The following is a 125029-nucleotide window of genomic DNA, read 5'->3' as shown; positions in this document are numbered from 1 at the left end:
TGTTTTTTTATGACACTTTATTTCAGCTTTTTTGTTTCAGTTGATTTCTTCTTTTTTTTGGTTTTTGTTTTTGTTTGACTTTTTGGTTGAGTATTAGTTTTCTTTGAGGTTTGAACCTATGATGTTTGGTTTATGAAGCCTAGTTTTTATCTATTGAGCCACTCTGGCATGTAAGGTATAATCGGGAACTTATATTTAACCAGCCTTTCAGAATAAAGAATGGACAGTGAAAATGTCCTGTGGCAGGTTTGAACTCGCAACCTTTGTTGTACAAATACTGGATTTTACTCATGAGCCACACAGGCATAAGTGTTGCAGTTGAGAATGTCTGACTTAACCCACCTTTCAGAATATAGAGGTTCTTTAGGAGTTTCATTAGGAGGTTAAAAAACAATGCACACTTTAGGAGGTTCAAACACTGCACCTTTCAGAAGGACAGTGAAAATTATTCAAGAGGCTTGAACCTCTAATTGTTTGATTTGTTGTTTCAGTTTTTATATTGAATATTTTTTGAGTTTTTTGTTGATTGTTAGTTTTGTTTGAGTTTCTTTTAGTTTTGTTTGAGTTTCTTTTAGTTTTGTTTGAGTTTTTTATTGAGATATTTGAGTTTTTTTATGACACTTTATTTCAGCTTTTTTGTTTCAGTTGATTTCTTCTTTTTTTTGTTTTTTGTTTTTGTTTGACTTTTTGGTTGAGTATTAGTTTTCTTTGAGGTTTGAACCTATGATGTTTGGTTTATGAAGCCTAGTTTTTATCTATTGAGCCACTCTGGCATGTAAGGTATAATCGGGAACTTATATTTAACCAGCCTTTCAGAATAAAGAATGGACAGTGAAAATGTCCTGTGGCAGGTTTGAACTCGCAACCTTTGTTGTACAAATACTGGATTTTACTCATGAGCCACACAGGCATAAGTGTTGCAGTTGAGAATGTCTGACTTAACCCACCTTTCAGAATATAGAGGTTCTTTAGGAGTTTCATTAGGAGGTTAAAAAACAATGCACACTTTAGGAGGTTCAAACACTGCACCTTTCAGAAGGACAGTGAAAATTATTCAAGAGGCTTGAACCTCTAATTGTTTGATTTGTTGTTTCAGTTTTTATATTGAATATTTTTTGAGTTTTTTGTTGATTGTTAGTTTTGTTTGAGTTTCTTTTAGTTTTGTTTGAGTTTCTTTTAGTTTTGTTTGAGTTTTTTATTGAGATATTTGAGTTTTTTTATGACACTTTATTTCAGCTTTTTTGTTTCAGTTGATTTCTTCTTTTTTTTGTTTTTTGTTTTTGTTTGACTTTTTGGTTGAGTATTAGTTTTCTTTGAGGTTTGAACCTATGATGTTTGGTTTATGAAGCCTAGTTTTTATCTATTGAGCCACTCTGGCATGTAAGGTATAATCGGGAACTTATATTTAACCAGCCTTTCAGAATAAAGAATGGACAGTGAAAATGTCCTGTGGCAGGTTCGAACTCGCAACCTTTGTTGTACAAATACTGGATTTTACTCATGAGCCACACAGGCATAAGTGATGCAGTTGAGAATGTCTGACTTAACCCACCTTTCAGAATATAGAGGTTCTTTAGGAGTTTCATTAGGAGGTTAAAAAACAATGCACACTTTAGGAGGTTCAAACACTGCACCTTTCAGAAGGACAGTGACAATGTTCTTCAAGAGGCTTGAACCTCTAATTCTTTGATTTGTTGTTTCAGTTTTTATATTGAATATATTTTGAGTTTTTTGTTGATTGTTAGTTTTGTTTGAGTTTCTTTTAGTTTTGTTTGAGTTTTTTGTTGATTATTAGTTTTGTTTGAGTTTCTTTTAGTTTTGTTTGAGTTTTTTGTTGATTATTAGTTTTGTTTGAGTTTTGAACCAGTAACCTTTGGGTTGTAAACCTCAGATTTATCTTTTGAGCCACGCTGGGCTGTAAGGTACAATCTGGGACTTATATTTAACCCACCTTTTAGAATTTAGATGGACAGTAAAAATGTTCTGTTGCAGGATTGAACTCTGGATTTTACTCTTGAGCCACATATGCATGAGTAATGCAGTTGAGAACATATTACATAACTGACCTTTCAGAATTTAGATGGACAGTGAAAATGTCCTGTGGCAGGTTCGAACTCGCAACCTTTGTTGTACAAAAACTGGATTTTACTCATGAGCCACACAGGCATAAGTGATGCAGTTGAGAATGTCTGACTTAACCCACCTTTCAGAATATAGAGGTTCTTTAGGAGTTTCATTAGGAGGTTAAAAAACAATGCACACTTTAGGAGGTTCAAACACTGCACTTTTCAGAAGGACAGTGAAAATGTTCTTCAAGAGGCTTGAACCTCTAATTCTTTGATTTGTTGTTTCAGTTTTTATATTGAATATTTTTTGAGTTTTTTGTTGATTGTTAGTTTAGTTTGAGTTTCTTTTAGTTTTTTGTTGATTATTAGTTTTGTTTGAGTTTCGTTTCGTTTTGTTTGAGTTTTTTGTTGATTATTAGTTTTGTTTGAGTATTGAACCAGTAACCTTTGGGTTGTAAACCTCAGATTTATCTTTTGAGCCACGCTGGGCTGTAAGGTACAATCTGGGACTTATATTTAACCCACCTTTTAGAATTTAGATGGACAGTGAAAATGTTCTGTCGCAGAAATGAACTCTGGACATAGAACCTGGGGAACATAGAACCTGGTGAACATAGAACCTGGTGAACATAGAACCTGGAGAACATAGAACATGGTGAACATAGAACCTGGGGAACATAGAACCCAGTGAACATAGAACCCGGTGAACATAGAACCTGGGGAACATAGAACCTGGGGAACATAGAACCTGGGGAACATAGAACCTGGGGAACATAGAACCTGGGGAACATAGAACCTGGTGAACATAGACCCTGGGGAACATAGGGATGACCCTGTTCTATCCATTGGCAAATCACCAATATGTATGATATTAAACTTTAGACCCATATGGGTACATTTTGCTTTGTATAATTTTACTTTGACCCACAAAAAAAACTACTACTACTACTTTCCAAATTCACAGCCAGGTGTAAATGATGGACGCTTTAGATTTAAATTAAGGTCAAATGGCAACCTGCTTTTTGTTTTTGAAGTGACTTTACAATTTACAATTTAGGCATTTAGCAGACGCTCTTAATCCAGAGCGACTTACAATAATAATAATAATAATAATAAACACACACACACACACACATTGGGTATGCACCATAGGGCCTGACTCACACCTTCACAACAGATTGATGTATAGCTGATGCATGAGACTTATTTACTGATGCAAGCTCGCAATGCATTTCCAATGGGAGTCACATGGTTTGACACAACATTTTTGTTGTACGGCTTTAGGCTGTGTTTTGACTGCCCCCCTCCCCCTCATACAACAAAAATGTTGTCAAACCACGTGACTTCCATTGGAAATGCATTGCGAGCTTGCATCAGACTCAGCTATACATCAATCTGTTGTGAAGGTGTGAGCCAGGCCTTATGCACTGGACACAGAACACAACACATCTGCAATTAGTTTTTTTATTTTCTTACAAAATATGAATCAATGCTTTAATAAGAAATGGATGGTGATTAAGATATATACAACATGACAATATGAGACATTATCAAACAACCAAATAAATAAATACTCATAAAGACTGGTTTGTTTCATCATGTTCAACCTGAAACGTGTGTGTGTGTGTGTGTGTGTGTGTGGGGGGGGGGCTTAGTGTTCCAGTTTCAAATATGATCATCACTTCCTATTTCACTTGTTTATGTTGTGTCCTGTATGACTTTTCTCTCTACTAGTTGGATACAGTTGTCGTCCGGAGACAATTGCCATCAGAATATATTGTAGCGCCATTTAACACAAGACGACACAAATACCTTTAACAATTCCTGACATATGATGGTTTGGTTCTCATTAATCCAAAATGTCAACAGAATAAATGATACAGATATGTTCCATGGACAAAAATGGACAGGTTACAGCCAAAGTGAGAAGCTTCACCTGCTCACATAATAATGCTCATAATAAAGCACAACTTATGATATTGAAACAAGTTTGATACGTCTGAAAATACGGTAGGTAATGGGAGACTTTTCTTGATTTACAGAATATACTTTTGGTTTAGTGAAGTGATCAACTTTGATCCCTCCCCCCTCAAGAGTGTACACATGGAAACAAAAATGGACCCTTACGGGCCTGTATACATGTAACTCTGAGAGTGAACAGTGGAACCAAATGGACCCTTACGGGTCTGTAACTCTGAGAGTGACCAATTGAACAAAATTGACCCTTATGGCGCCTGCAACTCAGAGCGTGTACGAATGGGACCAAATTGACCCTTACAGTGTAAATGTTTGGTAAAAAAAAAAAGATCTCCTCAAATATATAAATCTCTGTGATGAAACCATTTCTGGTACAAACTCAAACGGAAATCTTTCCACCAGTTTTCCTGTAGTAACAAGGCATGGTGGTGCTACAGTAGAAAGTGTCTCTTGTTGGTCCCTGGCTCCTGCACACAGCTCCGCGCCACGGCTGTCTCTGACTCTGCTCTTCTCTTCCTCGAGTGCTCATCCTCGCGTTATAGGGAGCTGAATGAAAGAGAAGGAAATAATGATGAATGTGCTCAGGCTTGGACCTGGCTGAGAGAGGTAAGTGCTTTTTTTATACGTCTCCCCGTCTGGTCGTTCATTATTATGGCCGATGGGGATATGATTGTCCACTGCTTCTGGTCAAACTGAATAAAAGGGGCTGCACTGCGACGTCAAAATCAATGTTAACGTGCTGTTTTTCCCTCCACTTCTCTCCCCCCCCCCCCCCCCCCCAACATATTTATTAAGCCTCACTTGAGAAATTTGCAGTATGTGCCCCAAAAATGACAAAACAAGAAATATTGAATACATGAATGTAAAAAACAATATAATATATATATAATGTATATTTTAGTACGTTTGGGAACCAAATGCCCTCAAGGTCCCCTGGGGGTCCCAGAGTCCCCACGCTGAGAGAACCCAGTGTGTTCTACACGTCTGGTCTTACCTTGGTGGAGCAGAGGGATCCTGTGTAACCGTTCCTACAGGCACACACGTTGGGCCTGACGCATCTACTGCCGTAGAGACACCGCTGCTCACAGTGGGCTGAGGGAACAGCAGAGAACAGCCAACACGTCACTACACTACTACTACACCCATGTCCCATACAGAAGGTCAGAGACCCCTGGTCACAATGTGTTGCATCACAACATTTAGCCAAGAATACGTTTAAAATATAACTCAGGCTTCAGAAATAACTAGAAAAAGTGCCCTTCTGGGCACAGGTCTCCACCAGGATAGGAATGTAGGACATTGCAGCTTGCCTTCATCTGGTGGTTGGATAAAAGGCCAACAAAAGTAAAAAAATCCAGGCAAAGGTTTTTCCTTGGCCTCTAGGGAGTTGGCATACAAAGTTATCCACAGATCCGTGCAGTTAGAGGTAAAAACACTTTTCGGCCAGTTATAGCGCCACCTTGAGGCTGAGTTGAAATTGTTCATGTGGCATTTTGTCCTCGGCCTAGTGGCAATGTGGGTGCACAATTTCACGGAAATCACGCGATGTGTTCATGATTTGCAGCATTTTGTTTGAAACTGAGCACTCCTGTGAACTTTGGAAGCCAATCTTAACCAATCAGGATGGAGTGTGAGAAATCTGAAAGACCGGTTTCGTTGAATGGCTCTAGAGAGACTGTGTACCAATTTGCGTGATGTTTGGACAAAATCTGTAGGTGTACTGTGCAAAAACTTGTTTTGCACAAAGCGGCCTCCTGGTGGCGCTATAACAGGCCGTTCTGGAAAGTTTGGGGCAGAGGTTCATCGTTGGCATCCAGGGAGTGTGTGTGCAAAATTTGGCATTGACCGGGTTAACGGTGGCCGAGATTAGCTGCTCACGGACACACACACACACACACACAGACGGACGGACACACACACGGACGGACGGAGTGCAAAACATACTCTCCCCCCATGCCTTCGGCCTGGTGGAGACAATTAACAACTAGAAAAAGTGCCCCATCGTGGGAACAGGTCTCCACCAGGGCAGGTCAGGTTGTGGCCTCCTGGTGGCGCTATAATAAGCCAATGTGAAAAGGGTGCCATTTTTCTCTTACGCCTTGGATGGCAATTGGATGATTTGAGGCATTTTGTTCCAAAAATGTGTTTTTCAAAAATCCACCTGTTGGTGGCGTTATAACAGGCCAATGTGAAAAGGGTGGGATATATTCCTCAGTGCGTGCCCATACTTACGTATTTGACAGAGCATGCCTTGCCAGCCAGGCGTACAGTGACAGGTGTTTGGACCCACACATTCTCCTCCATTAAGACACTTCTGGAGACACGTGGCTTTAGGAAACAACATGACACCAAATGACATCACGAGGACCAGAAGGAGCTCTCACACACATCCACATAACCACTTATAAAAGGCGAGTTTGCAAACTGTAGCTCCCTTCTATAGTTGTATTGTTTAGCCCAGGGGTTCCCAAAATTATTTGCTGTGAAAGAACATATATTCAAAGATTTTTCAGATCTACAAGCTTGTAGCGCGACACTCAGTGCCACGCTATGAGCTGGTAGATCTCCTATTTTTCAATAGTTAAAGTTAAAAAAAATGGTTAAACTGGTTAAAAGCTAAAGTGACACAGATACGTTCCAAGAGCACACTTGCAAAAAAACTATTTTTTTGGTGATCCTGCTTTCGTACAGGTAGATGATCTTATTTGCGCTGGGAAAATAAATCTTGTTTTGAAAATAATTGTGTGTGTGTGTGTGTGTGTGTGTGTGCGCGCGCGCGCAATTAAAAAAGGCTGTGATGATATATAGCACTTACGTTTATCACATCTCCTGCCTCGCCAGCCAGACGGACAATCACACACATCTGGACCTACACACCTTCCCCCATTCATACACATGGGCTCACACACACCTGCAGACAGAGAGAGATAGTCGAGTGATTTTCTAGGACCCCCAGTTGATCTTTATAAGGCCTCAGGCTTTAATACAGTTTTTTATGTATTTATTTCCATCTCTGGGATCCCAATCTACACTGTAAAATCACAGTGTACACATGCAACCAAAAGGGATCATTTGGTTCCATTTGTACACTCAATAATTACAGATCCATAAGGGTCCGTGTGGACCCCTGGTGGTCTCCGGACCGTACATATGTACAACATATAAACTGTACATTGAAGGAGCTATATCATGTACTGCAGTGACTACTACACGCTGTATGTACATGTGTGCAACATACGTTGCACATGTACGAGGCGGAGCGGCCGTGATGAGGTCAATGTGGCGGAAGCAGGACAGTATGCCAGAGAGGAAGAGAAGGGCACTCAGACAAATGGAGTAGTCTAGAATCTAGACTACTACATTTGTCTGAGTTTTATTTCATTATCTAGACTCTAGATAATGTAGGAGATGAGTGTCTGAATGCATAGTGTTGACAGCAGTGGCATAAATATCGACGGTGCAGCCGGGGCACCAAAATGAGCCATGGCGATCCAATTTTCTCTGCCGAAAACCTGCATGCTCGAGTTGTCATGCTCCCACGTGTCGGTAGGCCAATCAGAGGCAATGTTAACGTTTGTTTTCTCGTGCCTTTGAATTGAATTGTTAAGTCCTGTACATTTTGTACAAGACACGCTGTGATTGGCCATTAGTCCAGTAATTTGAGTGGCAGCATGCTTTCCGCACCTCCGGTCGACTCCTGCCTTCCCTGTGATACAGGTCGCTCCAACAAACCGCAGCGGCCAATGAGGTATCTAGGTTTTTATATCTATGTCTGACAGTGCAGAGTTGATATTGTCGTTATACCGCGAGGCCCATACTCACTCTTCTGACAGCGCGGTCCGGTGTATCCGCCCAGACAGGAACACACGTTATTCCTCCTGCACGCTCCTCCATTCTTACAGGGAGGACTGCACACAGCTGGATGAGGAAGGGGGGGGGGGGGGGGGGGGGGGGGGGGGGGAGAGAGAGAGAGAGAGAGAGAGAGAGAGAGAGAGAGAGAGAGAGAGAGAGAGAGAGAGAGAGAGAGAGAGAGAGAGAGAGAGAGAGAGAGAGAGAGAGAGAGAGAGAGAGAGAGCATAGCAGATCAAATGAGAGACGGAGCGAAGATGGTAGATACCATATAAATACATTGAATTCTTCACAGGGAAGCACAGTGGTTTATTCATAACTACATATTAATAATTCAATATGCAAAGAGATAAAATACTAAGTACTAATACTTACACTATAGTATAAGTCAACTAAGAATAGGGTTTATGGCAAGTGGTTGAACTGATAAAGTTTTATAATAGTTTTTTATTTGAGTACGATAATTGAGTGAGTGAGAGAGAGCGAGTGAGTAGATGGGTACCGTTCTGGCACTGTGAGCCATAGAAGCCGTGTGGACAGTCACAGGTGTCTGGTCGAACACACACTCCTCCATTCAGACACACAGAACACAGAGCTGTGGACACAACATAATGAACCTTTAAAGTCTCCATTACATACTAGCCCCATATGGTCCCTACACTCATTCTGTAACTCTTAGATGAGGTCCCACTGTCTTAGCTTCCGCCGCGTTTCAGAACCGGCGCATGGTTTCAACTAGAAACTTTTATTACCCTTTTCTGCACATCGTATCCAAAAAAGGTCCGATAATATATTTACTTTTGTTTGGTTTGAGCACCACTGATATAGTATAGGTCTTTCAGGAAACTGTCATGATTTAGAAGACATTAGAATCTGGTTTCAGGTCTTGGTACCCAGGCTTTTTTTTACCCAGGCTCTATAGCATCCCCATTCTGGATGGGGGGGGAACAACAGTAGTGGATGGGCTATTTTCGGCAGAGATGGTGTAGATGAAATACTAATACTAATAATAGCAATAATAATAAATAAAGAGCACTCACAAGTACTAAGTCCAGAGGGTCTGAGTGGTTTATAAAACACACACCTGTCTGACATGAGGGTCCGGTCCAGCCAGGCTGACAGCTGCACTCGTCAGGGGACACACACCGTCCTCCGTTGTGACAGTGACGATTACACACCACTACACACACACACAATAAAACACACAATGTGTCACAACACACAAGAAAACACACAATGTGTCACTACACACAAACACAATAAACACACACTGTGTCACTACACACTCACAAAAGAAAAATAACCACATAATCAACAAAACTTTGCAAAAATGCATATTTGGTATTTGGCGTGATTGATTTTAGAGCCGAAACCGAATAGTTGAAGAACCGGGGCTACCGCTACCGTTTTGTTGTGTTGACATGACCAAACGCAGCTTCAAGCTATGCGCGCACACATGCCTGTAGGTACTTGACAACAATGGTACAAAAACTGGTTCTTTCCTTTCTCAGTATATCGAGTACTTGGCTATCCTTCTCCTACGCACCTGTAGGTGTGCAAAAGCATTGCTGTTAACAAACTGGTAAAAAATATATATATATTTAAAATAGTAATCATATTCGGTAATTCGGTTTTCGGGCCAACTGTTTCCTATATTCGGTTTCCGGCAAGAATTTCCCATTCGGTGCATCCCTATATTTGTTTTTCTTTAAAATCTTGATTTATTTTTTCATAGTGAAATAAACAAGAACTTAAAGTATACTACATTAGTTCCATTGATATAAAAAAAAGATTTGATCCAAAACAAATCTTGGAATCCACTGTTCTACTTGAAAGTCACTCTGGATAATAAAATAAAGGACTTACTGGTCTGACAGCGGGGTCCTACAAAGCCGTAGGGACAGGAGCAGGTCTGGAGTCCAACACACTCCCCCCCGTGTTCACAGGGCAGCCTGCACAGAGCTGCACACACAGAGAGGACAGTGACCAAAACAAAACCACAAACTAAAAGACTAAATATAATGACAATCTCGTCAACCAAATGCAAAATAAAAACACTAATGTTAGGGAGGAATAAAAGACAAGTCATTATGTTTGGTTGTGCTCGGGTGTTGCGCTCTGAAAATAGCAGATCTACAAGCTCACAACGTGTCATGCTGTGATGCATTATGAGCTTGTAGATTGTAGCTATTTTCAGCACGCAACCAAGTGTAAAATCTGGCATTATGAGGCGGCACGCCAAAATAAATGTTTGGCGACAAAATCAACTGTAGAGTTAGTCGACAAAGATTGTATATTTAGTCGACTAAAATTAGACCAAAAAAAAAGTCTATATTCTATATTCTACATTTTATTCAAAAGACTACGACTGAACTAAATCTGCTGCCAAAGTGAACACTGATCCAGAGAGTCTGAATGAGGGAGGGGAAACAAGCCTGCACTGAACCGAGTCGCCCAGCAGGGGGCACCTAGAACACACAAACCAGACCCCACAGCTGGTCCCATTCTAATCATGTGCCCATCATCACAACACAGGCCTCACATGGGCCGCGCTGCAGCATGATGAATGAGATCAACAGGAGTCGTGACAGAGCAACGAGTCATTTGTTAGCATAATAATCACCGCCGCCGAGCGCGAGCCCTTTGATCTGCATGTGTTTCTGCACACGGATCGGGCCCTTACGGAATTACATGTATACGCGAGAGCAGTATAACAACAACAAAGCATGAGAAATAAACAGATTAAATGAACCTGGCTATTTAACCACTTATATGATTCGTTGACTGGGGTTGAATTCGTTGACTGGGGTTGAATTAGTTGACTGGGGTTGAATTAGTTGATTGGGTTTTGTGGGGTTTTTCTTTTCTTCTTTTGCCTTGTATTGCAGTACACAACAGTACTGTCTCTCTGTCTGTGAGCTTGTAGACACTGTTCTCAAAGTAGGGTCAAGGGACCACTAGGGGTCCTTGAGAGGGTTCCAGGGGTCCCCAGCTAAATGATAGGAACCCAATGGAGCCTTGTGGATTTTGTACACTGTTGGAGTTAAATTAACACTGAGGATTTTTGCAGTGAAGATCGGCGTCCCGGAGACAGAGAGCAATGGTGTCAAATGGGGCTCTGTGGCTTAAATTGCATATCAAACTGGGAGAAACACTGGTATAAATTCTCCGCACTAACTAAACAGACAGACATGTTAGACAAACAAACGAACAGGCTAATAAGTGATGGTATTGGTTGTTTACCTTCCTGGCAGGTTTCACCATGGTAACCGGCGGGACAGTCACACACGCCTGGCGCCACACACACTCCTCCATTCTCACACTGAGGCTCACATGTGGCTGAGAGATAGAGAGAGAGAGATAGAGAGAGACACTCTATTTGACACCGTAAAGTACCTCATGGGATTTGTGATACTTGGAATAATGGAATTGTGTGTGTGTGTGTGTGTGTGTGTGTGTGTGTGTGTGTGTGTGTGTGTGTGTGAGAGAGAGAGACAGAGAGAGAGAGAGAGATGGAGGGCAAAATAAAAGATACTGACAGAGTTAGAGAGAGATGGATAGATTGAGACAGATGTGGAGACATAACAGATGACAACATAGCAGCTGGGACACTTTCCAAGAAACACACAGCATGTGACGGTGTGTGAGTGTGTGTGTGTGTGTGTGTGTGTGTGTGTGTGCTGCTGATGAAGTTGGAGGCTATTAGGCAGGTTGCCCTGACTAGAGTACAACACCTCTTCTCCAACGTTCATCTATAGCATGTAAAACACTTAGTGATCTAAATGATAATGTAGTTCCCTTTGTGAGGAAGTGGTTCGGGCTTCACACCCACAACAACTGAGACATTATTTTCCAGTCCAAACAGGACGGTGGGTTTGGCGTGCCGAACGTGGAGTGGATATATAACGCCACAAGGCTGGCTCACTTGATAAACATGCTAAACAGTGATGACACGACTGTCAGGGAACTTGCTAGATCTTCTCTGTTTCTAGATATGAAACGGCGTAAAGTGCCACTGGCAGCAGAGGGCGAGCCAAGTTTCTTGGGGTTTAGAAGAAAGCCCAACCTTAAAATGGACTCACATGCTACTGGGTTTGGGGTGTCGTCAGATTGGCCTGACCTCAATGACCTCTGTGTGAGAACTGGAGTATCTCTGTGCTGGGTTCGACCTGACTCTGAATCTGTAGCAGTTTCTGAGGACATTATTACCAACTGTTTGATCTCAGTAAGGAGTACTGTAATTGATACGGAACACCATATATCACCAGTCAATGCACGGAGGTACCTTATAATGTTACAACAGCAAAAACAACAACAACACTGGACTGGTTTAAAACTACAGGTGAAGCTAGCTTGCCTTCCCGATGCAAACCACACCATACTGTATCTCATACAATATTCAAGAATTATGCAGTTGATGAGGATATACAGTAGAGTCAGTAAAACACTGTTGTAAGGAGATGTATAGTTAGTAAAACACTGTTGTAAGGACATAGTCAGTAAAACACTGTTGTAAGGAGATGTATAGAGTCAGTAAAATACTGTTGTAAGGAGATGTATAGAGTCAGTAAAACACTGTTGTAAGGAGATGTATAGTCAGTAAAACACTGTTGTAAGGAGATGTATAGTCAGTAAACACTGTTGTAAGGAGATGTATAGAGTCAGTAAAACACTGTTGTAAGGAGATGTATAGAGTCAGTAAACACTGTTGTAAGGAGATGTATAGTCAGTAAACACTGTTGTAAGGAGATGTATAGAGTCAGTAAAACACTGTTGTAAGGAGATGTATAGTCAGTAAAACACTGTTGTAAGGAGATGTATAGTCAGTAAAACACTGTTGTAAGGATATGTATAGAGTCAGTAAAACACTGTTGTAAGGAGATAGTCAGTAAAACACTGTTGTAAGGAGATAGTCAGTAAAACACTGTTGTAAGGAGATAGTCAGTAAAACACTGTTGTAAGGAGATAGTCAGTAAAACACTGTTGTAAGGAGATAGAGTCACTGATGATATAACCCACCTTTTGAATAATAACAGCATTTAACAAAAACTGATGGTGACTCTCCTATTGGCCTTCACTGATGTGTGGTGACTCTCCTATTGGCCTTCACTGATGTGTGGTGACTCTCCTATTGGCCTTCACTGATGGTGACTCTCCTATTGGCCTTCACTGATGTGTGGTGACTCTCCTATTGGCCTTCACTGATGGTGACTCTCCTATTGGCCTTCACTGATGGTGACTCTCCTATTGGCCTTCACTGATGGTGACTCTCCTATTGGCCTTCACTGATGGTGACTCTCCTATTGGCCTTCACTGATGGTGACTCTCCTATTGGCCTTCACTGATGGTGACTCTCCTATTGGCCTTCACTGATGGTGACTCTCCTATTGGCCTTCACTGATGGTGACTCTCCTATTGGCCTTCACTGATGTGTGCCTATGATTGCTATACAATATCCATATTGATTTCCATAAAAATATGATAGCTACGACAGACTACATCACAAATTATTAAAATAGTCAATCCCTTTAATCACTCACCAGTGGATCTCTCTCTCGCTCCCCCCCCCCCCCCGCCCTTGAGAAAGTAAGACTCTTTCTCAATAATGGCACTATGCCAACTTCTCTATTATTCTCTCTCTCACAGACATGTCTTCATCAATAATGCCACTATGCCAACTTCTCTATTCTCCCTCTCACACAAGACACTATAAAGGTCATTGACCCTTTCAGTTCAACTAGGCCTTCCTTAAGGGTTCTATCTGGTGCAGAGCTGTGCTTCAGAGGGTCACCACTTATACAAACTACCCTGACCTTGACCTCGACCCTGACCTTGACCCTGACCTCGACCCTGACCCCAACATCCTACAGTCCAATAAATTGTCTTAGTATAAAAGTGTGAAAAGAGACTCTTCAAAGACTTCAGTACAATTAAAACAGCCTTTCTTTCACACCATCAGAATGAAACAATACAAGGAAGAATCATTTAGGAATGCTTAAACATTCTGCCGAGAAATAGCCTTCCTGCCCAGGTTCAAATCAATCGGAAGCATCAAAGTATGAAATTCAAATGACTGTAGTTGGGACTTCTTTAACTCTATCTATATATACAGACTTGGGGAAAAAAAAGAGTTAATGCTCGATTCAGTGACTTGAGCTAAATTGTGTAGAACGATTAGCCTTCTCCTGACGTCACTCCTCCATGATACGGGGGCGCACATGCAGGTTTTTGGCTACTAGCTAGCTCTTAATCGCTCACACCTGCCCAAGTTTGGGTTGGGGTTGTGCATGTCTTTTAGGGATTCCGTTATGAACGATTAAAAATCGATTCATAATATATATATTAGGGCTGTCAATCGATTAAAATATTTAACTTGATTAATCGCATGATTGTCCATAGTTAACTGTGATTAATCGCAAATTAATCGCATATTTTGTATCCGTTCTAAATATACCTTAAATCAGTGGTTTTCAAGATTTTTCATATCAAGGCCCATTATTGTCTCCACCAGCCGAAGGCATGGGGAGAGTATGTTTTGCACTCCGTCCGTCCGTCCGTGTGTCTGTGTGTCCGTCCGTCCGTCCGTGAACAGCTAATCTCAGCCACCGTTAACCCGGTCGATGCCAAATTTTGCACACACACTCCCTGGATGCCAACCATGAACCTCTGCCCCAAACTTTCCAGAACGGCCTGTTATAGCGCCACCAGGAGGCCGCTTTGTGCAAAACAAGTTTTTGCACAGTACACCTACAGATTTTGTCCAAACATCACGCAAATTGCTACACAGTCTCTCTAGAGCCATTCAACCAAACCGGTCTTTCAGATTTCTCAGACTCCATCCTGATTGGTTAAGATTGGCTTCCAAAATTCACAGGAGTGCTCAGTTTCAAACAAAATGCTGCAAATCATGAACACATCGCGTGATTTCCGTGAAATTGTGCACCCACATTCCCACTAGGCCGAGGACGAAATGCCACATGAACAATTTCAACTCAGCCTCAAGGTGGCGCTATAACTGGCCCAAAAGTGTTTTTACCTCTAACTGCACGGATCTGTGGATAACTTTCTATGCCAACTCCCTAGAGGCCAAGGAAAAACCTTTGCCTGGAATGTTTCACATCTGCTCTTTATAGCGCCACCAGGAGGCCGACATATGTAAAACACATTTTCTATTATTACTCCTTCACATTTTATCCAAATTTCACGCAAATCGGTACACATGATCTCCATAGTCATGTGATCAAGACAGGTTTGTTTGATTTCTCATATTCCATCCTGATTGGCCACGATTGCCTCCTACAGTTTTCAGGAGTAGCCCGCTTTGTACAAATCGCCACAACTCCTCAATGCAGCGTCCGATTGCGATGAAACTGTGCACGCATATTCCCACTAGGCTGAGGAAGAAATGCCACTTGACAGTTTTCAACAGCCTGATGGTGGCGCTACAACAAGCCAAGTCGCGTCATGCACTCGCACACGCACACGCACACACACACACACACACACACACACACACACACACACGCCAGGGAGCAGGGCTAACTAGACCCCCCACTGGTCAAAAACTGTGCTTGAACAACCTTTGGCAATTCTCATTTTAAATCTATACATTTACACTTAATACAATATTTGTTTTGATTTCTTTAGCACAATAGCCTATAAAAAATACAACAAGGGGACATATAGAAAATAACACGGAATGCCTCTCTGCCTGCTTTGCACTCAGCATCAAGGGTTGGATTGGGGTATTGTCCAGGGGGCTTCTTCTACTCAACAGCCAGGAGAGTGGGTGTGTCAACTCTCACCCAGCAGGAGATTGGCTATTGTAAAGTTGAGCAGGAATGTGCATTTACCAAACATCACAGAAGACTTCACAACTGTTTCTTGACCACGTCACCACAGTGCGTTTGCAAGGAGCTGCCAGCAAGAGGTTAGTTTGAGTGGCTCTGCTTCTATTTTATTTCTATTGGGTATTTTATTTTATTCTTTCCCTGTTTGTACGTTTAACTGCATGCCATTATCTCTTCCATGCTCTCTCCCTCTTTTCTTTGTTGCAATACTCCAGATTATTTTAGCATGACAACGGGTTATGAAATACACAATGATTATTATTTAGGCCCCTTTACAGCAACTGACTGCAAATTATGCAATTTATTTCATAGACATTTTAGACAAAGGTTAGTTGACCTTGTTTATTCTGCATTTGAGCCACGGACCACCATTTGATGATATTTAGCCTTCCAGACCCAAACTAAAGAACTGTATTGATGTTGGCCAATGGTACCATTACGAGAGATACATCAAAATAAAAAAAATTCTAATTGTGTAGACTTAAATTAACTTAAGTAATTCAGCTGTTTAACAATTATTCAACTCTTCAGTGTCAAATTGCCATGCGTCTCTCAACCATTCTGTCAAACTTCACAGTGCGTTAATCGTGCATTAAAATGATTGTGAGTTAACTAGTTAATAGTGCGTTAACTTTGACAGCCCTAATATATATATTTTTTTAAATGTTCTGGTTACATTTACAGGAGTTTTCACTACATGGTGTCTGTGATATGAAATATAAGCTTACCCTAATCACAGTAAACATCATGTCTTCAGTCATTTTCAAGTTACTGTAGTCACTTCAGTTCAAGACTGGAGTAGATTGTGATGAAATCCTATGTATGGAATCGAGAATAATTTTGAATAGAAAATCGTTTTGAATGTGGAGAAAAAATGCTTTTGAATAAGAATGAGAATCGAGTTGAATCAAATCGTGACCCCAAGAATCGGAATCGAATCGTGGGACACCCAAAATTTCACAGCCCTTATGTCTTTGTTCTCTTTTTCTATATGTGTCAATCCACCGGCATCATTGCTGAGGAAATTCACACCACAGTAGCTGCTTTCTGATTGGCTGGAAGCAGTGCAATTTCACCACATCGCTGTTCTCTCAAAGAGTCCATCTTCAAACGTCCTCTCTTGTGACTTCTGTCCCATCAAGCTGTACAAGGAGAGCAGTCTGAAAACCCACTACAATATCTGAAGACGTGTACACCTCAACTGGAGTCAACTCAACTCAGAAACTCAACTCAACTCAATTCAACTAAGAAACTCAACTCAACTCAACCTAAAATGTCTGAAGACATCTACACCACACCAGAGCCGACCGACGACACTTATGAAACCCTCCGTGATTCTGACCCTGAGAACACAGCACAGCATGGAGGTATAGAACTAACCGGCTACGAAAACCTCAGAAGTTCTGACCCTGGGAACACAGCACAGCATGGAGGTAAAAAAAACTACTACTACTATTAATAATAATAATACGATGATTTAAGTAACACATCTATCGATCTTATGCAATAGCGGTTGTATAGTGTCGGCGCAGCCAAATCACAGTGCCTCTCTTGTCAATGCTTTATTGGATGTGTTTATTGGTACATTAAAACCCATTAAGGCCTGACGTCGAAATTAAAAAAGAAAAGTTTTCTAAATCATGACAATTTTCTGAAAGATTTGAGGCACATTTTTCATTTTTTTCAAAAATAGCAGACCTACAAGCTCGTGGCACGCTATGAGCTTGTAGATCTGCTATTTTTCAATAGCTAAATTATAACATTATGTATGTAACCACCAAAAGGGGTTCCCGCTCAAAATGGGTTAACCTTTATTCACATGCAATCATATTACTGTAGCAACACAATGCATGTGCTCTGAATTAATGTATAAAATAATGATTGAAAATGAAAAATCTGATGGATTTAAGGATTTAAGAAGAATCTCTTCAAAGCTGTTGCAGCGTGTGTGGGGCTGCTCCTATTGGCTGGCATCATTGTCCTGGTCATACTCAGTGAGTAGCATTTTATAAACACTACTGTATCTTTATGTCTCATATTTGAGTCAGGAATAGTTTGATTGATTACTTTATTAACAGTTCACCAAAAAGAACACATGCGGGAAAGTAAAGTTCAATACAAAGTCCGATATTAGAAGATTTGGTGTGTGTGTGTGTGTGTGTGTGTGTGTGTGTGTGCGTGCGCCGTGCGTGCATGCGTGCAATAAGTCAAAACATGACCTTTAGGAGTGCATGGACGCAGAGCATATACAGCACAGATTATAGAACATTTGTCCGACAACACCAAAATAAATGACTGCAGTGTGGACCTTTAGGACCTGGTCCTGTCTGCTAACTGTCTGTCCTTGTGGACACATAGATACTTTACAATGACAAACGCTACATGCAGGCGCGGAGATACTGGGGGGGAAGGGGGGGGTGGTCTCCCCCCGGCCCGGACATCTTGGGGGCCCGGGCTGTCAGATGATCGATGGATGTTTTTTTACACAGTCACTCATGACAGATAAAACCAGCGGTGCCTTGGGTGTCCGGTCCGGCAAGGCCCAGTCGTGCGGTCAACCCCCCGGCCCGGTAACGGGTTGTTCCGTCTCTGGCTACATGACAGATTAAAATCACTAGAACTTCACCCCTGTGGCAACCGGGACACCTCTATTTGTCTCATTGTCAAATGCAATAAAGTTGGATGTAAAACGAATCAGTTTGTTGATTATCCTTCTTGCAGATTTGGACATGACTAAACAGAGAGACCAGTGGAAGACCAGTTTTGATGAGTTCCAGACCAGACATGACAACCTGACCGAACGGACTGACCATTTGGACAAGTTAGAGACCAGACTTAACGACATGACTGAACAGAGAGACCAGTTACTGACCAGACTTAACAACATGACTGAACAGAGAGACCAGTGGAAGACCAGACTTAACAAACCAGATGACCTGAAGATGCGTTGTGGTCAGTGAGACAATGTTTTTTATTCATTCTAATACCATGTAGAATGTAGATCATCATTTGTCATTAACCTGAGCACATGAAAACAATGTCTAACATTATATTTTGTGGTTAGAATCACATGGATTTACATTTGGTGATGGTGTGTGTTACTACATCTCTACTGAGAAGAAGACCTGGGAGGACAGCAGAGCATTCTGTACAGCCAGACAATCTGACCTGATGACCATGAAGGACCATGAAGAAGGAAAGAAGGTGCAGTGTGTGTGTGTGTGTGTGTGTGTGTGTGTGTGTGTACTGTCCATTAGTGCATGATCTATTTCCATCTATTTGGAGACACACATCTAGTATTGTACAGATTGTACTTTAGTAACCAGCTGCTTGTCTGTCCAGGACTTGGTTGTCAGACTCGTTGGCGAATACCAGTGGGTGTGGTTTGGATTGACCGACAGAGAGACAGAAGGAGTGTGGAAGTGGGTGGATGGAACACCACTGACCACAACGTAAGACTTTACCTTCATTATTCTACTGAGGCCGATTCTGAAAACGCCTTCTAAATACTGACCTACGTTTTCTGAAAAACTTTATTTATATAGCAGCATCAAAAAATAATAATACTGTACATACTGTACATAACCCCAAAAGGGATTCCCGCCCAGGATGGGTTAAAGAAAACATTTTAACTACATTTATTTTCAGCAAACTACATTTCACATTATTTCCTCTTCATATTTATTTCTAAATTGAACTCTATAATAAAACACAATTACTCTGTATCCGTTGTTTATTTCATTGTCCAGTTAATTTGTACCTAAATATATAATGTAATATATATAAATATATGATATGATAAAGTCATGATTAAAAAAAACTAAACATTCAGATAAAATCCTTGTTGTGAAGGTATTGTAATGTATTATTGTTTCTACTTCTACAGGTACTGGGGGCGTGGTGAGCCTAATGACGACGGTGAAGGACAAGACTGTGCTGGGTTTTATAATAGAGTATGGAACGACATTCCATGTGGGTTAACACGCTATTGGATTTGTGAAATAGTTTAGTTTATTTTCTGAGTACACCAAATAGACAATGAGCTTGTAGATCTGCTATTTTGGGAAATATTGCCCCCATAAGTCATTCTGGGGTTCAAGAGGATAATTCATATTTTCATTATTCAGATTCACCTTTACGGTCAAAGCCAGATTACAGGTCCTTCCAACCAGACTCAATCTCTCTCTGTGGTACCCTAACACGTTTCCTCCTCATTGTCTGCACCATGACCACACTCCAGTTACAGAAACACTGTCACAGATTCTTAATGGCTGCTATGTATATAAGGGAATGTATATTGCTACTAGGCACGACAGAATTGTTGACCTATTAGCTAAGGACATAAATTCATATGTTTCATCATCTGCCAAAATGTATAAGCACTCACGTGTTTCAACTGCCATGTTCATGCACAATAATGAAAATGATGCTTTTTCAGATGTCACAGCTAATACACCAGATATTGTTGTTGTTGATGAGGACAGTAGAGAAGTGACCATTTTGGAAGTGGCATGTACATTTGACCACAGTCTGGAAGAGGCATTCCTTACCAAGGTGCTTAAAGTACCAGCGTTTTAAGGATGCTATTATACAGCTTGGCTACAGATGTAAACTACTTGTGTTCATATTTGGAAGCCTCTGTAATGTCCACAAATCAGTCGTGAGGGGCCTGCAGATTGCAGGCATGCCCAAGCCGAGAGCTAAGGCATTGGCAAAGTTCTGTTCAGTGTCTGCAATAATTGGCAGTCGCCATATATGGAGAAGGCGATGCTTTCTGTATCCTGAAGCACTTGTTGTAGCTATTGTTTGTGTTCAAGAAATTTCTTGTAAAATGTGAATACAAATAAAGATGTTAAATGTGTGTGTGTGTGTGTGTGTGTGTGTGCGCTTTTCCATGTTTACCTGTCAGACAGTCCACTCCGGTGTATCCTGCTTTACAGCGACACGTGTTGGGGGCCGCACACTCCATGTTCCTGCCGCACGCCAACCTGCACACACCTGTGGACACACAACGCATGTCATGAGGCTGTTCAACCACATAACTACTTAAGCACTTAATAAACACGTAACCATGTTTGTCATTAGTGTACATCTTAATATGGGTTGCAGTGCAATGCTTTGTGACCTTGGAGACCAAACAATTTTCCAAGTCTTTTGCAAAAAAATAACAATGAGAAAAACTATGAATGCGCGACTTGCTATTATTGAATGGGTTTTATTGAGGGGTTTTTCGTCTGATGATCCAAGTCGTCGACTATACCAGGCAGTTGAGAACCATGACATCGTCAAACCCTTTGAAATAACAGAGAGAGAGAGAGAGAGAGAGAGAGAGAGCACCTTACCTCTGCACGTGCGTCCGTCTCCGACGTATCCGGCCGGACAGCGGCCACACCGATACCCCTCTCCACCGCCGAGTTCCTCACACGGCACGCCGGGGAAGCACGGCCGCTCGGCGCAAGTAGAGGAAGGCGCTCTGATCCCCGTCGCCGAGGCTCCTCTCCTGGGCTGAACCACGGAGGAGGTGCCCCCGTGGAGAGAGTAGGTCCCTCTGCCCGCCGTGGTGGCGATCGGGGCCAGGCCGAGCCCCGGGGGGTCCCCCACCGGACCCTCCGGACCACCGGTGTACGATGGGTCCGCCACGTCGTCGCCGCCGTCCGCTGAGAAGTCTGACTCGGAGACGGAGTAGGAGAGCGCGGTCAGGGCGGCGGTCAGAGGGACCACGACGTGCTTGGGAGGGGTCCAGGGTTTGGGCCGGGTGGTGCCCAGGTGGTGGAGGGGCTGTTTGGGTTGGGTGGTGCCCAGGTGGTGGAGGGGCTGTTTGGGTTGGGTGGTGCCCAGGTGGTGGAGGGGCTGTTTGGGTTGGGTGGTGCCCAGGTGGTGGAGGGGCTGTTTGGGTTGGGTGGTGCCCAGGTGGTGGAGGGGCTGTTTGGGTTGGGTGGTGCCCAGGTGGTGGAGGGGCTGTTTGGGTTGGGTGGCAGTGACACGGTGCGGCCCAGGATGCACCTCTGGAGCCGGGCGGGGTTGTTGTTTGGGTGGGACAATCTCTGGAGCTGGGTGGGGTGTATCGAATGGCCTGCTTGATGGCACCACTTCAGTTGACTGCTGCTTGCGAGACATTAGCAGACATGTTTTTGCCATAAATTGATTTTTTTGTTTTTGGAGAAGTCAAAAGCACAAGAGCATTACATTACATCACTGGTTCCCAAACACATTGGGAAGGGACCAATTTGTGGGTCGTGCACACATTTTTATGGGTGCCTTTATTTATTGTCTCTTACAGTTTGTTTAAAATTATTATTATTTCAAAACATTTTCAATAGACATTCCCCCCAAAAGTTTTTTTTATTTTCATTCATTAAAAACTAAATTCATTGGTTTTTTTTCAGTAATTCCATGAAGAAATCAAAGAAAAATCTAAGATTACAATCAAATTTGAATTTACGAGGGACGAGCGCAAATGCAAAAGTTTCATGGGAGTGTGCCCACTTGTCGCTCCACCTGTCAAATTGCATAAACTGCACTGGACGCTCACTCACCTTGGAGACGATGGCATGCGACTCCCCCGGCTCCCGGCGGGGAGGGGTTACACCGGCTCTGGAGAAGGTGGCGGCAGCAGCTCTGGGGTCGGGGCTCTGGCGCGTGACGTGGTCAACCGCGGTGGTGGCGACGCGGAGAACCCCGGCGGAGCCTCTAGGGGCGTTTCTCGAGGAGGCAGTGGCGGCGGTCACGGCTTCCCTCCTCCCCGTCCCTCCTATCCGATTGGCTCTGGTGACGGAGGTGGACAGGTGTTTGATTCCGTGGCGAGCGGGCAGCGCCGGCAGGTGCAGCTGGGACACTTTGCTGTGATGCGGGGATCGGCCCACCTTCTTGCGTATCGTCTGTTGCTGGTGAGGCAGGTTTTTGGACGCTGAGGGGAGAGAGAGGATGAAAAGATGAATCACCAGGCTTTCAAAATTGCGGGATTGGCCCGTTTTTAACAAAAAGCCTCAAATCATGAAGGGAGCGTGCAATTTACTTGAAATCTTTCACAGACTTTCCTACTAGGCTGAGGAATATATATATCCCACGCTTTTCACATTGGCCTGTTATAGTGCCACAAACGGGTGGATTTTTGCAAAACACATTTTTGGAACAAAATGCCTCAAATCATTCATTTGCCATCCAAGGCGTAAGATGAAATGTCACCCTTTTCACATTGGCTTATTATAGCGCCACCAGGAGGCCACAACCTCGGGGCACTTTTTCTAGTTAAATCTCAACTGTCTGGGTTGCACACAAAAGCCAAGTTAAAATGACCCCAGAAATATATAATACACAATGAAATACACAATGAGGACACATCATTCCAAAACCCATCAAACTTTAGTAGTATCATTATTATTATTACCATTATTATTATTATTATAAGTGTCCAAATTGTTGCAAAAATGGGGAAATAAATTGTAAAGTTGACTTATGTTGTTTTATTGTGTATTTAAATATAAGAACAAAAATGTGTTTATAGTATTATCTAAATTTACGTTTTAAATTAAAGATATTGGTTAAAAACACATAATAAATGTAATCAGTGGTCTAGGACTTTCCAAAACCCGGGAGCGGCTTTGTACCCAAAGATCTGGCATCGGTCGTGCTCGAGTACATTATACACAATCAATATACAGTACACTGAGTACAGGATACATACAGCACATATCAATATACAGTACACTTATTCAGGATACATACAGAACATATCAATATACAGTACACCAAATACAGGATACATACAGCACATGAGTATATCAGCTGTTCAGCTCCCACAATGCCTTTATAATGGACCAAATCACTTTGCAGAAAAAACTGTGAACTACAAGCTTATGTGTAGTTCACATAATAGGCATTATGTAGTTCACATAATGGGCATTATGTGGTTAATATTTTGGGGTTTCTTTTATCAGTGATGACCATAGACTGTAAGAAATATGGACAAAGCGTTCCCCGGGTCTAACATGGACGTAAAATGAAGCCTGTTATTCCTGCACTGTAAGTCGCCATCTTTCTAGATCCGTTTGGGCCCAGCTGGCCATTGGCTGGCTCCGTTTTGGCCCAGCTGGCCATTGGCTGGCCCAGAGACGAGGCGGGACTTCCCCCCTTCTTCTCCGTTGGTTTTTATTTTGACTCGAGTGGGAGGGGAATCCCGATCATAGACTGTAACGGTAGCCACGCCCCTCAGAACATACGCGACTTTATGGTCATTTATTTTATAAATGGGACCATAATCTTCCAAAAAGAATATTATGACATTAGAAATGAGACTTTAAACTAAACTAAACTTTAAACTGGAAGCAGAAAGTATTCATGACCATGTTTATTAAGGTAATACAGTCTAGGTGAAGTTGGGCCCAAATACATGGACTTCTATGGGGCTATGGGGTTTTTTTGGGTCCAGTGACAGCGCCACAACAGGCCATTATATGAACTTTCAGGAGTTTCAGGCTTCACAAATAACTGTCTGACTGCCCCCCTGGTGATGACTCATGAGTGATGTAAATGGTATGAGGTAACGTGGTCATTCTGTGCCAATACATGATTTTCGCTATGCTGTCTTTGCCTCGTAGCATTCTACGGTCTTCGGGTTGCCAAACCACAACCGTGACACAGCCTTGTCGGAAACACACGATAGCACGAGAGCTTTGCTTGGATCTCATACCAAAATCTCGAGAAACTGTGTGTGTGTGTGTGTGTGTGTGTTTCTTTCTTTTTTTTATCGAGGATTGCATTTGGTTTTGCATCGAGGAGTGTCCGAAATGAATATATACCAATACATCCAAAACTATCAACCATTCCAACAGTTGGCCCATTGTTGGAAATGTGGAATGTGATTTCCTTGGATCTTTCTGAAGTCAATGATGACTTTGTCACCGTCGGATGGAAACCACATATCTCCATTCTTTTTAACTTTTAGTTGTTTTTTCTGAAAGAAAAAAAAAGATGCCCCTATATACTCCTCATACTAGAACTATTTTTGCAATTTTAAAAGATGTCTAGACTGAAAGTGTGTCTGTGTGTTTAATAAAAAAATATTGAACCAATGAAAAGTATTAACAAGAGCTTGTGACTAAAGATCAGCTGCCCTTTATTTTAGCCCAATTCCTGAGGAGTAATAGCGTTTTGGAGGGTGTTAACATGGCACCATATGGTCAGATCCTCCGTCTCCCTCCGACGGGCCCTCCCATCACTGCGAGGCCAGTCGCTGTGCGGTGTCATGTGCACATTGTAGGATGCTGTTGTCATATTTGGCAACACGGCCGTGTACTCGTAAACGGACTGTACAATAGAGGAGAGTGATAGCAGCAGCTCTGAGGCACGCCTCTCCTAAGAACTAAACGCAGATGAGCCGCATGTTACTGTTCTGTAATGGGAATTTTAGAATGCCAACTACAGTGCCAGATATATGCATTATGTATGTATGTGTATTTATCTTCCTTACATTAAGTCTCTTTACTCACCAATGTGCTCAGTCTAATTCATGCAGCTGTCAATCCAACAGCTGACTTGACTTCTCCACGCTGTCAGCAAAGGTATACTTATTTGTGTGTCGCCCTTATGTTTAGCACAGATCCTTGTATGGACATTCAGTGTGGCATCTCTGGAGGACTGTCTGAGAATGGGGTTGGGGGACTTGCGCCCAGGGGGGCTGCTGGAACAGGCAAGGAGGCCTGTTCCTCACTCTCTGTATATTGTTTCTCTGCCGAATCTTCTTAATACATTCTCAATACTTCACCCTGAAGAATTATGTCATTCCTTCATTTTTGGAAGATTATTTAATCGACAACAGTTCTCCCTGTTCGCACAGTCTGGGGGCCCTTGCCTGTTACGAAATATAACCAGCTTAGTATACTTTTAAGTAGGGATGGAGCTCGAAATCCGATACCCGAAAAAAGAAAGCCCAGATAACAAGCTTATCGAGTACCTGGCATCAATAAGCTTTGGGCTTATTAAGCCTGTTATCGAGCATGACATCATGTTTAAGCAGTCAAGACAAGAGGCGATCAGGAAATAAATCTAATCACCCATGCTGGCACGAACATGTTGGTCTAAAGCCCAAATCACACAAAAGGGTCGGGACAAAACGGTTGTTAAGCCATGGTAAGACATGGTCCGTTGTGTCTACGGGCCGGACCGGCAGGGTCCGTTGTTCTGACAGAAGGTACGCAACGCCCGGGCCGCTGTTATGATGCACGTGCGGCACGCACACTCAAGTTGGTTTGCTTGTGTGTGTTCATTAGGCTATATAATGCACTTCTACTATGGACAGCTATAGAAAACGGATAAAAACAATTCACTCGCAATAAATTAACTAAATAATAATAATAATAAGTAGTCTATTGTTTCATTGAAGACCCCCGTCATGCAGGACGACCAGAGTGGAGGGAACAGAGATGTTCAGAACAGTCTCTGAACCGCAGCCGAACAGCATGTGTAAACACCGTGGTGACAACATACAGCTGGACTGAAACCAGATCTGAGGCGCGTCAGCCCTCCGAATGAGAACTCCCTCAAGCTTCGCTCCACTTGCACGCGCACACGCACAGCCACACACACACACACACACACAGTCACAAACACCGTTCTTCCACACCAGCGGTTCTCAAGCTTCTTTCTATGCCAAGGAGGACACCCAAATCAAAAGGTGTATGTACATGTCGTATATGGCCATGGACCCCCCTCCACCATCTGAATGCGTTTTGTTCCAGGGTCCCCCCCATACAAGACGTGGTGAATCGTGGTGATCCTACAGGATCTAATACAGAGACCTGGGGGACCCCGGGCGGGCAACAAAGTACAAGGTTTAAGTGGTTAACTATATTTGAGATCATTTAATTGACGGACCACGGCGTAGCGGAGCATTAAGACCATTCTGAATCAATAAAAACCTTGAAACACGTCATTGGCAGCAAGCGCCATTGGGAAAAAAACGCAGTCTAGATTTGATGACTCTATATTGGGGCATTGGGGCGGCCATGACACTTACCCTTTGTTTACATCTAGCATCCAACAATGTTGTATGCTAGATGCGAAGGTGTGAGTGAGGCCATAGCCTCCCCCACTTATTGTGGCATGGTTGAAGAAATAACAAAATAAGGTAAATAGCGCAGTACATGTTATTATAGTTACTGTTTAAGTGTTTAAACCAATGCTGGAAATGTGAGTCAATGACAAACAAGCAGATGTTAGTATTTGTTGCATGCAGTCACAGTCTCTACAGATTTCAACGTGATTTACACAGTTTGTCAGGCCACCCACTGTGATTTACTCACAGCAATCAAATCACCATCACACCCAACAAAAACAAGACAAGACCAATCAGTCAAAACAAAGGCCTCAACATGAAACAAATTAATCTCTTAAAATGTCTAGACAGTTCTGAAAACGCCCAACTGTGAGTTGCACAAATTCAATGCAATTGTGACAGGCGGTATTTTCAAACACTTTCAGTGAGATTTCAATATTAAATGGGTCTTTTCTGAAATTAATTAAATAGAGTTGCCAATTCCCGGAGAGACTCAAAGTAAAGCCGCTGAAAAGCACCCACTTAGGTGGACTTGGGCATGTAGTACAGATGCCCTTTGGTTTCCCTTTAGTTGGGAGGTACTCTGGGCAGTGGGCACGTCCCTACTGGCATCAGGTCTCAGGGCAGACCGAGGACGAGATGGGGTGTGGGGGGATTATATCTCCACGTTGGCCTTGCAACGCCTCAGGACCCCACAGGACGAAGTAGTTAATGTTGCTGGGAAAGGCAAGTCTGGAACTCTCTGCTGGAAACTCTGTGACCCGACCCCGGACAAGCGTTTAGCAAACGGATAATACAACAATGATAAGGCCTCAATTCCATTCCAAATTGAAAAGCTCACCCGTTTTGGCGCTCTTGGTACAGGTGCGTCCGTTGCCGTGTAGGCCTGGCGGGCAGCGACCGCAGACGTATCCGACGTGCGGGGGTCTGCGGTTGATGCACTGCACCCCGGGGAAACACGGGCGGCTGGCGCACGTCGATGACACGGCCGCCGCCACGGAACCTGATGACATCACAACAACACCACATAATGATGTCATAGCACGGTTATGTTGAGCTCAGGGCTGAGTTTTACCATGGTTCTCAATGTCGTTTCCGGGGACCACCAGCAGTCCAAATGGAGGTGTTTAAGTGTACACATGGAACCAAATGGATTTTACACTATAGATTGGAGTCCCAGAGTAAAAACTAAAGAAATTGGATATAAATAGTATTACCTAATGAAACTATACTGGAACCACAAGACTGTAAAATTCCCATTACACAAGCTGCATTACAACTTAAGTATTGTGATTTCTTGCCCACCGGCTGCCCATTCTGGGTAGGGTGGGAGGAGCATAATTCTAGGTAGGCTGGGGCCCCTAACATGTAATTGGCCCAAGGGGTTCCTTGAGTGAAATCAGATGGGATGTTAATCATTTGTAACTCTGAGAGAGAGTGTGCAAATGTAACCAACGGACCCATGATGTGGTCCATTTGGTAACATTTGCACTCTCTCAGATTAGACTGAGCACCGACGGTGTTCCTGTGCATTCTGTAAAACTCACCAGCATGTATTTTCCCATTCCCTGTTGGCTGGACGACAGCAGAGGCCTTCTCACCCACCGCAAAGTGACCGGGTTTGACCTGCTCCGGGATAATATCTGGAACCTTCCCCAAACCGTCTGAGGTCTTGGACCGGGATGGGTCAAGTGTCATTCCTATAATCTTCTTTGGATTGTTAACCGTAGTTTGGGACGAGGCCGGGGTAACTCTTGGAGTGTTGTTGGGACGGGTGCGGGCCAGACTACTACCTGGAGACCTCCGGGGAGGCTCTGGCTTTGGTTTGGACGGGCGCTGGATCAAACCTGGGACCCTGGAAGCGGTGGAACGAGGAGCAGATGTAGCACTGGGCCTGGCGGTGGTCAGACTGGGGTCCTCTGAGAGAAAGAGAGATTTATCGTCATGTTTGTTCTTGAGTGGTTATAATTTCCAGTTAAGCCTATCCCACAATTCACAGCTACACACATATTGATTTGAATAAATCTATACCCCACAACACAGGTATTAAATAATTCAGCCAATGTTTCGACAAGATAAGTCTTCCTCAGGTTATGCAATACTGTATTATAACACATTTAGCTCAAGTACCCTCAGGGGTCCCCAGACCCCGGACCACACTTTGGGAACACTAATCTGAGAAACAGAGAGAAAGAGAGAGACTAGAAGGGGTGGCAGAGAAAGTGAGAGAGAGAGAGAGAGAGAGAGAGAGAGAGAGAGAGAGAGAGAGAGAGTTTGTATGTAGATGTCATTGAGGCATGGTTATGAGCCAGGCAGGGAGCTAAGCTAACAGCTAGCACTGTAGGACCCGCTGTCATGGACCATGATACTGTGTGTGTTTGTGTGTGCATGTGCGTGCAATCCTATGCCAGAAGCCTGGGGAAGTCGTGTGTGTGTGTGTGTGACGTGTGTGTGACGTACGTGTGTGTGTGTACGTGCATGTAGGATACTTTATCAAATAGTCCCCTGAATGTGTCATTTGGCATGGTCGAGGTCAATATTAGTCTGGCGCAGAGATTCACTGAGCATCACTTACCCACGAAGGAGATATATTTATGAAAAGCCCTAACAAAACACGGATCAAGGAGATTCCTTTCAATGTTACATTGATACACAGTTATGCCAGGTGCACTTTTTAGCCTGTGACCCAAAAAAGAACCACTGTTTGAGAAACGGTGTTCACCGTTTCTCAAACAAAGGCTTGTGACCCATTTTGGGTTGCAGCAGTTTTTTGTTTTTATGGGTCGTCGTGACGCGAGTAAATATCCCATGGTTAAGGTGGGTGCAGTACTTGATTAGAACTTTTACTTAAGTGTTACTAGTTTCTGTCACCTTTACTTGAATGAGTATTACCATTGTCTTTGATCATTTTCTACTGTACTTGCTTTTATTTTACCCTTATTTGTTTGCTCTGTTGGGCAGAAACCACCTTAATTTAACTTTTTTCAGTTTTTTTTTAAATGAATGCCCTACTTGATCATACCATCAGCATCACAAAAATGTAGCAGTTCCACAAATTGAAATTGCGTTGCGAAGTCACACATTTTGAGCTTGTAGAGAGCTAGTAGTAGCTACTTTTGCTGTTTTAGAATTTGAATCCTGAAAAGTAACAGTTTTGGACATAATTATGAGGTTTCCTGACACAGACGATTTACTTTTAAGTTACAAATTATCAGCAAATGAATGAAGACACTCTTATATCAATGAGACTTCATCGATTAGGGGCGTAAAATTACTACATGAATGTGCAGAATATAGAGCATAGCAGTGGCCGTGGTTTTCCGGACCCACTGAAAAATCGGCCATTCATTTTTCCCATACGCAAAACCCAGGGTATTTATTAAATGTAGTATAATTGAATTTATATTATTTTTTCACAGAACCAAAGGTTTTATGCTCATGATTCAACAGAATTGATTCTAGTCTTAGAATAATTGATATTTATTTATATTTTTGTAAATCTCTATGGTAAAATTTGAATTGGAGAGTTTTCAGTGGGTCCAGAAAACCATGCCCACTGCTAAGCTCTAGAAGCTGCGACAAAGCCATTAAAGTGATGAACACATTGATGGCATCAAGAATACCTTTGGTACTTTTTTTTCTGTTTTGCACGTGCCTATCATAGCATTCTGTTTTGAAGCAAAGATTAGTACAGAGTACTTGCACACTGTGGTAGATCCCAGTATTTGGTTGGCGCTGGTAAAGCGTGCGTCCGGTTTTAAGCCTGCATTAAAACACAAAGCAGACCCTGGCAGACGCTGTGCTGAGTGTGCTCTGCTGCTGCCAGTGGCCCCGGGCAACAGCTGTGGATGTTTCACACATGCACCGAAACCCATCCGCCTGACAACACCACAGAGGAGAAGACTGATGAGGGGAGATGGATAGAGATACATTGAGAGAGATGGATGTTCAGAAGGAGGGAGATTGAGGGCGATGAAGCAATGGACAGTGGACAGAGGGTGCTAGAGATGAAAAGGAGAGGTTGTAAGAAAAGAGACAGACAGAGAGAGAGAGGTTGGGAGAGAGAGTAAGAATAGGAAAAACAGAAGGTAGAGGTGACAGATCAGAGCCAAGGAACATTAAAGGGCAACTTTGCAGACATATCCCAGAGGCAGGGAAAGGGACGGAACGATAGCAACTCCTGCATACCACTCACTCCATGCACTGCTCCATAGTCATTCACATGGGCTTTGTCTTTAAACTATTCAAAGGAACAGTGCCCATGTGCCACCTGTCTAACTCACTAGATTGAGAGAAACACCAGAAACACCTCGTTCCCCCTGAATCCGACACAAACAATGCATTCTACTATACACGGCCACCAAGATGTGGAATGGCCCCGTCTAAAGACATTTTAAAAAGTCTTGATTCCCTCGGTGGCTTCACCAAACGCTCCCCAGCCGGCCTTTTCTTTGCATCTCTGTACATACTGTAGATCTATTGGTGTTGGTTATGATAATATTATGTTAAGTATTGTGTATTTCTATGCCTTTGTAATTGAGTACAATGGATCACAATGGAAACTAAACTAACTAACTAACAAAAATAGAATAGATAAAATAAACAATAATAATAATACAATAATAAACTATTTATTTTTACATTTTCAAAAATAGATCTACAAGTTCACAAGGCTTGTAGCATTCTACAAGTTCAAAACACTTTTTGTATAAAAACTAAAGTACAATATAGGGGTTAAGTGGATTAACTCAAGGACCCCTGGGAGTCCCTGGACCACACTTTGCATTGGAAAGCGCCAATCCGGAATGGTGTGGTTATGTGATATCTTACAATTAATCCAGGCCAGGGCTTTCTGCTGACTCAACCAGTTAAGTATAAAGATCTCCATTTGGATATATGACAAAAGCGAAGTTTAGTTTTGTGGGAGTTATTTATTTATTATGTGTGCCTTGCAGTTTGGTTGGAGCAGACAGCTCAGGAGAAAAGCCTGCAGTTTTTCATTATAGTCTCAGGTTCTGCCTGTAATAAAATCCAGATCGTGTGGAAAAGGAATCCATGTCTGTTATCAGTGTTCTGTAGAGAGGACGGCAAAATCCAGTCTACCTCAGCCAAGTCATTTACTCTTGTAAACGACTTGAGTTCCATCTTTACAACTTTACAAGTGCAGAGAATATGCCAATAAAGTGGATCATTACATCTGATCCCCGCAAAGTAAAAAACACGTGTTACAGAAATGTTCTGGAAACAACTGAAATTATCTAAATTACTTACAGTAAGTTCTATTTTATATTTTGCCAATGACATCTGGGCCATCAGAAAGTTCAAAAGGTTCACCCCCGGCCCGCCCAGTATATCTGGACCCCCCCACCAATCATAAGAATCTGAGCACCCATCATATGGGTGAGGCTGGAACTGCATTCCCCCCACAAGAGAATAAAGGTTTACCATAGCTGATCGAGTTCTTAACGATCACATCTATTGATTTTGACACATTAGCTTTTGACTGTCAGTAAGTAGCCTTATGTTTTTTAACCCACCCAAAAAAAAAAAACTACCACTATAGCAAAAAAACATCGCATGGATGCACCTGGGACGTATCCTCAGTGATGTATCCTGAGGTCAACTGGGTTTTGGGTCTCGCAACATCATACCCCTCACTCAGGCGACCCATCCGGGAGTGATCAAGTCCCGACTACCCTTAGCTACCCTCAATCAGTCCCACTAGGGAAAAACCAGGGGCACACAATCCGTTGGAACTACTCCAGAACTACTCTGCCAGGGCTGGGAGGTACACTTCTGGCAAACCACAAACACCTTATTGCACAAGGCCACAGCGGGATGGCTGGTCAATGCATTTTAATGAGGATGCGCGCAGGCACACTCATTTTTCCAGTGAGAACGACTGCATTCATTTACACGGAGAAGAAGAAAATCAGTGTCTGTGCGCTTTTGCTTGCGCTCCTGGTGGGTTTAAATGGACCAACCAATGGTTCCTGAGTCTATCTCCTGTCCCATGGACATGACACTAGTATGTTGCAGGGACTTGCATGGATCCTTAATACTGTGTGCCAAGCAGTCAGGAATTGGGTAATCATTTTGTACTCAAACTGGGATTGAACCCTCTACCCCTGACCTCCCAATCGCAGGGTGTATGTACACTCCAACCACAAACCCACTGAGCTGGTTGTAGGCGGATACACACTTGTAAATGAGTTAGACACCTTGAGCTTACTGTACCTGTACAAGTGACTCCATCTCCCAGCATGCCTTGGGGGCAGGGGGCACAGCTGTAGGAACCAAAGCTGTTGATGCAAGGAGCCCCAGGGTAGCATGGCTTCCTCTCACACTCATTAATGTCCTCCCTGCACGTCACACCTTCACACACAACAAGAGAAGCGTGTTTGTGTGTGTCATTGTGTGCGTGTGTGCGTGTGTGTGTGTGCGTGCGTGCGTTAGTGCGTGCGTGTGTGCGCATGTGTGCAAAATAACAAAAACTGCATGCATGCAAATGGTTGCAAAGGAGTGCTTTGTCCATTTTCATATAGTTGGTCACTATAATGTTCATTGTAAGTAACAGTGACAATCATTGGTAGGCAGATGGCAAAGACATAATTTCTAATAATAATAAAAATCACACCGTGTGAAGTGAGGGGCACTCTTATCATCGTACATCATCATACATCGTCTCATTCCGGCCAATCAGAATTTGCGCCCTCACCTACGTCTTCAGTGTTTGTCTTCACACAAACACTTAAAATTGCCCATTCATTGTCAATGGCATTTCATGTTTGTGTCAGGACAAAGTTTTTGTTTACAGACTAGCTAAAAGCTGGACATAGGAGGGGCCATCGCCCTCAAAAATTGTAGCTGCAGGCAGTGATACGCCAAGCCAAAACCGGGCTCGAGTCTACGGTTGGAGACTGGAGATGACGTCACTATTTTTGTTACGCTGATTGGCTGAAGGAGTTGTCTGTCAACGCTGTACTCCCGCAGCCAACCATGCATTAGCAGGTCTCTAGACTCTGTCACACAAATGAATGGAAATGAGATTTCAAAGGGGAGTGGTTAATATAAAGGGCATGTTTTTATGAATACTTTCTTTAACTTCTTCTTTCTTTCTTTCTGAATCTCAACCCTGACAAATACCCACGAAAAAAATACAACTCTGAAACTATTAAAAAACTAAACTAAAGAAAAAAGAAAAGAAAAACAGAATGAAGAAATCAAAGCTATAATTACGTCGGGGTGTGTTTGTGTGGGGGGAGGCTGCATGCATACAGTATGTGCGCACGTGCATGTGTGCGCGAATGAGCGTGCTCACATGCGTGCCCGCGTGTGTGTGCGTGACTCACCCGTCAGCCCTGTAGGACATTCACAGCTGAAGCCGCGGGCCTCGTTGACGCACACGCCGACCGTGCACGGGGACGACGCACACCTGTCCACTTCTCGCTCGCAGAGGTCACCCTGTGACCCCTCGGGACACACGCATAGGAACCTCCCACTGCCTGCTGGGAAATTCACATCCGTCACGCACGTGCCCCCTTTCTGACAGCCACAGGGTACCACCTCCACCTGTAGAGGGAGGACAAACGCAATGCTCAACTCCTCTTCACCACCCCCACCTCTCCTCTCCCCTCTCTGCTTTGCTTGTTGTTACATGATGTGTTGCTGTTAGGCAGAAACCTTGTATCTCTCATATTTCATATTCGCGCAAAAGTGGTAAAAATAACAGATCTACAAGCTCACAAAGCTGGTAGATCTATTTTTTTAATATTTTGTCAAAGCTTTTAAGACTGGCTCTCTGTTAACCAGGCTAGTTAAGACTGTCCGTTTTATAAAAATGTAAACCTCCCCTCCCCTCCCCTCACCTCCACATGGGTGGTGCTCTGGGCGTTGCATTCGTCCGACAGCATGAAGCGGAAGGAGCGCCGAGGCCTCCGCTCCTGGCGAGGAACCTTCCAGATGAGGAGGCCTGCTGGGGAGAGCTGCACCTCCTCCTCCTCCTGCTCCTGCTTCTCCTGCTCCCGGCCCTCCTCCTCTAGCTGGAAGAGGAGTGCAGAGCCCTCGGGGTCGGAGGCAGAGAACTGGAAGACAAAGTTCTCCCCGGGGAATGTCCGCAGCCGGCCCGCGGGACGGTGGAAGGTCGGGGGTTCATTCACTGTGGGGAGAGGGAGAGAGGAGCTATTTTCACATTCATTAAACCAAGTGTAAAATTAGTTACGACGCCGTCAAGGCCCGCCAAAATGTTTTTGGTTGACAAAATCAGCTGTAGAGTAGATTTAGTTGACTAAAATCTTATGATAAGTAGACTAAAACTAAAACTTTTCCAGATGACTAAAATATGACTAAAACTAAAATTGTATTCAAAAGACTATGACAAAAGTCAAAATTAGCACTGGAGAGGAGAGGAGAGGGGAGATACAATAACAGGAAAGGAGAGGGGAGAATTCAGTGTGTGTCGTTTGTTTTAACCTCCTTTGTTGTTGTTGTTGTTGAATGGAGTCCCCCAGGCCCAGGGCTCCATCCTAAGTCTTCTAGTATTTCCCTCTGAACCAAAGCTCACAACGCGTTGCAACGCAATGCTTCGTGAGCTTGTAGGAAGGCTACAGGCTTTAGGTCCGACACTATTATTAGTCCGACAGTCATTAGACCGACAACCCATACCTCAAACCCTAACCTAACCATAACCGCAAGCGCTCGGAATTACCATCGGATCCCTGTAGGACTTGTGAGTTTATGATTATGTATGTTTAAGATGAAAGGGACTATTTGGGATATATACATTAGGGTTAACATAACATTTTGAAAAAATAAATGTTATAGTTGGAGAAATAAACCATTTTAAATGGTCTTATTCCATATAGGTCTGTTTTACACCAAATAAAGGCCCCATGAAAGTGAATAAAGATATATTTTCTGTGTAATGTTAAACGCATTAGCTGCCCTTGACATGTTTTACGTGGTCACTGGAGGGTGCTGTTAACCTATGGGTCATCCATGGTTTCGGTGATTCTCCATGGTTATCGCTATCGCCCGCTTTTAGAAGCCATAGAAAACACCACTACAATGCAATCCAATCATGCATGCAATGGCCACAGAGCAGGCTCTCAATCACAGCCTGTATCTTTCAAACTCATTGTTGCGTATTGACCATCATTATTGTCCGATTCTAGGACATCCTCGAGCGTTATTAGAGAGCACCTGTGTGTCGAATGGAGCGACGCAGAATATTCTATGATTTTCAAAGGTAGGTGAAAAGCTGAGTCCGTCATGAGGACCTTGTATAGAGCCCTTGTGATTCCGGACGGTAAACTAAGTATAGGGATTAAGAGGTTACCCCCTGATGTTCCACCCACCCCCTCAACGGGACCTCAAAGACACGTGCCTATAATCCCTAACACGGGCGCACTTAAAGCCCGGAACAGACCACCCAGAAGAAACTATCCCATGTTATTTTCTTGTATCAAAGCTACAAAGTAATTGCTGCCTGGAGAATGTTTATTTTTATTTTTATATATTCCTGAAGATGCTCTTCCTGTATTTAGGCATTTCCTCATGGGCCAGATCAAACTCGTGGCCGGAGGTCGGACGTCCTCTCAAACCCCTCCATCCCCCTCAACCCACCCACCCATGATCTGAAAGGTCCCACAGCTCTCCTGTGCAGCAGCCATTAAGCAGGATGGATATCCGTGTTCTTGTTGTCCCGCTCCTCTCTCCGCAGGAGCACATCAAAAAGCAACAGTCAAAGAGAGGCCATCTATCTGCCGGGGGATGGGATGGGATGGGATGGGATGGGATGGGATGGGATGTGATGGGATGTGATGGGCTCAACACAACAAGCCCTGGCCTGTTGGCCTGTCTTCACACACGTCCAAGCCCAGTCTGTTGTCTCTATATGAATGGAACACGTCTGTTGTCTCTATATGAATGGAACACGTCTGTTGTCTCTATATGAATGGAACACGTCTGTTGTCTCTATATGAATGGAACACGTCTGTTGTCTCTATATGAATGGAACACGTCTGTTGTCTCTATATGAATGGAACACGTCTGTTGTCTCTGGTCTGTTGACCGGGTACTACCGGGGGTCCTTGAGGGGGTTCCAGGGGATCCCAAATTCCTTGGCAAAATTAGGTCTAGTTTAATCACATAAAAACAAAAAAAAAGCTCAGTGCTAATTTAACTGATAAAGCGAGTGTACAAATGGAACCATACCTTGGTTGAGCGACCAGGAAAACTTGGAGGCATCGGGGTCACAGATGAGACAGGGGCTGGTGAGGCTGGAGTCTCCCTCTGCAAAACACATCCCGTCTATGGTACATGTCCTCTCCTGGGGGGGGGGGGGGGGGGGGGGGGGAGGGGAGAGAGAGAGAGAGAGAGAGAGAGAGAGAGAGAGAGAGAGAGAGAGAGAGAGAGAGAGCGCGACAAACGGAAAGACAGGAAAATATTAGCTGGAGGAGTCGTGAAGACATACATTTTTTTTTAAATCATTAACTTAGAACTAGAAAGTTAAAGCACTACAGTTCCCAGAAAACGTCTATAAAATGAATTTGGGCCGTTAACATTTTGAACTTTTCAGCAACAGGTTTGCTCTCTCTCTCTCTCTGGACTATAACAGACAGGATATGAGCTATAAATAATCTAACATACCATCTCTACCTCAGGTAATTCAATTTGATTCAACATTGGCGAGCATGGATTATCCCCTGGCATTTGCGTGTGTGTGTGATTGTGTGTGTGAGGTGCGTCCGTCCGTGTGTAGTGTGTGTGTGTGCACTAGGAGGGGAGCATGCATGGGGGTTTAAAATGTGACATTGATTGCTCCATGTTGGACCAGCGAGGGAGAAAACTGCTTATCTGCTTGCTCGCTTGCTTGATTCATCCAACATCTAAGTGCTATCGCAGACATGCAACTCGTCCCACACCGTACATGCAACAATGCTTCACTGCACATTGACATCTAAACAACTGCTAAACAACTGGAGGTCTCCATTTTAGCACCGCTCATCACATTTTCGTCGCAGTCGGGTAGAAACCTCTCGTCTCCATCTTATATTACATTTGAAACGGCCGGCGACTTGGAAGTCGCATTTTAACAAAATGCGCTACTTTGTCACACACACACACAGACGTGTTCAGAAATAGCTAAAATAGCCGATCTACAAGCTCAAAACGTGCCAGCTTCATCCTTCTCTCTCTGAAATCACCCGTTCACATTTCTGATGCGGTCCGGCCATGTGACAATTAGAGCTGTCCCCGACTAAGGATTTGTATAGTCGAAATTAATATGAATACATTTGCTGTTAGTCGACTGATAGTCGACTGAGCACCCCCACGAATGGGGGTCGATGTTGGGTGAACATCGACACAGCAGCAGGTGAGATTGAGATTCTGGAGTCTATCAGGCCAGCGCACTGTGCGATTCAAGTCACAGGCAGTGGCACATTGCCACACAGGCAGACACACTGTCTCCACATGCACATTGGAGATTGATTAGAAACAGCCAGAAAGCATGTTCAAATGTGTTTATGTCCCCCACAGACCTAGTGGAATTTCTTTTCTTTTTCCGGTGAACATCGACTGAGAGGTGGTCAGTCGACTGAGACCCGTTCCGATCGATTAGTCGACTACTCGAGTAGAATTATTAATGTCCATGACAAAGAAAATATATGATGTGGAGACAATAAAGACTATTATTATCATTATTATTGAAGGTGGTAACAGTCCATTTGCTCGACGGAGGGACACAGTATAACTCTATGGGGGGGGCGCTTACGTCATGGCTAAAATACTGAATTGACAATGGGTGAAAATCGTGAAAGAAAAAGTATGGACCCCAGGGGGACCCCGATCAACAAAGTATATAGGGTCAAAGTGGTTAACTGTCGTTATCTGTGGTCTTTATTAATGCGTGCCGAGTTACTGTACCTTTAACTTACAGAGTCCTGAGGGGGAGGAGTCACAGATCTGGCACACGCCATCGTAGATGGTCAGCACCTTGGTCTGACTGTACTGGGAGCCGTCGTTCGTTACCTAGTGGACAATTTAGGCATTTAGCAGACGCTAACTTAATCCAGAGTGACAGTACAGTAAGCAAGAACAAAATGTGGTGGTAAGTTGTAACACATCAAATACATAAGAATAGCCATCAAGAAACTATGAAACTATGAAACTATGCGTATAGACTATAGAGTGTGTTATGTCTACAAAAATGCTATCTAAACTACATAAGTTGAGTAAGGTTGTTGGGGCTAGGGCAAGTGCTACGGGCTAAGATGGAGTCTGAAGAGGTGGGTGAGTCAATATTAAGCAACAAGGTTGGCAGTGGTATAATAAAGTCAGTAAGTACTGTACTACAATTTTGGGGCATTACTACTTTACTTGAGTATTTCCAGTACTTTTGGTGGTAACTTAATAGCGTGGGAGAGAGCAAGGAAGCGAGTTTCCCTCCCTCTTTTCTTTCTTTTTTCCCAAGTGGAACCCAGTGAATGATCATCATGTTCAGGTGAACCTGGTTAAAGGGCAGCAGATGAGAGCGATCACTGTGAGAGCGATCACTGTGGGAAATTAGTCTAATTTCATAATAATTACAAATCAGACAGAATGCAGTGGCAACATGTCTCCTTATTATACCTTGTGCGATAAAACAGAGCAAAGGAACAGACACACTACATTAAGATACGTTGAACTAACTAAACTCAAGCAGCAGCTTGCTGCTTTTCCAGGGGCAGTCTGGGCACTCTTGAGAAAAGGTTCTGAGAAAAGCAGGCTGGAAAGAAACTTCAGTAGTCACCAGGAAATAAAAGAAAAGCTTGTTTTTGTCCTTTTATCCATTAAGATTATGTGAACGGTCTTAATTTAATACATGATGCCGATTCTAGAAATGCCTTCTAAACTAAAACACTTTAAACATCTGAATAGCCAACGCAGAAATCTAAAATGTCACAGATGCTTTTCCAGTTTCAATGGGTTAAAAAAGCAGTGCAGTGGACCCATTTTTGTGTAACGGACCCATTTATTATTACATGGGTTTCCCTTTAAAGTTATTATCTCAAAAGATTTTCAAAAAAGAAAAAAATATATAGCCTATATATAAAAAATATATATCAATTTCTTTCATCATTTTGAAAATAATAATAATAGAAATAATCAAATTATAATAGAAATCTTCCAGTATAGTAAAAGTTCCTCAACATGGTGAAGTGTTTCTACCTGGATCTCCCAGCGTGCGTAGGGCTTGTCATCCATCATGAAGTCCTCTGTGTGGGCGGCCATGTTGCTCAGGGACGGAACGGCACAGTCCAGAACCTTGGAGCTGAGGAACGTGGCTCTGGTCCTCTGCTTCTCACCTGGAGACCACTCACCATTCATGTACTGTGGACCACCCACACACACACACACACACACACACACACACACACATGTAAAAACATGAGTCCAGTGTCAGATGTTATGTTCATTGTTAAGGTGGTCTTAAGGAATGTCCAGAAATATAGAAAAAATAATAATACTTGACAAAGCCTTTTTCACATAGGGCCAGGTAGGTTTGGATAGCGTTTTATCCTCGAGGGTCTAGACACGTGTGGCGACATTGTGAAGGGTCTTACCGTCAGTCTGGTAGCCAGACAGCTGAGGTCTGGGGACTGGATGAAGCCCAGGCCAAACACCCTGACGCTGCGACAGTCAAAATGTCTGATGTCACACAGCCCTCTGTTCTCCAGGTCTGTCACCTCCACAGGCTGACCTATCAGGACACAGAAGAACACTGTTCAGCCAATCAGAATATGCAGGAGAGAATATAGTCTGACCTATCAGGACACCAAGAATACGGTTAGACTATGGGCGCAAGCACATCTTCGCCTAGAGCAGGCGTCTCTTCCGGGTTTTTAAACAGCTGGTGGATGGAAATGACGCTCACGCACAGCTTCAACTTGTAGCGTCGGCAAAAAAACTGAAACGCTTTGCAGACGATATAAATTGAAGTCGCGCAGCCAATCTGAATCTACAGGAGAGATTATAGTCTGACCTATCAGGACACCAAGAATACGGTTAGCCGATCAGGATCTGCAGGACAGATTATAGTCTGAGCTATCAGGACACAAAGAATACTGTCAGGAGAATAGTCGTACTTATAAGTTAACATTTGTTTGGCAAATGTTTTGTATTACTGTTATTGGGGCGCGGGGAGCTGTTTGCTCAGGGACACTTTGACACAGAATGGGAAGGTCAGCCTACTGTATAGCGACGTTCCAATTCCCAGTACCTACTCATCTAAACTCTGCAGGGAATCTGTTAGAACCTTCCCTAACACATCCGGGACAACACTCCACAATTCCCAGACTCTTCCCCTCGGCTCCCAAACGGTGGAGCGAACACCCCATTGCAGTTAGAACTAGAGATTCACTCCCAATCTTCCACCGTGTTGTGAACTTAAGTTATTCCATTATAATCAACTTGTTTTAAGTTTGGGTCCTGAGCTGAAACATTTGGGAACAGGGCCGTATAGTACAGCGTACTCACTGATAGTCAGGCTGCAGTCGTAGAAGCTGTAGCTGGGGTAACACTGGCAGCCCCACTCGGTGCAGTGCCCGTTGCCGTTGCAGAGGTTGGGGCAGCGCAGGGCGGTCACCACCTCCCCCGGAGCATCGCCCAGCTCTGCTGCACGCACGGTCCGGTTCTCCAGCAACCTCCGCTCGCACTCATTCTCCAAGTATGGCACCTGGACGTAGACAATATATATATATATACATTTAACCTCTTCTCAGAGTGGTGTCCCTGGACCCCCAGGGTTCCAAGGGGGTCCCCAGCTAAATGATTATGGCAAAATACATGGCATTTGGGTCCTTGACATGAACATGTTTTGATCTAACATAGAGGTTCCCAAACTGGGGGTCGGGACCCTAAGTGGGGTCCCCAAATGATTTTGGGAGGTCCCCAGATGATTAGCTTAATGTGAAACATTGTTTTCTAACGTAAGAGTGGTATCTGCACATTTCTAAAGTAAAAATGTAATGACTTTTAAAACCTTTAATAAATACCACAATCAATATTGTGAAATATAGCCGATCTACAAGCTCAGAATTATCTGTGGAACAGAGTCAAACTAAATGTAATGCCTACAATTCCAAGTGCTTGTCAGTGTGGTGGGTCCTCAGTTTAAATTTGATTATTTGGGGGGGTCACGCACGGCCTGAAAGGTTTGGGAACCCTTGATCTAACAGACCATGCTCCTACTCACCAGGGCCTCCTCCCAGGCCAGGTCGTCCTTCAGCTGGAGGTCCAGCATGCAGAGGTCCACGGCCTCGCCCAGGCGGCGGCCCAGCAGCCGGCCGCACACCGCGCCCACCGTGGAGTTGGACAGGGCTGCCTGGCACACCTCCAGGGCCTTGGCCGAGGTCAGGCCGCTGGGGGCCGGCCAGCGGGGCACAACCGCCGGGCGAGACTCCTCGGCCATCAGCTGGTGGTCCTCCGGGAAGAAGTAGGAGAAGCTCTCCAGGTCGGCCTGGCTCAGACTCTGCTGGGCGGGGAAAATGGGACGGAACTCCAGCGGCTCCGTCTGCCAGAGGGGGTGTGTGTGAAGTAACAAAGTGTGTTTAATCGGATAATAAAATAGCTGATCTACAAGCTCACAATGCATCGCAACACCTTGCAAGCTTGTATTACTGCATTATTGTACTGTATTGTATTACTATTTTCAAAAGATGTTTTGAAAAGCTTTGAAAAACTAAAATGTGAAATGGGACATTCTGCATAACGACTACTTTTCCTTTTGGTGCCAACACTATTTTTAGTCAAGTAACATTTTGAATACAGTATTTAGTTACTTCCCACCACCGACCTCCAACGGAAGAGTCTGCCTCTTGGGCCGGTCTGCAGAGAGAGGGATAAGGTCTTCCCTGAGCGCTCCGTCGAGTTCGCCTCCGTCGACGTGTTCTCGCCCGGTCTCTCGGAACGAGTCCGAGTCGTCTGTGTCGATGATGCCGCCTTGTCCGAAATCCGGCAAAGGGCCGGTGTGCCTCTTTTGCAGGCGACGGTCGATGAAGTCGTATGTGTCGTACGTCGACGTTTGTCTGCTCGGCCAGTTGAGAGACAGGAGGTCGTCCTCTTTCAGCTTGGGCAGCACGAAGGAATGGACTCCGTCCTCTCTGTACGCCTGAGAGTGTCTCCTCTCCAAAGGATGGCTGCTGAATTTAGACAGGGCCAGGACGTCGTCTGCAAGGATACGTTTATATTTGAACAAATTGTAATGTTTGTACTTTACAACTTAAACCCTGTTCTCAAGCTTGTAGATCGGCTGCTTTTGTAAAAATAATATATAATAATTACATTTTGACAATTTGTTTCTATAACGACATGACCGCATTTCATAAGTGTAGTAGCTAAGAAGACTAAAACTAAGCACATTTTCTTTAGCATTTTAGATTTGGTTAGTTATTCTTAGTCATTTTTATTTTTATTTTCATTTCTGTTAACTAGATTGCTTTTTGTTTGTTTAGTTTTTCCCCCTCTCAATGGGCTCTATGCACACAGAATATATCTGGGCCGCTTCCCTACTTCCTTCACAGTTGTTACCAATGATACTAATTAAGGCTGCGTTCCATTTAGTGTACAGTGGTTCTCAAACTTTTTAATTTCACTCTCAGAGTAACACACATTTGTACAGAGTTACACACCCGTATGGGGGCATTTGGAACCCACTCAAGGACACTTTGAGACCCACAGGTGTAGCAGAGAGTTTCCAGTGAGCCAACATGCACAATAGCAGCACCCTGACTCTGTTTGACCAGAATGGAACAGGGCCCAAGGTTCTTTCCAAAATGGTATGTGTGCATAGGGCCCTTTCTATTTCTGATTATTTGTTTCCGTTAACTACAAAGACCTTGGCTGAGTGGCTCGTGTTTATCCGCGGAGCTCTTCATGTACTCCAGAGTGGTGTCCATGGAGGGGAACAACGACGTGTAGTCCACATCGTGGTGGTCCATGCAGGCCGAGTGGGCCGAGGAGCGGCTGTACAGGTGCCTCATGCCCCTGGAGGCCGAGGGCTGGACGGCACCGCCGTGGCCGTTTCGGCACTGGCAGAAAGGCCTCCGGCTCTCCTGCTGTGCGTCGCCGGGGGGGGATTTGTCAAATAGACTCTCGCCGGGAGCTATCCTAACACAAAGACAGAGGATGGGAGGTAAAACACCTGGGCATGATGGTGGTCTCTGCTTTTCAGTCAAAGGGCTATATGCACACAGAATAACTCTTCCTACTTGCAGCCAACTTTCCTACTTCCTTAGTTCCTTCACAGGGGTTATCAATGATACGAATTAAGGCTCTGTTCCATTTAGTGCGCAGTGGTACAGTGGAACCAAATGGACCCATACAGGTCCATTTGGTTCCATTTGTACACTCTCATAGTTACACACCCGTACATTGCCATTTGGAACACACTCAAGGACACTTTGGGACACACTGGTGTAGCAGAGTGTTTCCAGTGAGCCAACATGCACAATAGCAGAACCCTGACTCTGTTTGACCAGAATGGAACAGGGCCTTGGCTTCATTAGTAGCAGCGGTAACACCTGTGAAGGAAGTAGGGAAGGAGCCCCAAGTTCTTTCCAAAATGGCGTGTGCGCATAGAGGCCATTGAAGTATGCTAATGACGCAAGGAACAATTGTAATTTAGGCATTTAGTCAAACCCCAAAATCACAGACAAATGAGACAATATCCAGTCTAATATCATGATGTGGATATATTATTGTTACTAGGGATGTCCCGATCACGTTTATTTGCTCATGATTCCGATCAGGTCTTCATCAGCCCTGATGATGAAGCCTTTTTTCTATAGAACCCCAGGTGTGTTTATAATATTAAAATAATGTCTTCCCTGTGAATATTTGGTTTCTTCCTGAAAACTGAAAGCCACGTGAACCCACGTTAGTGTCATCATAACCCTAACCCCTCCCTCATTATCATACAACAACAGCTGTGGGCGAGGCTTAAGTTCAAGTGGGTGGTGCTAAGGTGAAAACCAGGTATACTTAATGAACTAATGGCTGTGGCCACATACAAATATTAACACTTTCTGTACAATTCTTTTTTAAAATCTTCATCCTAATAGTACCTGATGATCAACTTTAAGGGGGGAAAACACTACATCTTTAAGTTTAGTTATATGCTCCACTAAGCTTACATTTACCACAACATGTAATACAATATAATAAATCCGACACCATACAACGGTGCTGTACTGCAAAATGCTATTCACAGGACTAAAAGTTTGTATTATAACACAACATACACACTTTCTAACTCTGACAAAGATACAAAGACAACGACATTGTGCTCAGCCAGCTAGAAAGAGAAAAGAGGTCTGAAAACAAGGTCGAGTTTGACTTAATTTCCACATTTGTCTACTTTCAATCCACGGCTTCATTACTTGTGCTAATTTGAAATCAGGCTCCTGGACATGGCTGAGGCTCACTGTGTCAAAACATTTGTGTTGTGCATGTTCTATATTCACAATTGATGAAAACTGATGGCAAACAGAGATCTTGAATTGAACAAAGGCTGACTTTTGTCTTTTTGGAATGCAAAATGAACAGTAAAAGCCCTAGAGGCTGTGTCTGTGTGCGGTTGCAACTGGCCAACATTGGCATTCTTCAGAGCCTATAGACCGATTCCGTAGCTGGTCTCATGGTCGCAGCCCACGTATTTCCTGTAGGCGGACTCGACGTAGCTGCGGGGGTAAAACCCTCACCAGGTGCACCTCTTCCACTACAGTGAACGGCAGAGTGACTGATGTTAGTTTGCCTCAAACTTTACTCCTTTACCTGCTTTTTTACTAACACTAACATTACAAAGATGCCCAGAACATCGAGATGAACCTGTGTAGTTTATGGCTGATCCAACAGTAGTGGCAACATAAAAAATAAAATAAAACGGAATGTCTAATATCCACCGCGGTGGCTGAGACCAGAGCCATTGAGTAATGGTTGAGACGAAGCAGTGAAAGATACATAACGCCAGTGTACTTTATACCTCATACTTTAAATGCTTAGTATGAGGTATAAAATACAGCAGCCTTGTGTTCATAAAACAGAAAGATTTGGTATTGGGTAAGACTGGCGATATGTATCTTTCCCCGGAAAGAATCGGAATCGGTCTATAGGTAGGGTTTGTTTTGTTTCTTATTCAGAGCCCTACCAGTCTCACTATAGGTAGGGTTTGTTTTATTCAGAGCCCTACCAGTCTCACTATAGGTAGGGTTTGTTTTATTCAGAGCCCTACCAGTCTCACTATAGGTAGGGTTTGTTTTATTCAGAGCCCTACCACTCTCACTATAGGTAGGGTTTGTTTTATTCAGAGCCCTACCACTCTCACTATAGGTAGGGTTTGTTTTATTCAGAGCCCTACCACTCTCACTATAGGTAGGGTTTGTTTTATTCAGAGCCCTACCACTCTCACTGTCTATAGGTAGGGTTTGTTTTGTTTGCTTTCTTATTTTCACTCACAAAATAATTAACCCTAGAACACTAAACATATTTTTGGTTACACCATCACTAAACACAGGTATATTTTACACAAATGTAAAATATTCCATTAAAAAAAATGTTCAAAATATATTGAAGTACAGACGTTTCCAAAAGTGTTATATTCATCATTGACAGTGATTTATCTCAAGAAAAACATGTTTGTTCAAGCATTTTAACCCATGAAAAAGGGCGTTTCCCCATCCCGCATTGTAAACCTTTGAAAAGGGTGTTTCCTCAAGCATTATAACCCATTGCGTTTCCTCAAGCATTATAACCCATTGTGTTTGCTCAAGCATTATAACCCATTGCGTTTCCTCAAGCATTATAACCCATTGTGTTTGCTCAAGCATTATAACCCATTGCATTTGCTCAAGCATTATAACCCATTGCATTTGCTCAAGCATTATAACCCATTGCATTTGCTCAAGCATTAATTTATAACCCATTGTGTTTCATTTCGTCATTTCGTCAAGCTCTGTAATCTGTATATGATCCCACGTGACTGACTGACCTCCAGCTCTCGATGAATCCATCCATGTCATCTGTGCCGTAGGAACCCCCGTCCGATCCTTGGAAGTCGTTGTTGCTGTTCCGGTCGAAGGTCCCGCAGAGGCCCCGTGTGTTGCCGTAGTCCCTGCTGGGCGCTCTGACGGACAGGCTCATCCCCCAATCAGCGATGTCGGCCCTAACGAAGGCGCCGGACGGAAAGATCAACTGACGAGAGGAGAGGCACACCCGGTAGCTCATTAACAGACTCTTCTCCTCATCATATCATACTATAATTAACCGAATGTCTGAATGAATGAATGAATGAATGTCAGAAACATTACACCGTATCTCCTCATTGCCTGCACCAATCGCTCCCACTTTTTTGAATAAAAACCTGATTATTTGTCCGTGGTCTATCTCCGACCGAGCCACACTATTAGCACACATCTCTCCATGTCAAAAAAAATCTGCACGCTCCCAGAATCCGGCTAGGCTACATTTTACCGACGCAACTGTCATATTTACTGTACAGATATTGTTTTTACATCACCACACGATCCCACGGGACTCATCTCCCCGCAAATCACGTGTCACCAGTGAAATGCATGTTGGGACGGACACAGATTGGGTTGCGTGGCACAGGCACCTGAAAGCTCCGACAGTTGGACGGAGGCATGTTAACGTGAAAACACACACACACACACACACACACACACACACACACACACACACACACACACACACACACACACACACACACACACACACACACACACACACACACACACACACACACACACACACACACACACACACACACACACACACACACACACACACACACACACACACACACACACACACACACAGTTTCGACACCACACTGTCCGCCCCCTCCTCAACCACCTCCTTCGCCGTGCATTACACATGGGCTACATGCACGCTCAAAGCCTGGACACTGACAACGACAGCTTACAGCCCTGCGCGCACCCAGCGTGGCTGCGTGACACACTGAACAGCATGATCACAACGGAATGCTTATCTGTCGGGGTCTCGGGGTGGCCAAATGGAGACGTTTGGAGAAGACAGATCCCGTGCCGTCGCCCGTCGGAACAACACAATGACAAAATACATACAGACACCTGTGAGTGTCCATTTGGGCCACTGGTGGTCCCCGGACCAGACGTTGATTACCAGCGGTCTTTTGTAACAAATGTGCTATATGCACACACACTTTGTTATACTGCATACTTCGTGTTACCGATGATAAAGGCTGTTCCATTCAGTGCACAGTAGTAATTCTCAAACTTTTTAATTTTAAAGGACCCCCATAACTCAGAGTGTACAAATGGAACCTCTCAGAGTTACACACCGGTACGGTGCCATTTGGAACCCACTCAAGGACACTTTGAGACCCACTGGGGTTGCAGAGTGTCTCCAGTGAGCCAACATGCACAATAGCAGCACCCTGACTCCGTTTGACCAGAATGGAACAGAGCCTTCATTAGCATCATCGGTAACACCTGTGAACAAAGTAGGGAATGGGCCCAAGTTCTTTCCAAAATGACGTGTGTGCACGGTGCCCATTTGAACGTGATTCGTACCGTGATTTTCTTCCCCTGATGCGTCTCCAGAACGCGGACGCCGCGTCCGTTACTGGCGTCCCCCAGCGCCGGGCTCCTCAGGGTGAGCCGGGGCCGGGTCTCCTGCAGCTGGCCGTTGCACATGTCCAGCACGGCCACCTCGGCGCCCTCGCGCACCGCCACGCCGCAGTTACACGCCACGGCGTGGTGTCGGCTGCCACAGTCCCACTGGCGAGCGTGCACCTCGAATGACCTGCTCAGGCTCTGGTACAGCACAAAGGACCCGGTGTGGTGGTTCTCGTAACGCCTAGGTGGTGGTCACAATCACAGCACAACTCACTATTAAATCAGGGTTCAATTTGTCAATATAACAACGACAATGAAAGCAACACTTAAGTCCTATACTTCATTGCACAACAAATACAGTAGTGGGCATAATATGGCTTCACTATTTTCTGAAACAAAACAACCAAAAATACAAAAAAAATGAAATTTTTAGAAGAGAAGTTTGCCCAAAATAGGGATGCTATGGACAATACAAAAAGAAAACGAACGAATGACCCCCCACCCCCGTAGACTACATAATCGTACCGGTACCGCAGTGGGACTCTGGACTGCAATTTTAACTGACAAGCGTAGTTGAGTCATCACTACAAAACTACACCCTGCCCGCCCCCCCGGGCAGTTTTCAACAAACATCCTCCCATTAGCGGACCCCATCTGACCCAGGTCGACAACGTGTAGCGGTCAGTCAAGAACAGAAGACCTGCACTGGGCGCCAAACTCTTATGACTACGTACTAAAATAACCGTAAGTCCAGCAACGGCTTTCAATCACACAGCATGTCAATAATAACTGCTGGCTGCGTGCGATATTGACAATGTAATATCCATATCAAAAGCCGTGGATAAGGCCCCTAATACAGCAATTGAGGGGCTCCCCAGATGACAGTGAAGTGACAATTCTAGGGCTTTTAAGACCTCTTTATTACCTAAAAAAAACAATGTTAAGTCAAGAAAAGAAAATCAATTAAATGGAATGGAATGAATGACCATTACTGCATCAAAAGAAAACAAACTATACGGTATAAGAACTGGTCAAACATTGGCCAAATAATATAATAAAGAGGAAAACATTGTGAAAATGGCTGATCTCACAAGCGCTTGTCAGGTTCCCAGTTTAAATACGATTTGTGGAGGGGTCCCCAGTTCAAATATAATAAGGTGGAGAACCACTGATCTATTCTAGGCAGTCGGGCATCCGGCAGGGTCATCCGGACACCCAGCGTGTATACCGTATACGGACCTTCCGTCCAGCGTGATGATGTGTGGGTCGGTCAGAGAGTAACAGATGGAAGTGGGCAGGTCCTGCACCGTGACCTGAGATGGGGACATTAGAAGAGTGGTGTAAAGTAACTTTGTACTCGAGTACATTTTGAATTCCGGACCGGAGTATAATATATCTATATTGCAGTAATACTTTTACTTAATTAGTAAAACATGCGAGTACATTTTCCACCACTGCACTAGAAGAACAAGAGGTCAACACCGCTCTCCCTCTCCTCCCTGTGACCCTGTGAAGACTTTGATGTCGGGCGGCTGAGAGACGCTCCGTCTGCATTGGGACACTTATATCGCGCCATGATTGATTATGGAAGGTAATTGACGGTTTGGATGCAGACGGATTGACTCTTGTTTAGGTGGTGCCCGGCGACCAAATAGGGTGTGTGTAACAAATGGAACCAAATGGACCCGTGTTCTCTTTTAGAGTTAGATTTACGCAGAGTTAAACACAGAGATAAATTAACAAAGAGGATCTCTGGGGTGCCAGAGATAGAAAGAAGGGGTAACAAAATATCAAATGTTCTGTGGCCTGATAATAATACATTGAGAATCACTAGACACTAGTTTAGATGGATTGAGATGTAATCTATGGATTCTGCTGAATTATAACGTTGATATGACTGATGAACATTTAAAAAACAGATGGAGCTCACAAAGCATTTAAACAGCCTTTAAAAACATGAAATCCCCCTGCATCCCTGGCACTCAGTGGTGAAAAGTAACTACAGTAAGTACATTTATTCAAGCACTGTAATTGACTTTACTTGAATTTTGCTTGTATGTATGTTTTATACGTTATAAATAATGTAAATAAGAGCATTCCACACTTGGGTGGTGGTGCTGTAGAAGGATAATTACCCACTCATGACGAAGATGTGACCGATACATCATAACGTTAACTTTTTTACTTTCACCCTGTAATTAAATTAAGGGCTTAAACTGTCTCCCTTCCTCTTGCCCATATTTGTTATGAAAGTGGGTGGTACTGGTACCAGATCGTTGTTCTGGCTCCCTCTAGTATTGTGGCTGTGGGTATCGCTCACTGTTTTGAGGTAGTTAGTCAGGTATGCGGGCACTGAGGTCATTGAGGGCAGCAGCTCGCTTGGTCTTCAACCAGCCAAAATTCTCACATGTCTCCCCCCTGCTCCGCACCCTCCACTGGCTCCCGGTCGCTGCCCGCACAGAATACAAAACTCTGATGCTGGCATTCAAAGCAACCAAAGGTATGGCTCCCCCATATCTTGCAAGTATGATTGAACCCTACAAACCCTCCCGCACACTCAGATCAGCCAACGCAGGGAAGCTGGAAGTACCCTCACTAAAAACGCCGGGACAACGCTCCACACGTCCCAAACTCTTCTCCCTTCTGGCTCCAAAACTGTGGAATGCACTTCCCATTGCAGTCAGAACTGCAGCATCACTCCCAATCATCCGCCGTAGCCTGAAAACCCACCTTTTCAGACTCCATCATGGCCCATATAGCACTTACCCTAACCCCTTAGATAGCATTTCTGTTGGCTTAGATAGCATTTGACACAGACTTATAGCATGTTATGTAGACAGCACTATAATTGTATTGTATATAGTCATAGCACGCCATAGTACATATGTATAGCATAGTAGTAAATATGTATAGTTTATATGTATAGTGTATGTATAGTTTCATTATATAGATATTCCAGTTACTTTCTTAGCTTACGCATGTTTCATGATAAATGCTTTTATGTGATGTATTCCCATGCTTTTGTTCTTGCTTAAATGTAAGTCGCTCTGGATTAAGAGCGTCTGCTAAATGCCTAAATTGTAAATTGAGGGCAAGGTTGCATTTACAATTGACACCACACCGGCCTCACTTTGAGAGGAGCGGGGACGTAGCTCCTCCAGAGGCGTGGCGCCCCGGGGCCGGGCAGAGCGCTGAGCAGGCTGGGCCGGTTCCCGTCGCGGGTGAAGTCGCTGACGGCGGTGAGCAGCACGGTGGCGCTGGCGCAGCGGCCGCCGCCCTGGCAGCTCGCACCGGGTTCCAGCGACGCCTGGCAGGAGGACAGCGCCACGTTGGGGGCCTCGTGACCCCCCAGGCCGTCTGGAAGAAGAGGTCAACAACAAGACGTCGTCAGCACGCTGTCCACCGGTCAAACTGTCACCAGAGACCCTGTGTGGTCTCTAGTGTTTTATTCTTTATCTCATTTGTATTCTCTCTCTTTATTATTATTATTGACTGACACTCAAAATAATTGAGTGAGTGACAACCGGAAATTATGCCCATGATTCATGCAAGCCCCCCCCCCCCACACACACACACTGGAAACATTTGGTATTGTTGATATTGAGTGTGTCCAAACCAAATGGACATTTGATTCCATTTGAACACTCTCAGAATTAAATCAACACTGAGGATCTTTACAGTGTAGATTGGGGTCTGACAAAAATATATAATTATTAAGTAAGGGGGTCTAATGGTCTAATGCATGGGGGGTCGTTGCATTTTAAAAGGTTGACAATCACTGAAGTAAACTATACTGGAACCTCAATCTACACTGTGGCATGTGTAACAAGCCTGAGAATCAGAGATCTAAGAAACCCATTTAGACCTGACCTGGATCGCTAACGCTGAGTGCCAGAGGAACGCCACACTGGTGTTCAAGCTGCGGTCCGTGGCACGGGATGGGGACAGTGCTGTAGATGGTCACCTCATGCTCCTTGCCGTTCTCTGCTATGTGGAGAACATCAGGAGAGAACTGCATGCAGGAGAACAGAGAAGAATCAGTACAATTAGCCCAAAGGCTAAACCCCACCCCAAAAGCGATTGTCCAATGCCAAACCAAATAGTTTAGCAACCGTTGCTAAGCTGGGCATGAAGCTTTCATCACCTTGAAGCTGTCAATGTTATTCTGCATGGCCGTGTTGTTCAACACATACACAGCTTAACGTTATGAAAGTTACACGGCTGAACCTTGTCTGCTCATTTCTTTGTTTAACCTATTTTGGGCGGGAACCCCTTTTGGTGTTAGCATTATGTTATGCTTTAGCTATTGAAAAATAGCATATCTACAAGCTCATAGTGCGCCACCGAGTGGCGCGCTACAAGCTTGTACGTCTGCCATTTTTGAAAAAGACATTTTTAGAATCTGATCTCAGGTCGAAATGGGTTAATCGCTTGCAAGTTCACTCGTTTATCCTGTATGAGTTCTCTCATTGGATCCAAGGTTCTCTCATTGGATCCAAGGTTCCCAACCTGAAAATGTATTTTCTGTTTATCTAAAGTGCAACTGAGCAAACACTCTTTAGTAATAATTACTCGGAATCGCCTCAGATGGCTAGGACATGTACTGAGGATGGAGCAGGACTGCATCACAAAAGGTGTTAAGATTAAACCTGGGAGGCCCAAAACCACCTGGCGCAGAACTGTGAGCTGGAACAGGAGCTGGAACAGATGAACCTGTCCTGGGGAGAGGCGCAACATGCTGCCAAGGATCGGATGCAATGGAGAGCGCTCATTGAAGCCTTATGTCCCATAGGGGACGAAGATGAGTAAGTAAGTAAGTACTCGGAAAGCTTATTTTAACAAGAAAGAAATGATGGAACAGTTATTTACCTATAAATCATAATAGATAACGTGTTACTATGATACAGTACTGAGCTTATAATTTAAATATATATACCTTGAGTCCAGCATAGAAGCTCTCACTCTCTCGTGGTGCAGATTGTACTTGACTGTAGTTGGCTCTGAATGTTGACACACTGCAGGAAAACTGTAAACACAAAGGATTTCAGTGCTTTGACTTTCCAACCTTTTTGCCCCACTCTTTACATCTGATTAAAGCTGAGACCCCCCATACATACGCACAAACGTTTATACAGTACTTGTCATTCAATGAACAGGGAAAACAGCTGATATACAAGCTAAAATGATTGTAGATTCCGATTTAAATATCTCAGATTGCAGCTTGAACCACATCACTGTTCCTCAATAAAACAGCCGAGTCATGATCAGTAACACAATCCTCATGCTATAAAGCAGTGATTCTGAAATGTTTTCATTTTGAGGACCTCCAGTTTGGTCTGCATTAAGGCCACAGACCCCCATAACTATCAGAGTAACAAGCCCATAAGGGTCCAATTGATTCCTATCAATCATTGATCCCACTTTGAAAACCACCAATATAGTATATCACTATTTAAAGCAACATTAATAAGCTTTATTCGTATAGCATATTTAAATGTGAGAAAGTGCTTGACACAAGAATCCACAACACAAAGATACAAAAAAAAACCAATGCATAACGATAACATAAAACAAGAAATGCATTCAAACTAAGAGAGCTGGGGGTTAAAAGAAGCTTTATAAAAGTTGAGTTTTCAGAAGGGATTTAAAAGTGGGGAACAGACTCCGCATGCTTTATCTCCCTGGGTAGGGGATTCCAAAGTGTCGGAGTTCTGAACACAAAAGCACGATCCCAGTTTGCGTTCGAAAGCCACACTTTGGAACGACAAGCAGTGCTTTGCCCCCGAAGGCCAGAGGCCCGTCATAGGACACGCCGTCTATCTGGTCCAGCTCTCCCTTCAGTAAGTCAGGCGCAGCGCAGTCGTGTCAGCATTACGCGTTGCATAATGGCTGGCCGTTGATGACGTACGTGTGGATGTGATCCAAACATTGGACTGATTGCAGCATGTCGCGCTCCTAACATTACACACTTGCTGCTGTCAGGCAGAAACCTTGTATCTCAGTTTTTTTCGACTTTTAATTTTAGTTTAGTTTTTTTTTTCTTTTTTTTTTTTGCAAATGAATGCCCTATACTTCGTCGTTCGACACTCAACGGTGTCACGAGAAAGTTGTAAAAAGAATGTATGTGAAAGTGGAAGTAGTTATGTGTGTTTGTATACACATTGAACCAATGAAACATTTCAAGAGCTTGCTCCCTGAAAAGTAACAGATTTGGACATACAAGATTTCCACCCGACAGCGGAAAAACTATGACCGATGACGTATTGGTGAATTGGATCCAACAGTTGAGCGCGTGGCGTTCCTGACATAACACATGGACAATGTGCTGAGTGCACCAGAAACGCAGAGAAAGCTGTCACCTTTGACCCCCGGCACAGCTGTGACATAAGCAAGTGTGAAACGTGGGGCCCCAGAGCAGTGGTGGAAAGTAAATACTGTTAAAGGACCACTTCACCACTTTTCAACTTCTTCATATAATAAATAGGTCCTCACTAATAATCATGAAAAAATTGCATGATTTTTTTCTACTCAGTCTGTGTCTCATAGGAGGGCTGTGGCCAGTTTAGAAACCGTCTTCCAGTGACATCATCATTAGGCAGATTCTTTTTTTAAACAATTGTTTTACAAAAATGTTTAGATTTTCATTATGGTGAGAACGATGGCTTCCATTTTCGCATTGCAACTTTTCAGGACTAGAAAGCCTGCAGTTTCTATTAGCTTGTATTCCCCATATATGATGTCACTGGAAGACGGTTTCTGAATTGCCCACAGCCCTCCTATGAGACACAGACTAGAGTAGAAAAACATTTGCGCCATTTTTTCATGATTATTAGTGAGGACCTATTATATGAAGATAGGTTGAAAAGTGGTGAAGTGTTCCTTTAAGTACACTGCTCGGGTACTGTATGCAAGTACAGGTGCTTTTACTTTACTATACAGTATTAGAATTGTCCGATACTTCTACTCAAGAGGCAAATGTTGTAAGGTACTTTTTACTCAACTGCAATAATTTTAAAAGTTGTGGATTTATATTGTTAAATGAATGTGCATTAAACAATTAAGCCCTGTTTCATTACTATTGTCTATTAGAAATGGAGTACAGCATTATAGCCTCCGAGATGTAGGGGAGCATCGATTGATTGAAGTATTTATTAACAGTTTGAAGAATTACAGTACATTTCAAGCACAACTCAATAAAAAAAAACTGTTAACTTTGAGTGGACGACCAATAAAGCACTAAACTTGTTTACAAGAGGGTCCACTTTGTTCAATTCATCATAACATTTAGAGACATACAAATATACACAAAAAACTGCAGTCATATGAAGTACAAAGTACCGGTACTTCAAAATTGTACTACTTAGTTATTTCCCACCACTTATTCTGCTCTCATCTACTGCATGTACTTCTCTCCTGCATTTCCAGAAGCATTGAGAAATGCACAACCTCAAGTCAAGTCGAAAGCACCACAAAGTTGTACTCGACTACATGAACGCCAGCATCCATATTCTTTCTGGGGAGAACGTTAGCCAAAAATAGCCGATGTACAAGCTCACGATGCATCATATAAAGAGACTTGGATGGGGGAAAAGCGGTCAAAGTCCAGTTCTCCAAGACCACAGGGGCTTAAGTGGTTAAATACAGTACTTGAGTAAATGTACTCGGTTACTTTCCCCCACTGGGTGGGTGGAGGGGGAAGGGGGGGGGGCTTAACGTGTCCCAGACAACATACGTGTCCAAATATGGCGAGGAGCGAGCGGTTGGCCTCACAGCTGGACGGACGATAGGAGACCGTCGGTGCGGTGTTGCGGTGGGCGATGACATCACCTGAGTGTCGCGTTTGGGAGGGATAATAAGCTCTCCGGTTATATCATATCTCTATATTTCATCTCTATGTTTTCCCCATAGCCGAAAGAATAGCCGATCTACAAGGTCATAGAGACGGTCAGGTCGTTGATCGATTGTTGATGTTCTGTGCGACATGATGACATCATAAGTCAAATTACAGAAGAACATCATCCGAGAACTTGGGTCACAAAGAGGCTTGAATGTGGTGTAAAGTGATATTTCTTTGCTGCAATAAGTGATAAATAACTATATTCTGATAATAATCATTGCTATATAGAAAGTTTGTTTTCCAACTTTATTATCATTAAACACAAAATAAACCGGAACTGGAACAGATTGAAGCAGATAAATGGGTTCGCTCTCTTAATTAGAGGAAATTGCTATCACCTCTCCTGAAAATGTATTTTCTGTTTTAGAGACCCCTGTTCCTGAACATAGACTTTATAGCAATGATTACTATCAGAATATATAAACGATTAACCAACAAATATCACTTACACTAGTGGTTAAGCCATTTTGGGCTCGTAGCGCGCCACTCGAGCTTGTGGGTCTGCTATTTTAGAAAAATGCTCTTGAGAAAAGGCAGCTTAAGTTCCACAACGGCCTCAAAGCCCAGGAGGGATAAGAGAATAATGATAAACGTGCACGCACACACGCACGCACGCACACACAGGCAATGATATAGCCATTCAGAAACAGAACTTGTGGTGCACTGTTGGGTGCACAGTTCAAGGTTTAAGTGGTTAAGCCACGTCGTCTGGGATTTTGGATAATTGTCATAAGCTTATTTAATACTTTCTAAAATAGTTATTTATTTGTTATTCTACAAGCCTGGATAATAACCGATCTACAGGCTCCCGCGTTGTGAGCTTGTAGATAATGACATGGAGGACATGGAGGTATTCGGCAGGTGGTATTTCAGATTGTGTGCTGCACACTGCTGCCCCATGTATACCATACCATAGCACAGCACAATTTAAATGAGAGAGAATCCATTTAAATAGAAAGCATGTGGAGGGGGGAGAGACGGGCTTGTTTAAGCTGGATCTGATTTCACAGCCCTCCATCTCTCTCTCTCTCTCTCTCTCTCTCGACAGGTCACCATGATCCATTGTTTAAAACATTCTGGCCGGGCACCCATTTTGGTGTCAGCATCACGTCATGCTTTAGCTATTTAAAAATAGCAGATCTACAAGCTCATATCGCGCCACCGAGTGGCGCGATACGAGCTTGTAGGTCTGCTATTTTTGAAAAATCGAAGAACGACTGACATTTTTAGAATCTGATCTCAGGTCAGAATGGGTTTAATCAGACCAGTGTGTGTCCAGTGGAAACCTCGTATGAATCTGATCTCAGGTCAGAATGGGTTAAACCCGCCCTCACCTGCTCACGAGCGGGGTCAACCTCGTTCAGCATGCCTTGATCACACTGAGCCTGGCTCTCATTACTTCATACTGTCGTTTTGGATCACATGTGCTTCGATTGAGTTTTTGGAAGAAAAATTAATTGCAGCACAGACATGCAGCAGCGACGTTCATCGTTATCTTTTAGGAAAGATTGGCAATTATTTTGCTATATTTTGTGCAACAACATACGGTACTATACAGTAGTGCTTGCTGTTGTGTTGCTTTTGAAATGCCATTTTACAAATCAAACCCTGAGCATTAGAAATGATACTAGCAATAGTGTTACAGTAACAGCACAGCCCATTATAGTTTTTGAATTTCAGAAACATTTTGACAAATCTTGAGAATAAAGTCTTTTCAATGGGGGTTCAATATGCATCGATTTTGGGGTCCTTGACGTGAAAGTGTTTGTGAGAACCAACAGCCTTTAATATCACTATAATTACCGTCTCTCCCAGTCTGAAGTGCACCCCGTCCATCTCCACCATAGAGAAGGTCTTCAGTGTGGACTCCTGCCTGACCTCGGCCTTCATGCTGTGCCCGATGTGTCTGGCCCACACCACCCGGTAGCCCACCGCCATGGCCTGGTGGTCTGGGCCCGATGGAGGGGCGCTAACCCTGGCGAAGGAGCACCTCAGGTGGACACTGCTGCCGATGAGCTCCGGGCTGATGACGGGTCTGCTGGGGAGAGCCGGGAGGCTTGCTGGAAAGGAACACCATGATGGTGAAGAAGAAGACAATGAAGACAACGATGATGAAGAAAATAGAAAAGAATAATTGACATGGCACGTGATTTCTTTCTTAGTTATTTGTACAAAATGTTTATTTTTAAAAGGTTAAAGCTCGATATCTGTGCATTTGAATGAAGTAAACAAAATACATCTGTATCTGTAAAGTCTGACACTAATCTGGAAGTTGGAGGAAACCACATGCAGTTTGAAGAGGATACACATCCAACACCAGAAAATATAAATCGTTGTCAGGCAGAAACCTTGCTAACCCTTTTGTAAAATTATACCCTACTTCATCCAAGCTCACAGCTATTTTCAGTATTTTAAAAACTATATATAATTATATAATAATAACAAATAAGAAGAAAGGAACGGTTTTGGACATACAAGGTTTCTACCCGACAGCAACGGATTTTGGCTAAGCAGCTCTCATTCCCATGTGAACACATGCCCTCTTATCAGCCTTGTTTTCTCTCTCCTAGCTAGGACACTCCATCCAGACATAATCATAACAACGTGTACTTATATTAACCATTTCAGAATGGCATATGAGAATAAAACTGAAACAAGATAAATAGTGAATGAATAATCAAACCCTGCTTAATGTTTAAGTAGTTTATTTTGTCACCTTTGCATTGCCCGTTGATCTCTACTTCACCCGGAGGGCAGAGTTTTGGTCCAAAGTCTGGTGAAACTGCAAAGAAATGTGTGGATTCAGGAATCAGTTGGAAACAAGAGCTTGACACTCTGCTCTACTGAACAAACATTAAATACATGCATACGTACATTTCATTATCTCAGTACAGACTTTTTCTTTAAATCCAATTCGTCATGAAAGTATTGTAGTCTCCATGCGTGTGTGTGTGTGTGTGTGTGTGTGTGTGTGTGTGTGTGTGTGTGTGTGTGTGTGTGTGTGTGTGTGTGTGTGTCTCACTGTGTACTGCATCATTGTCAAGTCATGCAGAGCAATGTCAAGGTCAAAAAGGTAAATTATTGATAAACACGATAATAGCCGACCTACATGATCCGCAGAAACCCTCACCTCCAGTGAATACAGTAGTGGCACATTGGATTATAGTGAATAGAGCAGTGAGTAGCAGGACCTCCTGTACAGAGCGGATACCTTCTTCAGGGGCGACTCAGATTCCATCAGGGCATTCACCCATGATGCACTGCTGTTAGTTAGCCAAGTTTTTTCTTTTTCTTTTTTTTAACTTTTTTAACTTTATTCTTTATTGCTTGCTACAAAAGGAGGGATACACAGCAAAATACTTTTATTTATTATTGCGGATGAGAACGCACCAATTCTACAGAGTACACACCGGATCTCTGTGTGTTTGGGGGGGGAGGGGGAGGTTTGTGCAGTTTAACCAATATATTAGTCTCCGATTGGCCGGTGCGACCCTTCGGTTTAACTATATTGCCGAGCTTCACTTAGTTTGTGCTGCGTTGCCAATGTACTGCAAGTGGCATCGTGTGTACTGGGACAGAAAGTACGAGAGCTGTGGTCATAGTGAGGGAAGAGAACGAAACCGGTGGCGTGAAGCAAAATGCAAAGTTGACAACGAGTACATCAGATAACAGAGGTAATTGTACAATGAGAGGAGAGTGCACTCCCAACTTGCATGGCCCCGAGTAGGCTGGCACCCATCTAGCATATTTAATGTAAAGTACTTTCTGTTGAAAGTACTTTCTGTTCTTCCACTTGGACCTTTTCAGCTCAGTTCTTGCCCTGCAGCGTACGGTACCTTTAGCGCAGTAGCCCATGCAGCCCTGGGTGGGTTGCAGGTAGTAGATGAAGAACTCCCCACAGTTGCGCACGGTGATGGGGATGCGGAAGAGACAGCAGTCCTTGGCGCTGCCGTGGAAGAACTGCCATGTGGCGCACGCCGAGAGCTGCCGGATCTCCCCGGGACGTGGCAGGGCGCCGTCTCTCAGCGACAGCCACACGGGTGCCTGGGTTCCACACCGGTTCATCTGCACACAGAGAAATAATGGTTCGGAAGACGTTTCTTTGAAAAGGATTTTTTTTTATTTACTCAATTGTTCTTCGTGGTCCTTTTTTTTTTAGGGATCAAGTGATTATTAAAGGTATATTCAGTGATTTCACTTAATTCAAATATCACTTATTTTTTTGTTTTGTTGTGATAATCCTCCCTACTATAGAGTGTGCTGGCCATATAAGGAGTTCCTCCCTGTCCCCAGTTAACCCCTGGGGGTCAAAAAACCTTAGGTTTCGTTTTTGACTCTCTATCCTGATTGGACGAAAGGCTGGGTCCCACAGCCAAAAACGAAACCGAAGGTTTTTTGAGCGAAATTACTGAATATACCTTTAAGGGTTCAAATGAATGGTTCTTTAAAGCAGTGTTTCTCAAAGTAGGGTCCGGGGACCCCCATGGGGTAATTGAGAGGGTTCCATGGGGTCCCCAGCAAAATGTGTTTATACAAGCACTGTGAGCTTGTAGATCAGCTATTTTCAAAATTATTGAAAGAAAGATTTTAACATTTTATCAACACAGATCTTGTATGGGGGTCCCTAGCTAGCACACAAAACATTTTCAGATAGGAGTCCTCCTGACTGGAAAATGTTTGAGAACTTTCAAAAGAACCTCGGTCTGAAAGGTTATTTCTGGGGCCTTCTCTCTCTCTCTCTCTCTCTCGCTCTCTTAGTGAGAGAGCCAGGACGGCGCCTGGGTTCCGCACCGGTTCACGTGAGGAGAGATGAGAAGACGCAGGCGGTTATTAACCTCAGCAAGGGGTGCAATTATCACCCTGCACCTGGCCTGGGGATGAGCGCTACAGGGATGTGCTTCTGACATGATGGCAATCAGCTGCTCTTTGGGCCGCACACAGAAGATGTTTGATGTTTTTAACCGTTTCAAGGTTGTACTGTGCTGCCGCGCCAGTTGGTGACATGTTGTACCCTCCAAAAAACAGTGGTGGAAAGTATATTAAATTACAGCTTTGAGGTACTTGAGTATATGCTTTTTCTGAACTTTTTCTATTCTGTGTCATTCCCGATTTTAGTGTTGGCTATTCAAAAATAGCAGATATACAAGCTCACAGTGCATATATCTGCTATTTTTGAACATTTTAGAAGTGTGAAATTGAAAATGTTTAAATGGTTCTCACCTTTTTCAATACTATTCCACGTTTCAATATTATTTGAAAACTGTAGTCGACTAGTTACTAGTAACTTTGTTGATTACATCATTACAAAACATGCATTAACCACATTAAGCCCTTTAATATATTTTGGTGGCTATTCAAAAATAACAGATCTAGCTGCGTAAAGTGCTGCAATGACCTGTTTTGGAAGAAATTTGACAAATCTGTGAAATGAGACATTCTGCAACATGATGAGCACTGTTCTCGTATTACACCATACAAGTAAAACTGTCAATTTAGGCCTTTTACTTACTTTAATTTAGGCTACTTCTCTACATTGTGGTATTGCTACTTAAGCAAAACATCTTAGTACTTCCACCACTAAAATGAATTTGTGCTTGCAAGAAAATAAAGAAATAAAAAAACTAGGAAAGCTAGTTGGCAAATGTGTTCTGTAGCACGAATACAGGTGGTAAAAGTTAATGACTGTGCTCTTTAGTACCATTAGCTCAAGAGCTGACCGGACACAGGCACTAATCAGGTCATAATCATGTCATTTACACTGGTGTAAACACAGCTTTGGAATGTTTTAAACAATAGCCACTTGTGTGTGAAGATGCTCATCTTCCCATTAGACTTGAGTTTTACATTTTAATGGAGTCTGTATTTAGACAGTTACAATGTTGCAATCATCATAGCTGAATGGGAAACAGAAGGTCCCTGGTTTGCCTTCCGGTCCCTGAGCAAGACCCTGTTATGTTATGCTAGAAGCCATTCATCTCATGTTATTCATTTCTACAGAAATCCATAACATTTATCTTCTTATCCGGAATTCAAACCCTGGTCTCGCCTTTCTGTTAGGTAGTTCTTTATGTAAAGACGTGCTGGAGACACTCCTCTTCACAGCGATGAGCATTGTGATTCAGCGCTCTAGTCTAGTGTTTTTCGGCAGAGCGCTAACGGCGCCACAAGCACAAAATAGGTAAAGATTTGGGAGAGGAGTGCCGCTCATCAATGTCACATTTGATACTCCTGCCTGAGGCTGACAACCTGGTAATTTATGACCAGACTTTAAATCCTTACCACAACCACGAGAAATCCATGTTTACCATTGTTTTAGCTAGTCCATTTGGCACGGGTATTATTTTTGAATATTGCTGGCAGCAATAAACAATCTGTGTGCTTAGTAAGAAGCATGATATCCAATGCTCAGCCACTAAAAAAATGTAATGCTTTTTTCCTCTTTCTTTCTTCAATTTTTTTATTCCACAGTTTTTGTAACCGTTTTTTCACCCAGTGTCAATTGTCTAATGTATTCCTGGGCAATACACTCCCTCGGCAAATCTGGGGAGAACAATGCATGAGGAGTCCAAGTCGCTTCTTTTCACCCGGGAGTTTCCCCGGTTGGACGTAGTGTGTGGAAGGAACATAATTATTCCAACCAGTTCCTTTCCCCATATGACCAGGGGGAGGCAGTATAGTACCAGGATTACTGAATGTTTTTGTGAGGGGACACAGGGAGAACATGCCAACCGCAAGGGTATGGGCAGTGGGCACTGATGACGCGGAGAGAACACACCCCCAGCGCCCACAGTCCTGGGAATCGAACCCAGGACCAACAAAGCGTTTTCTGTTGGCATGTTCATGCTTAGTCTGCTTGTTCTGATTTTTACTCGTCGCTCTGGACAAGAGCCTTAATTTGAAGTTGTGTCGTCTTACCTCCACACAGGTGGTGGGCATCTCAGCTGGCTTGTTGTTGATGCTGTAGCGATACCACCCGGGGGAGAGGGAGTGGTCACAGATCAGGTCCTGGATGGCCGTGTTCTGGATCTCCGTCGAGTCAAAGTCCACACTCCGGTACGGGTTCCGCAAGGTGCGATGGCCTCCCGGGGTACACTCCGGGGCAGCTGGAGGGCACAGAGGTCGAGGTGAGTTGAGTAGAATGTGTACTACTACCTTTTTGGAGCTCTGGACCACTAACATATTTCAAACAATCCTCAAGGACCCCCGCCTCCCCACAATAATATTTAGTAACTAATAATAGTCCATACGCGGGGATGTTGCACACCCAAACTATGTGCAGACGTGACCACAACTGGCACTACAGATCCCATAGTAGCATGTGGCAAAAATGCTAATGAATAGCTGGGAATTTGGGGATGAGTACAAAATCAGCTTCAATTCATTTTAAGAACCACTTGGGGGAGAAAAATGTTTAAGAGTCCCTGTCCACCGATTGGATATTATGTCACTGTCTGTCTGTACCACACTGAGGGCTGCTGGGGGTTGTTGCTGACATAATAGATGGGAGACTGTTTTGTAATGTAAGCTACTGTGCTTTATTGACCACACGCTGACCACATATCGGTGCACCAAGTCTACGAATGCCCAGCCGTGGGTCAAAGACAACGTCCTTAACAAGTGTGCACCACTGAGGTAGTACGGTCTCTCTGGTGTTGTGCGAGTAGGCCTGTACAGCATCCTACTATAAAGAGGACAGCACAATTAAGACAACTGGAAACATCTGCCAATTAAATTACCCTGGTACTGCTCTCTGAGTCATGGCCCCATGGATGCTAATAAATTGGGAAAATGTGGGAAAAGTGGTGAATTGGCATCCCCATTTTCTCTTCACGAATATGCCAATGGTGTACAACAACAATACATGTTCAAAATCAGATCTATTGGTCAACCCACTGGAGGAGAAAAATGGATGATATTTAGAAGTTTCCTCATTTTATACGATAGTAGGATTGTAGTATTAGTAAGGCATACCCCAGATATTATATATATATGGTATTTTGACAAATCTACTCTTATGGGGGTCCCTGGCAAAAACTATTTTCTTTTTCATTTGGGGATCCTTGACATGAAAATGTTAAGATTTTAGAGTTCAACTGGGAACTAGAGGAAAGCCAGTGAAAGCCGCTGGAGTCTCATTGGGCTTAATGTGGGGTGAGGTGAGACTATTTTCCAAACACGCTGAATTAGGGCTTTAGGGATTTAGGATGCATTGTGTCAACAGAGACAGCAGGGAGGGTGGGGAACCCGTGTCAAACCTGTGACTCCTTCAATGTGGGCTTAGAGGAGCCAAGATTATGTTCCACTGACAAGTCCTGCACTTTCTTCAGTTCACACAGTAGGCTATGCACCTCCGTCTAGCCAAAAATAACAAAATTGGCGCTCTCTAATCCAGTAAATTGTTGCAGTCGGGTAGAAACCTTGTATGTCCAAAACCATTACTTTTCAGGAAAGGGGGGGATAGGGAGCCTGTGTTCCAATGGTTATTATTTAGTCACAAGCTCATGTTAATATTTGTTCGTTCAACATTTATAAAACCTGCACAGACAGAATTAACCACTTAAATTTTAAAAAAGACAAATCAATAACAGCGAAAAGATCGGCAAATGTTCGCCACTTTTACGCAACACACATTAAAAAAAATGAAATGCAAGGTTTCTGTCCAATGGCAAATTGGAGCTCTAATACAGCAAATATTTGCCAGTGAGAAGTGAATGGTGAGAAGTGAATGGTGGACAGGGAGAGTTGGAGCCTTGGAGGTAAGTGCAGATGAGGTGAGGTCACGCCGTTTTAAGAACACAGGGAATTGCGGCTTCGTGACTTAAGACTCAATGGGAACTGCATGTGTCAACACAGATGGGGAGAGGGCAAAGGTGATGAAAAATTGCTTCACCCCAGTGATCTTAAAACAGCAACAGGCTTAATCCCAAGAAAGGTGAGAATAACTGCCAGTGGCAAGAACTACCTTCCACAATTAACTAGTCAGGAATAATGAATTTCAACCTGGCGCCAATATGTTGGGCACGTATTTTTTCAAACGCCTAAAGTTAATGCTGGATAAATGTGCGAAATGTCCACAAAATAAGTCACATTTTAAAGATGGCTAAAATTGCTGATTTGCAAGCTGGTGAGCGTGCCGCCATGCATGCGGTGCTCGGGAACATCAGTGAGGTTGGAACTTGGAAGGGCAGGAAGGATCACTTCACCAAGCAGGGGTTATCTAAATCACTAAGAATAACATGCATTCCTTTGAGCCCCCTCGCTCCGCTCCAAACCTGCCCCGAGACGGGACCCTGCAGCCAACAGTGCATGCATGACCACACTTCTGAACATAGTTTGCAGATGGAGCCTGAAGAAGCTTATTTTTGGGGCATTGGGGGGGGGGGGGGGGGGGGGGTGGAGGGATATTTGAGCAGAATGTAACATTACACGCATAGCCTTTCAAGATGTCACACTTTTTGCCTCAACATAATTGGAATGCTTCTGCAATTTGCACGTTGTTTTAATCATCAGTCTTTATTTAACTCTGATTTGATAATTTTTTGTTCAATATAGGCCTCTACAAGTAAAAATAACAATATAACTTAAACCCAGGATAACAATGAAACACTTTTTTCCAATGTGGCCCTGCAGCATAACCAAAACTAAATGGTCAAACAAATCACATACTGTAGCACCAGTGAATTACACAATTCATTTTAGCACAACTAAATGGACAAAACATAGGGGTTCCGGACCCCCTGTTGAAGACCCCTGCTGTAAGCAACAGTAGCCTGCTTACGTTTCTACTATGCAAGCTTCTGAACTGCCGTTCTGGGTTTTAATCTAATTGCCTTAGGTCAACACAGCCCCTTTTCTCAACAAACCTGAACAAAAAGGCAAAAAGCCTGTCCTCTTTCACTCGTAGAAGAACAAACTCGCTCTCCATTCAGCCTCTGACTTTCATTGTGGAGGGTGAGGCACTGGAGTGGAAACGTCAGGAGAAAAACAACAAACAGTAGCTGCTGTTTAACCCGCCCCAATACAGTCGTCGTCCGTCCGTCCGTCCGTCCGTCCCCCCCCCCCCCCCCCCTGTCCCCCCCCCCCCCCCCCCCCCCCCGACAGACAGTGACAGGACCCATGGCCTTCAAAGACAATGTGCTTGTTTACATCTGCCCTTTTCCTGTTCGCACACCTTGTCTGGGAGATAGCAAGAGATGAGGTCACAGACAGGTTATTCGTTTTCAGACAGTGGTGGAAATTAACTAAGTACTGTACCTTTACTCAATTAACTATAAGTACTGTACCTTTACTCAATTAACTAAGTACTGTACCTTTACTCAAGCCACGCAAGCCACATACAACACAGGGCTTACTGTAAGTGGCTAAAGCTTACTGTAAGTGGCTACAAAGCACATTTACTGTACTTGAGTACCAGTTTCTAATTATTTGGCAAATAAGACAACTTTATTTGGTTTTTTATGCGAGTGTACTTATATTCTTTTTTAGAATCTGACTAAAGAACTTTCACTAGTAACAGTCAGAGACATTGATGTGTAGTAGAAATACCACAATGTATGCACAGAGTACCCCCCCCCTCCCCCCACACACTGCTTGCTTACATGTGCCCCTTTCCAGCTCACACACCTTGTCTGGGAGCTATAGCAAACAAGAGGTGAGGTCACAGGGTCGTCCAAACAACCTTTTTTCTAAATGACAACTGGCGAGACTTCAGCTGTCCCAAATCCCAGTCTTTAATGAGTTTACAGAGCCTGGGAGAGGTCCCTACGTTTCCCAAACTGGGGTCTGGGGGAGGGACGGTCTGTTTGGTTGGAGGCGGTACAACATTTTAAAACATGTATAAAATCACAACATGTTTATTTGGGTCATGAATGATCCAAGATCAAAATCTGTGATATACACCAGTAGTTATATCTTTCGTGCTCTTTCAAAAACAGTGAAAAGAGCTGATCTACAAGCCCACACCGCATCTCAATTAGGGCTGCAACTAACGATTAGTTTCATAATCGATTCATCTGCCGATTATTTAAACGATTAATTGGATGACACTTATGTTCTAACTAACAAAAAATATAATTAATTTAAATTTAGTTTGTCTTTTATTTGAATAGCAGCCTAATCAGCAGCTAATCAAATTAGTTGCCAACTAATTGAATAATCGATTCGATTACGATTAATCGATTAATTGTTGCAGCCCTAATCTCAATGCGACGCGTTGTGAGCATGTAGAATAGATCAGCCATGTTTGCTATTTGTCGTACAAGAAGTATATAGGGCTTAAGTGGTTCACCATACATGCTTGGAAAATGCAAGAGAGCGTGTGTGTGTGTGTGCGCATGTGTACGTGCATGTGTGGGGGGTCTCCGCTTGTGTCAGATGCAAGGAGGGACTGCTCCAAGGGGAAACAAATAAGTTTGTAACCACTGATTTAGGCAGATGGGGTGGAAGGTAAGCTAATGAATTGGACCCTAGGGATCTTCGTGGAAGACTTTAGTGGCCCAGACGTGCTTGGCTCTGCGCAGCCTCCTGTTTCTGGGTACAGAAGATTAAAGCGAAAGAATATATATTCAAAGATTTGAGCCACATTTTTACGATTTTTCAAAAATAGCAGACCTACAAGCTCATAGCGTGCCACTCGGTGGCTTGTAGCTTGTAGATCTGCTATTTTCCAATAGCTAAAGTATAACATAATGCTTGAAACACCAAAAAGGGGTTCCTGCCCAAAATGGGTTAAAACGAGAGAGGTGGTAGGTGGTAGGGACGGGTCCGTTTCCCCCCAGGCCCGGACTGACTGTCACTCACTGGGAGAACAACCATAACTGTGGTGGTAGGGACGGGTCCGTTTCCCCCCAGGCCCGGACTGACTGTCACTCACTGGGAGAACAACCTGGCCTGCGACCAGCTGGTATAGAGTACTATTAATTAAGCACTATTATTAGTCTAGTTTTCAAACTTTTAAATGAAAAGTGACCACATTAACCCCAGTATCCCAATTCTAGGGCAAACCCGGCGACATAACCGATCTATACAATTAAGCTCACAACGCATCATAATGCAACATATTTATGCTCTTAGTTATTTAGTTTACTAATTCATATTCAAGTTTGGGTCCTGGTGAGATATCACATTGGTCTCTTGGTCTGAAAACTGTGCTCTCTAGACCAGCGATTCTCAACCTGTGGTCCGAGTTGCAACTGGGCCCCTCAAATTTTATGAACACTTTCAAGATTTTCAAGTGGGCCCTGCTCCATAAAAGACCGATACATGCTCTAGAGTCTAGACCATAAACGTAACTTCATGACACACAAAAAAGGGAAAGAAATACCGGTATATACAGTATATGTGTTTTTGTATGTTGGTACCAGATGGATGATGTTTGGCACACACAGGGCGGTGGAGCAAGTATGAAAGTACTTTAGATAATCACAGGAAAAGTACTGCAAAGTCACTGTGGCATGCACTGTTTTTTGTTTATTGGTTTTTTTCACAGAAGCATTATTGAGATAGAGTTTGAAAAAGAATAATTAACATTAACAGCTTCTCTTAAATAAACCCCACAAGTATGACATAAAAGAGTAAAGACATTGAATTTCCACCCCAAAGAAAAAGGACAACAGAAAACAAGACAAACAAACCTTAAATACAAGATCAGTAAAAGTTGAAAGATAAAAGGCAGACAAAAACAGACAAAACAACAGTACACAACATCCTATAGGTACATAGGTAGATAGTATAGGTAGATGCATCCATAATCCAATACAATACAATCCATACAATCCAATCACAGTATAAGCTACTTTTAAAACAAAAGTCCAGCAGACCTCACTCATCCCCAAGCAGAGACGGATTCAAATTCTGAATGAATTGAAATAATGGACCCCATATCGGAAGAACCATTCAAGGAGTGTCTAATCTTCTCCAGTTTTACACAGTACAAGGTGTCCCTAACCCAATGAGTGTGAGAAGGGGAAGTGGGCGATTTCCAGTTGGTCAGAATTAGTCTCCTCGCTAACAAAGTGACAAAGGCCAAAACATCCCTCTCTGGTTTGGAGAGCGACGGTATTGAGGGAAAAACACCAAACAGGGCCCCCAAAGGTGTGGGCTCCACTCTTTGCCCGACTATCTTTGATAAGGAATTGAAGATATCGGTCCAATATTTGTGTAGAGAAGGGCAGAGCCAGAACGTATGGATGAGGTCTGCGGGAGCCTGCCGACATCTATCACACTCAGGAGACACATCGTTATATATTCTAGACAACCTGGCCTTGGTGTAGTAGACACAGTGTAGTAATTTACATTGAATAAGAGCATGCCTCGCACAAATAGAGGACCCATGTACCCGATGTAGAATTGTATCCCAAACCTCCTCAGTTATCTCCTCTCCAATATCCACCTCCCAACGAGCCTTTAATGAATCCAAAGACTCTGGGCGCAAACAACAAATCTCATCATAAATACATGAGATCGCACCCTTCAAAGAGTCATTAGGTAAATTTGGAAACGTGGGAAATGTTTTCTGAACAAAACTACGGACCTGTAAATATCTAAAAAAGTTCTGTTTGGGAAGCGTATATTCAAATGAGAGTTGCTGAAAGGATGCAAAGACCTTCTCCATATATAAGTCCCTGAAAGTATAAATCCCAAGACTTTTCCAGGTTGAGAAGGCGTGGCATGCACTGTTTCATAGCAGTAAATCCTAAACATTTGGGACTCAACCATGATGAGCAAACAAATGCCAAACATTGCTTGCAAAAATGTGCTTTCCTCCTGCTCTGAAAGCCTCTGATCAGTGCCAACACTTTGCTGCATTAAACCATAGTGGAAGAAGCAATGCGATTAAAAGTAGCAGAGTACCACGACTATCACATAAATATTAAAGTCCCAAAGTAAACATAGCCCTACTCAAACGTTTTCAATGTACGTACCTCACTGTACGTTAGAAGCTTGTAGTTTGTCTCCTTTTGATTAGCCAAAGCATAATGGCTTTATAAAAGGGTATATGCACATGCATAAAGTTAGTGGCAAATTGAGTGACAAAGTGTTTTTTTCACAGAAGCATTATTGAGATAGAGTTTGAAAAAGAATAATTAACATTAACAGCTTCTCTTAAATAAACCCCACAAGTATGACATAAAAGAGTAAAGACATTGAATTTCCACCCCAAAGAAAAAGGACAACAGAAAACAAGACAAACAAACCTTAAATACAAGATCAGTAAAAGTTGAAAGATAAAAGGCAGACAAAAACAGACAAAACAACAGTACACAACATCCTATAGGTACATAGGTAGATAGTATAGGTAGATGCATCCATAATCCAATACAATACAATCCATACAATCCAATCACAGTATAAGCTACTTTTAAAACAAAAGTCCAGCAGACCTCACTCATCCCCAAGCAGAGACGGATTCAAATTCTGAATGAATTGAAATAATGGACCCCATATCGGAAGAACCATTCAAGGAGTGTCTAATCTTCTCCAGTTTTACACAGTACAAGGTGTCCCTAACCCAATGAGTGTGAGAAGGGGAAGTGGGCGATTTCCAGTTGGTCAGAATTAGTCTCCTCGCTAACAAAGTGACAAAGGCCAAAACATCCCTCTCTGGTTTGGAGAGCGACGGTATTGAGGGAAAAACACCAAACAGGGCCCCCAAAGGTGTGGGCTCCACTCTTTGCCCGACTATCTTTGATAAGGAATTGAAGATATCGGTCCAATATTTGTGTAGAGAAGGGCAGAGCCAGAACGTATGGATGAGGTCTGCGGGAGCCTGCCGACATCTATCACACTCAGGAGACACATCGTTATATATTCTAGACAACCTGGCCTTGGTGTAGTAGACACAGTGTAGTAATTTACATTGAATAAGAGCATGCCTCGCACAAATAGAGGACCCATGTACCCGATGTAGAATTGTATCCCAAACCTCCTCAGTTATCTCCTCTCCAATATCCACCTCCCAACGAGCCTTTAATGAATCCAAAGACTCTGGGCGCAAACAACAAATCTCATCATAAATACATGAGATCGCACCCTTCAAAGAGTCATTAGGTAAATTTGGAAACGTGGGAAATGTTTTCTGAACAAAACTACGGACCTGTAAATATCTAAAAAAGTTCTGTTTGGGAAGCGTATATTCAAATGAGAGTTGCTGAAAGGATGCAAAGACCTTCTCCATATATAAGTCCCTGAAAGTATAAATCCCAAGACTTTTCCAGGTTGAGAAGGCGTGGCATGCACTGTTTCATAGCAGTAAATCCTAAACATTTGGGACTCAACCATGATGAGCAAACAAATGCCAAACATTGCTTGCAAAAATGTGCTTTCCTCCTGCTCTGAAAGCCTCTGATCAGTGCCAACACTTTGCTGCATTAAACCATAGTGGAAGAAGCAATGCGATTAAAAGTAGCAGAGTACCACGACTATCACATAAATATTAAAGTCCCAAAGTAAACATAGCCCTACTCAAACGTTTTCAATGTACGTACCTCACTGTACGTTAGAAGCTTGTAGTTTGTCTCCTTTTGATTAGCCAAAGCATAATGGCTTTATAAAAGGGTATATGCACATGCATAAAGTTAGTGGCAAATTGAGTGACAAAGTGAGTGGCAAAGTGGCAATCGTTTAACGTTGTTTACTGCAATCAGATAGGACTTTTCTTGTTTGGATGTATGGCCGTCAAGGCCATACACCAAGTAATCTTTTGCCACTCAGTAGGCGTTCCCGCATAAACGGTCTTCCGGGTATGATGATGATGTCACGCGCATACCCTCTATTGTGGTGCACGAACGAGGGGGTGCGTGACATGAAAAGGGTAATGGTGAATTCCATGATTATTTGCCATGAACATATAAAAAGAGCTAACATTTTTGGCCAAATACAACGAGACTGAGCGTTGGGGGGGTGCGTCAGCTAGGTCAGGAGGTAACAGGTGGTGCACGGCCAAAAAGGTTTGAGGACCGCTGCTCTATTCATTGTCTCCACCAGGCCGAAGGCATGGGGGGAGAGTATGTTTTGCACTCCGTCCGTCCGTGTGTCCGTCCGTGTGTGTGTCCGTGAGCAGCTAATCTCGGCCACCGTTAACCCGGTCGATGCCAAATTTTGCACACACACTCCCTGGATGCCAACGATGAACCTCTGCCCCCAAACAGAACGGCCTGTTATAGCGCCACCAGGAGGCCGCTTTGTGCAAAACAAGTTTTTGCACAGTACACCTACAGATTCTGTCCAAACATCGCGCAAATTGGTACACAGTCTCTCTAGAGCCATTCAACAAAACCGGTCTTTCATATTTCTCAGACTCCATCCTGATTGGTTAAGATTGGCTTCCAAAGTTCACAGGAGTGCTCAGTTTCAAACAAAATGCTGCAAATCATTAACACATCGCGTGATTTCCGTGAAATTGTGCACGCACATTCCCACTAGGCCGAGGACGAAATGCCACATGAACAATTTCAACTCAGCCTCAAGGTGGCGCTATAACTGGCCGAAAAGTGTTTTTACCTCTAACTGCACGGATCTGTGGATAATTTACTTTTGTTGCCCTTTTATCCAACCACCAGATGAAGGCAAGCTGCAATGTCCTACATTCCTATCCTGGTGGAGACCTGTGCCCAGAAGGGCACTTTTTCTAGTTGGTTATGACATTAGTGGAGTAGAAGTATAAAGTACTTCATTTTTATATACTTTGTTACTTTTCACCACTGCATAAAACCTTGCTTTAGCGACATTCCTTCTATGCGTTTCCACTGGACAGCACGCGCACACACACACACACACACACACACACACACACACACACACACACACACACACACACACACACACACACACACACACACACACACACACACACACACACACACACACACACACACACACACACACACACACACGTCAGTCAGTAGATGGGCTATTTTCTCCGCACAGTTGCCTTTTAGTTTTGTCATCAAATGTTTTTACGTTTTATGACATGCCCAGAATAGGTATGCTAGGGTTCAAAGTGGTTAACGATAAATTACCATTACGGTATGTGACTATTCCCAATGTGTCTGTCTGTCTGTCGGTCTCTCACTCTCCATGCACACAAAAAAGTTACACTACTTTAACGTGAATGTTTGTAAAGCCATCCTTTTCAGTCACATTCCTTTTATATTGTCACTTCTGCACCATAGTGGGGCGACGCCCCCCGTAACTACAGGTAACGGATGATGTCCAAACATTCTGTGACAGCTCAATGGTTCTCATAGTGGGGTCCAGAGACCCCCAGAGGTCCTTGAGGGGATTACAGATGGACGTGTGAGAAAGCCCTATTTATATTCTTTTGTTGCGTTGTCAGCTCCTAGATCGGCTATTTTAAAACGTTTTCTTGTCCTGGCAAAAGATGATAATAATAGTGTCCTTATTTGCGGCATAACTTTTGCATAATATACAGTGAAACGCAATTAACCCATCCTGAAGCTGGACGCATGCTCCAGTTTTAGGTGATAAGGTGACCAGCGAAGACTACAACATGTCGTCACGCCGCGGTGACAATCGACTCACTGCTCACCAACACATCTCTCTGTTTTGACTAACCACCGAAAAGGTGCATAGCTTATGCGTGAGCCTTAAAGGGATAGTTCTTTTTTTACCCCTCTATCACCCAGAACTATGTTTTTTGTGTCCATATCACTACACCCAAAAAATAGTCCCATGTGATAGAGGGGTCAAAGTTGAACGAAAGTCACGCTAATATTTTAGAAATAGGTCAACAATACAAATTACGTTCGTTTTGTGGATTCATTTACTTTTACTGTGTGGCCCCAGTCACCCAGTGCCCCCCACAAAATGACTGGAACTACTTAAAATTGACCAAAACCAGAGCAGAACTCCCACCATGAGTCTCGGGCAATCAATTAATACAGTTGCAACCACTATATTAATGGCAAGTATTTCATACGACTTAAGTTCAAAAAATCTGAACTATCCCTTTCTGGGATCTGGGAAGAACGGCCCTAGAACGCCTTCTAGGGCCTGACCTATAAGGTTTCTGAAAACCTTCAAATTCAGATTCATTCTTTTTTTCAATAGGCATCAAAGGTATAACTAGAAAAAGTACCCCTCGGGACACAGGTCTCCACCAGGGCAGGTCAGGTTGTGGCCTCCTGGTGGCGCTATAATAGGCCAATGTGAAAAGGGTGACATTTCTTCTTACGCCTTGAATGGCAATAGGATGATTTGAGGCATTTTGTTAAAAAAAAAAGTTTTGCAAAAATCCACCCGTTGGTGGTGCTATAAAAGGCCAAAGTGAAAAGGGTGGGATATATTCCTCAGCCTAGTAGGAAAGTCAGTGAAAGATTTCACGTAAATTGCACGCTCCGTTCTGGCATTTTGTTCCAAAAATGTGTTTTGCAAAAATCCACCTGTTGGTGGCGCTATAACAGGCCAATGTGAAAAGAGTGGGATATATTCTTATTCAGCCTAATAGGAAAGTCTGTGAAAGATTTCACATAAATTGCATGTTCAGTTCATGATTTTGTTCAAAACGGGCCAATCTTGCAAACTTTGAAAGCTAATGTTGGCCAATTAGGATGGAATCTGAAATATCGGATAGATTCGTCTTGAACACATGACTATAGAGATAGTGTGTAACGATTTGCGGGATTTTTGGACAGAATCTGGAGGAGTAATATCAAGAAATGTGTTATTCAAAAGTCGGCCTCCTGGTGGCGCTATAACAGGCCATTCTGGAAATTTTGGGGAAGAGGTCATCATTGGCATCCAGGGAGTGTACGTGTGCAAAATTTGTCATCTACCGGGATAACAGTGACGGAGATTAGCTGTACACAGACGGACGGACACAAGCACACACACGGACGGAGTGCAAAACATACTCTGAGACAACAACATATAGGTTGCACCAGGCGTTAATGGGTTAAGAATCAGGAGGCAGCGCCTCTGGGAGCAGAAGTGTCTTCCTCAGGGACACTTCCACACATTGATCGGTGTGCAAACGGGGGACCTTCAGTTTCAGGCGGCCTCAAAGTTTTAGGGTGGAAAACAATCATGGCACATTTACCAGCGGTGCAGAAAAGTTTGCTGGTGTGATTGGCATCGGAGAGAGATAGAGATGGGTTCTGTTCTGTCAACTTCTGTGTCCACCCAGGACACTGGTTTTTACGACCCTCTGACTCTTCACTTTATGACTGCATTCTCTGATCCTCTCTGTGACATTGTTTCACGAACACAGGGATCGGGGATGTGTTTTTATGGGCCGTGAGCAAACTAGCCCTCTTGTTTCTGAGATTTCCCAAACAAGTTTAAAAATAAGTCCAACAAAACAATTCATCAAAATTATCGTACATTTTCAAACGGCTGATGTCCAAGCTCACAGTGCGTCGATGTGACATGCTGTGAGCTTGTATATCGGCTGCATTTTCTCAATTTGTAAGTGGTTAATCCATAATCTTTTTTTGTAAGTTTGGGCTGGAGAGAGACACCATATTTATATTTACCTGATATTTATATATTTTTGGGTCTCAACTAAGCTAAAAAGGTTTGTGTACCCCTGGTCTGTGACAACACTGGCATCACAGGCGGATGGCCTTGATTGGACAGGGATGCCATCAATCAAACACAGTGCCAGGATTACCTAGTTTGTTCTTTTACTAAACAACTTTAACTTTGACTGAGTTACAGCCCAATAACTACCCCGTGTAGTGTTTATGGAGCTGTCCGTCACGGACAGCTGGCTGCAATTCATTGGATTCTACCGGAATTCTACCACACTTACTCTATTTGTAGGCTTTTTTAATGGTGGCAGTTTTTGGACTGCTACCTCCAGTGATCTATAAGCCTGCTGCTGAGTTTGTTGTTTCTAAAGGCATGCATCGTGGCTGATGTCAGACGTCTATTGGTTTTATCAATGATTAACGCTTGCAAGACATTTTAAGTAAAGTGAACTAAAGTTAGTCAGTCATGCTTCCTCTAAACCTTTTTTAAGAAACCCCACGTTTGATATGCATTAAGGCCAGTGGTTCCCAAATAGTGGATCAGGAACCATTTTGGATATAAATATATAACTCAATAACTCAATTTTAGATCTGCCATTCCCACTACTTTGGGTCTCAGGGACAGGGAGACATCAAATTTCTCTTTTGGGTGTTTGGGTGAGCTAAAAACGTTTGGGAACCAGTAGCCGCAGTACCTTAGGGCCTAAGGCCTACATCCCAAACCACACCAAAGGGTAGAGTCGGGACAAAACTGTTTTTAAGGTCAACCACACCAATGCAACTCATTGAATTGCAAATTTGCAGTGAGTTGCATGTGTGTGGTTGACCTTAAAAACAGTTGTGTCCCGACTCCCGACCGGACCCTTTGGTGTGGTTTGGGCTGAAGGCTTAAAATCCTCAGGTTTCCTGTTCAAATCTGCTGAATGATAACAGGAAATGGGTATGCCACATTCTCAAAACTGGAACTTCAGTCAGTTAGAGCCTATTGTGTTCATAATACTGTCTAGACGTCCAGTCTATATGCAGTGGGTTCTAACCTCTAGATGCCGCATAGTGGTGGACAGGCACTTTTCATTTACCCCTGCACCACCGTTAAACCTGCCACAGCTGTCCGCTGCTATTCATTAAGCTCCATCCCTCTGGATTGGGGGGCAGGGATGGGGGGGGCTAAGGTGTAAAGGTGTAAATCAGATCAGATGTAGATCCAAGGCTAGATTTCCCCTGACCCAAACATTAAAAAACATGCATCCGATTTTAAACTCAGTTTTGGCATGCACGAGCTCCAGTCAAGTTGAGCCAGATGTATATGAAATGCCTTTAGACCTGGTGATGTGCTTCTTCTCAAACATGTCAGGGACCCCTACATTGATATGTATTAAAGCCAGTACAGATGACAGACCCACCATTTCAAAGAATTTGGTGCCATGCTCCTTTTCTCCTCATTAGAATAAGTGCAGATATATACAACTGTCTATACTGTAGATGGGGAGAGAAAATAACCACTTTCAACCTGTGTCCCTATTTTGTGCATGTCATAAGGAGAAATTATTAAAAATTCCATCCCATCCCACTGACCCCCGGGCCTGGGGTCCTTGTTGGACTCACTGAGAATCAGGTCTGATTCAGTAGATGTTTGCACAAAAAGGAAACAATGCAAAGGTGTCATGCTGTCAAGGGCAGACCACATGGGATGATGCCTGGGATCTTTTTACACAGGTAAAGGGAGAAGAATGAATGAGCTGGCTGCAGCTGAGCCAAGGATAAACTTAGAGATGAGATGCTTCTCTGTTGAAAGGCTCATATCTCTCCATCTAATCGTACAGGTGCTGAGTGATGGTATGGAGGACTCACCACCCCCCACTCACACACACACACACACACACACACACACACTTGTAAATTGTTCCCTATGCGCAGGCTGACATGTCTTGTGTGGTTTGACTTTGAACCGAGACCGTTGCTTGCTTGCTTACTTAATACTGACTGACTATTAATTTATTGACTGACTTACTGTTTATTGACTAACTGACTGAGTGCTTATTGACTGTCTGCTTATTGACCGACACTGACTGACTGACTGTCTGTCTGTCTTTTGACTGACAACTGTCTGCAGTCTGCCTACAGACTGACATAGTACTAACTCACACCAGGCTTGGCTGACTGATTTATGGACTGACTTGACAGACAGTCACAGACAGACATGCAGCGTGGCTGACAGACAGAGACAGACATACATTACATAATAAGTTACATTATATAGCTTAGACTAGTACTCACCATATTGGGTAAACGCTCCTCCTAACATCACAGCACAAAGCAGTGCGACTCTCACATAGCTTGGAATAATAAAGGTGCGCAACAGGAGAGCAGCAACAGGCTCCATATTTGCGCTGCACCCTCACAGTCCTATCAATGGTCAAATAAAAATTAAATAATGAGTTTCAGCTGCAGTCCTCCGGTCCCGTCGAACGAAAGAAATCCATTTGGAAATAAAAAAAATCTCGTTATTTGTCCTGTTAAAAGGTTAATTTCACCCGGAAAGTGGTGGAATGCGACAATTTGCATGAAAGAGACGATATGCGACAACTTGTTCAGGTTCGTTGAAGGACGCAAACCTGTCGTCAATGTCGTCTAGTTTGAATGGGATGAGGAAAACGTTTTTATAAGTTCGCGCTCGGTCGTTTTAAGGGCTCCATACAAGTATTTTAAAGTCTCCGTAACCTGGTTTGGAGAACCGACTGAAAAGTTAAAAAGAACAAGAAAAAAGGGGGCTATTTCGTTTTTGCTCCAGGCTGTAACGCGTTAATTTGGCGTTGTGTGTGTGTGTGCGCGCTGCTCAAAGGCGGAGAGTTTTCCCAATAATAAAGACACTGCGCAGAGAGAGATGAGGCAGCCCTCCTATTGTCCCTGTAGGATAGGTGTGTGTGTGTGTGTGTGTGTGTGAGAGAGAGAGAGAGAGAGAGAGAGAGAGAGAGAGAAAGAGAGACTGTGCGCGTGCGTGCGTGCGTGCGTGTGTGTGTGTGTGTGTGTGTGTGTGTGTGTGTGTGTGTGTGTGTTTAATGGCCTCAGGGGAGCAAAACTGCTCTTCTCCCCCAGAACAGTGTGGTCAGAAATGCCTGCAGTACAAATGAAGAAAACATCCACTGAGGGTATTGTTCACTGAAACCACCCACATGATGCTGTCGAGTGATGTGATGTTGTTTTGCCTTTGTCACGTTTAATAGGCTATAGTATAAATCATTTGTAGCGTGACATTGGGAAAGCAAGCAAATTCCATGAATGTGACACATTTCTGTTTAAATCCAGACATGGCCATTGGCCGCTTGCACTAGCTGTCCCCTGTCATCAGAAAATAATATCCATCTTTTTTTGTTCAACATAATTTAATAATTCATTAAGCATTTTAATTGTCAGTTGAATAAAATAAAATCATTTCAGCTGAAAATGGAAATATTATAGTCTATAAAGTAGGCTATTACAAATCAAACAATGAGTCAGTGTCAGAGGTGGAAACAGTGCTCTGTTGACATACTCTGTTACAAGTCAAATTGATGCTTTCAAAATGTCACTTGAGTTAAAGTACAAAAAAGTATTGGTGTAAAATATAGCCTACTTAGTAGCCACTATAGCCACATATGCGCAGAATTACAAAAGTACCTCAAACAGCAGGTCAATTTAAGTCCTAATGCACAGCAGACCTAATGTAGCCTAGATAATGTGGCGTTTTCATGTTTGAATGCACAGCAGACCTACTGTAGCCTAGATAATGTGGCGTTTTCATGTTTGACTCTTAATGCACAACATACCACCAGCACCAATTAACACGTATCATGTTTCTACAATAGATCACACACATGCAGTCATGTTCGATTCACAAGTAACCGATTCCTCGTCAAAAAACAAATTTTTGGGGTCTTTTTGCCTTTATTGATAGATTTTACAGTAGTTAGACAGGAAGGGGGAAGAGAGATGGTGGGGAGACACAGCAAAGGATCGGGTCTCGAACCCACGGCACGCTGTCAGGCTGGATTGCCACTGCCAGCCTATAGGTGCCTGGACCACTCGGCCGGCCCAGGCCAAAAAACACACTTAAAACTGTATTTCTTTTTCTTTTTTCAACTTTTTAATTACAAAGTCAGGGGGTTTCAAACATCCCCCTAATGTACTTTCATTTGTAGCCAAGTCCCCTGATTTCAAATTATTCAGTTGTGTTTTGTTTAGACAATATGTTGTGGTTTAAAGGAAATTGCCTAAATGTCAAAACTGCATATATAAGACATTAGACAGTAGATTCATAGTGATATTGAAACATTTATAAGAGTCACTCAATAGTCCTACATTATTTGTATTGTAATAATTGTCTCCACCAGGCCGAAGGCATGGGGGGAGAGTATGTTTTGCACTCGTCTCCACCAGGCCGAAGGCATGGGGGGAGAGTATGTTTTGCACTCCGTCCGTCCGTCCGTGTGTCCGTCCGTCCGTGTGTGTGTGTCCGTGAGCAGCTAATCTCCCGGCACTCTCCAGGAGGCCGCTTTGTGCAAAACAAGTTTTTGCACAGTACACCTACAGATTTTGTCCAAACATCGCGCAAATTGGTACACAGTCTCTTCCAAGTGCTCAGTTTCAAACAAAATGCTGCAAATCATGAACACATCGCGTGATTTCCGTGAAATTGGGCACGCACATTCCCACTAGTTTACTTTTGTTGCCCTTTTATCCAACCACCAGATGAAGGCAAGCTGCAATGTCCTACATTCCTATCCTGGTGGAGACCTGACCTTTTCTAGTGATTTTGATTATAATAATTCAATTAAACAAGTAATTTGTCATATGAACCCCCTCAAGGGCCCTACTTTGAAAACTACTGTCCCACTGTCGAGTCAAATTCCTTGTAATGCAATGTTAACTCAATTAAAGTAGTAAGCTGTTGATTTGTTTCTCTCCCCCTTTTCTGTAGGAGAAACCTTTCGCACACCTAGAAATCAGGTGTATGCACAGGTGTGTAGGCCAGTGGACATCAATGAAAGCAATAGAATACACCCGCACACTGTATATTTGCTCGTATATGAGTATGTTTCGTTCCCTCCGGACCTTCCGGGAAGACCTTGATCTTCCCCTTTACTGAAATGCCTATTCTGTGCACTATACCCTACTGCAGTGATGGTATAGGTCACAGAATCTGATAGCTAACCAAATGTGGTGTGGCATCTGTGAACTAAAACACTCTTTGAACTGCATTTTTATGCTGATGTGTTTCTATAAGCTTTGTGTAGCATAGTGGTTCTACAAGCAAGTTGGCGCATCCATTAGGTCATTTCAGAGGGTTACTTTCTTGAGTGGTGCAACCACTCCAAGGAACAGCAATGTCCGTGTTCACCTATGTGTTGGTTCACCTATGTATGTGAAGTTAATGAGCACCAGTATGACTGAGTACCAGTAGGGGCCCTGCCAGAAACAGAGAAAGAGAGACAGTGCTGCACTGTTGCCTGCTAATGAGAGAGAGAGAGAGAGAGAGAGAGAGAGAGGAGGGGGGAGGGGAGTTGCACCACTCAGTTCACACAGGTGTGATTTATTACTTGCGCAAGCAGAGCGTGCAAGTACTGTAATCGGCTGCGTATGTCGGTCGTATGTTGGTGTTGTCCGTCGGCCATGTATGCTACTCGACAGAGCGCATTTCTAGTTATTTAATTCTTTTCATCTTTGTGGATTATGAGCTAATTGTTGCAGCATGAGCTTCCCACGGTAAAATTTTAACCCAGAAGAGTGTGCAAATGGAATGAAATCCATTTCATTCCATTCTTACTTCAGGGTTGAGGATTTTACTGTGTAGCAAGTGCATCCAGCATGGTTTTCTCCTCATGTGACTGACAAGTGATTAAGAGAGAGAGAGAGAGAGAGAGAGAGAGAGAGAGAGAGAGAGAGAGAGAGCATCGCCACGGGAGGCCAAATGAAATCCCTTTCAGAGATGAAACACACACGCAGCGACTCCTTCCTGTGGTCTAGAGTAAATATCAGGTGCCAGAGCATTTGAACACAAACAACGCACATACCTTTCCACTAAATAAAAGGCCTGTGAGCGCGTGTACAGGTGTTCTATGGCCTTGCATGCCTTTTCATCCATGCAGCCTCCAGTGTTGGAAAGGCTGTGGGAAAGTTAGGTCTGTAGTTTAGTGATGCATGCATGTCTCTCTCTCTCTTTCTCCCAAGAAGTTTTAATGAGAGAGTTATGAACCTTTACTAATCAGCTGTAGACAGTGGTGGAAAGTAGCTAAATATGTCATTTACTCAAGTAGCCTGCTGTTAATTCAAATATAAATACTTTGTACTTAAACTGTACTACATCTGATGCAAATATTGTCCTTTTAACTCATAATTTGACAGCTTTAGATACCAGTTACTTGGCAGATAATTGATTATTATACCAATTCCTGGAAGCTGACCAGTACAATTTACAATTTACAATTTAGGCATTTAGCAGACGCTCTTAATCCAGAGCGACTTACATTTAAGCAAGAACAAAAGCATGGGAATACATCACATAAAAGCATTTATCATGAGTACAACCTTCTACTGTTGGTTACTGGTCGCTGATCAGTACAACCACAGTCCTTATTGGTCACTGGGAGCTCCCAGTTCAACAAACCATAGTCTTCTACTGTATTGGTCACTGGGAGCTCCCAGTTCAACCAACAATAGCCTTCTACTGTATTGGTCACTGGGAGCTGATCAGAACAGCCACAGTCTGATACTGTATGTACTGGGAGCTGACCCGTACAAGCACAACCACAATCTGCAACTGTTCTGGGAACTGGGTACTGGGAGCTGACCAGTTCAACCAACCATAGTCTAGCAGCTTCTACTTTTGGTCACTAGTGCGAGCTGACCAGTACAGCCACAGTCTGATACTGTTGTCCTGGGAGCTGACCAGTACCCACAATATGGTACTGTTGTACTGAGAGCTGGCCAGTACAACCACAATCTGCAACATATTGTACTGGGAGCTGACCAGTCTTCTACTGTTTCATACTGGCAGTCACAGGAGTAATTGAGTGTTAGATTCTTTGATGGTAGGGGAGAAGATAAAATGATCTACCAAGTCTCGGCACACAGCAGAAGTGTCACCTTCCCCGCTCACTTCCATTCCATGAAAGTAAAGATGGCTCCGTTGATGGCTTTTAAGCATGTAAAGTCCAAAGCTTGGAGTTCAACATTGGTGAACTCTGACTGGGCGTCAGCCAATAGGAAGCATTGTGATTGACCCCACTTGCCACTTGCCAGCCATATTGCAAGTACTTTTCTTTCAGTGAGCCACTGCAACATAAGCCAAACGAACTACACACCAGAAAATTGGCACGCCTCCTGCCGGGACTGGTTATCACGTGTATGAATTGCATGTGTGAAACAGGCCCTGACTCTTTGCATTTGACCCAGAAATCTTACATTCATTCATTCCTCCTCAAGCAGACATTCCTCTTTATATACACACACACACACACACACACACACACACACACACACACACACACACACACACACACACACACACACACACACACACACACACACACACACACACACACACACACACACACACACACGCATCCACGCACGCACGCACCCGAGAGCGCATAGCCTACACACCCAGGGTTCAATTGAAAATGACCTGTCAGTTTAAAAGCTACCGTCTCATCACAGCTCAGACTGACGGACGGTGGCTTCTAGTTAAGGAGCCAGTCTTTACGGGAGAGAAAACATTATCTGCGGATGCCTCTTTGATGTCTGTGCCCTCAGAACGTCAAGCAGGGGGGTTGAACCTCTCCCCCTCCCCCCAAAGAGCACTTCCAGATGTCAACACATCCTCCTTTTACTGTGAGAAAGGCATGGATGAAGGAGAGAGAGAGGGGGAGGCATGTCAGCATGCATGAACAACAATGCCCGCAAACATCTTGCGACCATATTGTCTCGCAGGTTCTCCGCTGCATGGCCCGAAAATAGCCGATCTGCAAGCTCTGCAAGCTCTCTGGTGGAAGAAGTACTAAGATGCTTTTACTCAAGTAAAAGTAGCAATACCAAAACATAAAAAGTACTCATAATCATTTGACTCATTACGTATTGGCATCAAAAGATATACTGTAAATGTCCAAAGTAAAGGTACTCCCCTTGAGGGGGTCATCCCTATGTTCCCTAGGTTCTATGTTCCCCACATATTTTTGGTTTAATGACTTCAGTGTTTTGTACTATACAATTGTATGTATAAATACAGAACAAAAATGTTTGTTTTTGCCATTCTTTGTCTGAGAGTCTGAGCAATTATGTTTTAGTTTATTTTATGCCAGTGTTAATATTTAGTTGGCTAAGACTAGATAGTTTAAGTAGCCTAGGCAGGCCTAAAATGCAATGGATTGTTCAAAGACTGAGCTTAAATCTGAATTTGCTACTAAAAGTAACACTAAGACTAAAATACTTTTAGTCTTAGACTAAAATGACTAGGTTAGGTTTCTGGTTTAGGTTTAGGTTTATTCTAAGTGGGGAACAAAAAACCTTTTTTGCATGGTGAGGAACATAGAACCTGGGGAACATATACAGTAGGTAGGTACGCTCCCACGTTGAGAGCTTGTAGATATTTGTATTAATTCATAATCAAAATCTGCAAAGTAACTTGTAACTTTGCCTCTGAGATGAGGTGGAGTAGAAGTGTAAAGTATTTACAAGTGGAAATACTCAAAAGTACCTCATAATTGTACTCAAATACCTGAGTAAATGTGCTTTGTTACTTTCCCAAATCCCAACAGTAGACAACGTCCTGTGAGCTTGCAGATCTTTGGTGCGACTGAGACACTGCTGTATAACAAATAATCCATGCTTTAATAAAGATAGGAGAAAAAAGGGAAAGAGGGGATATTTCATTTTATTCCAAAACATCTGGTGTGCGTCCAGTAGTTAGGTGTAGCTACAGCATGTGCTGTGCGCGTGCTGGTGAGGAGAGCTGGGGATTACCAAACAGGCCTGCTAGCTGGGCCTTGGCCCCTTGGGGCCCGCTGCAGGGGGGGGGGGGGGGGGCTAAGCCAGAGCCTTTGCGGGAATTGTCGTGGTTATTACATTTACATTTCTTGTCAAATGCCTGAGTCATTTATGTCAATAACAGAGCCCCGAAGCTGAAGGAATAGCCTCAATGATGTCACAAGAAAATATGATACAATTTAAGAGTGTTTAGTGGGTCTTAAGCCTGTTTTATGCTTCGTCATGTGGCTGTACATGTCACAATGCCTTGAAAAAAGCTGATGCTGTGTGTATGTGTGTGTGTGTGTGTGTGTGTGTGTGTGTGTGTGTGTGTGTGTGTGTGTGTGTGTGTGTGTGTGTGTGTGTGTGTGTGTCACAGTGTGTGTGTGTGTGTGTGTGTGTGGGGGGGGGGGGTCAATGACAATGACAATGACATGACATGACAATTTCTTTGACATTGGTTAGATAATTAATTTGTATATTCATGGTGTTTTCACCAGGATAAACATTTATGCAACTGAAATAACTCTAAACAACTGTCATTATTTTAAACTGTGGCCAAAACCGGCACAATTTGGCAGTGAATGTTGGTTCAATTCCATTGTCATTGTCTCATAATCTGACATGACATATGAGCGTGTGGTGTGTGTGATGTTGGAGACATGTTTTGAAAAGCGACTAAAGTTTGTGTGTCGTCCCCTAGCTTGGTAGGATAGGATGTGGCAAAGATGACTCATTTAATTTAAAGAGTTACAACATTCTGGTTGTAAATAGCAACGATAGCACAATGTCACTATATATGTATCGTGAGCTTGTCCTTGTTTTCCCTGAATTTCTCCTATAATAGATGCCCAAAATAGGGATGCCAGGTTACAGGTAGAAACTGGTTAAAGCTACTGTACCTTCTGTTCGATATAGTGACTAACCTACAGTCTAATGACGACCATGGCCATTTGCTCTCTATTGTTTGAGTGGCGCTCCTATGCAAAGCTTTGTGTCTAATGTGTCTGTATGAGCATGGAATGTGATGTATTGTATGATGATAGGAGCGCCACTCACTTCACACGAGTGTGAACTTTGTTACTTACGCTTTTTCTTGACCACAATGTTAAAATATAATTTAGATAACATGTTATTTAAACAGATTCTAGGCTCATTGTTTGGTATCATATAGTTTCAATGTATAGATTATTATTTTTGACAATATATATTGTTTAGACTGCTGCAGCTGCTATAGGTTCCTGGCTTACTCTCAGCATTTGATATATTATATCTCTGCTGTCGGGAGGAAACCACGTACCTAACTCGAAATGAAAAATATAAATTTTTCAGGAAATTAAGAAAACCTTATATTTTGAAAAAGAAGCAATACTGCCTCATCAAAGTTGGTGTTCTGACTTTATATATTGTCTGTTTTAGCAGACAGTTTGAGGGTCCAATGGAGTTAAGTGGTTTTGTCCAAAGCACTTTTTTCTACTTTCCATTGGTTCAATATTTTCGAAACAACACACATAAAGGGTGTTCAATAGCACTGATTTATGCAAAGAAAAATCTAAAACCTCAAAAATGTTGTTAGAAGGTTTCCTCCCGACAGCAACAAATTATGCATCGCTCTGGATAAGTCTGATAAATGCCCAAGTAATACATTGTAAGATCTAGTGTTTCTAGAGTTCAGTATGTCGGCTTAAGTATATTACAATTTAGGATTTATTTTACTATCGCAGTAAATGGCATGAGTCTATAGTCAACAAATGGCAGGGCACATGTTCATGTGAAAAGAGTGCAAAGAAAACCAATTAGGTGCATGGGAAGTAGGATACCAGAAAAACCAATCAAACTAACATCTGTCTAAATCAGTGCTTTCCAAAGTGCGGTTTGGGGACCCCCAGGGGTCCATGAGGGGGTTCCAGGGGCTCCCCAGCAAAATTATTCTAGTTATCTACAAGCTCACAATGCTATAGATAGCAGAGGTGGAATTGTATTTCTGTGGAAATTTACAGTGGGATTTAATCGTTGTTTTATTTGATAGCCTTCCTGAGCTGGAATTTGGCTTTTGTGCCCTCAAAAACATTGCATCACCAAAGGCCAAGTGGCCTTTCCCCTAAAATGATGACACAGGATATGTGGGCAGTGGGCACCATGTAAATTGGAAGTTTTTGTGTTTTACCTGCTGGCTCAGTCATTGAACTGCGACACTATATCGCCATCTAGAGGAATTCTGAGAGCACGACAGATACAGTCCAACGTCCACGTGATAACGGTGATAACTGCTCCACTCACTCATGCAATATGCATGGTTGGTTCCTACAGAATACGAACACAAACAGAAGATACAACATGACAACAGCAAGATATTGAAGATAATCATGTGCAGCCAGGTGAGAAATGCCGAATGCGCGTTAAAATGGTTTAGATTTAGAATGATCCACAGCTGATCATAATGACCAGGCAGAGACCACATAAAAGTGAAACTTTGACGCAGGCCATTATTCGCCGGCAAAGAACCTTTTGCACAACACCGCCGGCATGCATGTTGGCTAACCCTGGAAATAATTTGGTATTAAAATCAAAATGTAAATTATAACCAATTTAGTCGGTATAGTAGGCCTAGGCTTAAATCTCAATCTCTCTCTCTCTCTCTCTCTCTCTCTCTCTCTCTCTCTCTCTCTCTCTCTCTCTCTCTCTCTCTCTCTCTCTCTCTCTCTCTCTCTCTAATGATTAGCCAAAGAATATTTGTACAGATCACTCAGGGTTAAAGAGCATCACCACCCCCGTAAGGCAGTCCGTTCATTGACACATATGGCCGTCGCCTTATAGTTTGTAACATTGTAAAATATAAACATTGCCACTTACTTGCAGGCAGTCTATAATTCAGGACTGAACTGAGGTTTTCCTTCCTAATAGTAGGAGGACATTAAGTCATTGTTGTGTGTGTGTGTGCCACTGCCAGCCACTTCAGTTCAAGGTCCAGATGAGTTCTTTGCTGTGTTCTGCTGGGTCTCCCAGGGAGACATTGGAGCTGGTGGCGTCCCGGCTGGGCTGCAGGACCACCTCGGTGGAGGTGGCCCACTATCTGGACCAAGAGGACGAGCTGAAACACCTGAGGGAAGAATTCCTGCTGCCCAAAGTCGCAGACCTCCCTCCATGTGAGTTAACATTACACATGAACTATAATATACAGCAGGTCAGTGGTTCTGGTTCTCAAACTTTTAATTTCAAGGACCTCCATAACTTTGAGAGTCTACCAAATACACTCTCAGAGTTGTACATGTAAGAGTCCATTTAGAACCCCCTCAAGGAACCCAGAGGGTCCTCAGACCCCACTTTGAGAACCACTGCACTATTTCCAGTGTGAGTGAACCATGCAAATCATCTCAGAATATAGGCCAAATTGAAAGTTTGGTAGTGACCATTGGTTTTGTTTACATAACTGTCATTAAGCACAGTAGGCTAGTATATACAATACAATACAATACAATACAATACAATACAATACAAGGCATATAGCTTCATACTAAACTATAAACTAGAGGCATGTAGGAAGACAAGTAACATTCTCACATTCCCCAGCTAAATGATTGATAGTTAATTATTCACATATTCAGTGTAGGAATTCTGGACTAAATTTGCAACAAACAAATCATGTCTATCAATCAATACACCTGTTGATTTAGGTCCCAGAGGTTTAAAATATAAATTAGGAAATACAAATTAATCAAAGTGCCAAATTGCATTATGAAATTGGTTGCCCTTCACATTAAAGAGGTTGAGAAGCACTGGTCTATTCTGAATACAAATCTTGCCCGGTTGTGTATTTGGGGACCTATAAATAATCCAATATTCACAAAGAACATGCTAGAACATTTTAGATGCTGTATAAGTTGTCATTCCTGAAAACATATTTTACAAACCCCTCGTACTGTCTCTTGTCTGTACAGCTGATCTCTCTCTTGTCGACGGCACTGAAGAATGCATCTATTTTGTGGGAAACTCGTTGGGACTTCAGCCCAAAAAGGCCAAGCGATACCTGGATGAAGAGCTGGAGAAATGGGCTAAAACGTATGCCTATGTTAATTGTATGTGTAGAGATAATGGCAAAGTTTAACTATCAATAATTTAGCTGGGGAATGTGGGATTTACTAGTCTTCTTTCGTTGTACTTGTTACAATGACAATAAAGATCTATTCTATTCTAATTATTATAGCACCCTAATATGAATATCATATAAGGGTGCTGAAAAAGGTCTGGAAAATATATCAATATCATATATCTACAAGCTCACAACACGTCACAAGAGGATATGTTGTGAGGCCGTAGACAAATAGTATCATAACAACATTTTAGCGCCACAATTTTGATGTTGAGGTATTTGGTCAAAAAATATTTCGTTTCTGATTATGTTGTTGTCCATGCTCATTATTGTTGTCATATTTACAGGGGTTGCCATGGTCATGTTCAGGGCTCTCGGCCGTGGGCCTGGGCCGAGAACAACATAGAGGAACTCATGGCCAATGTTGTTGGTGAGAACAAGCTCTTTTTATCCCCCTTAAAAACAGTCGACTCGTCTTTACATGTTTTCATGCATTGATTCAGACAGTAGGAAAGCTGAGAGGTTCTGGTGGGATGTGAGTCTTATGTCCAATAAGAACCTGGCATACCTATTCTGGGCATGTCATTGTAATTGCCCATTTTCAAAACATTTCATAGATCTAAAAAACATATATCCAAAATGTGACACGTTGTGAGCATGTAAAGTGGCAATTTTCACTATTTGTCATACGATGACTTTTGGGGAGGCAGAGGCTCCGGAGGTATAGTGGCTCCTTTGGAGTCAGAAGGTTCCTGGTTCGATCCCCAGCTTCCCCTGTTAGTATGGACTTGTCCTTGAGTAGCCTGGGCAGCATGCCTTTTCAGATTTATGATCCGGTCGGGAGCGGATGATATCGTTACGTCATGTTGTAGTAGTCATTAGTTTTGTAGTCATCAGGCCAGAACCCTCTAAACCAGAACATCCTTACCCTCAAACCGGAAGAATAATATCTTCCCAATAAAAGCGTGACTCGCACTATGCCGCATCAAGAGAATTGAGAAGGTATTATCTGAGACGGCACCTGTCAGTGGGGGGTGTTGAATGCCAGGAGTAGGATGGAGTCGGTATGACCTACTCCTGACAAACTGGAATTTAATCTGTAACCTTACTTTACCTCATCACCTTAATCTACAATTGATATGGGTGAACGTTATGATTACATCATGCTTTTCTAGATTTTACTCTCTCTATGTGAAGATTGTTTTGAGCAGCCTGAAAAGAAATGTACCGCTGATGCGGATGCTGTTTTTCACTACTGTCCTACATAGTATATGCTATGAACTGTACAGACTGGGAGCTGACCAGTACAACAATAACAGTCTTATGTTGATCACTGGGGAGCTGCCCAGTACAACCACAGTCTTCTGTTGGTCACTGGGAGGTGCCCAGTACAACCACAGTCTTGTCTACTGGGGTCGAGTTGGGTTTTTGAGGGAAAGCGACCACCCAGCTTTTTATAGCATGTGCTGGGTTTCAGGCCCCGTGGTTTTTTATGTTACAAGCATGTGAACTCTGACCTTTAGGAATAAAGACCGTCACTATTAATTTCTATCATTAGTACGACTACATCTTAACATAAAACCGGCTTTCTGAACATGAATGCTCTTTTTCAGCCCTGGTTCACAATCACACACCTGGGAGCTGACCAGTACAACCACAGGGGTACATGCTTTAGTTTAGACATACTATTGGTACGACTGTCATTAGACCGACAACCTACCTCGAACCCTAACCGCAAGGCCGACCGTTGTTTCCGCATGTCGGTCCGTTGGTGTGTATAATCTGCGTGTGCATCCCCAACCACAGTTCTATTGGCTACTGTTGTACTGGTTATTCACTTCAATTCTGGGAGCTGACCAGTACAATCAGTTCTATACTGTTGGCCACTGAGCAGCTCCACTGGAGCAGTTGGTGGATCATTGCCTTGCTCAAGGGCACTTCAGCTGTGTTGAGAGAGAGGTTATTTGCCAGTCCGGGAGATCAAATCAGGACACCTCTGACCAGAAGTGCACTCTTCTGAACTGTAGGCCAGGATAATATGATAAACAGATGTTGAACTGTCTAGTGCTCATGTTTGAGTGTTTTTTTTCTTTTTTTATCTGAAAAGTGCAGTATTTTCCTTCAGTGTTACTATTACTATAGTGCCATGCCCATTTGTTGCTTGCCTGCTGTTCGGTAATCGGTACTGGTGAACCGCTTCTCTGATAGACTTCACACTCAATACTGCACTTCCTTGTCTTTTCAACAGTCCATTACTTACTTTATAGATGTTTTGAGTTAGGCAGCTTCCTTAGGTCGTTGAACTCTTGCATCCCGGTGTGTTTTGTAGAGTCCAAAGTGCAACAGAAGAATTCTCAGCATTTCGCTCCATTTCAACACAGGCATGCGTAGGGCTGTTACAACCGTCTCATTTTACCTTTACAATTAATTATCATTCACATAATTGTGATGAACGATATAATTGCATCAATCAGTGTTTTTGACATTGAACACTGGAATGGAAACATAACATTTCTGTGTGCCTTTCAGGCTTTGTAAGTAAAAAATGCACAGGGCAGAAACCGGTATAACAAATTATTTAATTATACTTAGAAATGATTGACAATGACCGATACAAATAATATCAGAAAATCTACTACAATAATTGTGATCAGACAATTGTGTAATAATTGTTACTGCAGTAGTTATAGTTGGAGTTGTCGAACAGTTACAAGCGGTTGTGGAATTTTGAGAGAGAGTGCTGACATGACAGCATGACACGAAAGAAAATAACTGAATTGTTATGTCTGTCTATGTCTCTCTCGCTTTCTCTTTCTCTGTCTACATTACAGGGGCTAAAGCTGAAGAGGTGGCGTTGATGAATGGTTTGACAGTTAATCTACACCTCCTACTAGTAAGATTTTGATCAAATCAAACCCACACAGGGAGTAGATTCAGTAAATGTCATGTCCCTGTAGTCAATAGGAGGTCAAAAAGTATTTTCGGTTGAACCCCAGCTATGAATGTTTAAGGCACTTGTGATTGATTTAATTACAATTAATATAGGTAGCTTGGCTTTTAATGTTTTATTCCTTAAAGGGAAATTTAGCTGTGTATTAATTATGTAGTCACCCTTTAGTAGTGTTGGGGTTATTTGTCATAAGTGAAATCCTTCCTCTGCATTTTCCCATCCTAACTATGTATTAGTTGCAGTGGCTGCCATTAATACGGCACCCGGGGAGCAGTTAGGGTTTAAATGCCTTGTCCAGGGACACTTTGACACATACGAGTGACACATACAATTCCCAGGAGACGCCTCTACCCACCCAATCAGGCACACACTTCCACAGTTAGCTAAACATCACACCCCTGCGAACTGAGCGGTGCAACTATACTTTGGTGCCTCACATCAGCACAATTTCATTTAGGTTGAAAATCAGCTAAATGAGTATTTCACCACCCAAAAGATGTAATGTATTCATTCTTCCCTATCAATTACTCATATGTGACGTCATGAGGATATTTGGATACAAGACAGTAGGGTTGAGAGCTGGGTTGGAATAAATAAAATAATATATAGATATACTATTTCACCAAGTATTTATCTTCTTCGTTTTTGGATTCTTCATCCACGTAAAGGAATGTGAAAAAAAAACTAAAATTCGACCTGAATTCAAGGCTTCACAGGGTGAGTAATTGATAGGAGAAAAGAATATATGATATATTTTTAATTGAAGTACTTCTTTAACTGAGATGCCACATAATTCCCTTGTAGCTTTCCTTTTACAAACCTACAGAAAAACGCTACAAAATCCTCCTGGAGGACAAGGCGTTCCCGTCGGACCACGTGAGTAATCCAGCCATCAGTTAACCACTCGAACCTCATAATAGGCATTCTGTGAAAATAGCTGATCTACAACCTCACAATGTGAGCTTGAACATTTGTTTATGAGTCGCGATATCCCTTTTTTATGTTTCCAAAATAAAATAAGCTAATTATCATTAATAAAAGCATCTGATATGTTTCAAAATAATTGCATGAATTAATTAAAAATTTAAAAATAATTCTGTAAATTAAATAAATTAAGAAGTGACGCTATATGGGTTATGAGCTTATAGATCGTCTATTTTCACTCATTTGGGTAGACATCAAATGTATCTTTTGGGTCTCATCAGATTGTGTATTTCGTCTCCAAACTATTTATTGATTTGAAAAAATGATCAGCATTATTTCAAATATACATTCTATGACTCTCTGTAAACCAGAACAGAGATCGGAGAGAGCTGGTGTAACAGGGTAATATATCAACAGTGTTTTGCTCTGGGAGTAATAATACTCCTCTCCTCTCCTCTCCTCTCCTCTCCTCTCCTCTCCTCTCCTCTCCTCTCCTCTCCTCTCCTCTCCTCTCCTCTCCTCTCCTCTCCTCTCCTCTCCTCTCCTCTCCTCTCCTCTCCTCTCCTCTCCTCTCCTCCTCTCCTCTCCTCTCCTCTCCTCTCCTCTCCTCTCCTCTCCTCTCCTCTCCTCTCCTCTCCTCTCCTCTCCTCTCCTCTCCTCTCCTCTCCTCTCCTCTCCTCTCCTCTCCTCTCCTCTCTCTCAGTATGCCGTGGAGTCTCAGATCACGTTGAGGGGCTTGGACCCCAAGGAGAGCATGGTGCTGGTCTCTCCCAGGCCGGTAGGTCTGACACCCCTTTTCCACCGGGGTTGAACCGGTTCCGTTCTTTTTTCCTGCTTAATTTTGAACCAAATTAATTTGTTCAGATCCTTAAAAGTTGGAAAAAGAACTGGAACTTGGTCCACCCACTTGGACTGCCAGATCAATCTGACAGTGATACTGTTAACCTGAAACCCCAAACAACCTGGTTTAACCTCACATCACCAGGCTCATCAACGCTGCAGAGAAAAGCCTGCTTTTTAATCCCAATAGACCCTTTGGAAAATCCCACCCCAAATGCGATTGTCCCATGCTATCTTAGCAACCGTTGCTAAGCATATTATATCAATTCATATATCCGGATCGTTGATGTAAATGAGAATGAAGTTAAAGTTGATTGAGTTGGCATGCGTCTCCAATGAATGCCTCTATAATTTCCCTGTATTTTTAGTTTATTATAAAAATGTCCAGTGCATAGCCTGCTGCAGGCCTCGTTGACTAGATTTCGAAGACATTTTGACTGAAGCGTTTGCACCTGAAATGATCAGATATTTTCACGTGGAAAATCCGTCATATAACATGCAAGTCAATGGGCAAGAAGCAAAGCTTGACGACCTTGGTCTGGCAGAGTAGAGTGAGTGGGTGGGTGGAGATTAGCGAAGGGTCTATTAAAGGAGAATTCCATGCTAGAATGCTTTCTTATCTTTCTTACCTTTCTTTGTAGTTGTTACGTCCCCACCAAAGAGGTCCAGGTGTTTTTTTGTGCAAAAACTCCTTATTGGCTATTTTCCCTACCATAAGCCCTCAATGAATTGCATTGCATTGAATGGGAATTGAATGGGGCTATGGGGTGTTATGCTAGTTCGCTTATTTCCATCGAAATAAGTAGTAAACTGTGCCGCTTGGGATATTATTTACATTATGAAGAGAGGATATATACAAAGATATATGATTTTGAGCGATGGAAATAAGCGAATTAGCACAACACCCCATAGCCCCATTCAATTCCCATTCAATTCAATGCAATTCATTGAGGGCTTATGGTAGGGGAAATAGCCGATAAGGAGCTTTTGCACAAAAAAACACCTGGACCTCTTTGGTGGGGACGTAACAACTACAAAGAAAGGTAAGAAAGCCTTTTAGTATGGAATTCTCCTTTAACTGGTGTGAACTGGTCTAGAGTAGAGCCCACCTACTAAATCTGTGATATTTAGTCAAGTCACTAGAAACAATGCCCAAATATTGAGTCCTACACAGATATACAGATGACAGAGGTACAGTAACATACTGGACTCCCGGCCTGGTGGATATGTATTGTGTGCACATGAACCTCTGAAGGTTTTTGTTTTATCATTCATTTTTCTTTTTAATTGTGTGTCAGGGGGAGGAGACCCTGAGAACAGAGGACATTCTGGAGGTGATCGACAGGGAGGGCGATTCCATCGCTGTGGTGATGTTCAGTGGGGTTCAGTACTACACCGGACAGCTGTTTGACCTGGCTGCTATCACCCAGGCTGGACACAGGAAGGTAGACTACTGTTAGCCTACTAAACACAACATAACCTACTATTAACCTACTAAACCTACTGATAACATACTGTACTGTACTATCACCCAGGCTGGACACTGTTTATTGAAACAGTGTCATGCCTCAATTTAACACGCAGTGTTTAGGTGCCCACTTTTCCTACACCCTTTTGCAATGTGAAATGCAAAAGTCAATACTCCTCTTACACTTTGCTTCTGTCTTGTCATATGGGCCGTGTGAAATTGAAGCCCCATAGCTTTTTTCAACTTCCAACTGATATGCTTTTATTGTGATGGCAAACGTTTCTGAAAGTCTCACATCCTGCATATTTCCGCGTGCTTGATTGTGTGAGCGCATGTACAATATATGTGTGTGCATCGCCATTACTTTGAATCCTTTCCTCCCTTAACATATCTCCTCCCCAGGGTTGTTATGTGGGGTTTGACTGTGCTCATGCTGTGGGGAACGCTGAACTCAAGCTACATGACTGGGGAGTGGACTTCGCCTGCTGGTGTTCCTATAAGGTCAGTGTCTTAAAATAAATCCTCTCCTTGAATCATGATTCATGATGCAACTCAGAACTCATAGAAGTTGGTACACTTTGGGCTCCATTTTTGCCTCATCTTCCTAAAGCCACTATTTATATATAGGGTGTTCCCCTACTAAAGTTGGTATTTTGGTTACCTGTCTAAATCCCTCCGTTACCCGTTATATTATGCATAGGTGTGGTTTGGGTGTTACGCAATTAGACCAATCACCAGTCCAGGTCCCATTGCCTTATAGATCCCTTATGCGTTGCCCGTTAGTGCTATATTGCTTCATAGCCTCAGCCCGTTGCTGCCTCACTTGTGCTGCACCCCCCGCCCCCGTGTCGTTCTTTTTTTTTCTCCACACGCAAAGAGTTCTATGTAAACTACGAAATTAGGGCTTTCATTGGTAACAAGAAGACTCGCCCCGTTTCTGTTTCCTCCCAGAATTTTCCCCAATGTGAGGGGTGGGAGAGGCTGGACAGCAGACGGCTGGACTTTGAATTTCTCTAACTATAAACTTTCATGACAGCAGACAGCCTAAGTACAAATATAATTTATGAAAAGCTACTACAGTGAAGTCTGTTCACAGAAGTTGTTGTAGGATATGTGGGGATTATCTGACGAGGTACCATTTGAGGTGGCAAAACCTTACATATACTAAATAATACTAAATTGTTTATAGGGTCAATATAAGTAAAATAATATAGCCTTTCCACAGGAGTATCTTTTGATATTTTTCCAAAAAGAATACAAACAGCCAATAGCATATTACAAAGTTATCCCCCTCACTGGTGACAATTCCGGGAGGCAAAACGGGCAAGCACCGGGTCGAGTCTTCCGGTATTCCTTTCATTTGGTATATAGATCGTGCATGTAGATCGTCTCTACAGAACGGTATGAAGCGAAAAGGAAAGTTTGGAAAGTCGGATTAAACCATTTGCTGCGCTGGTGATGAACTGAAAAGCAAATGGAATCACGCACGCGGCACAAGCCGCACAATGGCTGGCACAAATAACTATACAATTATATAAACACAATGGACACAAGGAAGATAGCGGGTGATGCTGGACGAAAATACCATTAAGGGACAGAGAAAGCTCCTATATTCATAATTTTCAGGCAGCGGCTGAATTGCGGGCCGCGCTGCGGGTAAAGTCGGAGACAAAATTGGAGCCCTTTGTCTCTGGAATACTGTGATCAAGACTTGGCTTCCAAACTTGCGGGATGGGCCAATTTTTGCCCAAGAATAATGCAACAGATCATGAAAGCAGCGCCCCATCTGCCCCAAATTTGAATCACACATCAAACATACCTCTAATTGCCTTGAAAAATGTCACCATATCGAACCCAACATCCAATCACTCCAATTATGGAATCACATTTTGAAGGGGCACTATAGAGCGCACCTTCAAAAGTTCAGAAATGCAAACTGTCTGCCATACAAACTAGTAGTTTGCAGATAGTGTTTAAGTGGTTAAGCACACAGATAGCATACTGTGTATACCTTTGCACAAACGGAAGATACACGAGTCATGACTGAGACAGAGTTAGTAAACATATGAAGAGGGACAGATAGGAAACGTAGCAGATGGCGGTTGCAGTTTAACTGTGACGTCCTGTTTGTGGGACATGCTCCGGGCTCCATATTCGTCACCGCTAAACCCCTTATCCCTAAACTTCTTTGCCTTTTTTTACTATTTTGAAAAACATTTTTGAATAGTTCAACTAGCCAATTTACATTGACACGTTGTGAGCTTGTAGACTGGCCATTTTCATTTAAAAAATGTAAAATAGTAAAAAAGAAAGCAAAGAAGTTTAGGGATAAGGGGTTTAGCGGTGACGAAAATGGAGCCCGCTGTGTCCTGATAAATGGAAGCACATGGTGTCATAACCACATCTATGGCCAAGTGACAGAATGTGGATATTTGATACTATATGTTTTAAAAGTAAACATAAACATGTTTTTTATGAAGGTTCTTTTTTTAGGTGCGCTAGCCACTCCTATGTCCATCTTTGAGGGTTTGTGTACTGTAAACACAAACATTGTCTTAACACAAACATTAGGCTCTATCGTCCATGCTAAACCCCTTATCCATACACTACATCGACACGTTGTGAGATTGTAGATTGGCTATTTTAACTATTCAAAAATGATTTTCAAAATAGTCAAAAAGGCAAAGTAGTTTAGGGATAAGAGGTTTAGCATGGACGAAAATAGAGCCCATTGAATGCCATTGACAATGAATGGCCAGCTTTGAGCGTAAACACAAACATTGAAGACAAAAGTGAGGACGCACTTATTGGGATTAACCAGAATGAGATGATGTATGGTGACATATGATGATAAGAGTGCCCCTCACTTCACACGGGTGTGATTTTTATTTTACTATTATAGTTTATTACACTTGTTAAAGTGAGTTGTGTTTGTTGTATTTTGCAGTATGTGAACTCTGGCGCAGGAGGCCTTGCGGGCGCATTCATTCACGAGAAGCACGCACACACAGCCAAACCAGCGTGAGTAACTAATCTACTACTAGTAACTATTACTGTATCATGTCACACAGCTTCATTTGAAGCACGAGCGCAGTCTGTAGTTTTCAGTGTAATTTAATCTATTATTGTTTTGTCAGCCTCACCCGAATTGACATTAAATGGATTTGTTCGTTTTCTCATAAGCTGAACTAATGCACACAACCAAATAAATCCATTGTTTTCAACCTTCCCAATTTCAAGGATCCCCATTAGCCATTACCCCCCCAACCCACGCCCCCCGTCCCTGTCTCTGTGACCCTAATCTATACAGCGAATGTGTGTATTGCACACTCAGAGTTAAATTAACCTATACACTCAGTACAATTAACCTATACACTCAGAGTTACAGAACCATTAGGGTCCATTTGGTTGCTATCAATGAGTTAGCTGGGGACCCCCTTGAATCCCCTCAACGACCCCTTGGGATTCCCCGGACGCACTGCTGTAATTAATATTTTATGGTGTCATACAGTACGAATACACGATACATACAATATACTATCATGTAATGTCCCACTTATGGATATAAATATTAAAATAGCACTACTGATGTTCTCATCCAGTCTCTTAGGATGGTGGGGGCATGATCTCAAAACTCGTTTCCAGATGAATAATGGTAAGGAATACATAATTGTTTTCCATTTCCACTGATATTTAAGACAAAACATCCTGGTAGCCACCAAGGAATTTCTTTACAGAAGGAAGAGACGGTGCGGACGCCGGCGATACGCCATGACACTGTCATGGACGCTTTCATGGGTGGCAAACCTCGCACCGGAAGCCGGCTGGACCAGCTCATGAACAAATGCTATTTATGAACGATTTATGAACATATAATCGGTTCAGGAATATAAAAGAAGATATATCACAGGTTGTTTTCTGATCACTTGTTTTTTTATGTGCACAGTACATCATTTTATTGAGGCTATAAACAGCGGCAGGTATCGTTTCTGTCTCGGAGATAACGCCAGATTCGGTTGCCAGACAGTAAACGGTAACTTGCATTACTTGACACGTTCAAAAACATACTTTGTGCTCCTTAGATACCTTCTTTTTTCTGACCTGACGAAGATGCGACTGATACATCGAAACGTTACTTTATTACTTGCACCCTGATAATAAAATAAGGGCTTATTGTCTGAGTTGCTCCAGTGCCTCCTTTCCTCCTGTAACCTGAGTTATAGTACTAAATGTGACCTGTGGTCGCAACTACTACCATTGTGTGTCTCAGAGGTGGGCCTTTTTAAAAAGGCAAGAACAATGACTACAACTGTATTTCCAGTGAGATGAAGGATGTAGTTTCTATCACCTTGGAATACTCATCGATGTCATTGGTAGGCAGGTTGCTGACGTGAATGGCGCCATCTTATAATGAGCATTGGTGACGACTAATTGTACGAAGACACCTTTGAAAATGGGTGAAATGCTTCTTTTAACGCCACAGGCATATACATTTAAATTAAAGCATGTTGGATAGAGGGGATGTGCGTGACATCATACCCGGAAGTAGGAACGCCTATAGTACTGAGTGTCAAAAAACTACTTTCTGGCGTTGACAGCCCATACATCCAAACAGAAAATACATATCTGATTGCATTAAACGACGCTAAACTCACTTTTCCACTCACTTTTCCACTCAATTTGCCACTCACTTTATGCATGCCCTCTATAAGTTCCACTGCATTAACATTTGTATATTTGTTTACCTGTCCTAAGTGATGGATCTTCAGCCTGGCATCAGTGGCTACAGGCTGTCAAACCAACCCATCCTGCTCGTCTGTCCCCTGCAAGCCAGTCTAGAGGTACGTACGTATGTACCTGTCTGATCTACAGGCTTCCTACTCAGTCTACTCGGGATTTTGTGAACACCCCAGATAGTTTTTAAGTTGCTTGATTCAGTATTTTCTTTGATATTATTTTGATTATTGGTTTGATTATTATTTTGATTGAGTAGATGATAAAATGATGATAAAAGTCTGGCCTGAATGAAAGTGGAAACAATGCGGAACAGACAAACTGGTATTATTAGTCACAACATCTTGGATGCACCGAACAGCCTATCATATTGTAGACTGGACCGAGCCGAACCAGACTTTATTCGGGTGTCCTAGTGGAGTATGCATTTGGCTTTAATCAAACTCATAGATTAAATCCATTATAAAAAAATCATTTCCCCCCCCAATCAGCCTATCTACAAGTTCACACGTTATGATATGTTCCACTCCCCCCAGGTGTTTGCGATGACCAGCATGTCTGCGCTGAGGAGGAAGTCTGTTCTGTTGACGGGTTACATGGAGTACCTGATCCAGTGTTACTACGGCCAGCCTCACAGGGGGGCCACGGTGAGCATCATCACCCCCTCGGACCCCCTGCAGAGGGGCTGCCAGCTCTCTCTGTCCTTCTCGGTACCCATCAGAGATGTCTTCGACCAGCTGGAGAAGAGAGGAGTCGCTGTGAGTAGGGCTGTCGCCATTACAAATTTAAGATGGGCGATTAATTGTCAGCACACGAACAATTAACGCTGATTAACGCTTTCTTTTTTTTTTGCATTGAACATTGGAACGTTAACACAAAAGCATTTTTAATAATATTTTCTTTCCAAATGTTTTTACAAAATAGCTTGAGTTCTGCTATTTCTGCTATCAGCTCTTAGAATGAATTTAGAATATATATTTATTGAGCATAATTGAGCATAGTTTGGTGTCAGGGCTCTGTCTCTATTCATTCCCTGTGGTATGGGTTATATTTTAGTTAAGTTATACGCCAAATAGAATTACAGTAAATTCATTAAGACCCCCCAGGGGGATCTAGAAACAGAGCCTACAGGTGGATGCTGGGGAGGCGGTGGGATTTGCAAAGCAGGTTAGCAGGTTAGCAAGCAAGGCAGGGAGACAGCAGCAGCAGGAGAGAAGCCAGGAATGAGCAGGTAGGCAGAGAAGTTTAAATAGCCGCTCTGGTCAGGCAAAGAGTGAATGTGACTATACTCACCTGATCAGGTAGTGTTTGTTGAATGTTTAATCTACCAGAACGGAAACTAGCCTTCTTCACTTCTTACATAATTCTTTACATACAATGTACATAATTTTGCCGTGAGATTGCTCCCATTTGGTGAAGTAAAAAGTTACCAAAACTTTACCAATGACAGAATTTGACCGTCTTACATGGTTTCCATAGTGAACTGACCTAATGAAGAATTAGTTTGATTGAAAGGTCAAAGTTCAGAGAAATGTACAAGTGATGAGTTGCCCTTAAATCACGGCTCCTCCAAAAATCTAATTGGTCTTCTTCACTGAATAGTTTGTTGAATGTTTAATGGACCACAATAAATAAGCCTTTGGCTTCTCGTGTGTCTCATCCATGTGGGGTGCTTTTTGACCCTGTTGCACTGTGTGGACTGCTGTTCTAGTTTCTGCTGTTTGTTCCGCTTGTTCCACAGTGTGACATGAGAGAGCCCAACGTACTGCGGGTGGCTCCGGTTCCTCTGTACAACTCCTTCAGTGACGTCCATCGCTTCATCGAGGTCCTGGGAGCTGCGCTCGCTGCCACCGGCCAACAGCAGCACAAATAATAATAATAATATCTCAAACTTATATAGCGCTTTTCTGAGTACCCAAAGACGCTTTACATGGGGGGTCTTTACAGAGAACAACACAAATAAAAACAACTTTAATAGAAAAAAGAAATAATCACTAGAAGCGAAAAAACATTATAAACAAATAAACGGCATGACCACGTTCAGCATCAGTATTCGGACTTTCGCAGAAAATAGCAGGTCCACAAGCTCACAACGCAACGTGTTGAGCTCATGCATCAGCTATTTTCACCAAAGATATTTAATGCAAGAGCAAAAACTGAAAATATTATATAATAAAATTATTGAGCCCTGGGGTATTTCGGTCAATGTAGAATCGTTTGTAAAGTAGAAGGAAGTTCCAGGATGCGTTGTATATTACTCAGCAAGAATCTTTATTAGTTGCTAAGGAGTCGCATTTAGAGTTCAGTAAAAAGTAACAGAGTATGGACAGCATGAGATGACAATTCCAAAGTATCCAAAGTTACAGCTCTCAGTTTGACTCCAGACACGGCTCTCAGTATGACTCTCAGTATGAACCCATATACGACTCTCAGTATGACTCTCAGTATGAACCCAGATACGACTCTCAGTATGACTCTCAGTATGAACCCAGATACGACTCCAGATCGTTGAAAGCATTGTCATTATATAGTTGTGTGCATGTGTATGTGTGTGCATGTGTGTGCATGTGTATGCGTGTGTGTGCGTGCATGTGTATGCGTGTGTGTGCGTGCATGTGTGTGCATGTGTGTGTGTATGTGTGTGTGTGGGTGTGTGTGTGTATGTGTGTGTGTGTGTGGGTGTGTGTGTGTGTGTGTGTGTGTGTGTGTGTGTGTGTGTGTGTGTGTGTGTGTGTGGGTGTGTGTGTGTGTGTGTGTGTATGTGTGTGTGTGTGTGTGTATGTATGTGTATGTATGTGTATGTGTGTGTATGTGTGTGTGCAATTAGTCCGACATACTGGCATCACTATGGTTAGTTGAGTTTATAACAATGTGCATCCTTATGCAATGTACATAGAATGACACAGACATGTGTCCCATGGCGCGTGGTTTCCTATCACCAGACACACGTCTCAAATACCACAGAGTTGCAATGCACACAATATACTATAGAGACCCGAGGCCTCAAAAATATCCTATATATCCCCCCTGGTTACACTCTAGTGTAACCACCTAACGGGGTGGTGAAAACAAGAAAACACCAAAGCAACCAAACAAGCAAAAATAACAACAATAATAATAACAATAACAACAATAATAATAATAATAATAATAATAATAATAATAATAAAATGAAAAACAAAACAAAACTCTTAGATTACCCTTAGATATCTAGGCACTTAACTTATCCAAAATCACATCCACGGTTCAAACAAAATACACACAAAACAACAAAACACATTGTAAAATCTTAGTCTCACGACACACATAACACCATTATTGCAAATCACACCCTGAACCCAAGGCTCCACTCACACTGTCACAACAGAACTTAACCCATACTGGGCAGGAGCCCCTTTTGGTGGACTATTATGCTTTAGCAATTGAAAACAGCAGACCTACAAGCTCACACAAGCTTATAGATCTGAAAAGTCACGAAAACGTAGTGTAAATCTCAGGCATAAATGGCCTAGTCACCTAGTTGATGCACAAGACTTGTTGACTACCGCAAGCTCGCAATTAATTTCCAATGGGAGCCTCACGGCCCGAAACATACACCTACCATGCAACATTGTTGCATGCCAGACGTACAAGTGTGAGTGAAGCCAAGACCTCAGTAGTTAATCAAAACATACATAGATAAAACATAAACCACCCACAATACTGATTGGTGCATAGTACAGTGTCCTATTGGAGCAAGCACAAGGGTGCTCAACAATCCGAAAACACTGCACTAACACCCCAACACAGCATGAAATTAATCCATATATACGGCAAAAGAATCCTCCTCATCTGAGCCCCCCTTGTCACTGTCCTGCCCCAACATGTGCTGCCCCTCACCCTCAACTTCCCAAATGGGCTCAGGCGGTGCCAAAACAAAGTGTTGCCCGACTACCGCCCCCATCATCCGTTTAACCATCACCTGAAGTAGAGGGACGACACAACATGCCAACAGCAGAAACAACAATAACACCACGCCCAGAATCATCCCAACTCTGGCTAACAGAGCCTTCCATGAAGTAGACAGCAGCCACCCCAGCCAATCAGCAGCCGCTGCCCGATTAGTTTTGCCCACATGTTCAGCCCCAAGTGACTTCAACATTTGAATAGCATGAGATATGTTCCCGCCAGGACCGGTATGCATCGGGATTACTGTACAGCAGTCCGGACCTATCCTCATGCACGCTCCTTGTTCCTCTGCGAAGACCGTATCCAGAAGAAACCTGTTCTGTAAAGTCATTTTGGATGTGGCATGCAGCTGCTCCTTAACAAAATGAAAGGCCGAAATAGTGAAATTGATAAATCGTTGCTGGTTATACCACAAATAATTAATCCAGCGGCCATTTGTTTCTGGATAGAAGACAGGATTGAACTGCAACCCCTCCTCTGCCATAGCTCTATGCTCAGATGGAATGTTCATAGGCCCAAATGGGCCCAATTCCACCGCCTTATCATAAGTGTATAGTAGATCCGGTACACCACCTTCATCATCCACCGTCCTCCTAAACCTAGTCGAGTTCGTACTCAAAACCAGAACTGACAACGGACCGGTGACCATGACAGGTGCGCACACGCCGGTCCAATTAGGTTCTAGAGAATCATGAATTTGCATGTCCTTCCCACAATACCAAAAAATATCTGCTATCGAACGAGTCCCCCCTTGGTAACTGGGTACTGGAAACCCATACCTGAGCACGGTCCCATTCTCCGACCTGCGCGGATGGACGTGTGAGCCCTGACCCAACACTTCCTTGCAGCGTATGGGAAGATCTGTCCTATTCACACAGTTCCTACCCTCTACATAATCTGAACATTGTAAATCAGCTTGATTCGGCCCGGCCACAATACAAAGTGGGAAGACTATATCTTCCGGCACGTTTACTACTGGTGGTACAAATGCATTACCATCCAGAGTAAGCAAATTAAAATCACTACATCTCTTGGATTTATACGGGACACTACCATCAATCTTCTGCGCCATGAATGACAGAATGCATTGAATGTAACATTTCGCTTTCACGGCCGTATGCAGATTCTCAACACACTGGTCAGGTTCGAAAGGTAAAGGTTGGACCCAGGGTGTCCTATTAGCATTATAGCATGTTATACAAGTCTGTTTGGTAACCCGCTCGGCCGAGAATCGCATCCATTCATAAAACAAGTTCTTCTGTCCGCGTGCCGTGACCTGCCTATTAGCAGACACGAACGCTTGCAAGGCAGGTTCAACTGCAGGACTGGCAAAGGCCGATTTCACAAGCTCAATGTCTGTGCTGCTCTGTGCCCACAAGTGTTGTGGCACTTGTTGAAACATCTCTTCCATCAGGTCCCGAGCGACCGGAAATATGGGCTCGTTTGACAGTCGAATGACTTGCGGCTTCCCTACTCCTCGGGAAGAAACCAAAATCTTCATGAAGCACCGATCTTCACTCACACATATAGCCGGATTCCCTGCCACTGGAGCGAAGGTATGACCTTCGGCCTCCAGTAACATCGCCCCCAAGTGTTGTTGCTCAAAATCTCCAGCAACAAATAAAGTCACATGAGGCAAGCCATCTTTGATTGTGTATTGTGCAGTGAGGTAGTCATTGCATACTACCTTCAGAGCAGCCCATTGTGGGCCAAGGATAATACACTCAGCTTCAAGATGGACCTGCTGAGGTTGGCATGTCAACCATACATCAAGATCTGTCGCCTTAGTTGCATTCTTATAATACTGTAATGTACAATGAGCGTGATAATCTGGTGTTTTAGCATCAGACAAGTTTGCAATTATAAACTTTTCCCACTGTCTCGCTGGTTCCAGCAGGTCATGGCTGAGATCACCCAGCCAATAAACCACCGGAATCTCTGTTTCCGATGACACAAGCAACTGGTTACAATAGTCACTTGGCAAGTCCAGTATGCAGCCATCCGGCGTGCACCGTATAACACCGTTTAATTCACATAATGCATCCCGTCCGAGGAGACCAACCGGAGTGCGCTCAGATACAAGTACCGGTATGAGAACGCTTTGTTGTTTATAGCATAATCGTACTGGTTGTGTGACGGGTACGAGCTGTTTAATTCCCTCAAACCCGACTGTCCGCACATATTGTCCAGACCTTGGGAGGTGCATGGCGTCATTGGGGGAAAGGACGGTATAATGAGAGCCCGTATCCACTAATAAGTGGATAAGACGACTGTTTACTGTTACCTGTACAGTGGGTTCTTTGACCAATCCCGACACCACCAGCTCACACCCCCCCGTCAAGCCTTCTGGGCATCGTTATAAACCCCCATGTTCCGGCCCCCTGTGGGGATTGACCGGACCCTGGTTATAGGCAGGTTGCCCCGTCATGGCAGGTCGCTGACACTGTGCTTGAGGTCGACCTGCATGACTTCCCCTCTTAACAAAGGCACCTCTGCCCCCCTGAGGTCCAGCATAACATTCGCGCGCGAAGTGACCTCTTCTGCCACATGTGTAGCAAGAACCATCCATATACCTGGCAGGGCCAAAAGCAAACCCGGGCTTGCCTCCCCGATTGTAATTCCCCCGGCCGGAAGCACCCCTCCCCCATGTTTGCGGGTGATAGGGACCCTCCGGCACGTCAGTCGGTTGTTGATCTGACCAAACAACCGCCTGAGTCTTGTCTTTGACCTTTTTTCCATCTGCAAGTTGCAGCTGGGTAAGTCTTCTCATGCTTTCTACATCACTCAGAAGCAAGTTTTGTTGTTGTTTAGAAAACTCCTCAATAAAGTGTGCTAGGTGGTCGGTATACACGGCACGAGTCATAGACTGCAAACCTACAACTCCCGCCAACTTGTCTCTTACTGGCTTAGGCAGCCCCTGTTGAATCTTGTCTCGCAAGATTGCGTGTTCCATCAAATTGTCCTCTGGGTTTTTGCCGACAATGTCCCGCCATGTTTGATAGGCCCTTGAAATATACATTCTGGGGTTCTCATTCAATGCTAATGTTGGGATAATGATTGCCGACGGATGCATATTTGTGGGAAAGATGTCCTTCAAAGCCTGGCCCAGGCGGCCTTTATAGGCTGAAAAGAATTCTGCGTCATGCACCGCTGAGTTGGCATGACGAGCAAGGCCCGCTCGGTCATATACACGAGCCAAAGACGCTTGTCCGATTTGGGACAAGAGCAAGCGTTTGAAATCCGCCATAGCAGGGTTAATTCCTGTAAAGAGCTCGTCAAGCTTAGATAACCAAGCATGAGCACCCTCAGTAATACCGGGCAGCTTAGCCACCCAGCTGTCGAGTTCGCCCTGCGAGACGGGTCTATACTCTAAGACATCACCTCGTATGATCACTGGCATGGCAGGGGTTGCCATTTGAGCCCGGTTACGCAAATCATACTCTTTGCGCCCCATTTCAAGGATTAGGTGTGGGGAAACCGCAGCCGGGGAGGCCACAACCGGAGCCCTGGTACGCAAATCAAACTCTCTGCGTCCTATTTCAGTCTCTAGCTGATCTCTGTCAGCCTGTATCTCCTCGGTCTTCTCTTCAACGACCTCCAATTCAGCCGTTAGTGACCGTTGCTTCTCCTCATTTTCTTCGGCCTCTGCGGCAAGTAACTCCTGTTGAAGTTGACGTCTGACAATACCCATCTGCCGCAGGCTGGCCGTCAGGTTAGTCAAATCACTCGGGAGGTGTTGACAATTAGGGGGCGTCGCACTCACTGATTGACGCTGAGGCCGGCTAGTCCCATCACTACCCGCAACCTCACAGCCGTCTGCCACGCCCAACGCCATCGAGCGCGTAAGTTTACCTCTTTCCTCTGCCTGTGCCAAAATGCTTTTTATTCTATTGTCATATCCACCTACGGCCTCGTTCCCAACCATGCTATTACACATGTCTATGGGTGTAAGATATGACTTCCCCGCTGTGGACAAATCTGGGTGTGTCTCCACAGTCGTGGTGGCCTGTCCTGTTTGTACAACCTGGTTATCATCGTCTCTCGTCTCATACTTGCCCGCCGTGGTAATGACTGGATAGAGTCCATTAGACACAGTTGATTTATATGGAGGCGGCAGTGTATGCGAGAACAGCCCTTCTTTACGAATGCTTGGTGCCTTGTTTGCTGACACCCGAATCATTCTAGCAGCTTTCTCGAAGGCCTTGAGAACCGTAGCCTCCTCCGCACGTTTTCTCACTCGCTTTTTACCTGTCTGACTAGATTTATATGTGTCAACCATAATCTTCAAAGTTCCAATCACATCTAAGTCGAAGGTCCCTTCCACAGGCCAAGGACGTTCGATTTTTGGCCACCTCCTGTTCCATTTTTTGGACATTTTGGCTATACCTGGTAATCGAACAAATCGCTTAGCGACCGTTTCAACGGGAGTAAGACTTGTCATGTCGGAGAAGTCTGCTTGACCTGAAATGATGTACGAGGTGTATGCAGCTGTATAATTTATTAGACTGTAGACCTACTACCTAGGGCCTGGAAAGTCCGTCTATGTAATCTGCCTAACCCGATACTAAACTAAGTCAAAGTAGCCTGCCCACTCACTCCCAGCGACTGGTTTTTTACTCACTCGACTTCCCGGCTGTACGGCTGTACGCATCCGTACACATCCGAGATGGCCGTGTACAATGTGTCACAGGTATTGACCTGTGGCAAAAAGACGCGTGTCCCGGAGGAACTACTCACGCAGGAGACCCCTCTTATCGCCAACGGGAGACCAAAATAATAAACTAACTTCCCCTGCACCACGTTCAGTCCAGGCCCCAAAAAAACAACCTCAGTCTCACAGTCGAGGTACGACTACACACACAAGGCACATCAAAACAGTCAAAACGACCAATGTCATACATGTATAATCATATCAAAATGGTAAGTTTATGAAGGTGTAATAATACCGGAATATTTAAATGTATCAAGACTAGATATCGCTGGGCTGTTGACACTGTGGCAATGTCAAAGGTAACCCAAAACTTGATAATACTCAATCCGAGTATCTGTTTATCCAATTTTAACCGTTTAGCATCAATAATTAATTAGAAAAATGGGATTTACAACTTTTTGCGTGAACAGCTAAGAAAGAGTTAATTCAAAATGAACAGCTATTAATTATTTTTATTTCATTCAATTTGCATCATATGTAAATCATTGAACTGACCAATTAAGTACACATGTGTCCACCATTAAAATGCCTGGGTACAATTTCAAATACTTGAATTTAATACAACTGCCACCACCTTTATTATAAGGCAACAACCCACCCAGCACCACCCCTTTGCTGAGAATACTGCTGACGTCCCTGCAAATACTGCTGTATTGTGAAAAATCAACCACTGAACCTCATTTACAATGTGTATATGAATCAAATATTGTTCTCAGTTTCACATCAACACATGTTCAGTCCACCTGGGTGTCTGAAGAGCAGGTTCAGCGTGAGGCCAGTGCAGTAGACAGCGGGGTGATGTCAGCGTGTTTGAATGCCCAGGGGTTGCGGTCTCCAAAGGTGGAATGTGTGGTCCTCTAGGCTTCTCGCCGGTCCTATACCTCAGACACACAGAGCATACAATTGTAGATTAGTGCCTGGTATTGTCTATATGTCACACTATAATCATTCAAAGTTGGTCTGTCTTTATTACACCCAGGACAACCCATGCATTACAATGGTCACACAGTGTTTTGTGTTCACTTCAAGGGAAAAACGTCCATTCATTGTGATGGCTCATAGGTTATTTAAAAACGTCCAAGATTGGCTCATATTTCATTGTAAAATTTTAAGAATCTCACAATGTTGGGCATGTGTTCCTATGCTTAATGCACCCCAAAACCACAACATCGCAAAATCACACAACCACTCGGTAATTACCCAATCTGCAGTGCAGCCGTAGGAAGCTCTCTCCTTCCTCCCCTCCTTTTTTTTTTTTATAACGGTAATTACATTTAGCAAGCAATCGAACCATTAGAAACCCAGAGAAATAGCAGACATACAAGTCCACAGCACATCAAATTGAGTTGTACTGCGACCCTGTAAATCTGCCACTCCCGAAATGTTTCCTGTTTCTTTTTTTTTTTTCTTCTCTTATTTCCCTTTTAATATATGTTAGTCACACAGCCAGACCCTGGGGCAGCAAAGGGACAAAGGCCCCTATTCACGCACAAACGCCTGGCTGTGGGCGCAGGACACAATAATAATAAAATAAATAAATAAACAGGTCCTGTGAATCATACATACTTAAAAATCCGAAATCCTGGGATATTTCCATGATCACCATGCTGGGTTAATTTCGTTCAGCCATTATAGTAAATTATAATCACTACATTGAGTTAAATTAACAACACATGAGTTGAATTGATTCAACTCAGCACACAGGCTAATGTTGCCCTGGAGAGGGAAGCCTGGAGCGCTCTTGTGGAGCCGTTGCCCCCGCGACCCGACTACGGATAAGCGGTTGAAGATGGATGGATGGATGGGACACGGGCTAAGATAACCCAGCATGTGTGAGGTCCCAAACTAAACCAGGGGCAGGGTTAAATTCGGGTCATTCACCCCTTTAGTTTAAAAACCCAGTATTTTAAGTGTGTATGGAATCACGTACAGGTCTATCCCCCAATAATTATTTACAGAGATCTCATTCATCAGAGTTTAATGCCAATAGGGCATGAACACACATAATAGTGTGCATACATAATAGCTACTATTAGCAATATCATTAACACCACTATTATCACTCGCAAGACAATATAACAATATAACGTTGGCCAACCATTTCCACCATTGCCTACAGCGCGTCATTAACACATGATCAAAATATGATCTCATTCGTCCAATATGAACCACCCATTTTAGAGTTGTCCTAACACAGCGCGCGCACAACCCAATAAGTTACAAAATACGTTCAATATGAACACCAATAGGACACCCTCTTTCCCCGTCACAAAAACCTTAAACTGTCCCTAGCAAAATGTCCCTTTTCACTACGGGCTACCCAGGGCGGTAGTCCGTCACAATGAATTTGAACTTTTATGGCCAAACGCCCCACACATCGCAAATCAAGGACAGAGCGTGCACGATTACCATGCCGCTTTTTATCACTATACATACACCCAAAGCTTCCACTTAACATCACTCCTATAGGCCTCGTCACAAAATGCAGAAAGGGAATGGCACATAGCATACAGACCTCCTCTGTGCAGCGTGCGTGAGGATCAATCCATCATTAGTTGATCAAGCCGATGACAGAATCTCATCACAGCAACAGCCTGGAGGCGTCTGGTCTGGACACGGGGGCCACTTCTAGCTTCAACTGATGCCTCTGATGAAAATCTTCAGCTGACGCAAAAGTCTACCCGTCGGTCAAACGGCCCGCTCCCGCGACGCGCTGGCAATTCGGCACAGCCGACGTGATGCGTCAATCCCCCTCCGCAGACGTGAACTGGCTAAGCTCGCCACTTTGTAGAATCGTTTGTAAAGTAGAAGGAAGTTCCAGGATGCGTTGTATATTACTCAGCAAGAATCTTTATTAGTTGCTAAGGAGTCGCATTTAGAGTTCAGTAAAAAGTAACAGAGTATGGACAGCATGAGATGACAATTCCAAAGTATCCAAAGTTACAGCTCTCAGTTTGACTCCAGACACGGCTCTCAGTATGACTCTCAGTATGAACCCATATACGACTCTCAGTATGACTCTCAGTATGAACCCAGATACGACTCTCAGTATGACTCTCAGTATGAACCCAGATACGACTCCAGATCGTTGAAAGCATTGTCATTATATAGTTGTGTGCATGTGTATGTGTGTGCATGTGTGTGCATGTGTATGCGTGTGTGTGCGTGCATGTGTATGCGTGTGTGTGCGTGCATGTGTGTGCATGTGTGTGTGTATGTGTGTGTGTGGGTGTGTGTGTGTATGTGTGTGTGTGTGTGGGTGTGTGTGTGTGTGTGTGTGTGTGTGTGTGTGTGTGTGTGTGTGTGTGTGTGTGTGTGGGTGTGTGTGTGTGTGTGTGTGTATGTGTGTGTGTGTGTGTGTATGTATGTGTATGTATGTGTATGTGTGTGTATGTGTGTGTGCAATTAGTCCGACATACTGGCATCACTATGGTTAGTTGAGTTTATAACAATGTGCATCCTTATGCAATGTACATAGAATGACACAGACATGTGTCCCATGGCGCGTGGTTTCCTATCACCAGACACACGTCTCAAATACCACAGAGTTGCAATGCACACAATATACTATAGAGACCCGAGGCCTCAAAAATATCCTATATCAACCAAGTATAGTATTTTAAGTGGTTCATAATGTTTGGTTTAAACTGTAGCTCTTGGAAATGCATCATTATAAGAGTTTACTTTGTAATGTAATTCATTTAAAAATGTTACTGCACAGATTTGGAAATGGAACAGCATTATTTATGGATAACTTCACATTACAGTGTTATTTAAAAAAAACTTTACTGAATACAACGTTGTTTTAATCAGTCTGTATGTTAGATTATTTAAATTCAATCGTAACTAGTACGTGTGCAGTGGTTTGAAGTGGTCTCCCTGCTACCCGCTTCCAATGTTATCAACCGATCATAATCACCTGTATGTTCTTATCAAGACATTTCCACATACAGTACTAGTGGAAATGTAATACATTTAATTAATGTTTGTTCACACTGAAACTGGTGGAGGTGAACCACAGCCATTGGCCAGTCATGTTCATGCAGTATTAGTGGGTCCCCTGGTAATGGCATCAGTTTCCACTTTCCACCCAGTGGAAGCCTGAAGTAATAGTGTGTGCAGTATACTGTATATACTCTAAGGTGTGCACGTGTTTCACCTGTTTAAGCTCAAGGTTCTCGTCCTTCAGCTTCACTGTGTGTTTTATCTTTTGCTTGTGATTCTAATTGCGCAGAGGACATTAGACAGACGATTCAACTCCTCCTGGTCAATGACAGAATAACATTTTTGAGGGATCAGTTTTTATTTATTTATTTTTAGCTTTTGACATTTTCTCTAGAGGAAGAAGGGCCTGGAAGGGCCTGACTTTAGCCAACAGCTCATCCTATTTTTTCTTCGACTCGGAACTTAAACTGAGAACGTATTTTTTCTTCAACTCGGAAAATGTAACTGAGAACACATAAGTGAACTGTTGCAGGAAGGTGCAACTAGTACACATAAGTGAACTGTTGCAGGAGGGTGCAACTAGTACAAATAAGAAACAAATTGAACTGAGAACACATAAGTGAACTGTTGCAGGAAGGTGCAACTAGTACACATAAGTGAACTGTTGCAGGAAGGTGCAACTAGTAGACATAAGTGAACTGTTGCAGGAAGGTGCAACTAGTACAAATAAGCCAAGGAAACTAAAACATTACATTAAAAACATTCCTCCTGAGCTGCACGATGCATGCTGTCTGCCCCCTCATCTTCCTGGCATCATCCTCTTTCTTCTAAATTTTGGTCGCCATCTGACGAGTGACTCCTCATCCTGCTCCAGAGTGCTTGAGCTCTCCTCTGCTTGCCGCAGACGCAGAGCCTGTTTGGTGCTGGAATAGAGGGTTTTGCGCACGGCATCGTCATCATACCCGGAGGTTATGCATGGGAAAAAACGATCCAAACAGAAAAGTCCTATTTGATTGACATCTGATTGTGCGCTCTGATAGTGTAGACAGCAAATATTGGCTCCATTGCATGGATTTATAATTTTTTATCCCACGATTTTGTAACCCATTTTTCACCCCTGTGTCAATTATCTAATGTGATCCTGGGCTCTACACACCCTCCGCCAACCTGGGGAGAGCAACGGACTTGATCTCATGCTTCCTTCATGCATGAGTGTCCAAGTTGCTCCTTTACACCTGACAGGGGGGAGTTTCCCTGGTTGGACGTAGCGCATGGAAGGAACACGTTATTCCAACCAGTTCCTTTCCCCTCCATCAGGCTGGCCAGGGGGAGGCAGTTTAGAGACCAGGATTACTGCATGGTCTTGATAAAGTCTGATGACAGAGATTAAATCATCTGATAACATCCGAAACCGCTACCCTGCTCTTCCATTGAGAAATGGTGGTCTTCTTCACTCAGTAGAGCCAGTAAAAACTTAGAAGCCACCAGCACAGACAATAGTTAATTTTGTCAAAACGTAAAAGCTTTTGATCACTCTTCAAAATAAACCATGTTTCATGTCAAGTCTCACGACAAACGCAACGCGATTGCTTCCACTCTATTTTTTCTAAATCTATATTTTGTAATGCTTACTTTATGCTCTGTTCTATGATGGTGTCGCATCTACAAGCTCATAATGCGTCTCATTGTGAGCTTGTGGATTTTAGTAGCATAATATTGTAGAAAGAAGTGCCATATTATGTAACCTCGTTTTTAACAACTTCCACTTGTATTTCTTCATTTTGACCACATGAGGGCAACACATACTGTAGTATGTGTACGTGAAAAGTAAGTAAGTACTGTAAACGTGAAAAAACGTGAACTTGGCGAGGGGCTTCATTGACATAAATGGCTTGTTGATTGTCCTTAATATACACTTAATATCCCTAATATTCTGTCAGTATTTCACATACTTATTTTGACAGTGGGACCTTTCCTGCTGTCACTATGCATCCTTTTCCTTTCTCTCTCCAGCCTTTTGGGCCACTTTTGATGTTTGACACCCATGGGCTCCCTTACCTTAATATGTGTATCGAACCAGCGGATGAAAAAAAAAGACCCTCCCAAGGCACTTTGTTCATTTCTCTCTCTCTTTTTCTCTCTCTCTCTACTTCGATTCCCTGACTGCCCTCGCTCCCTCTCTACCGTCACTCTCTATATTCGACAAGCTGACAGAGTGCAGCCCCCATAAGGGGGGGTGGGGGGGGTGGTTGTTAGGGTTGTTGTGTGGCAGTGAGCCAGCCAGGTAATGGGGATTAGGGGCGCCTCGCGTCAAATCTAATTACATTTAAACAGCCGCATACTTGCGGCCCTGGAGCCTCAACCACATTTCTTTCTTTCTTTCTTTCTTTCTTTCTTTCTTTTTTTCTTTCTTTCTTTCTTTCTTTCTTTCTTTACCCCCCTCTCTCTGTCCTGATATGACAGCAGGTTAAAGGTGGTGGTTCAGTCTCAGAGAGGTGTTTAGGTGGGTGCTGAGCCGTTGGCTTCATTCTGTTAATTAACTGTAGCCTAGGTGAAGTAAACCGTGAAGGAAAAAAAAAACCCTACAGACTTTGGTGACCGTGAACTTGGCGAGGGGCTGCGTTGACAAGCACCTGACAGGAATAGCAAGCAGTTCTAAAAATTACTGCAGTCTCTATAGGTCCTGCACATTGGGAGAGAAATTGTATTTTGAGCCAACATATCACTCCTTTTGGGCACTCGTCTGACTACGAGGCTTCCGCGTGCAGTTATGTTTAGGGTTGCTGTCGGATTTATGGGTGTCGGATTATTGGGACGTCGGACTAACACACAAGGGGATATGTACCTCTTGTAGATCAGCTATTTTCAGTATTGCATGACACTGCAAAATATAAAATACTAATAGGGCATCCATTTAAGGGGGATTGTTTTTTTGTCGTATAGGCAGTGTCACGCGAAAGTATCAGATCTACAAGTGCCTCCATTCTAGTGCTACCGTTCAGAATTCCCCACTGACAGGCACCGTCTCCATCCTGTAGTGTAGGAGTACATACATGCAGCAACAAAAATCACCCCGCTTACCTGACCCCGAACATCGAACACACCCAATAGTGTAGACGCTCGACCTAGCCGAATCCTCCCCACACACATTTCTGTGTTGTCACTGCGTGCATTGTATCCTACTGACTTACCTGCCAGTGAGGAGCCCCCAACAGGAGGACATAGACTAGAGCCTTCGTCGTCCTCCTCCTCCTCCCGCCCAACACTCCCTGCTGACAACTGGCCCAGGCCCCAGCCTGTAGGAGTGCAGCCCGTGTCATGCAGTGACAATCCCCCGAACACGGGCCAATTGTGTTCATATTGACACTCGGCAAAGCCAGATGCACGGTGGATTCGAACCCACAACCTCTGCGGTGGTGGGCATGTACTTTACCACTGTTCCACCGGAGCACACCAAAACATCTTTGGTAGTGAGACAAGGGCATGAATCACCTGACCTGGTCATCTAGACATTAACGACACACTCTCTGGGAGAACATGCATCATTTTGAAATGCACCAGACTCAACTCGTAACCTATATACAGTACAACACAAAGTTAGTTTTGAAACACTCTTAACTTCATTTGAGACCTTGGTTCGAACTTCACATTTCACCAAAACTATCAAATAATACATCACATAACTGTTCTCTGTGAAGCGGATGAAAAGCACTTAAGTTTTTTTCCGATGTCAGAAAAATGGTTTCGTTTGAACAGAAGGACTTCATGAATAAAATAAATCACAATGAGACGAATGGCAAATGAGGGAAAAGCAAAAATATTAGGGCCTCGGAGAGAAATGGTGTTTCTGAAAGAAAAGGCGAAGGCGTCTCTCTCTCACATGTTTCATGTGTTTCAGATGATTTCAGATCAGATCGTTATAACCTCGTCAGTGTGGCGAGCTGATTTCCATATTAACGACCTCGTCTGAACCTTCAAAGTGATGAATAATTGACAACAAATTAAATGTTTTGATTGTCGTTGTCGTCAGGCACCGGGCCGTGTTTAATGTTTCATATGTTGCTTTCTGAGCTAATTACCGGGATGCTACATTTGTCTCTCATGCAAGCAAGCACACACGCGCACAACACACACACATGCACACGCACACACACACACAGCATACACACACACACGCGCACACACGCACGCAGCCGCACACACACACACACACACACACACACACACACACACACACACACACACACACACACACACACACACACACGTGTGTGCACTTGTACTACTATTTAGACTAATTGTGAAGATCGAATGTTCCCACAAGTAGTAGTCGAAATTGATGAATGGAAATTGTACCATATTCCTGGTAAAGGTGTCCTAAAATGTTGATGTCCTCACAAGTACAGTGTAGTGTAGTGTTTGTGTGCGTGTGTGCGTGTGTGTGTGTGTGTGTGTGTGTGTGCATGCGCACATGGTCTATACCGCCATGCATGTGGTAATTGCCTCTTGGTCATGTTCAGTGACCTGGGATAGGACTGTAATGGCTGCCAGTGGCGGTCAGTGTTTGTTTGGCCAATAGAAATACTAGGTAATTAAAAGCACAGAAGCATGTTTTTATGTCCCACGTTTTAATAGATTAGGAGAACTGGCTGGTGGCTCTGTCCTAGCTTCTTGTTGTAGGCCAGTGATTATCAACCTTTGTTTTCAAAGATTTCAATGACCCCCAGTTTGCTATGCACTAGGCCACGGACCCCCATTTTGTTTTATGTTTGAGACCGCAATCTACACGGTAAAATCCTCATTGTTCATTTGAAGGAAAATTCCGTGCCAGCGCTTTTCGTATATACGTAATCTGATTTTACTATATCCAACAACCAGTGGTAGAAGCGAAAAAGCTCATAGTCTTAGGCTTGTTCGCCTTGTTACAGAAGAACAAAACACTGCAACGAATTTGGTCATTATGAAAGATTGTGAAAGATGTGTAGAAAGAAATCACACCTGTGTGATGTGAGTGGTGCAACTGTACCGTGTGACATGGTTACCGTGTGGGGGTCCACGCAACATCCAGACCACGCTGGGCAAGACCTAAGCTGTAGAGGCTATCTTTTGTTTTGGGCCGAAGTTGCGGGATTTTGGCGGAAGTACCGCTCAAGGAAATGACGTTGATGCTTTGCAAATCAGTTTACATTCTGTGTTGTGATTGGTCGGAATAATTTTGTATCCGGGGGAAATACATTTGTCGGACCGACACTTCCGCCGATAGTGTCTCTTCCTTAGGTTGTGACCAGGCTTTTCTCCTCGCAGATGAGTATGGCTGCATGGGACCGAGGCTACATCCAGACCCCCCCGGTTCCAGCGAGCCTTCCCGCATCCGAAACGGGCGAGAAATGGAGTTATCGGAGTTATCCGTGCTGGGACGCGTACACATATACATGGGGACACACATAGTCTGTCTGTCTGTCTGTCTCGGCCATCACCAAATCCAGAAAAAAGAAAAGTACATTTATCAGATTTAACTCTGTGCAGTCAGGATATGAATCTGTTCAACAGCTTAAAGAATATTGACCTGAGTGTCTTCAGTCTACAGTCTGTCTGTCGGTCGGTCCGTCCTGTCCTGTCCTGTCCTGTCCTGTCCTGTCCTGTCCTGTCCTGTCCTGTCCTGTCCTGTCCTGTCCTGTCCTGTCCTGTCCTGTCCTGTCCTGTCCTGTCCTGTCCTGTCCTGTCCTGTCCTGTCCTGTCCTGTCCTGTCCTGTCCTGTCTTGTCTTGTCTCTCTCTCTCTCTCTGAACTCTTCACATGATGTTTGCCACAAAACTGTGTCATCATGTATCATCTGACACTTCTGACGTGTGAGACCAACAGGAGGTGACAGAGGTCATGTGTGTCCAGGAGAGAGAGAGAGAATGTGCACCAAAGAGAGTTTACTGTGTGAACGAGTGCCTGTGTATGAGTGCATTTGTCGATGCAGAGATATGGGAGATAGTTTGCAGATTGTGTGTGTGTGTGTGTGTGTGTGTGTGTGTGTGTGTGTGTGTGTGTGTGTGTGTGCGTGCGCACGTGTACGCGTGTGTGTCACCGGGATAGCTGTCAGTCCTGCCCCCTGCGAGCAGAGTTCATGGTCAGAGTGCGGCTATTTCCAGCTCATCTCTGTTTTGATCCGTTCAGCAGGATGACATGGTGTGTGTGTGTGTGTGTGTGTGTGTGCGCGCACGCACGTACGTGTGCGCAGCTGTGTTACAGGAATGTGAGGATGAATCAGCAGAGAGGAAATCAATGCTGCATGACAGTGTCTTCAGGATACCGAACCCTGACTGGACACACATGTACAAACACACACACACACATGTACAACACACACACACACACACACACACACACACACACACACACACACACACACACACACACACACACACACACACACACACACACACACACACACACACACACACACACACACACAGGTCCGTAAATATGCACTGTATATTGCATGAAACCCTATAGGCTGATTTTGTCGTTTGTTTCTCTCTTCAGGTTAAATAAAAACTATAGCAGATGAAAACATGACAGAACAGTAGTGCAGCTAGCTACAGAAAATCGCGATATACGATACTTTCTTATTTACTGTGCTTTATGCCGGCTGGAATCATGTAGCCTACTATCTCAACAAAGGATTTGTTTTAGGCCAGTGTACAAGTAGCCCAGGTGAGATATGCAAGGTTCAGCCCTTGTATTGGTGTGGAAGGTTGAATGTTTTTTCTGAGGCAAAAATATTTGGCTACTCGGACTCCATATTGTAACATAACGGCATGACTGACATTTGTAACAACCAAACAAACTGCTTGGAAATCAGTTGAGAATTCGTTGAGTTGTGATGATTTTATATGTGGAAAGACCCCATGTTTAAACCATAGACTGGGTTTTAACACAGACATACATTCATTATGAGTTACGATGATTTTAATTGTACTCTATACAGTTAAAACCTCCTTCAATAGACATACATGCCATGCACTATAAGTTATGGGGATTTTAATAGTGGAAAGCGATACTTCAGACATACATGGGGCATGCATGTACAGCACCACCCAGTTGCAGCCTGCTGTCATTTTTATTCTGTTCAAAATCAGCTTATGATGCATTCTCCTTCAAGGAGGAGAACCTGGTCGACGTCATTGATTATACATCTTTTATGAAGATAGAGATGGACACAGGGAAGGAACTGCTGTTCCTTCCCTGTGGAATGTATATCTGTGAGAGTTCCACCAAATGACCAGTAGAGCTCAGTCAAGCACCATGAATCACCATGTTCATTTCTGCCTCAGCACCTGCAGTTCATTCCTGCAATACCTCAGCATGTATCAGTTTTATACATGCAGTAGTGGAAAGTAGCTAGAACGTGCATGCTACTCAAGTACTGTATTTAATTACAAATCTGAGGTATTTCCTATTTTCAATACACTTTTACACTGCATCTCAAAGGCTAATATTGTAACCTACTTTTATCTCCACTACAATTATTCTACTCTGAGTAGAAAAGGAGGGCACACTTCAGAAATCCGCCTACCAGTGACATCATCGTTTTACGCAGTTATAAAAATTGGATTTAGATTTTTTTTTATTAACGCGAGAACAATGGCTTCCATTATAGGATGCTAACATTCCAAAAATGGACAGCCTGCAGTTTCTATTAGCCTGGTTTACCCGTCAATGATGTTACTGGTTACTGGGTTTTGAAATGTCCACAGCCCTCGACTGAGAGTCTGAGAGTCTGAGACACAGATGGGGTAGACAAACATTGTCTCCCCGTCTCTCCAGCTCTTTGGTTAATAAAACACATTTACACTTTCATCCAATCAGAAGAATGTATCTGCCTAAATTATACAGTATAGGCCTACTCAATGTTTGTCAGTTTTGTCCTCTCTCCCGATTGGGTGAGATTGTATCCCAAGCATGCAGCTTTTGAATATTTTTTATATATATTTAAAAGCAAAATGGTAAATGGTAAATGGTGCATTTATATAGCACCTTTATCCAAGGCGCTTTACAGAGATTGAGCATTACATTGACCCATTCACACACACATTCATACAACGATGGCAGCGGAAACCATGCAAGGCACCAACTAGCACATCGGGAGCAATTAGGGGTTCAGTGTCTTGCTCAAGGACACTTCGACAGTAACTCTGGGGGAGCCCGGGTTCGAACTGGCAACCTTACAGTTACCATCCAGGCACTCTACCCCTGAGCCCCAAGCAAGCACTCCATGCTTTAATTGAACTACTCAATTTCACTGAGCAACTTTCAGTTGTGGTTGAATAGTATAGTACTGGTGTGGAGCAGTGGAGGAAAGTAACTAAGTATATTTACTTAAGTACTGTAGGCCTACTTAGTGTATGTATAGTTTTGAGATATTTGTACTTTACTTGACTATTTGCAATTGCCACTATACTTCCTCCACTACATCTCTACTACTACTTTTACTCCACTACATTTATTTGAAAACTTTACTTAGTAGTTACTTTGTAGATGTTAATTATTATTAAAACATACATTAACCAACCACTTCAGCCATATATACATTCCGGCCATTTGAAAATAGATCTACTAGTTCTCAATGCAACCCATTGTATCGCATTGAGAGCTTGTAGATCGGGCTATTTTCAAAAGATTTTGATACATTTGAAAACTTGAAATGAGATATTCTGCATAAATAGTTTCTACTTTTGGTACTTGGTACATTTTGATGTCATTACTAACTGTAGCCTACTGTAACGGAGCATTTGTTTGGGTATATACTTTGTGCACCACTGCAAACACTGGCTCCGACGATATAGACTTCCTGCTCCAGCAGATAAGACGCGGGCGCTCTGACCCTCTCTCAACCCCATCTACAAGAGGTTGCAGGACCCAGGAACCAGCCGTTGTCCCCCCAATCAAAAGTTCCATTAACCTGGAGAGCCTGGCAACTAATTGAGTGGATTGAGGCTCCGATAGATGCGTGGGTGTGGTGTGGTGTGACACCGCTGCAGTGTGGCCGCCGTCATACGTCTGACGTGCTTGTAATTATTTTGGGGGGGAAATAAGCGGGAAAAAAACAATCGCACGAAAGGGCATCGGCTCCACTTTCGCCGACGCTGTAGAAACGTCGACACCCTGCACAGGGCGGCTACGATAACTTGTTTTATCTTTTTAAGCCGTTTAAGTAGAGCCTCTCTTCAACACAACTCACAGGGGAGGAGAAAACACTTTCACAAATCTGCATTCGTGGGGGTTTTCTTTATACGTTGTAGGAACCTTTAGCCTGAGCGATGCTGACGAAGGCCAGTCGGTCGAGATGCATTCCGTCGTTGCTCTTGACATGCTGCTGTGCCACGTACATTAAAGGACTCAAAAAGCTCTCTTAATAACTTGTGAGCGAGGTTGTTCTTTTGATGTTTAGTGAAACCTTAGCCTCGCATGAGAAATATTCTAATGAAGTGGCACCAATAGTCTTAATCCCTGGTACGGTGAGCCGAGAGCCAATGCTAACTTTTGTTCCGGTTAATCCCCGACTTCACCCGGTAGGGAGGAGGTCATGTTTGTTGAGAGAAACCCACAGTGAACTCTCTCTCTCTCTCTCTCACACACACACACACACACACACACACACACACACACACACACACACACACACACACACACACACACACACACACACACACACACACACACACACACACACACACACACACACTCTCTCTCTCTCTGTCTATGGGCTTAATTTAGAATTAAAAATGCATTTGATTTTGAACAGCTTTATAGAGAGAGAGAGAGAGAGAGAGAGAGAGGGTGAGGACGAGCGAAAGTAAGCATGGTGAAATTAAGAGTCTTTTGAAAACCTGTCGCGTCCCAAAATGTGAAATGAATTGAGATGCCTGCATTAATACAGCTCCTTCACAGGGCTTCTGAAGTGTGTGTGTGTGTGTGTGTGTGTGTGTGTGTGTGTGTGTGCATGCATGCGTGCACGTGCCTGTGGGCCACATTTGCAGCTTACATGCTGTTGTGTGACCTAACCTGTGCAGCAGAGAGTGAGCTAAATGGAGTGTTTACTGTGTGAGGTGTCGCGTGCGTGCGTGCCTGCGGGGCAGGTTATAGGGGTGAGGAGTGGCCTCTTGAAGTAAATGATGTAGACTAGAGTGACTCTCCAACAACAAAGAGCATGGTGGGGACATCTCACTGACCTTTGTGGAAAACAGAAGAATATTAATCACATACTCGTTAATCGCAAAAGGTCTGTATTCAACATTTACTTCCGTTAAAGTACAAAAGTAGTGGTATTAAAATACATTTACTCTTTAATTAATGCATAACTGTATTACGTGTCTATACTATAGGTGAAGAGAGTGAAACCTATTGTGATTGTTCTACCTCATCGCATTGTGTTAAATTCTAGTTGATGAAAAGTGAAATAGTGAAAAAGTTAACATACACCTAAAAGGTTTAATAGAATAAAGAAGGAAAGTATATAATAATATACAGTAGTGAGGAAATGGTACAGTGGCTCTATTAAAGCTTCTCAACTTCCTTAACTCTCCCGGTTCAACACAACACAAAGACTGCAGCACACACACACACACACACACACACACACACACACACACGCACATGCACATGCACACACAAGCACACGCACACAGAGACAGATGATGAATGGTGCAGGTCAGGAAACCCGTGTGTTTATCAGGTCTCATTATCCACACACACACACGCACGCGCACACACACACACACACACACACACACACACACACACACACACACACACACACACACACACACACACACACACACACACACACACACACACACACACACAGAGCAGCGCTTACAGGACAGCACAGATTCTATCCAACTGGATTGGATGCGGTAATTTCCCGTCCTAAGATGAATGGATGGAACACAGATAACTGGTGTGTGTGTGTGTGGGGGGGGGGTGTCTTATTGTCTTAGACCTCCGCCAGACAAGATGATTATTAGTTTACTCCTGCCGATGCATTTAGCATGGAGGGCTTTGTCTGGGTTGACCCGGGTCCATTATTACACTCTTGACCCAGAGCTGCATGCCTGCATGGGGGTCTCTCCTCCTCCAACAACGCCAGCATCGCTCTCCCTCCCTCCACCACTCCTGGCCTGGAATGGATCCTTCCACTGGCTGCGCAGATCTATGTTTGATTTCTGAGAAAACACATGGATTTGCCGTCACCTGTGATGCTGCGTTTGTGATCATGAAACAGGTGGACTCATTAGAGCAGTGGTTCCCAAAGTGGTCTGGGGACCCCCAGTGGTCCTTGAGGGAGTTCTCTTATGGGGATCCCTGGCATACCTTTTCAAATGGGGGTCCGCGGGCTAATTAGTTTCAATTTTGGGGGTCCTTGCCATGAAAAGGTTTTGGAACCACGGCATTAGAGTACGTTGTGGACACAGATTACGACGTACGACCACCCCTCTGGGTCAGGAGCTCTGGTTTGCAGACGTCGACAGGCTGTGCAGTCTTCATGCAGCAGGAAGTCGAGAGTAACGTATAGAAGTCCTTTGGACCAGAGCTACATGAGGAGAAGGAGAAACCATCATTTCTGTCGTTTTCGTCATTTCTAGCATTGAGTGGGCACGCACATACGCACGAGCACGCGCGCACACACACACACACACACGCACACACACACACACACACACACACACACACGCGTGCCTTTTCAGGAAGCGCAAGCACTTCCTGCCAGTGAAATTGTGAGCAGTTTACACCCCTCTCTGCTAATGTATGGAATCAACAGTGTGTTAACAACTACAATTACAGGTGAAATACACATGGAATCAAGACTGTACCTAATGATTGGTTAGGGGCCCATTTCAGCTGGCTGGCTGACTGAGTGGGTGGGTGGGTGTTTGACACACACTATGCTTTCTAGTCTTCAGCCATTGTGGAGGTGTGTGTGTGTGTGCGTGTGTGTGTGTGCGTGTGTGTGTGTGTGTGTGTGTGTTTGTGTGTGTGTGTGTGTGTGCATGTGTGTGTGCGCGTGCATGTGCGTGCATGTGCGTTGTATTGCCATACTTGTGAGGTAGACAGGTATTTTAGGATGGATATTTTATGAATGCATTAAAAACCTAACATGGCCATTTCAGTAATCACAAACTCACGTGTCATAGCGTGACGCATGGTGAGCTTATTAGAGCTTGTACTATTTTCAGTATTTTCAGTGCAGAGTATAATCAGGCATAACTCCTACCCCTAAACTCTAAATATTTAATTCAACCCTAACCCCAACCTGAACCTTTTTTCCCCTAATTGTAATTTGTCTTTTTTCCAGGAAAACAACGTCTTAGTTCTGTTTCTAAAATTCTACTACAGTTGTGGGGACACAAGGCCCTCACAAGTGTAACACACGCGCACACGAACGCACACACATTCAAATGGGTGCACCTGCTCATGGCGCACGGAGCCAGGGCTCTGCCACACTTAATGATATGTGATGATGTCATTAAAGCAAAGTGCACATAAACAGATGTTGAGTCTGACTAATTGGAGTCAGCTGCCTGAGACCTG

The 125029-nt window shown here is 43.4% G+C and overlaps 2 protein-coding genes across 2 annotated transcripts; one reads left to right on the top strand and one right to left on the bottom strand.

The window, feature by feature from the left end:
- Positions 1 to 3693: 3693 nt before the first annotated feature.
- Positions 3694 to 78273, bottom strand: LOC310853889 (von Willebrand factor D and EGF domain-containing protein). Its single transcript, XM_083758361.1, has 36 exons — positions 78116 to 78273; positions 63264 to 63451; positions 60185 to 60413; positions 59065 to 59130; positions 58152 to 58408; positions 53388 to 53477; positions 52322 to 52463; positions 51582 to 51808; positions 49691 to 49764; positions 48407 to 48692; positions 46825 to 47027; positions 43675 to 43946; positions 42634 to 43007; positions 42034 to 42351; positions 41316 to 41514; positions 40403 to 40539; positions 40008 to 40169; positions 38724 to 38828; positions 37011 to 37125; positions 34664 to 34953; positions 34148 to 34367; positions 33033 to 33170; positions 28343 to 28714; positions 27637 to 27798; positions 22279 to 22649; positions 21085 to 21847; positions 20645 to 20740; positions 11136 to 11231; positions 9759 to 9854; positions 8977 to 9072; positions 8395 to 8487; positions 7866 to 7961; positions 6859 to 6954; positions 6276 to 6371; positions 5038 to 5135; positions 3694 to 4589 (listed from the first exon to the last, which is right to left on the bottom strand). The coding sequence occupies exons 1-36, from the start codon at positions 78219 to 78221 to the stop codon at positions 4569 to 4571; spliced, it is 6750 nt and encodes a 2249-aa protein (XP_083614487.1). The 5' UTR covers positions 78222 to 78273; the 3' UTR covers positions 3694 to 4568.
- An 8931-nt stretch (positions 78274 to 87204) lies between these two features.
- On the top strand, positions 87205 to 101717 carry kynu (kynureninase; the record flags this gene model as incomplete). Its single annotated transcript, XM_083758360.1, has 14 exons — positions 87205 to 87216; positions 87789 to 87984; positions 88777 to 88897; positions 89276 to 89358; positions 91760 to 91821; positions 92683 to 92754; positions 93506 to 93580; positions 94941 to 95087; positions 95513 to 95611; positions 98058 to 98131; positions 98713 to 98765; positions 99866 to 99951; positions 100381 to 100602; positions 101586 to 101717. 14 exons carry the CDS (start codon positions 87205 to 87207, stop codon positions 101715 to 101717), a joined length of 1434 nt encoding a protein of 477 aa, XP_083614486.1.
- Positions 101718 to 125029: the final 23312 nt, after the last annotated feature.

This window comes from Protomyctophum parallelum (genome assembly GCF_964188405.1).
Source record: "Protomyctophum parallelum genome assembly, chromosome: 23".
Lineage (NCBI taxonomy): Eukaryota > Metazoa > Chordata > Actinopteri > Myctophiformes > Myctophidae > Protomyctophum > Protomyctophum parallelum.
The sequence above is the reverse complement of the archived record's forward strand: the minus strand, read 5'-3'. Positions and strand labels throughout refer to the sequence as shown.

What these genes read in the sequence shown, in the direction of transcription:
- LOC310853889 (XM_083758361.1), bottom strand. Translation starts at nt 78,221, where the DNA reads ATGGAGCCTGTTGCTGCTCTCCTGTTGCGCACCTTTATTATTCCAAGC. An exon ending in CATGGGCTACTGCGCTAAAG is followed by an intron (nt 59,131 to 60,184) that starts GTACCGTACGCT and finishes ATTTCTTTGCAG; the next exon opens with TTTCACCAGACTTTGGACCA. An exon ending in TACCAAGAGCGCCAAAACGG is followed by an intron (nt 22,650 to 27,636) that starts GTGAGCTTTTCA and finishes CTCTCCCCTCAG; the next exon opens with CGTCCAAAAACCTGCCTCAC.